Here is a 118,226-nt window from a genome sequence, read left to right on the forward strand (position 1 = left end):
TTAGTACTTCACTTTTTTTTTTAAGATTTTAAGTAATCTCGGGGTGCCTGGGTGGCTCAGTCGTTAAGTGTCTGCCTTCGGCTCGGGTCATGATCCCAGGGTCCTGGGATCGAGCCCCGCATTGGGCTCCCTGCTCCGCGGGAAGCCTGCTTCTCCCTCTCCCACTCCCCCTGCTTGTGTTCCCTCTCTCGCTGTGTCTCTTTCTGTCAAATAAATAAACAAAATCCTTAAAAAAAAAAAAAAAGATTTTAAGTAATCTCTATACCCAACGTAGGGCTTGAACTCACAACCCTGAGATCAAGAGTTGCTCCACTGACTAAACCAGGTGCCCCTGTTTTAGTACTTCATATATATGGGATCATTCCTACACATACTTTTTTGTACAAGGCTTCTTTTATTCTGCATGATTTTGAGATTCATCCATGTTGTTGAGTGTATTGGGCCATCCCCCCCCTTTGTTTTTTCTGAGTAATATTCCATTGTATGAATGTATCCATTTGTTTATCTGATCTCCTGTCCAGAGACATTTTGGTTGTTTCCAGTTTTTAGTTATGTCTAAAACAGCTGAGAATTTGTATGAATCTTTTTCTGTACATAAGCTTTGATTTCTCTTGGGTAACAGTAGGTTTTTATATTTAAAAAGTTTCTGGGGTGCCAGGGTAGCTCACTCAGTTAAGTGGCTGCCTTTGGCTTAGGTCATGGCCCCAGGGTCCTGGGATTGAGCCCTGTGTTGTGCTTCGTGCTCAGTGGGTAGTCTGCTTCTCCCTCTCCCTCTGCCTCTCTTCCTTGCTCGTGCTCTCTCAAAAAATAAATAAAATTTTTAAAAAATCTTTAAATAGGTTTTTTAATCATGTGACTAGATCTGGTGATACCAGATTGACTAAGTAAATGAAAATTCAGCCTTAAATGCCTTTAAAAATTAGACAAGTGTGCCTGGGTGGCTCAGACGGTTAAGCGTCTGCCTTTGGCGTCAGGTCATGATCCCAGAGTCCTGGGATCGAATCCCACATCAGGGAGCCTGTTTCTCCCTCTCCCTCTGACTGCTGCTCCCCCTGCTTGTACACTCTCTCCCTCTCTGTCAAAAATAAATAAAATCTTAAAAAATAAATAAAAAATAAAAATTAGACAAGAAAATTTCGTCAGGAAATAGATGTTCAGTGATACCCTACTGCATGTGTAAGAAGTATGAATTCCTTTGCGTGACCGCTAGAGCTCTACAGAATGTTCCTATGATTCTGTCACAGATAACTGTACTTTAGTGTGGCTATCACTCTTCTGACTTTTTTTGTCTAAGACTTACCTCCAATAAGATTTCTTCTCTCATTTTTGTCCATCTAAATCTTGCTCATTTTTTTTTAAAGATTTTATTTATTTATTTCACAGAGAGAGACACAGCGAGAGAGGGAACGCAAGCAGGGGGAGTGGGAGAGGGAGAAGCATGCTTCCCGCTGAGCAGGGAGCCTGATGTGGGGCTCGATCCCAGGATCCTGGGATCATGACCTGAGCCGAAGGCAGATGCCTAATGAATGAGCCACCCAGGCGCCCCTAATTTCTACCTTCTTTGAGCCACTGTGCCATATATATATATATATATTTTAAAGATTTTATTTATTTATTTGAGAGAGAGAATGAGAGAGACAGTGAGCACATGAGAGGGGGGAGGGTCAGAGGAAGAAGCAGACTCCCTGCCGAGTAGGGAGCCGGATGTGAGACTTGATCCCGGGACTCCAGGATCATGACCTGAGCCAAAGGCAGTGACAACCAACTGAGCCACCCAGGTGCCCACACTATGCCATATATTATTCATGTCCTTCATTTAGCAGTTACGTTCCCTGTAGAATGTTTTTCCTGTTTTTGTCTTGTGCTGTTGTATATATCTTAAATAGTTATTTATGTTTTGCCTTTCAAGATAAGACTGTTTTTTTCACTTTTGATAACATGAATGTTATGCATCAATGCAAACATAATATGCCTAGCAGTTTGCTGCTTTACATATTATATGCTTAATAAATGTTTGTTGATATATTACTAATTGATATTCTGAAACTTCATTAATGGCTTTGTATCAGGCAAAAATAGCAGCACTGATAGTGTTTGTATAGAGCTTAAGTAGTCTTCTGAAAGCTGTAAGATTTATTGAAGTCTTTCTGTGTACAGGGTGAAAAGAAGATAAAGACAACCGTACTAACAGCTGCCCTTCTATTATCTGGAATTCCTGCTGAAGTGATAAATCGATCAATGGATACCTATAGCAAAATGGGCGAAGTTTTCACAGATCTCTGTGTCTACTTTTTCACGTTTATCTTTTGTCATGAACTCCTTAATTACTGGGGCTCTGAAGTACCATGAAGCTTGCAGCACTCAGCAGGAGAAGCTTACCAAAAAGCACCTTCTCTTCTACAGTGCAGTGTCTCTAAAGGAGGCAAATGGGTTTACACCTTTATGTAATTCTTGTACTTGATAGGGGTTGTAAATCATTTGATTAGGAATGAACTGGCAGGTTCCCTGATTTAAAAGCATTGAGTTTGTATTAATACTGATGTGAAGAATAGACTTCCATTGTCATTAATTGACTTTTCTTTGTTTAATTAGAATTCCTAGTCTCCACGTTTCTCTAACTTCTAAGATTTGTAATTCCTCTTTTGGGAGCTGAGCTGCTGCTTTTGGAGAGCAGATGAACACGGTCTCAGCCAGCCCCAAGGGCTGCAACTTGTATTTGTGTTGTTCTGTCCTGAGAAATGGAGCCATCTTCAAAATAAAATGAAAGAAACTGAACGGTCTAATGTTAAGTCTGCATGTGTTAACTTATAAGGACTAAATGAGGTAGCCAATTTTATCTTTTCTTGTTGAGTATCTTAATTTTTACTCCAGTGCAAAAAAGGAGTAATGAAAGAAATTAACATTCATACATGTGAAATTAGAAAACATTTATGAAGGTATTTATTTTAATTTTTATTTATGGGAAATTATTTTTAAATTTTTTAAAGATTTTATTTATTTATTTATTTTAAAGATTTTATTTATTTATTTGACAGAGAGAGAGAGCACAGGTAGGCAGAGAAGCAGCAGAGGGAGAGGGAGAAGCAGGCCCCCTGCTGAGCAGGGAGCTGGATGCAGGACTCGATCCCAGGACCCTGGGATCATGACCTGAGCTGAAGGCAGATGCTTAACTGAGCCACCCAGGTGCCCCTATAAAAGTTATTTTATTATCAAGCTCATAATTGGAAATTTTCACTTTTGAGTGTTCAATTTTTAGAAGTAAGATTTTTATTTTTATTATTTACTTTTTTTTTTTTTTAAAGATTTTATTTATTTGACAGAGAGAGACCCAGCGAGAGAGGGAACACAAGCAGGGGGAGTGGGAGAGGGAGAAGCAAGCTTCCTGCCGAGCAGGGTGCCCAATGTGGGGCTCGATCCCAGGACCCTGGGACCATGACCTGAGCCGAAGGCAGATGCTTAACGACTGAGCCACCTAGGCGCCGCTATTATTTACTTATTAAAGATTTTTTATTTTTAAGTAATCTCTATACCCACCATGGGGCTCGAACTCATGACCCCAAGATCAAGAGTTGCATGCTCCTCCTACTGAGCCAGTCAGGTGCCCCTAGCAGTAAGGTTTTTTGTTTGTTTGTTTGTTTGTTTTAAAGATTTTATTTATTTGACAAAGAGAGACACAGCGAGAGAGGGAACACAAGCAGGGGGAGTCGGAGAGGGAGAAGCAGGCTTCCCGCAGAGCAGGGAGCTTGATGCGGGGCTCGATCCCAGGACCCTGGGACCATGACCTGAGCCTCAGGCATATGCTTAACGACAGTCACTCAGGCGCCCCAGCAGCAAGGTTTTTAAGCAAACTAGAATAGTATGATTAGTATGCATAAAAATTGGATTTGAAAATTGACTGCGGTATGCAACCCAGTATCATAAATACCCTTTTAAATAACTTGGTAACACTATCATATTTGGAAGGTTATAAAACATTAAGCATTATATTGCTTAATATTACATTTCCTTAAAATTTTTGTATGGCCTATTTGATTAATCCTTGTGAAATTGTAAACATCTATACCTTCTTCTTTATTATTCCCGAAGTCTTTATTTTTTTTTAAAGATTATTTATTTGACAGAACAGAAGCAGGGGGAGCAGCAGAGGGAGAGGGAGAAGCAGACTCCTTGCCAAGCAGTGAGCCCAATGTGGGGCTCCAGCCCAGGACCCTGGGATCACGACCTGAGTCGAAGGCAGACACTTAACCCACTGAGCCACCCAGGTGCCCCCAAAGTCTTTATTTTTGTCATTTTACTTTGACCCAAAATAATAGAATATAACTATAATTAAGTGTATTCCTCTGACTTAGGATAAGATTACTTACACATGTTCTTCCTGATTCCCTAATGAATGTAGTATTTAGAGGAGAATTAGAAAGCACCCTTGGATTTGTCATTTCCCCTCCCAGTCCCTGGGAAGACACTAGTGGTCCTCAATTGTACATATTTACTTTTATTTCTTCTTTTATTTTTTTTGTTCTTTTGTTTCTTAAAAAAAGGCCTCATTTAGCTAGTTGACATATGTGAAGTTTTAATACTTATAGATCATTATCGAATCTCTTCAGAGAGAAGAGCTAGCTATAATATATCTATGTCTGTTGGTGCCACTTTTCTTTATTCAGCCAATTGGCATCTTCCTAATAATTTAAGAATGTTTAATAATACTGCACAGAAATGGCAGTTTCTTAGTGTTGGGAATAATTTTTTAGTTAAAAATTTTAAGGACTTGAAATGTATATGGGTTAAAACTAGATTGAAAAGTGACATCTTCAACCAGTAGCTTCCTAGTCTGATTAGTTGTGTAAATGGATGTATGTGCATTACCATTGGTACTAAAAACAGCAAGAGGGTTATGAGACAGAACTGGGTTAATTAAATCAAAATCTGCTTTGGAAGTCAGGGCATTTTGTTAAAAGTTATGTGTTGGAGACATACTGGACTATAATTACTTCTTTTACCCACCCTAATAGTTAAAAACAGCTTTTTCTGGGACATAGAATTGCTGTGAACTTTACATAAACATCTTGTGAATATAAAAAGCCTTTCAGGATTGTCACATGAATGGGTTCTCTTAAAAAGGAGTTATAGGGGCACCTGGGTGGCTCAGTTCGTTAGGTGTCTGGACTCTTGTTTTCTGCTCAGGTCATGATCTCAGGGTTATGAGATCCAGCCCCAGGTAGGGTTCCATGATCAGTGGGGAGTCTGCTTGAGATTCTCTCCCTCTCCCTCTGTTCCTCCCCCTACTAGCACCCTGTCTTTCTCCCTCTCTTTCAAATAAATCTTTTTTTTTTTTTTTTTTTTTTAAAGAGGGAGTTAGAAATGATGTGTCTTGAAAACAGGTCTGGCCTGGGTATCAGATGCGTGGGTTACTGGTTCCAGTTTAGATTCTGAAAAGATTAGTGACCTAGGATTGTTTGTTTTTGTTTCCAGAGTCTCAGTTTTCGCAATTAAAATGACGAAATTCAAGTACGTGATTTTACAAAAATCTGTTCCAGCTATAACATTCAGTTTTGCTTGGCCTCATCCAGTTTTATGGCTTCAAATACTGCATTCTTTTCTTTTAAGATTTTATTTATTTATTTGCACTGATAAACGTTTTTTAAGATTTTATTTATTTGACAGAGAGAGATAGGGAGAGCAGAAATACAAGCAGGGGGTAGTGGGAGAGGGAGAAGCAGGCTTCTCGCTGAGCAGGGAGCCCAACATGGGGCTCGATCCCAGGACCCTGGGATCATGACCTGAGCTGAAGGCAGATGCTTAACGACTGAGCCACCCAGGTGCCCCCCGCATTCTTCAACATTCTATAAACTGCTTATGACCCCTGTGTCTCAGACAAGTTCTTTTTTTTTTTTTTAAGATTTTATTTATTTTAGAAAGAGAGAGATAGGGAGAAAGAGCATGAATGGGAAGGAGAGGGAGAAGCAGGCTCCCCACAAACAGGGAGCCTGACACAGGGCTCCATCCCAGGACCCCGGGATCATGACCTGAGCCGAAGGCAGATGCTCAACTGACCGAGCCACCCAGGCACCCATCTCAGACAAGTTCTATTTCTCCCTTGAACTCCAGACTCCTGTATCTCCTATGTGGCCATTATCCCCTGGGTATCCAGCAGGCAGCTCAAACATCCCATCACTCTACCAGATCCACTGATTTTTCTCTTCATCCCCTGCCAAATTTGCTGCTTCCATGTCTTTCTCCAGAATATCACCGCAACCCACAGTAGCTCTGTTCAAAGCCCGAGAGTCATCTTTATGCCTCCCTTTCCCTCACAGTTCACATCCAACTTACCAGTTAGTGTTTGGGGAGCTGCCTCTGGAATACATCCAGAATCTGACTGCTTCTCAGTGTCTCCATGTTCAAGTCACTAGTGGTTTCCTATTTCTCTTAGATTGAAACCCATTCTTGTTACCTTTACCCACACAGAAGCAATGTAGAGTGGCTCTGATAGTTGCTGTCCATTCTGTCAGGTATCAGGCCAAGCCTCTTTTATTCTGGGCATGGACGGTTCTGCTGCCACAGATGGGCCGGAAGGCAGAGAAGAAGAGCAGAAGCTCATCATGGTGTCTTAACTCCGTTTCTTCTTTTTTTTTTAAATCAAATTTATTGAGGTGAAATTTACATACAGTAAAATGTGCCAAGTTAAAGTTCACAGTTCATTGAGTTTTCAACCACCACAATCACAATCTAGAACTTTTCTTTCTTAGGTATAAGAATGTGAAATAGTACAGAGGCATGTAAACTATGAGAGCCTCTTTCTTCACTGCGTTACAGCTTTGTGTCAAAACAACTCAACATTTCAGTATGTTCTACTAGGTGAGTCATTCTCAACCTTGAGTGTACTTCAAAATCACCTAAGAAGCTTAAAAATTCCCAGTGCACAGGCAGCACTCCAGACCAAGTAAATCAGAATATCCATTTGGAACACATGCATCCATGTATATATTTATTTTTAAGATTTTATTTTTAGGTAATCTCTATATCCGACCTGGGGGTGAGTTCAAGAGCTGCAGGTTCTATAGACTGAGCCAACCAGATACCCCATCATGTATTTTTTTTCAAGACTTTTTTTATTTGAGAGAAAGAGAGTGAGTGAGAGAACATGAGAGGGAGGAGGGTCAGAGGAAGAAGCGGACTGCCAGTGAGGGGGGAGCCGAAAGTGGGGCTCCATCCCAGGACCGTGGGATCATGACCTGAGCCAAAGGCAGACGCTTAACCAACTGAGCCACCCAGGAGCCCCCCATCATGTATTTTTTTAAAGCTTCCAAGCTCAGGCAATGTTGAGAACCATTATAATCTTAGGAATATATATTTGGCTCTTCCTCTTCTCCACCAACTTAACTCCGACTCAGTCTTCACATCTCACCTCAAAGGTAACATCCTCAGGTAACCCTTTCTGAACTCCTCTCCTATGCCGCAATCTCTTTTTTTGTATTACATTTGCTTGTGTTTTTAGTTATGTCTATATCCCCCACTAACTTGTAAGCTCCCCGGATGTTAAGACTTGCACCACACATAACAATACATATAAATGAATGAATGTATAAATGAGAGTGAATGGAGATGTTGATAGCACCACTCAGCTCAGGTTAAGGGGGACGGAATGCATATGGCGCCTCGGTGGCCCTTGCAGGAAAGACCCTTCTAGGGCCTGCAAAACCAGGGCGCCTTTCTCCACCGCACCAAAGGACACAAACTTTCAAGGCACTGCAGGGAAAACGCCGCCAAGGTCGCGTCTTTCGGCGCGGCCGGCGCTGGGCGGCCTCCAGCCGAGAGGGGGCGCTGTGGCGAGATAGCAGCTTCCGGCCCGCTTTTTCCTTCCCTTTGCCACGGGCACCAGCACGTCCTGTTTTCGCTGGCCGTTTTCGGATGGCCGCCGCTGCTGTAGCTGCTGGTTCCCCATAGTGCTGGTTCTCGTCCGGCTAGCCGAGGGCGGCGCGGCCTCCTCCTTTGTCCGGTCCTTCTGCGCGTTGTCCCAAAGGGCGCCGCTCTTCCCTCGGCGGGCAGCATGGGCCGGGAGTCACGGTGAGGCGGCGCGCCGAGCGGGCGAGCGGGCGGGCGGCTTTCTCGGGCTGGGGGAAAGAGGCGGGAGTTGAGGTGGCAGCGGGACCAGGCCTGAGCCGGTGCGGCCCCACGTGGGGCCGGCGCTGTCCGCGGCCACCGGAGAGGCAAGGAGACCTCGGCCGAGGAAGTGACTGTACTTGGGCGGGTGACGCTCACAGGGTTCCCTGCACTGCCATCGCCCGTTGCAGTCCCTGGAGCGGGACCACTCCTCCAGGGGGCCAGTGATCGGGCACCACATCCCGCCGTTTCCACGAAGCCCACCGTGATCCCTCAGTAGTGATCCCAGTTGAATTTCTTACCAGTTCGCGTTTTCCACGTTTCCTTGGCGCCGGTTGCTGTCTGTTTTAGTTCTTTGTGCGTGTCTGGTATTTTCCCAAGTCAGTTGAAAGCTGGAGACTAAATATTTTTACATCACCTACAACATTGAACATGACTAGGCTTTTAGTGGGCTACAATAAATACTTGTTGCATGGAGATTTATTTCGCAGATAGATATATTTCTTTGTTATGTGTTTTCTGTCCTTTTAAAACTGTGGATTGGGAGGTCTTATTAGAATTCTGATATTTGTTGGGGCGCCTGGGTGGCTCAGTCGTTAAGCGTCTGCCTTCGGCTCAGATCATGATCCCAGGGTCCTGGGATTGAGCCCCACATCAAGCCCCACATCGGGCTCCCTGCTCAGCGGGGAGCCTGCTTCTCCCTCTCCCACTCCCCTTGCTTGTGTTCTCTTCTCTCATTGTCTCTCTCTGTCAAATGAATAAATAAAATCTTAAAAAAGAATTCTGGTATCTCTTCAGAACTTTAGATTGTTACGTGGTTTGGGACCTTGAGGTTTTTACCTTAAAAATGAGTATTTGCTTTATATTTAGCAGTGAATGAAAGATCTTTTTTATCTGGGTTATAAATAATAAGTAATAGTAGTTTACTGAGATACAATCAATGTTCAGGGAAATGGATAAAACTTAGGGTAGAGCTAGATGATATTTAGCAGATCCATAAACTGAGTAACCATCGCCTGGATAAACATAAAGAATAGTTGTATATTTACAGAGGATTTCTGTGCAGGTCTTTTAAATCTCCTTGAAGGCATTGCTGTTCATCCGGCTACTCAGACCAGAAACTTGGAAGTGATAGTTTATTTGATTAATTTTTCTCTCATACTGTCTAAACCCAGTAAGATTCTACACCCTGTCTCCATTTCTGCTCTCCTTGACTTAATCCAGGACCGAATCATTTAGTGCTCAGACTGCTACACTTGCCTCAAGTTGATTATCTTCCTGTGATCTTGCTCTCCTAATAGATTCCTCACGCTGCAGCTAGAGTAACATTTCTGAAGTAAAGATCATGTCATTCCTTTGTTTTCATCCCTGTTGGTTTTTAATGCTTCCAAGATAAAGTCAGACTCTTAAGCACAGCCTTCAGGGCCCTTCACAAGGAAGCCTCTTCCAGCTCTTTAGCCTTCTCCCCTGCCTGCGTGGCTTGTGCTCTGGGTTAGTTCAGGAACTTATGAAAGGCTCAGAGATGAGATGGAGCAAGGTGTTCCAGAAATAAGAGCCCAGTTTGCCTACGTATGTAGGTGTCATGAAGGGTTGAAGAAAAGTGGTAGGGGGTAGGTTCTAAAAGGAAGTTGGGTCCAGAATGTGGGTGGATTGTAGATTTAGTTTTTTTATTTTTTATTATTTTTTATTTTTTTAAAGATTTTATTTATTTATTTGACAGAGAGAGAGACAGCAAGAGAGGGAATGCAAGCAGGGGGAGAGGGAAAGGGAGAAGCAGGCTTCCCACTGAGCAAGGAGCCCGATGCGGGGCTCGATCCCAGGACCCTGGGATCATGAGCTGAGCCGAAGGCAGACGCTTAACGACTGGGCCACCCAGGCGCCCCTGTAGATTTAGTTTTGAAGTTAAGAACTTTGAGGGGTGCCCAGGTGATTCAGGTGGTTAAACATCTGCCTTTGGCTCAGGTCATGATCCCAGGGTCCTGGGATCGAACCCCATATCGGGCTCCCTGCTCACTGGAGAGCCTGCTTCTCCCTCTTCCTCTGCTGCTCCCCCTGCTTGTACTTTTTCTCTCTTTCTCTGTCACATAAATAAAATCTTGAAGGTAAGAATTTGAGAGCCTTTGAAGATTTTGAGTAAGAAATGTGTGGGTATGTTTCTATAATGTCAGAACTCTGCTTTATGAAGATTACCATTGCAGCAATGAGTAAAACAGATTTCAGGCAAAAGGGAATAGAAGCGAGAAGACCAGGGGTCTTCTAAAATACCGTAACTACATAGTTCTGATGTGGAGTAGTGACAGTGGGAACTCTGAGGAGGTGATATAATGTGAAGAGAATTACAGAGGTGAAATTGGTGATACTTGGTGTTTTACTGGTTGTGTAGAATGAGAAAAATATTGAAGATAACATATTTTGAGACTACTGACTGGAAGTTGGGTTGATAAATGGTTTGGGGAGGCAAAGGTACTAAGTTTGGGTTTCTACACATCGAATTTCAGGTGCTTGAGGGATAATGAGGTGCACTCAGTCCCGAGCCATCTTATCCATATTTATTGCTTTAAGTAGCCTTTGTACACTGATGACTCCCTTCGTGAACTCTAGATTCATATTTCAACCATCTACTGTACATCTCCATGTGAATGCCTACTATCATGATCCCCCCCCCCACCCCCTATATGTGATCTTCCCTCAGGCTTCCCATCTTAGTAAATAACTTCATCTATCTACTTGGTCCAGCCAGGTATCTCAGAGACACCCACAACTTCTCCCTTGCTGTCACACTTGGCATTGAATTAAGACTTAAATCAGTCAGTTCTAGTTTCACAATCTCTAGATTTTGACACTTCCTAGAAATTCTGCTCCTGACATTCTCAACCAACCCAGCACTCTCTTACTTGGATGATTGCTATAGCTTCCCACCTCTTTTCCCTGCTTCTGCACTTGACTTCCTTCAGTTTGTTCTCCCCTCAGCAGCCAGACTAATGCTTTAAAAATATTAGTGCGGTAACATTACTCCTCTACTTAGAATCTTCCAATAACTTCTCAACTTACTCAGAGTGAAAGAAGAAGTCCTTAGAACGACCCATGAGGCTCGGCAGAGCCCTCCCTGTTTGGCCACCCTGCTGTATTTCTGACCTCATCTCGTGGCACTTTTCTTGGTCATTCAGCCCCAGCCACGTCTGCCTTCCTTGCTGTTCCTTGGACACACAAGCCAAGCTTCCTCCTCAGCAACTTTGTACTTGCGATGCCTTTTGCCTGAAAAGTTTCTCCCCTTCGTATCTACACGGTTCCTTTTATTTTCTTCAAACCTCTGAAATGTCTGTTTATTAGCAAGTTTTTCTCTTAACACCTGGTATAAAATAGCATACCTCCTACCTCCCATCCTTTCTCTTTGATTTACTCTGATGTGTTTCTCTCCATAGTACCACGTGACATATTATGTATTTATTTCTTTACTTGTCTGTCATCTCTTCCTTTACCAGAATGCAAGTTGCTTGGGGCCCAAAGGCAGGAGTTTGGTCTGTTCTTTTTACTGTTGTTGCTTCCCTTTCAGGATAGTTTTCCCCTGTCTACATGGACTATAGCTGCAGGGGTCATTACTTTCCCGTAATTTTAAGAGTTGATGAATAAAAGTCCTCTCATTGTTTGCTGAGATCTTTTGGGAAAAGGTGATTAATTAAAATATAATGGAAGCTACTACTTGTGTTTGCTAAACTTAATCTTGAACTTAATCTTTTAGCCACTATCGGAAGCGATCAGCATCAAGGGGGCGCTCTGGAAGTCGTTCTAGAAGTCGCTCACCCTCAGACAAAAGAAGTAAACGTGGAGATGACAGACGGTCTAGAAGCAGAGATAGAGATAGAAGAAGAGAGAGGTCTCGTAGCAGGGATAAAAGAAGATCTCGGTCAAGAGACCGGAAGCGCCTGAGGTAAGACATTAGTCTCCTAAAGACTCATGATAAATTGGGCCTTCTCAGCTAAGTTGGGCTTGTCCACAAGTATGACTTGGACTGGAATTTAGTGGCCCTTTTGTGGGTACTCTGCTTTGACCCCAGCTCGTTTGATTAGGTCCAGAGGTGTTTTGCCGGGAGCAAAGACTCTCAGGTAATAAGTCATCAAGGCGGTTCTGTTCTAATTCTGTCCCAAGAGAGCTGACCACTGTGTTCAGAGCAGCCACTAAAGCCAACAGGAGAAGGAAAAGCCCTGCTTGCTGTTTGACACTTTAAAAAAAAAAGGTATTGGGCGCCTGGGTGGCTCAGTTGGTTAAGCGACTGCCTTCGGCTCAGGTCATGATCCTGGAGTCCCTGGATCGAGTCCCGCGTTGGGCTCCCTGCTCAGTGGGGAGTCGGCCTTTCCCTCTGACCCTCCCCCCTCTCATGTGCTTTCTCTCTCTCATTCTCTCTCTCTCTCTCAAATAAATAAATAAAATCTTAAAAAAAAAAAATTTTAAAAAAGGTATTTTTTAAAGGTTTTTATTTTTAAGTAATCTCTATCCAACGTGGGGCTCAAACTTAAAACCCTGAGATCAAGAGTTGCATGCTCTGCCGACTGAGCCAATCAGGAAGCCCCCCATTTTTTAATTTCTAAAAAAGATTCTATTTATTTATTTAGTTTAAAGCTTTTATTTTTAAGTAATCTCTGCACATAATGTGGGACTTGAACTTACAACCTCAAGATCAAGTGTTGCATACTCTACCAACTGAGCCAGTCAGGTGTGTCTCTGTTTGACACTGTTTAAAAAAAACAACAACTTTTTTTTTTTTTAAGATCTTATTTATTTATTTGACAGAGAGATACATAGCCAGAGAGGGAACACAAGCAAGGGGAATGGGAGAGGGAGAAGCAGGCCTCCCACTGAGCAGGAAGCCTGATGCGGGGCTCGATCCCAGGACCCCGGGCTCGATCCCAGGACCCCGGGATCACGACCTGAGCCAAAGGCAGATGCTTAACAACTAAGCCACCCAGGCGCCCTTAAAAAAAACTGTTTTAAACAAAAGGACTTCCTAATTTTTATTTTGCTTTTACTTGCTTACATATTCCTTGGCACCAGTCAAGCAGCTGTAACCTTTCTAGAGGTGGAGAACATTGTCTGTAAATAAAAATAATCTTCTCCACACCAAAAAATTATTTGCTAAGCTTCTTATTATAATAGGAAAGAAGACAAGGTTGTACAGGTGCTGTGAGCTGATCACAGAAAAAACTCTTCTGCAAACATTGGAAGGAGAAATTGCAAAGGTATTACATGGTACTCAGGGAAAATACTCATTTATGAAAATGTGGATTGTGCTAACTTAGTTTCATATTATGTGGTCCCAGGAACAGTTTCATATAATTGAGTCAAGTATGTGTTAAGTGAAATTGATTTATTTAAGATTTGGTCTTTTGACTTTCAGGAGTGAAAGTAGAATTACAAGGTTTTAGAGCAAGAAGGATTTTGAGATTATCTAAGTGGAGTCTCCATATTATATAGATGAGAAGACTGTGACCCAGAGAGTTGATCTGCCCTATGTGTCATGTCACTATGAGCTCTAGAACAGAAATTGTCTCCTAGTCTTCATATCTGTGATCTTTCCATCGCCCCATTGTACCCATCCTTATACTTAGGTTTTGTCTGACTTTGAAATTTAGATTTTCTACTGTAGACCATAGATTTCAAAAAGACAGATTTATTTCACAGATTTGCTATGTTTTTCAACAAATATCATTTTGGAATTAGTATCCTCATTTTTTTCATTACCCACTTCTAAGAATTGGCTTTACTTGTTCGCTTTTTACCTGATTTGATGGTTAATTGAAATCAGCCTTTAATAATGGTAAAGAAGCTTCTTTCAACATGGGACAGAACCATTATCTGAAAGGAACTCTACTTTGTCATAGAATGAGTGAAAAGTGTTCTCCTTTCAGGCGTTCCAGAAGTAGAGAGAGAGACAGAAGTCGAGAACGAAGAAGATCTCGAAGTCGAGACAGGAGACGCTCAAGGAGTAGAAGCCGAGGCCGGCGATCCAGATCCTCTAGTCCTGGCAATAAAAGCAAGAAAGCTGAGAATAGGTAATGTTATTGTTGGACTGTATCTCTCATGCAGTTTGGGAACTGACTCTTCCCTCTTCCTTCCTTTTTTAAAAAAAATCTTTTATAAATAATTACTGACGTTGGCTCCTACTATCAACTGTTGGTTGAGTTTTAATAGATTATAAAGCTTATAATTCAATTGGAAGATACTAGATTCAGTTACTTTTTTTTTTTTTTAAAGATTTTATTTATTTATTTGACAGAGAGAGACACAGAGAGAGAGGGAACACAAGCAGGGGGAGTGGGAGAGGGAGAAGCAGGCTTCCCGCTGAGCAGGGAGCCCGATGCAGGGCTCAATCCCAGGACCCTGGGATCACGACCTGAGCCGAAGGCAGACGCTTAACTCCAGGCGCCCCTAGATTCAGTTACTTTTAACGTTCGTAATGCATTGTTCTCTTATTCATTTAATACCTACTGTTAATGGTCAGGAATATATTGTATAAACATCTTTTTAGGAACTGTTTTTCCTTTGAAATGATGTTCTTAGCATTTCTGACAACTTTTTAACTCACGATAATGCATTGCTGAATTGCTTTTCAGGATAGATGTGAATTTTGCTTGTGTTAAGTTAAATGTACGTGTTTCCTTAGAATGCCAGTACCATTCAATTTCAAGATATTATTTATATCTATTAGACATAGCATGTTTACGCTTTGTATTTCTCTTTTCAGTGGTTTGTTCTTTGCCTCTTTCTAAAGTGGTGACAGAGTAGAGTTGATAAATGAATTTGTATCTGTTTTCTGTATATTCATATTAATCATGAGTGTTTTTATCATGTCATTAATTTTACTTTTACCAATGTCAGTATAATAATGCCCATTGGGATTATTATTATTATTTTTAAAGATTTTATTTATTTGACAGAGAGAGACACAGCGAGAGAGGGAACACAAGCAGGGGGAGTGGGAGAGGGAGAAGCAGGCTTCCCGAGGAGCAGGGAGCCCGATGCGGGGCTCAATCCCAGGACCTTGGGATCATGACCTGAGCCAAAGGCAGACACTTAACGACTGAGCCACCCAGGCGCTCCACCCCATTGGGATTATTTTGAGTTAAAAGTAAAATATAAATTCAGAAAAGTGAATGAAATGTGAACATGCAGTTTATTAAATAATTATAAAGCAGTATCCCTGTAACCACCACCAAGGATAAGAAGTACAACATGTCAGTATCTCCAGAAGCCCTCCATGTCCTTTCTATAATCCCAGCTCTCTACTACCCTAGATAAAACCAGTCCTGACTTTTGTACTTGTAATTTCTTTGTATTTCTTCATAGTTTTGCAACTGTGTTCACATTTGAAAAAAATAATAACTTAGGTCTATATGTTTCTTAACTTTACTTGAAAGAGTCCCGTATTCTTTTGTATCTTTGTTAATCATTATTTGAGACTCATCTGTGTTGCTTATAACTAGTTTGTTTTCATTGCTGAATACTTTTCTGTGGCATAAATATACCACTATTTATCCATTCTACTGAGGTCGGTGTTTGGGTTGTTTTGGGTTTTTTTTTGGTTGTGTTTTGTTTTTTGGGTTGTTTTAACTTTTAGGCTATTATGAACTCTTTTTTTTTTAAGATTTTTTAAAATTTATTTATTTGACAGAGACACATTGAGTGAACGAACACAAGCAGGGGGAATGGGAGAGGGAGAAGCAGGCCTCCTGCCAAGCAGGGTACCTGATGCGGGGCTTGATCCCAGGACCTGGGATTATGACCTGAGCCGAAGGCAGATGCTTAACGACTGAGCCACCCAGGCGCCCCTATTATGAACATTTTTATATATACGTGTGTCCTAGTATACATGTGCATGAGTTTCCCTGGGGTGTATATCTAGGAGTGAAATTATATGGTCATAGAGTAAACATAGCTTATTTTTTTATTTTTTTTTAAAGGTTTTTTAATTTATTTATATGACAGAGAGAGACACAGCGAAAGAGGGAACACAAGCAGGGGGAGGGGGAGAGGGAGAAGCAGGCTTCCTGCTGAGCAGGGAGCCCAGGCTCCGCGCTTGATTATTTTTTTTAAAAATTTATTTATTTGAGGGAGAGAGTGAGCGCAAGTCACGCGAGCAGGGGGAGGGGCAGAGGGAGAGAGAATCTCCAGTAGACTCCCTGCTGAATGTGGAGCCCAACAGACCTGAGATCATGACCTGAGCTGAAATCAGGAGTCGCTTGCTCAACCGACTGAGCCATCCAGCCAACCCAGCATAGCTTCATTTTTATTGAATAATCCCAAATGCTTTCCAAAGGGGGTATACTAATTGTATTCTGATGAGCAGTATAATTGTGTTGCTCCATACCCTTCCCAGTATTTGGTATTGTCAGTCCTATTTATTTTTTTAATTGGTTAGACATAGTATTATTGTGGTTTTAATTTGTATTTCTTTGATGACCAGTGAGGTTGAACATCTCTTCATATGTTTATTGGTCATTTGTATTTCTTCTTTTCTGAAATATGTTAAAAGCTTTTGCTTATTTTCCTGTTGAGTTGTTTCTTTAAAAATTGACTTGGAGGGACGCCCGGGTGGCTCAGTCAGTTAAGCGTCTGCCTTTAGCGCAGGTCATGATCCCAGTCCTGGGATCGAGTCCCGCATTGGGCTCCCTGCTCAGCGAGGAGCCTGCTTTTCCCTCTCCCTCTGCTGCTCCCCCTGCTTATGCTTGCTCTCTCGCTGTCAAATAAATAAATAAAATCTTCCAAAAAAAATTAAAAAAAAAATTGACTTGGAGGAGGTTTTTGTTGTTGCTTTTAAATACCCTGGATGGTTGTTGATTGTCATTTATATGAATGGCGCATATATTTTACTCTGTGGTTTGTCTTTTTGCTCTGTAATGATACTTTTGATGAACAGAGACTTAAAGAAGAAACATCAATTCATGTTATGTATTGAGAAGAACATAGATGTTAAAACCTGAGAAGGGCAGTATGAGTAGACAATTATAGGCTATATTTAACCTATACATAAAGGTTATTACACTGAATCAAAAAATATATAAAGAAAATAATTATGAACTATTTGGATTTATTCCAGGAATGGAAGGTTGGTTTAACATTAGAAAATCAGTCAGTCCAAGGGCTCTTGGACTTAAGTGTCTGCCTTCGGCTCAAATCATGATCCTGGGGTCCTGGAACTTGAACTCTGTGGTGGGCTCCCTGCTCAGCGGGGTATCTGCTTCTCTCTCCCTCTGCCCCTCCCCCTGCTTGTGCTTTCTCTCAAATGAATAAATAAAATCTTCTTGAAAAAAGAGAGTGAAAATCAATCAGTGTAATTATTTATATTAGGATTCAAGGAGAAAAGTCATGCTTATCTAAGATTTAGGAAAAGCGTTTTATTCAAAACATATTCATGTTTAAAAGTTCTTAGCATACATGAAAAGTATTTTACAAACTGATTATAAAATCAGAAATGCAAGGGCATAAACAATCTTTAAGAACAAGATAGGGGGGCTTGCTCTACCAGATATTAAAATTTGTCATAAAGTTGTCCAAACTAAATGTGGTTTTAGTGTAGAGATAGACAAATAGATCATTGGAACCACATAAAGAGCCCAGAAACAGATCCCCACATACGTGGTCATTTAATAAATGACAGTGGTGACAAGTGTAATTAGTGGGAAAAAGTTCTTTAAGTAAGTAATACTTGGGGTGCGGGGGAGTGCCTGGGTGGCTCAGTTGGTTAAGCATCAGATTCTTGATATCAACTCAGGTCTTGATCTCAGGGTTGTGAGTTCAAGCTCAGTGTGGAGCCTACTTAAAAAAAAAAAAAAGTGCTACTAGGGACATTTGCTACAATATTATGAAATAGGACCACCTACCTCATTCTGTACATAAAAGCAGATTAAAGACCAAATTCGATGGCATAATTGTAAACTTTTTAAAAAAGTTTATACTAGAGAATATCTTCTTTACCTCTGGATATCTTCATCAAATCTGGAAGGTTTAAAAAAAGCACTAATTTTTTTTAAAGGGGGAGAAAGAAGACTGAATTGATTGCATTCAAATTAAGTTTTTTCTTTTTTTTTTTTTTAAAGATTTTATGTACTTATTTTAGAGAGAGTGCATCAGCAAGGGGGAGGGGCAGAGGGAGAGGAAGAAGCCGACTCCTCACTGAGCAGGGAGCCTGACACAGGACTCAATCCCAGGACCCTGAGATCATGACCTGAGCCAAAGGCAGATGCTTAACCAACTGAGCCACCCAGGCACCCCAAGAAATTTTTTTTTTACTTACAAGATACCAAACATGGGGGTGAAATGCAAGGCCTCTTGGGGTTTTAAACCTTATTAATTAAGATTTTATTTATTTGTTGGGGAGAGAGAGTATATAAGGAGAGTGAGAGGGAGAAGCAGATGTCCTGCTGAGCAAGGCACCTGATGCAGAACTCGATCCCTGGACCCTGAGATCATGACCCGAGCCAAAGGCAGATGCTTAACCAACTGAGCAACCCGGCACTTAAACTTTATTAATTTTTAAATGAATTAAAAATTATCTTGGAGAATGTTAATGTTTTGGTAAATTTCACTGTGTGTTAAATTTTATCTCTCCTATTTAAATTTTGTCATTTTTATATGATAGGTCTACTTTTTCTTGGCCAAACTGCCAAATATTTAATAATATTTGTAACTAATGTTATAGGATTTAATTTTCATTATATTTCCAAGGTGTTTATTAGTATAAAAGTGAAGTTCACTTTTGGAAGTTTCTTACCTAAAAAGTAAAATGCAAGTCTTTAAACGTATTTTATTTTATTTATTTATTTTGTTTTTGAGAGAGAGAGTGAGTGCGCGTGCATGTAAGTGGGGTGCAGGGAGGGGCAGAGGGAGAGAATCTTAAGCAGACTCCACGCTCAGCACAGAACTGGACGTGGGGCTCGATCCCCATGATTCTGAGATCACAACCTGAGCTGAAATCAATAGTTGAACACTTGACTGAGTCACTCAGGCTCCTCCTTTAAGTGTATTTTAAATGTGAATGTTTCCAAGCATAAATAGATGATGTTTCTTTCTCTCTTTTTTGGTAGGTCTAGGTCCAAAGAAAAAACAGATAGTGGGGAAAGTTCTAAAGAGAAGAAAAAAGACAAAGATGACAAGGAGGATGAAAAAGAAAAAGATGCTGGCGTATGTTTACTAACTAAATAATTGTATAATATCAGATTTTTGTGTCTGTGATCACAAACTGTCAGGATTTTTTTATTGCTATATGGTTTATTTTGTTTTATTAAGTAGGATCCACATCCAACCTGGGGCTTGAGCTTATGACCGTGAGATCAAGAGCCCTACTGACTGAGCCAGCTAGGTGCCCCTAAATATTTTTATTTTATTTATTTATTTTTAAAGATTTTATTTATTTATTTGAGAGAGTGAGAGAGCACAAGCAGGGGGAGCAGCAGAGAGAGAGGGAGAGGGAGAAGCAGACTCTGCTGAACAAAGATCCTGACATGGGCTTGATCCCCAAACCCCGGGATTATGACCTGAGCTGAAGGCAGATGCTTAACCGACTGAGCCACCCAGGCATCCCTGTTTTTATTTTGAGATAAATGATAGTATGTTAAAAAAAAAAAAAAAAAATGAAAGCTGTCCCTATTAGAAAATTTTTTTTCTCAAAAATATTGCATATCTATATATGTTATCTGCTTTTACTTAACAAAATATGATCATACTATATGTACTATTCTGTACCTTGCTTTTGTTCCTTATTTATTTATTTGTTTTTTATTAAGTAATCTCTACTCCCATTGTGGGGCTCAAACTCAACCCCCAGATCGGGAGTTGCAGGCTCCACTGACTGAGCTTGCCGGGTGACCTGCTTTTGTTCATTTTTAAATTATGCATTATTTTATCAATGTATATGGTCTGAGGAAGAATACACAGTGGTATACCCACCATCCAGCTTAAATAGAGTTTCTTGTTTTCATTTGTTATATATTGGAGATCTTCTGTAACTGCATATATAGATATAGCTCATTGTTTTTGATGCCTGCATAGTGTTCTGTTGAAACAAAGTAATCACCTTTAATGGACATTTAGGTTATTTCCAGTCTTCATTATGAAGAGTGGTACATGAATCCTTTTACACGTGTCTTTTGTAAATATAGTATAGGGTAAATTGGAATCAGTGAAATGGTTTTGTCAGTGGGTATATGCATTTAACATTTTGATAAATAGTATCAAAGTACCCTCCAAAAGAGTTGTATACCTTTTTTTTTTTAAGTTTGTTTATTTATCTCCTCACCCAATGTGGGTCTGTACCCATCTCACAACACTAAGATTAAGAGTCGCATGTTCTTCTGACTGAGCCAGCCAGGTGACCTAAATTTTTTTTTTTAATTAAGTTTTTAATTTTAATTCCAGGGTAGTTAACATCCAGTGTTATATTAGTTTCAAGTCACCATTAAAATTTTGTGGTATTTTCTTGGACTGTTTTTTGATGTATGTATTTCTGTATCTATAATGATAGCATATGTAAATTAAAAAAATTTTTTTATTAGAGAGACAGAGCATGAGATGAGGCAGGGGCAGATGGAAAGGGACTAGCAGACTCCCGCGGAGCAGGGAGCCCGACGTGGGGCTCGATCCCAGGACCCTGGGACCATGACCTGAGCCGAAGGCAGATGCTTAGCCGACTGACCCACCCAGGCGCCCCAGCATATGTCAGTTTTTTTTTTTTAAAGATTTCATTTATTTGAGAGAGAGAGAATGAGAGATAGAGAGCACGAGAGGGAAGAGGGTCAGAGGGAGAAGCAGACTCCCCGCTGAGCAGGGAGCCCGATGCGGGACTCGATCCCGGGACTCCAGGATCATGACCTGAGCCGAAGGCAGTCGCTTAACCAACTGAGCCACCCAGGCGCCCATCAATTTTTTATTTCTATGATGTTTAGTCATTGAGTTCCTGCTTATGCCTGTGAAAATGATTTGCTTTCTCCTTTCCAGAGGATTATTAATCACCTTGATAAAGTCTTTGGAATGGCTGTTTCCAGGAAACTTAGACCTAAAGACTTAAAGACCATAACTTTTAATCATGTTGATAAATAGCTTTCACTTACTCACTAATTTGTAGTAGAAAATTTCTTTTTCATGGAGGCAATCTTTGAGGAGTTTAGAGGATTTAAAGTTGAGAATAACTAATAACTGGGGAATTTTCCTTGTTAATTCATCTAGTTTCTAGTTTGAGGAAGAAATGTTAGCATCTTGCCTGAAATTAAAATGAGATTAGTTTATCATGTTTGAAGTCTGTCTGCTTTCTTAGTTGAAGATGCTTTTCATTGTGATTTCATTTTGCTGGTATATTCGTGGGTATATTTAAAAGATGTGTCCCTGCAATTGTTTCAATTTGGGAGCTGTTATAAATAAAGCTACTATAAACACTCAAAAAAAAAAAAAGATGTGTGATCTAAATCTGGTCTAAATTGAGGAGTTTGTAAATACAGCTGTTTTTCCTTTTCCTTTTTTATAATTTGGAGAACTTTTTTGGAATGTCTCTGGAATAAAGTTGTTAATCTTTGTTTCCCTCTGTATCTCTCATTTTCCCCAAGAACTTTGATCAGAATAAGCTGGAAGAAGAAATGAGAAAGCGAAAAGAAAGAGTAGAAAAATGGCGAGAAGAGCAGCGTAAAAAGGCCATGGAAAACATAGGGGAACTGAAAAAGGAAATTGAAGAGATGAAACAAGGGAAAAAATGGAGTTTAGAAGATGATGATGGTATATTCATTTGTTAGACTAATAGCCTATATAACAATTCATGTAGCATATTCTAGAAATATGAGTAATATTTCATGCTGGGAATTTTTAGGCTACTTTTTACTGTGGAAAATATAACATTTTAACCTTTTTTTTTTTTAAAGATATTATTAGAGAGCATGAGCAGGGGGAAGGGGCAGAGGGGAGAGAGAGAAGCAGATTCCGCACTGAGCAGGGAGCCCAACGCGGGGCTCGATCCCAGGGTCCCAGGATCATGACCTGAGCCAAAGGTAGCTCAGGTGGCTCAGGAACCCGTGGCTTAACCGACTGAGTAACCCAGGCACTCCAGCCATTTTTTTTAAATACATTTTTTAATGATTTATTTACTTATTTATTTATTTGAGAGAAAGCATGAGTGTGAATGGGTAGGGGGAGGAACAGAGAGAAGGAGAGAGAATCTGAAGCAGACTTAGCATGAAGCCGGACTCAGGGCTTGAATCCCACAACTGTGAGATCATGATCTGAGCCAAAATCAAGAGTCAGTTGCTTAACCGATGGAGCCACCCAGGTGCCCCAATATTTTTTTTAAAGATCTGTCCATTTGAATGAGAAAGAGAGAGCGAGAGCATGTGAGAATGATCAGGGGGAGTGGCAGAGGGAGAGAGAAACCTCAAGTAGACTCCCTGTTGAGTGAGGAGCCTGACACAGGGCTGGATCCCAGGACCCGGAGATCATGACCTGAGCTAAAATCAAGAGTCAGACGCTCAACTGACCTAGCCACCCAGGAGCCCACATTTTAACCATTTTTAAGTGTACAGTTCTTTGGTATTACATACATTCATGGTGTTGTTCATCATCCGTCACCACTATCCATTTCTAGAACTTTTTCATCATTCAAAACAGAAACTCTACACAGTATAGATTTTTTTAAAAATATTTTATTTATTTGTCAGAGAGAGGGAGAGCATGTGCACACAAGCAGGGGAAGTTGTAGGCAGAGGGAGAAGCAGGTGCCCCACTGAGCAGTGAGCCCAATGTGGGACTCGATCCCAGGAGCCCGGGATCGTGACCTGAACCGAAGGCAGCCACTTAACCGACTGAGCCACCAGGCATCCCCAGATTTCTTTTTTTTCTCTGTTTTCTTTTCCTTTCTTTTTTTTTTTTTTTTTAAGATTTTTAAAAACTTAAGTAATTGCTATACCCAATGTAAGGCTTGAACCCACAACTCTGAGATCAAGAGTTGCACGGTCCACTGACTGATCCAGCTAGGTGCCCCCTGTACCCAATAAAGATTACTCCCCATCCTGCCCTACTCTCCACCTCCTTATCCCTGGTAATCTGTCAGTTTGCGTATTCCAGGTACCTTATATAAAGTGCAATCATATAGTCTTTGTCCTTTTGGATCTGGGCTTATTTCACTCAGTATAATGTCCTCAAGGTTCTTCCATGTTGTGGCATGTATAACAATTTCATTCCTTTTTTATGGCTGAGTCCATTTTGTGTTTACCTATTTCTCTGTTGGCTGTGTGGGTTGTTTCACCCTTTGGCTGTTGTGAAAAATGTTGCTATGAATAATGTGCAAATATCTCTTTGAATACCTGCTTTTGGTTCTTTTGAATATATACCTAGAAGTGGAATTGCTGGATTCATAATGAGATGTTAAATCTCTTGTAAATATTTATGTTAATTTGTAAATTGTAGGGTACTGTTCAATAAGGATTACTGATTTTACCTTAGACTGGATAGCTGGGTTCTTATGGGCATAGTCAGTAAATAGCTCTTTAATTATTAAACTACAAATAATGTTAGTATTGAAGGTAAATTAAGAACATGTTTTCAGGTCCCTCCTGATTTTTCATAACTTAGAAATATTTCCCTGCCATATGTGATTTTGACTTGAGGTTTTAGTGAAGTAGATGAGTGTGAAATTTTATAGGAAACTGGAATTTTGTTCCATTTTTCTGTGAAAATTCAGTGAATTTTTCGGTTTTTGTGAAAGTTTCACAGAGTAGTTTAAATAGATGAAGGGATTGTACCTTTAAGGGGAAATGATGTCTTAGTTATATGAAAAAAAGTTAGATTGTCTTGAATTTAAAATACTTTTTCCTCTGATTTTAAAAAAAGGTAATTGTTCCGGGACACCTGGGTGGCTCAGTTGGTTAAGTGTCTGCCTTCAACTCAGATCATGATCCAAGGTCCTGGGATGGAGCCCCGAATTGGACTCCCTGCTCAGAGCCTGTGTCTCCTTCTCCCTGCTGCTCCCCTTCTGCTCATGCTCTTTTTCTCTGTCAAATAAATAAATAAGATCTTTAAAAAAAATAAAAAATAAATAAAAAGTAATTGAAAGAAAAGAAACCTACCATTTAGGAGTTTTTTAGTTCTAGCTTTTTTCAGTTTACCTTATAATTTATCATTATTACTATTTAAAACTGATACATGCTTGATTAAACTCGCAAGTGTGAGTATTTGCACTGGGTTGATTGGAAGGGAGGGCATTTGGGCAGGGAGAGAATGGGTAGTGGTGGGCTGCGATGTGATTATGAAGTATTTCCTTTGGAAATGTGTGTACAGAAAAGTGATTCTGCTATTTTAGATGATGAAGATGATCCTGCAGAGGCTGAAAAGGAAGGAAATGAAATGGAGGGTGAGGAGTTAGATCCATTAGATGCTTACATGGAAGAAGTAAAAGAGGAAGTAAAGAAGTTTAATATGAGAAGTGTGAAAGGTGGTGGGGGAAATGAAAAGGTATGCCATTTGCCATTTTCTCTTATTTTTAAAGGTTTATCCAGTATTCCTAATTGGGTAACTTAAATTACTGTCGCACTGACCTACTGCTGACTTGCCTGACTTTAGAAAGTTATTTCCTCCCCCATCTCAGAAATGCTAGTACTTTTTCTCAGTACTGTAGTTGCTTGGGAGTTGAAGCTGTAAGCCTTTGAGAAATCACTCTTATCACCACCATCTTTGTTTGGTATCTTTGCTTATTGTTGACTTCTCAGTAGGTCCTCTCCAGACTTCTTCCCCACTTTTATCTTTCATGCTTGACCCCCTTTCCCATAGTGTTCCTTTTTTTTAATAATACTTGTTAGCTTTTGACAGAATATATAGTTTAGCTTTTTACTGTCTTTATTGTTTTTCCCTTCTTGTAAAATAAAAGCTCCCTAAGAGCTGTGACCTTTATCTGCTTTGTTTATTGATTTATTATAAGTTCCCTGAACAGTGTCTGGCTTGTCTAGTGAGTGAAAAGTACCATTTAGTGGTATTTTTTAAATGAACTGTATTACAATATTAGATGTTATATAATTTTACGTATTATATAAAATAACATTAGACTACACAGTATTATATAAAATATACAGTAAACTATATATTATATAATGCAGTTATGTTACATTTTTAAAATTTAAACAAATTCATAAGGAGAATTGTCAATTAAGTTTTCAGTAGTGACTAAGTTAATTTGAATTACAAATTATGACAGTTATTGTGTTTCATTTGCATACAATTTGTTTTTTACTTTTACAAATACTTTATATATCCCTCTTTTATTTTAGAAGTCTGGGCCAACGGTCACAAAAGTTGTCACTGTTGTGACAACCAAAAAAGCAGTGGTAGATTCTGATAAGAAGAAAGGTGAGCTGATGGAGAATGACCAGGATGCCATGGAGGTAATTCTTCATTAATTTTGACTTTCTTCATGATAATATTCTAGAAGTATTTATTAGAAAACATTGGTAGAGTTGTGCTTTTCAATTATAGAAAATAACGTTAGGAGGAATTCTGTTATTCTCAATAGTATTGTTGCTGCATAGCCAGTGGATAGAACATTCTGGTATCTTTGACCTTTTTCTGTATGCCCACGTTTTGCTTCTCCTCTGTCCCTCATCAGTTCACCTCAGACATATAAGGTGGGGGAAGAAATAAAGTGATAGAATGAATTGAATTTCTTCCTATTAACATGCCTTGTAAAGATTTGTGTGGAGAGAATTATATCAAAACTTCCTTAAAGTCATATTAGAATTATTTTTGTTATTTTAGCTTTATGTTGTCATTCGAATGTTCTGTCAGAGCCCAGAATAAAGAAACAAAGTTGAAGAATTCAGAATGCAAAAAAGTAAAAGCCAAAGAATATTTTCTAGGAGAGGAGGATTTTATTTATTTATTTCTCTCTCTCTCTCTCTTTCTCTCTCTCTTTATTTATCTCTATTTTTTTAAGAGAGGAGGATTTTATTTTTTTTATTTAAATGTTTTTTTAGAGATTTTTTATTTTATTTGTGAGAGAGAGAGAGAGCACAAGTGGTGGGGAGGGACAGAGGGAGAAGGAGAAACAGACTCCCCGCTAAGCGGGAAGCTGGACGTGGGACTAGATCCTAGGACTCTGGGATCATGACCTGAGCTGAAGACAGACGCTTAACCATCTGAGCCACCCAGGTGCCCCAGGAGAGGAGAATTTTAAAAGCTAGGAATATTGCCTCCCGTAAGGAGAAAATAGTAATTGTTTTAGCTTTTTTTACTTTTTTTTTTTTTAAATAGTATTCTTCAGAGGAGGAAGAGGTTGATCTTCAGACAGCTCTTACAGGCTATCAAACAAAACAGAGAAAGCTCCTAGAACCAGTGGACCATGGAAAAATTGAATATGAACCATTCAGAAAAAACTTTTATGTTGAAGTTCCAGAATTAGCAAAAATGTCTCAAGAAGGTAAAATTCTTTCATTCATTTATTGGTTATTGTGGGAACAGAGGGGCATATGCTTTGCTTTGCTCAGGAGGAATATTGGATAGGTGTGTGAGTTGATGCATGAGTAGGAGGAATTTGCATGGCTTACCTGAAGAAGTGAGAAAGGAAACTAGACTGTGAGAAGTCATTCTAGAGAGTTATGAACATCATCTGCAAAGATTCAGACCAGTGAGGAATCAGTGTAGTTTTAGAAGTATTTTTAAAAATGAGCAAAAATTAGTTTGGCTCATGTAGTTGAGATTTTTAGGGTTGAGAGTACTCTATGTGAAGTTACCAAATAAAGTATTGTTAACCTTTTCCTTCTGGGATTTGAGGGTTAGGAACCAATGTGAATCCTGTAATACTGGTAGAATAAGGATAATCTGTACAACTCTTGCTTGGAGAAAAACTGTATTACCTGTCAATCATTGTTTTTTATTGATGTTATAATATAAGACATAATAAAAGCAAATGATAGAAATTGGAGTATTTCTTTTTGTCTCCAGTTAGTTGTGGCACTAATTGTATTAACTGTCTCTGTGAGCTGTTCAGTATTTTGTCCTGTAGCTTTTGTGTGGAGGTATCTTTAGTAGCACTAAAAAAAAGATTTGAAGATTCTTAATCTTACTGGGCCTGACTGAAAAGTAGAAGGCATTAATGGAACAGTATTTAACAGCTTTTAATCTGGATTTTGTTTTGTAGAGGTAAATGTATTTCGGTTGGAAATGGAGGGCATTACTGTCAAGGGAAAAGGTTGCCCCAAACCAATTAAATCTTGGGTCCAGTGTGGAATTTCCATGAAGATCTTAAATTCTCTCAAAAAGTAAGTGGTTAGCAATTATCTACATTTTTCAATGTCTTCCTATTCAGAATGGTTCTTTTATACAATTAACTGTTATATTTTTATTCTATTAGGAAAACTTACTATTTTTTTCTTACACAGCTTTATTGAGGTAGCATTTACATGTCATAAAGTTTACTCTTTGAGTATACAGTTCAGTGATTTTTAGTATACTTATGGAGTTAAACAGTCATCACCATAATCTAATTTTACAACATTTCATTATCCAGAGGAGGCCTGTATCCATTCATAGTCACACTTCTGCCTTCTCCTCTCCTTTTTTTTTTTTTTTAAGATTTTTTTATTTATTTGACAGAGAGAGACACAGTGAGAGAGGGAACAAAAGCAGGGGGAGTGGGAGAGAGAGAAGCAGACTCCCCGCTGAGCGGGGAGCCTGATGCGGGGCTCGATCCCAGGACTCCGGGATCACGACCTGAGCCGAAGGCAGATGCTTAACGACTGAGCCACCCAGGCGCCCTGCCTTCTCCTCTCCTAAGCAGCCACGAATCTACTGTCTCTAGATTTGTCTATTCTGGACACTTCCTATAAATGGGATTGTACTAATGTAGTCTTTTGTGACTGGCTTCTTTCACTTAGCGTAACATTTTCAGTGTTCATCCGTGATGTAGAATGCCTCAGTACTTCATTCCTTTTTGGCAAAAATTATTTCACTGTATGGATATACCACATTTTGGAAAACCTTATTATGGGACTTTGAGAGACCCAGAGTTCTCACTTTTTACCTTGTCTTCCTTTGCTTTGCTTTTTAAGGCATGGCTATGAAAAGCCCACGCCAATCCAAACCCAGGCGATTCCTGCTATAATGTCTGGACGAGATTTGATTGGTATTGCCAAGACAGGAAGCGGAAAGACCATTGCTTTTCTGTTACCCATGTTTAGACACATCATGGATCAGAGGTCATTAGAAGAAGGAGAGGGGCCAATAGGTACAGTTCCTTTCATTAAAGTGTTTTTTCAGGTAACACCTTTGTTGTCAGTTAATCAGAAAGACCTGATACTTTATAATGTTCTATTATAACAATAAAGATGTCTTTATGTACATTTCCTTTATAAATTTGGCACTTTGGGGCTGATTTCCCCTTACCAGCAGGTGGAGTGAGAATCTTCAGAGCTCTGGAGTGACATCTCAGAAGTACAAAAACAGCCTCTCCTGGCACAGCTCAATTTTTAAACTCTGACTCGGCAGGTAGACTCCTCGTGCATCTATCTGTTTATTTATATTGAGGTTTGTGCTTAGCGAGTATCATGGATCAATAAACTCAACATGGAAGATTGTAGGGAAATATATTTCCTTTTTTTTTTTTTTTTTTTTTTTTTTTTGTTTAAAAAAGTGGTTTATGCTCACTTTTTTTTTTTGGTTAGGTTTTTTTATTTCTTTGTTTTTTTTTTTTTTTTTTTTGGCCTTAAAAGGCTGTATAGTGCCAGCATTTCATTCAGGATTAGGTCTTCAGATTCATTTCTTGATTCATTTGGCAGAGATCTGTTTTGCAAATTTGAGTAGGGTTTTGGAAATTTATTCAGCTCCTCTCTTGGAAAAAGAGGGCACAATATATTCCTACTCTGTCTGCCCCTCAGACCAAGGTTGTTTCCCGGAAACTGAGGTATGGCTCTACAGCACAGTGAGTCACTTGATTTTCTTTGTTCTGTGATTTGCAGTTGAGAATGATTTGCATTCTTTTCAACCAAGTATTTTCCTGATGGTTGAGTGAGGCATTTAACTCTCATTTATCTTTCTATAGCATGTTCTTAAAATCTACTTAAAATTATCATATACCACAATGTCTGCTGTTACAAACCTTTTGAAATAGGATTTTCCAAGGTCCATAAAGCAAATGAAAACAAAAATTAGACTAAGAAATTTGAATGTTATTACAGAGGTTAAATTTAACACTTTAAAGCATAGCCTCCAGAATTTTGGTGGTTAGTCTTTTGACATATTTATCTTTTCAGCTGTCATCATGACTCCAACTCGAGAACTGGCTTTACAGATTACCAAAGAATGTAAGAAGTTTTCAAAGACCCTGGGACTTAGAGTGGTGTGTGTTTATGGAGGAACAGGAATCAGTGAGCAGGTAGGTACCCATCTCCAAGTGTCGTCTTTTTTTTTTTTTTTAAGATTTTATTTATTTATTTGACAGAGAGAGGGAACACAGCAGGGGGAGTGGGAGAGGAAGAAGCAGGCTTCCCACAGAGCAGGGAGCCCAATGCGGGGCTCAGTTCCAGGACCCTGGGATCATGACCTGAGCTGAAGGCAGATGCTTAATGACTGAGCCACCCAGGCCCCCCTCCAAGTGTCTTCTAAAGAATGATAGTCATTAGATATTTTGCTTTAACTAGAAGGAGGAAGAAAAATGGGTTCTGTGATCAAATAAGTTTTGGAAATGTCACATTATACAATGTTAAAGTGGGGTTTTTTTCCCCACAGGACTTCTTAGTCTTTAATAACAAATATGCCTTGTGATACTAGAAAAATGGGATAAATTAAGTGACATTTTCTGAACTTATTTAACCACAAAACCCTTTCTGAGGAATAGTTGCTATTACTAAACACTGTATGTTTTCTGAGCTTATCTTCCTCAGTTGTTTTGATGACAGTTTATTGTAAGAAATAATATTTACAAAAATAACGTGATACATGCCTGAATATTCTATAGAAGTCAAACAGAAGTCTTATGATCTCTAGTCCATTCTGGTTTTCCCATTCTATTTCATTTTTAAAACACTGGTTGTGACTTATTTATATAATGATTCACTAATGGAAACAACTCCTAACTTGAAATAATTGGTCTGTATAATTGCTTTAATTGCTGCTCTCTTATGCTCCTTTCCTTGTTTTGAGGGATCATGTCAAATTAAAATTGGTAAAATTCTCTGGTTTTCATTGAGTTCAAAGTTACAGCACCATGTGGTCATGTTGCTGCTTCCTCTTCCTTTGGTTGTGCACCAGCGTTCCAAAGAATTAAGCAGGAAGTTTTGGAGGCTTCTAAGCAGACCTCACTGTTTTTACCCTATGGAGCTGTGCAGGGACCCTGGGCAGTATTTTCAGATTTTTTTGAATAAGTAATAGTTATAAGTAGACTATAAAATTTCATCTTTTTCATTAGATTGCTGAGCTGAAAAGAGGTGCTGAAATTATTGTTTGCACACCTGGTCGAATGATTGACATGTTAGCAGCTAACAGTGGTAAGTCAGGGGTATTTTTTTTTGTTCTCATTTCTCTTTTTTGAATTCTGTACATTTTTATTAAAGCAGATACAAGAAATCACTGAAGTGTTTTTTTATTTCTTCTTAAAGCTGTAATATCTTAAAATTTTGCAACAAGCTTATTGTTGCAAGCGTTCATAATATTATTGCAATTTAATTTACAACTTCTTTTCAGAACTAACTCCATCTGATCTTTTTAGCTCTTAACGTGGATTCTTAATCCAATTTTGGCCTAGCTTTGCTTTTAACGGGTTGGGGGGGTGGACTATCCTTTTATTATTATTATTATTCTAAGCTTTAGACTCTTTCCACCACAGGAGCTAGTATTTTCTTACAATACTGGATAAATTAAGGTATTGCAGCTTCAAGAAATTTTATCTTTTGTAAATATTGCATGTCTTTTAGCTCATATGTTGTGCTTTGTTAAATTATTCCCTATCAAAACTGTTACTAAACTGTTGACATTATTTAACTTCTGTGGAGAAAGGCCCTTCAAGATTTATAGAACTGGGCTTCCGAGACATAAGCCATCCAAGGTAGGTCATTTAATGCTGTTCCCAACTTTGCAGAACTAAGGGGGCTGCAGATGTTAGTATGGAATACTTAAATATTAGGAAGCATTTATTTTGGCTTCATTTCTTAGTTTTTTGAAGAAAATGCTTTCAAAGGTTTCCATTGCAGTATTCAGTATATACATTATACATTAAAAACTGTGAGTAATGCATGTTTCTCATAGCATTCTGCTTGAATTTCTGTATACATTTACTTCTAATTCTCCATGATGTTGGCGAAGTGACACTGAAGTTGTTTGATAAACCTCTGTGCCTGTACAGCATACAAAAAGTTTTGGGTTGAATACTGATAAAATAATCCCTTGTTTTTTTTCTCAATGCTGCATTGATTAAGTCTCCTGAAATTCATCTTGATTAATTTTACCTTTTTCCTTTATCTGTCTTTTTGATTTATATTGAATAACTATTTTATACATGTTTTTGCCAGGTGATTGATTCATCAGTTGATAGAAATGCTTGTGTTAATCCTTTAGAAAGGCTTTCCTGTGTATGTATTTAGTTTTTGCTGGCTAAGAAACGCCTTGCTACTATTTAAACCAGTGGGAGCATTTAATAAAATTGAATTTATATCTTTGTATAGAAAAATGTATATATGCAATACATTTGGTATTTGAAGTTTTTGTGTAGTACTTTAGTTACCTAATGATGTTGAATAGCTTCTCATTAATATCTTGACATGCCCATTAGAAGCTTCTAACTATATGGAAGTAGTTTATAAATTAATATAAAAAGGAGGTTTTCTGCATCTAAAATAGTTAGCACTGGAACTTGCTTTACACACATACGCTGTAATCTCTAATATGTTTTTTCCTAGGTGATGCTGTCAGATAATGGCTGATGTGGCTCGATGCTTCATCTCAGTCTTAGTTTTATGATGTGTTTTGGAGAGGGCTGTTTTCTGAATTTTACAGGTCCTTCAGGCCCTATGATGGTATGCAAGAGACGAGTTTGACAAAATAAAGGGCCTCATATACCCATTGTCAGAAAGTACTTGCCATTAGATTAAGATCTTGTAGACCAAAATTTCGTTTCACTGTTTAAACATACCTAACTTACCCCTCTGGTTAAGTCAGGCATTTTAGTTCCCTTTACAGTTTTTTAAAGTTCTTGGTAGTGATAAAATGAATTGTGACTGATTTTTAGTTTTCGTTTTGTCTTTATTTTTTTTTCCTCATCTTAGGTCGGGTCACAAATCTTCGAAGAGTGACATATGTTGTTTTAGATGAAGCAGACAGAATGTTTGACATGGGTTTTGAACCACAGGTAATCACTAAATGTCTTAGTGTTTTGAACTATAAAATAAACCTTGTAATTGCCGTGAGAATGAAATGTTCTTAAAGTGTCTGAAATTCTCACACACATTTTTGTTGCGCTGTGATACAGTAAGTTGAGGACATATGAAATTGAAATAGATATGTTTTGAATTCCTCATAAAACTGGTTCAGAAGGTATTTGTGCAGGCTTTCCCTTTTGGTCTTTTAAAACCATCATTGGTAAAATTAGAATTGGAGTGCTGATAATAGAAGCTTAAGCTTTCATATTTTATAGTTTTTGTTGTCACTTTTTTCTATACATTTTTGAGATTTTATTTATTTCAGAGAGAGAGCACGAGCAGGGGGGAGAGGGAGAGGGAGAAGCAGGCTCCCCGCTGAGCAAGGAGCCCGATGTGGGACTCAATCCCAGGACCCTGGGATCATGACCCAAGCTAAAGACAGGCGCTTAACCAACTGAACCACCCAGGCACCCTCATTGTCCTTTCAAATTCCTTTACTTCATGCTTTTAATTACCTCATGATCAATATAGCCCATGCTGTTTATATTCTCCAAATGTAAAAACGAGGCCCGGAGCATTTGTCTGCTTTAGATTTTTGTATTCCTCATACACACTGTTTGCTCAGATACAAAATTTCAGTGATAAAAACTTAGAGGGACACATGTTAAGAGGTGGTATTTTTATTGAGATAAGGTATATGAGTTATCAGTGTGCTATGGATACCAAAAAAGATTTATTTTCTATTGCAAACTGCATTAATTGAAATGGGGTATTAGAAAGGGACACAGTAAAAGTGGTCTTTAGTCTTTTCACATAAGTCTCTAGAAATGTATTTCCTGTCATGTGCGTGTATTTAGATTTAGGGATCACAATCTAAATGAGATATAGAAGAGCACATAAGAGTAAACAGGACTATGATGATGCCTGAACCGTGTGAGAAATAGTTAAAGAGGAATATTTAGCTTGGAGTAGAGGACTTGATAGCATCCTTTAACCCTTTGAAAAAAGTCTGTCACATGAAGGAATCACTGAGGAGTAGACCTAGGACCCACTTGGGAAGTTATATGAAGCTGGATCTGAGCGTAATGTGAGAAAGGGCTGGATAAACATTATTTGGAGGGGCACCTGGGTGGTTCAGTCATTAAGCGTCAGCTTTCGGCTCAGGTCATGATCCCAGGGTCCTGGGATCCAGCCCCGCATCGGTCTCCCTGTTCCGCGGGCAGCCTGCTTCTCCCTCTCCCACTCCCCCTTCTTGTGTTCCCTCTCTCGCTGTGTCTCTCTCTGTTAAATAAATAAAATCTTTAAAAAAAAAAAAACATTATTTGGAGATGAAACAAGTTACGTTGTGGGAGGAGGGCAGATACTGAATATGCTTTTCATCCATGTGTTCGGGTAGAGGTAGGGTGGTCCATTTGTGGAAAGAGAGTAGAGGGAATTGATGTATCAGATGGAAGATGGAATTAGATCCTTTTAATGTCTTTCCTAATCTCGGGAAATCTTAGACTTTTTGGTAGTGTTTAAGGTAGGTGTGGTGATTGGGCCTTTCTGGTTGATCCGTTAAGCTTTGCCATAAAGAGGTCAAACGACATTTCCCATTCATTGGTGTGCAGAGTGTGAATCATCCCTTGCCATTAGTGCTTACATCTCCGTAAGTACCTGAGGGAGAAATGCTGAGTAATAGTTTATTGATCACTAAAACCTGTTGAAGAGAAGAAATTTTAGAGTAAATTAATGATTATTTTGTGAGCTGTAGTATAGAAAGTGCTGGGTTGGGGTCAGTGCCACAGTGCACTATTTGGGTGTAAAGCAAGTAAAGGCACTCGCATTTGAATCAAAGCTGGTATTAGTGAATGCACATCTGCACAATGGCTTCTATATAGAGAAGAGTGGACAGGCAGTATGCCTCCGGACATGATTCTGTACTGAAGAAAATAATGAAAATTGGGAACTAAATTAAGTCATGGCCACTGAATGTGTATCTTTCTGAGTGTGAATGTACAGTAAGTGTACTTGTTGTGCGATGGCACGGGCAGAAGGTACAGGACTCTACTTTTCCACATTTAAGCTTGAACAGGCTGGCAGGTCGAAAGGCGCTCGGGAAAATCTTTGTGTATTGTTTTAAACTTAACACTTTTAGTGCCAAAAGAAGAGTTTTTAGGGTGAAGGATAACAGAATTTCCTTTTCTTTTCTCTCTCTCTTTTTTTTTTTTAAGATTTTATTTATTTGAGAGAGAGAGCACGAGAAGGAGGAGGGTCAGAGGGAGAAGCAGATTCCCCGCTGAGCAGGGAGCCTGATGCAGGGCTCGATCCTAGAACTCCAGGATCATGACCCGAGCCAAAGGCAGTCGCTTAACCAACTGAGCCACCTAGGCGCCCCTCTTTTTTTTTTTTAAGATTTTGTTTATTTATTTGAGAGAGAGAGAAATAGTGAGAAAGAGCATGAGTGGGGTTGAGAGGGAGAAGCAGGCTCCCTGCTGAGCAGGGAGCCCAATGTAGGGCTCAATCCCAGGACCCTAGGATCATGACCTGAGCTGAAGGCAGACAGCTGACTGAGCCACCCAGGTGCCCCAGATAACAGGATTTCTTAAAAAGACCTGTAGAAAAGTATACCTCTTTCTTAAACCTTACTGATTTTTTTTTTTAACTTACTGAAGAAAAACTTGTACTTATTAGTGGACATCTTCCTAAGGGCTGCAACAGAATGTGAACTCCTTTTGGAACCAAAGACAACAGAAGAGTAGATTAGGAATCCATTTGTTCCTTTACCAGAATTGGAATCTATTAAAAGTAGCTTTTGACAGGATATTAAAAAGTGGTTTTCATGAGAGATTGCCCTATAGTTTCTAGGTTTGTTCTTTTTTAGTTTCGTAAAAATAAAGAGTAAGAGAAGAAATCAATTAGATACAGAAATTAATCTTTAGCTTAAGTTAGCCACTTTGGAGCTGGACATATATACTTTGGTAAAAATATGTAAATAATATTCCTCTTATTTAAAAAATATTATTTACATGTTCTCTTTTTATTAAGAAAGACAGTGTTGTAATTGGCCTAAATTTATTCATGCCTATGTCTAATACAAAATGAATGAAGCTGAAGATTCTGAAGACATTTACTCCAAGTTTCACTTTCTTTCATTCTTTTTTTTTTTCTTTTTTCTTTTTTAAGATTTATTTATTTGAGAGAGAGCAGGGGGAAGGGCAGAGGGAAAGAATCCCAAAGAGGCCCCCTACCGAGCGCGGAGCCCGACTCAGGGCTCTATCCCACGACCCTGAGATCCTGACCTAAGCTGAAACCAAGAGTCAGACGCCCAACCAACCAGGCCACCCAGGCGCCCCACCGAGTTTTCACTTTCTTAAAAATACCAATCACATAATAAAATGAGAGAGTAAATGTGCTTGTCAGTTGTACACTGTAAAGCACCAGGCTTGCATCAGTCATCTTAAGGAGCTCACTATCTCATGTGAGATTACTGTACTTTGAAGACCGTCTTCAAATTCACATCAAAATTAGGTCACTAGATAGATGATTAGACACCTCAGCATCTCTGAGTCTCTCTCTTGAGGCCAGTGGTGAAGGGTTTGGTGCATAAGCAGTTACAGATGAATAACATGGCTACTACTTAAGGAAATTGAGGTACTGAAAAAAGACAGATTTTTGAAGACTTATTTTTTAAGTCTAATGTAATACTTTACATTAGAGGAGACAGATTCAGAGATGTAATGACATTTGCCTCCCCCCCACCCCGCCCCATGTTTTATTCCTATTTCATATTATGATTTAGTCCAGGGTAATTTTTACCAACATAGATAGCAACATCTCAAGGACCCTATTTGTGATTTAAAAATTTGGGATTGGGATATTTACGTTGGTGAATAAATAAATCATTAACTTGGTAGCAAATTATTTTCTTGAGGGTGAAGAAAAACATTGCACATCATCAAGAGAAGTATAAGACAGAATGTGTTAATCTTTTAGAACATCTCTAAAACGAGCATATGCCAATGATCAGGAGTTGAATCAGTGAAAAGTGGGAAAACTGCTACCTTTGTAAATGTTAGTGACTGGCCTGATGAATTTAGTTTTAGCCTATGAGTGTGAAAGAAGTTTATGTACTTACTTGGCAGACCACAGCTGACTTGAAGTATCTGTAGTGTGAAAGAGGAAACATACTGAAAAATTTCAGGAACAGCTTTTAATCAGTAGCCCCCAGTCTGATAGCTTCCAGTCTGATAGCCAAGGCAGTCAAAACACAGACCCACTCATCATTGAAAAAGTGTGTGATCATTAGGGTCATTCTGTAGGCATCTTCATGACTCTAAGCAGTAATAGATATTCATAAGGTAAATCTAAGCTCCCATGTGCAGTACACTGTTACAGGAAGCACAGAGTTTGTAGCTTATTCAGGAAGATTTCTCTGCACTATGACAAGAAAAAGAGTTGGGTCTGGTTCTCCAGAAAAGTTTTATTCTTTGATATTGTCTTTCTGCGTATGCTGAGAATGAAAGCTTATTTGTGAATAGTCTAGGAAGGCAGGATGTTTATTATTCTTTGAAGAGATTTTCAAGGCCACAGTGGCACTTTAATGTGAATTGTCTGATCCTTGTTTATACATGTATAAAATGAGAAGTTGAGACTCAAGGAGCAGTCCTTCGAGTTGTTTAAGATGATCAGCTTTGTATGTAATGTCTTAAAAGATGGACACATTAATGTGAATTTGCAGTGATATTACTATCAAATTCATATCATCAAACCAAGCGTGGTTAATGATTCCTAATTTTCAGTAATGTACTTCAGTCATTCCGAAAGATTTGTCCTTTTATATAGGAAGATCAAGAAAAGCGTTCTGATAAGATGACATAGGAACTGGGACCTGAGTAAAGTGAGAGATTGAGTCATGGGGATATTTGGTAGAAAAGTGTTACAGGCAAAGAGCCAGTACAAATGCCCTGACATGGGAGCTTGCTTGGCCAGTGTCCCTGGAGCAGAGTAAAGAATGGGGAATGTGATGGGAGAGAGTAGAAGATGACAGAAGGAGATGTACTGATGGTGTGGTGAACATGTAAGACCCTGTACAGCAGGGTTAGGAATTTGGATTTTGTTTTTTTTTAAAGATTTTATTTATTTATTTGACAGAGACACAGCAAGAGAGGGAACACAAGCAGGGGGAGTGGGAGAGGGAGAAGCAGGCTTCCCGCTGAGCAGGGAGCCCGATGCGGGGCTCGGTCCCAGGACCCTGAGATCATGACCTGAGATGAAGGCAGACGCTTAATTACTGAGACACCCAGCCACCCCTAGGAATTTGGATTTTAATTTTAATGTGATGAGTTATATTTGGAGGCTTTGGGGGTTTTTTGTTTTTTGGCTTGAACTCACAACCCTGAGCTCAAGACTGGGGCTGAGGTCAGGAGTCAGATGCTCAGCTAAGCCACCCAGGCACACCTATATTGGAGGGTTTTGAGCAGAGGAATACCTGATCTAATTTTTTATATTTTTAGTCTTAAATTAACGGTCACACGTGCACATAGGTTTAATGGTACCCCTTCTCTACTTTCTCTTTAATCTCTTAGCTGATTATTTTGATATTCTACTTCTCTAAATAGAGTGCTTTTACTTCTCCTTTTTATTTTTTTGTTTTTGATACTGCTTATTGACTTCCCATGGGGGAATGTAATTTCTCTGTTTTCCTTCTTCCTGTTACATTCTTGCATCATTTTCATCCTTTATTTTTTCAGTAGATTTATGTTGCTGTTTTAATTGGATCAGAATATTACATTATGGCAATCTAAGTGTTATTCAGAGCTGGGCAGTGTATTAAATTGATTTTTTTTTTAAAGTAAGTTTGTGTGTGTTTTTTTTTTTAAGATTTTATATATTTATTTGACAGAGAGACAGGGAGAGCAGGAACACAAGCAGGGGGAGTGGGAGAGGGAGAAGCAGGCTTCCCGCTGAGTGGGGAGTCCGATGCAGGGCTCGATCCCACGACCCTGGGATCGTGACCCGAGCCGAAGGCAGATGCTTAACGACTGAGCTACCCAGGCATCCCTAAATTGATTATTAATTTCCTCTATAACTTTTTGTTTTCTCTAGAGATAATTGTCTTTTTATGTGTGTTGGCTGGATTTCTGTATACTTTAATTAAATGCCAAACTCTATTAGTTATATAAATATATCAAGTAGTTGAAACAGTCAAGTTTTCTGTTTGTTTCATCTTCCTTAAGGAGTTTTTTTCAGAGCCTTTTGACCTGTTCCAGTCATGGTTTGTTGTTCTCTCTGCTTGACATACAGCTGCTGTCCTGGGATCCATCATTCTGGGATCAACAGAGTCCCCTTTGTTTTTCACCTTATTAGGATCCCCAAAGTTCTGTAACCCAAGACTAAATCTTTTCTTAAATAATTTTTTTTTTAATAGAACACTTTAGGAATTTCTGTGTCATCGTTGCATTAAGGGGCCATACTAATCTCTCTATCATTCCAATTATTTTTATTTATTTTTTTTTAATTTTTATTTATTTGAGAGAGAGAGAATGAGATAGAGAGCACGAGAGGGAAAAGGGTCAGAGGAGGAAGCAGACTCCCCGCCGAGCAGGGAGCCCAATGTGGGACTTGATCCCGGGACTCCAGGACCATGACCTGAGCCGAAGGCAGTTGCTTAACCAACTGAGCCACCCAGGCGCCCCATTCCAATTATTTTTAGTATATGTGTTGCTAAAGTGAGCACTTAAGTGATTCATTTTTACTTTTTTAAATTTATTTTTATTCAAGTATAATTAGCATACAGTATTATATTAGTTTCAGGTGTACAGTATTCAGTACAGTATTACTCAGTACGCATCATGATAAGTGTGCTGTTAATCCTCTTCACCTATTTCATCCATCCCCACATCTGCCTCCCTCTAGTGACCACCAGTTCGTTCTCTGTATTTAAGAGTCTGCTTTTTGTTTGTTTGTTTGTCTCTTTTTATTCTTTGTTCTTTTGTTTGGTTTCTTAAATTCGACATGTAAGTGAAATCATAGGTATTTGTCTTTTTCTGACTTATTTCGCTTAGCATTATACCCTGTAGTTTCATCCATGTTGTTGCAAATGGCAAGATTTCATTTAAATGACTCATTTTTAAAGATTGCCTTCTACCTACATAGGATCTTTGTCCTCTGAGTTGATTTTCTCTTTGCTTTGGTTTCTGCATTCTGTAGATGTCTGGGAATCTGTAGTTACCTACTTGTGTTTAAGGGTTGGAGAAGGGGCAGCTTAAAATTCAAAGCTGTCTGTGCCAGAGCAGGACTTACTGACTTTGACTTTCACTGTTGTGATCTGGTTGGGTCTTTCCTTTGGTTGGGGACTATCTTCTGCTTGTCTTCTTGCGCTGAGCAGACTGTGCCTGGAGAAATATTGGCGGTCTTCTGCCTCGAATATGAAGGTCTGTCTCCTGTTTTGGGTTGGAAAAGAGGCCTTGAGGGAGAGGTGGGAGCCTCAGCCTTGAGCATTATGCATTTACTTAATGCTTTTCTTCTTAGGGTTTTACCCTTGCTTCATCCATCCATGCTCTTGTTTTATTCTCTGCAGAAGCTAAACCTTTAGGTCTTAGGCTAGGATGATAGAAAGGCCCATTGCCTGGCTGAGTAGCAGGTGGAGGTCGGGTGATTTGATTGCTTCTTAAGCAGACCTTGTAACAATTCTCCTTATTCTGGCACCCTACCTTTCACATTCATGTAGGGAGAATAGCTTTGTTCTTAACTTTTCCTTACTGCTAGCATGGGATTCTGCTTCCTTGAGCTTGATTAATCTTTTACCATCTTAAAACATTTTACTGTTTTTTGTTTTGTTTTATTGACAAATAAAGGGGCATTTATATACTATAAAACTCATGCTTTTATTTTCTTTTTTAAAATATTTTATTATTAGAGAGAGCGTGCGTGTGATTAGAGAGTGTGCATGTGAGCAAGGAGAGGGGCAGAGGGAGAGGGAAAAAATCTTAAGCAGACTCCCTGCTGAGCTTGGAGCCAGATGCAGGGCTCAATCTCATGATCTCACCACCCTGACATCATGACCTGAGCCAAAATCAAGAGTTTGATGCTTAACCAGCTGAGCCACCCAGGCACTCCTCCCTTCTTGCTTTTATCTTTCTTTGTATGCCAGTACTTTTGAAAGCTTTAAACAGACTCAGAAATAAGAACACTGCAGTAGTCTTACATTCATTAAAGAAATCAGCTTTTAATTTTCCCACACGGAAGCCACCAGTTTCTATTTGTTATTAGCAAGTTCTACCAGATATTCAAGGAATTGATAATTGTTTTCCTTTTTTTTTTTTTTGGACATATGAACAACTTTAATTACCTGCTACAACCATGCAGAAGGAAATATGTGGTAAATGGATAAAAACACGGTTCATAAACTTAGGGGACAGGCAGGCATTTTTAGACCACTTCAGGTTTAGACATTAACCAGACTGAAGTATTTTTTAACATTTAAAATAAAACCTTAAAAAAAAATAGAACTTTTTTACCACAGTAAACAAAACAATGTATTAAATTTGACTTCCAGAAATGACCAAATTATTCTTTAAACATGATTTAATTTTTTTTCACATTTCTTTAAATGTCAAGTTTTCTTTGGCAAACTTATCCAAAATACTAAATTTTCATTTTAGAACTTATTTTATATTTATATAACAGAGTGCCCTAAATTGATGTTCATCAAGATACCTTTCTCTAGGCCCTAATGGTTTCTACCTTCCTTTTAAAATGTATGATCTTTTGGGGCACCTGGGTGGCTCAGTTGTTGGGCATCTGCCTTCGGCTCGGGTCATGATCCCAGGGTCCTGGGATTGAGCCCCGCATCGGGCTCCCTGTTCGGCGGGAAGCCTGCTTCTCCCTCTCCCACTCCCTCTGCTTGTGTTCCCTCTCTTGCTGTGTCTCTCTCTGTCAAATAAATAAAATCTTTACCAAAAACAAACAAACAAACAAAGACTTCCAGAGCTTTAAAAAAAAAAAAGTGTATTATCTTTTAAGTTGTCATTCTCAAAAATATTCTGGAGAAAAAATTATGAATTAAACACCGATAAACTCTTCTTCATTTCTGTTGTAGTAATTTATCATCTAACCCACAGTTGTCTATCAGTTGAGTAAGGCTGAGTTTGTTGTTCTCCTCAGACATAGCTGACTGCAACTCATAAAGCAACAGCTGGCTACAGCTTCTCCACTTCTGTATTAACACCTGTAACTGAGACAGGTCATTCTTTGATCTATACATTTTGACCGGTTTTAGCCTCCGAAGAAAGTCTTCTTTCTCCTCAATCTGCTTCACCAATTTTGCTCTTTCTTCACTTAATCCTTGTTTTGGAAGATTCTCATTCACAAAGTCACTTTGGAGATCACTGCAAGACTCAGTATCAAGAGATTTAGATTCACATGCACTGATAACTCTTGAAGGTATTCTTCAAATATGTACTTTCTTTGAATTCACCATCTATGTGTTTAAAACTTTCTTCAGGTTCCAAACAGTTTTCTTCTACTGAAGATGCTGGTTTCTCAGGAAAAGTCTGATCGTTTTTTTCATTCTCTACTTTAAGACGTTTCACCACACTAACGAATTAAATGAAGATCTAGTTTTCCTCAATCGTTCTCTAAGTGTTGCACTCATAGGTTGTTTTCTTGTGCTCCTTGTCCGGGGAGATGGTGGATTGGCGCAAGCCCGTGGAGTGCTAGGTAAAATCACACCTGAGTCAGATGGGTTTTCCATCTTGAAAATAAAATCTTGGGGGCGCCTCGGTGGCTCAGTTGGTTGGGCAACTGCCTTCAGCTCAGGTCATACATAATCCTGGAGTCTCGGGATCGAGTCCCACATCGGGCTCCCTGCTCTGCGGGGAGTCTGCTTCTCCCTCTGACCCTCTTCCCTCTCGTGCTCTCTATCTCTCATTCTCTCTCTCTCAAATAAATAATAAAATAAAATCTTTAAAAAAAAAAAAGAACATAAAATCTTGGTTTACCTCTTAAACCCTAAAAAGCTGTGTGACTAGAACCAATGACCACCCAGGCCTGAGGAACAAGGAACCCAAGCGCATCTGTGCCGTTTAAGTAGTGAACAGACCCTCCCTCCGCCATCCCCAGAGTGCAGAAAACGCGCGCTGCCGCGGCGGGGCGGGGCCGCACGGCGATAATTATATTCCTAATCATATTTTATTTTAAAGTATGAAAAAGGGTAAATAACAGTTCATAAGGTCTTTGTAATCCTTTATTTTTTTCTTTAAAGATTTTATTTATTTATTTATTTGAGAGAGAGAAAGAGAGAGAGCGCATGAGAGGGGGGAGGGTCAGAGGGAGAAGCAGACTCCCCGCTGAGCAGGGAACCCGATGTGGGACTCGATCCCAGGACTCCAGGATCATGACCTGAGCCGAAGGCAGTCGCTTAACCAACTGAGCCACCCAGGTGCCCTCTCCCTGTAATCCTTTATTTTTAAAAGGGCTCTCAGTCTTCATTATATACCATAAAATTCACCTGTTTTAAATGTATAATACAGTGGTTTTTAGTGTTCATACACATTTATGCAGCGATCACCACAATCCAGTTTTGTTTTTTTTCCATAATCCAGTTTTGTTTTTTTTCCGTAATCCAGTTTTAGAACATTTCCATCACAAGAAAGATGCCTCATGCCTATTTTTACTCATTTCCAGTTTTCACCCCAGCCTGAGGCAGCTGCTGATTCGTGTTCTGTCTTAATATATTTGTCTTTTCTGGACATTTCATATAAAATGCATATATTATACATCTAGCTTATTTTACTCAGCATAATGTATTTGAGCTTTTTGTCCATTTTTTTTTTAAGATTTCTTATTTATTCATTTGACAGAGAGAGAGACAGCGAGAGAGGGAACACAAGCAGGGGGAGTGGGAGAGGGAGAAGCAGGCTTCCTGCTGAGCAGAGAGCCCGATGGGGGGCTCGATCCCAGAACCCTGGGATTATTACCTGAGCCGAAGGTAGACGCTTAACCGGAGCCACCCAGGCGCCCGAGCTTTGTCCATGTTATAGCATGCCTTTCATTCCTTTTATTGCTGAGTGGTTAGTATTCTGTCATATGAATTTATATCACGTTTTGTTTATGCATGAACTGTTTGATAAATACTTTGGATTATTTCCACTTTTTGGCTGTTATGAATGATGCTGCTGTGAACATTTGCATACAAGTTTTTGTGTGGACATATGTCTTTATTTCTACCAAGGGGTAGGATTTCTGAATTGTGTGGTAATTTATATTTAACTTTTTAAGAAACTGTCAAACTTTTCCATAGTGGCAATTTCATTTTTTTTTTAAAGATTTTATTTATTTATTTGACAGAGAGAGACACAGCGAGAGAGGGAACACAAGCAGGGGGAGTGGGAGAGGGAGAAGCAGGCTTCCCGCTGAGCAGGGAGCCCGATGTGGGGTTCGATCCCAGGACCCTGGGATCATGACCTGAGCCGAAGGCAGATGCTTAACGACTGAGCCACCCAGGTGCCCCGTGGCAATTTCATTTTATAGGCCAATATAATATTGGTATCTAAATCAAACAAGGTATAGTTTAATGTATAATGTTGCAAGAACCCTAAAAAGTGTATTAGGGAACCAAATATAGTAATGCTTAAAGTAAATAATAAATCACATTGAAGTTAGTATTCTTTACATGCAAAGGCTAGTTTAAAGTTAGAAAAATCAAGTAAAAGGCTCCTGGGTGGCTCTGTCAGTTAAGGGTCTGACTCTTGATTTTGGCTCAGGTTATGATCTCTTGGGTCCTGAGATCCAGCCCTGCCACGGGCTCTGTGCTCAGTGGGGAGTCTGCTTGAAAATTCTCTCCCTCTGCCCCTTCCCTCACTCACACACACTCTCTATCTCTAAAATAAAACCAGGGCGCCTGGGTGGCTCAGTTGGCTAAGTGTCTGCCTTCTGCTCAGGTCATGGTCCCAGGGTTCTGGGATCGAGCCCCATGTCCATCGGGTTCCCTGACCATTGGGGAGTCTGCTTTTCTCTCTACCCCTCCCCCTGCTCATGCTTGCTCTCTCATAAATAAAATCTTTAAAAATAAAATAAAGGGGCGCCTGGGTGGCTCAGGTATTAAGCATCTGTCTTCGGCTCAGGTCATGATCCCAGGATCCTGGGATCCAGCCCCACATTGGGCTCCCTGCTCAGTGGGAAGCCTGCTTCTCCCTCTCCCATTCCCCCTGCTTGTGTTCCCTCTCTCACTGTCTCTCTCTCTCTGAAATCAATCAATCTTTTCTTAAAAAAAGAAAAAAGAAAAGTCAAAAAATATAATCTACCCTGTTACCAGAATAGAGGAAAAAACCATACCGTTATCTAAAATGTGTAAAAGGCATCTGATAAAATTTCATTTATGATTTAAAAATTCAGAAGCGATGGGGCACTGGGTGGCCCAGTTGGTTATGAGTCTGCCTTCGGCTCAGGTCATGATCCCAGGGTCCTGGGATTGAGCCCTACATTGGGCTCCCTGCTCACCAGGGAGTCTGCTTGTCCCTCTCCCTCTGCCCCTCCCACCCCTTGTGTGAGTTCTCAGTCTCTTTCTCTCTTTCAAATAATAAATAAAAAAATCTTCAAAAAAATTCAGCAGAGACTAGTGGGGAACCTCCATATCCAATGAATGGTACATACAGAAAAATCTGTAGTAAATGTTACACTTAGCGGTAGAACTTTTAAACTTTTAACATGAAGAACAAAGTAAAGTAGTTAATATCCATTCAACATTTTACTAGAGGAGAAAGGGTATAATGTTTAGAAAGGAAGAAGCAAGTGTTATTTGCAGATGTTAAGGCTGTCTTTGTAGAAGACTCAAAATGATCTACAGATAAATTGTTAAGAGGACCATAAAGTTTCTGGATACTAAGTCAGTAAACAGAAATCATTTACATTTCTTTTCTCAGTAAGTTAGAAAATGTACTTTAAAAATCATATAATTCAGGGCACCTGGGTGGCTCAGTCGGTTAAGCATTTGCCTTCGGATTAGGTCCTGATCTTGAGGTCCTGGGATTTAGCCCCGCATTGGGCTCCGTGCTCGATGGGGAGCCTACTTCTCCCTCTTCCTCTGCCCCTCGGTCCTGCTTGTGTTCTCTCTCTCGCTCTGTCTCAAATGAATAAATAAAATGTTAAAAAAAAAAACATGTAATTTACAAAAGCATGAAAAAATAAACCTGACAAAAGATGTATAAGATCTTTTGGAGAAAATTATGAAGCTTTACTGAAAACATTACAGAGAACTTAAGTTGACTCTCAAAGTTAGACATTGGGTGGTGAAGAATAACCCTCCTGTGGAGGAGGGACAGGGTAGGGTGCTTCTTGAAAATCTAGTTCATTCTCATTTTAGGATTATGTTTTCTTGTGTCTGGGTATCAATTTAATCAAAATGTTGCTGTCATCTCCTGTTTTCTTTTCTTTTTTTTTTTTTTTTTTTTTTCACGGATCAGGACTTTATTTAAAAATTAGCAAACAATACTGTAGAGACATTGATATGTAAATTTCTAAAATGCTGCATCTTAAATTTAGTTGGCAGAGACCACACGTAGCTATAAGCATGAGTTTAGTCCTCCTCGTAGAAACCAAGTACTAAACTGTAAAAAAAAAAAAAAAAAAAAATTTTCATTTCTGAAAATCCCAGGTTATTACGGAGATTGTAAAAATGCATAGGTCTTGAATAAGAGAATTGGCTGTACAAGAGTACTCCCCTCCCACAGTATTCCTTTTTACTTCATATGCGAGTTATTGCTTCTGCTGTAGGATTGAACTGTTACAGCACTAAAAGGCAACTATTTAGGGAAGAGGCAGAAAAAGGAAAAGGGAATGTATGTAAGGCAGTATTTCTTTTAGGTACAATAAGCATAATAGTGTTTTAGGAAGACAAGATAAAAATTACTCAAGGCTAGCTTGGTTCTCACTGAATAAAAACAATGGGCTAAATACTGAGCTCCTCTGTGTCAATCTAATAATCAATGCCTTGGTCGCCATATTGGTAATCTCTGGGGTAGTCATCTTGGTACTCTCCATGGTATTCATCTGGGTATTCTGCCTGATAATCACTATCGCTAATTTCAGACCCATTTGTTCCTGTTCCTTGGCTTCCGTTGTGAATGACCGGTTCTGTGGGAGCGGCACAGTATTTGGGATCATATACTTGCCGCCCAAGCCCATACACACTCATTCCTTTCTGGGAAGCAACTTTGTTGGTTCCCATCTGTAGAGAAATTGTCGAGTTGTCCACCGGTTGTAATGTTAGCTTCTGATCATAGATGTCTCTTCTTGTACCTGGTGCTAACATTCCCGCCTGGCTGGCTCCTTTGTTGGTGCCCATCTGCAGACTAATTGTGGTCTGGTCAAAAGGTTTTTTCGGTTTGCATTTTGGGATCATAAAGATGCCTCCTGGTCCCATAGGCTGTCATACCTGCCTGGCTGGCGCATTTGTTGGTTCCCATCTGCAAACCAATTACACTTTGGCCAGCTTTTAATTTTCCTTCATCAAAACGTCTTGTTTGTTTTTCAGCATACTTAACTCCAATGTCAATGGTTGTATGGAATCCTTTTGTTTTAGCCCGACCTGCCAGAGCCACCAGCGTAGTCTGAACCTGGGTCATGTTTCCATTCTCAAAAAGATCATTTGCTTCAAATATGTCATGTGGCTTCATGCCATAAGCCTGAATAGCTTTAATAAAGTTTCCAATATTCTCCAACTGAGGCCAGTTTAACGAGGACTCATTAACCTTCTTCACTGAGCCTGGCTGTAGCTTGTTTATGAGCTCGCAGAGGATGATGCCATCTTTTAAGCCCAGCTGAAAGTTGGTGCCAATGCTCATGCCTGTCACCTCTTCTATCCAGTTTCGAAGATCTTCTTCTGCCTGATGATCATACTTGGAAGCGATCTTGTTCTTGACCTCGGCCGAGAGCCCGTAAGAAGGACCCTTGTTGAAGTGGGTCATGGTGGTTAGGGCGACGGGAAGAGGCTGCGCTCGGGTCTGGGGGTTTCTCGTACTCGCTTTCCCCGCTCCTGGCACCGAGGAGTGGCCGCAGCGCGAGATGCTCGGAGCTCGCTCCCCTGGGCGGCGTAGGAGACGCCCAGACGCGGCGGCGGGGCGCGGGCGGTGCCTCGGCAGCTCGGTCCGACTGGGTCCCGCAGAGCCTCCCGCTCCGCTGCTGAGTCCCCCACGAACCTGTTTTATTTTCTTACTGTCTTTGTTGGTTTGTGCAAGTTTTAAAAACACTCTCTGCATTGTTAACTTTTACAGGGTTTTTCAAAGGAAAAGAAATAAATGTATGTGGTCAAGCAATAGTCTTTAACTGAAAGTACTGACATATATTTTAAAGCCATCATTTTGGCTACTGGATAGAGAATAGATTGGGTAGGAGTTGGAAGAGAGATAGTTGGAATAATCCAGATGAGAGGTGATTGAGGTTTAGGCCAGGAACCCAGGATTTCCAAGTGCCTTGGGTAGGACTGCCCCTTTCACAGATTTCACATCATGTTTGATTGGAGTGAAAGTGTGGTCCTAGAATTCTGTATATTCCTGGCTAGACCTTCACCCATCCCAGTTTCCAACCACTCACCACTGTCTACCTTGAAACCATCATTAATAATCTTATTCATTACTTCTATTTTTTTAAAAGATTTTATTTATTTGAGAGAGAGAATGAGATAGAGATCATGAGGGTCAGAGGGAGAAGCAGACTCCCTGCTGAGCAGGGAGCCCAACGCGGGATTTGATCCTGGGACTCTAGGATCATGACCTGAGCCAAAGGCAGTCGCTTAACCAACTGAGCCACCCAGGCGCCCCATTACTTCTATTTTTCTTGTTTATAGCAGTCATCACAAGAGTCCTAGGATTTCTCCAGGGCTCTATAGAGGTGCCCATATCCTATCCCCACAACAGTATGTCTGCCTTCATTGTTCTCTTTGTTTCTGTTGCTCATATCAACCTTTGACACATAATACATTTATCCCTATCCATCTTCCTTCAAATACAAACTCCATGAAGACAGGATTTTGTCTGTTTTTATTGCATATTGCAAGCGCTTAGAGCAATGCCTTACACATACAGTTGCTCAACAAAAATGTGTTGAATAACTGATGGAAAACAGTGATACCAAGGGAGAATACTTGTATCCCAGATAAAGTTTTAAGATTGAGAATACTGAATTTTTGGTGGATTAAGTGTGAGATCAGTGAGAGAGAGAGAGAGAGGTGACAGATGGCTCTTCCATCTTTGCCCTAAATATGTGAATAACTATAGTTGCTGTTCTTAGGAGGGGGAAACTGAACAAAGCAAATTATGGAGTAGTATCAGTTATTTGAAGGTAACAAGTTCAGAGTCACTGAATAGATGTTCTCAAAATTTTCTTCTCCTTTTTTTGTGTGTGTGGGTTTTTTTTAATTTTAAAGATTTTCTTTATTTGAGATAGAGAGCATGCACCAGCGGGGGGAGCAGAGGAAGAGGGAGAAGCAGGCTCCCTGCTGAGCAAGGAGCCAGATGCGGGACTTGATCCCAGGACCCCAGGATATGACCTGAGCCCAAGGCAGACAACAACTGAACCACCCAGGCGCCCCTTTTTTCTCTTTGTTATTTTTAAACATTTTATTTATTTGAGAGAGAGAGTACAGAGGGAGAGCCAGACTCCCCGCTGAACAGGGATTCTGACGCAGGGCTCAGGCCCAGGACCCCAAGATTAGGACCTGAGCTGAAGGCAGATGCTTACCTAACTGAGCAGCCCAGGCACCCCTTTCTACTTGGTTTTAACATCGTATGATTTTTGGAGCCTATACTCACCATATTTATTTGCAATGTGTTCTCAGGTCATGCGCATTGTGGATAATGTCCGACCTGATCGACAGACAGTTATGTTTTCAGCTACCTTTCCCAGAGCTATGGAGGCTTTGGCTCGCAGAATCCTGAGTAAACCCATTGAAGTGCAGGTTGGAGGCAGGAGTGTGGTTTGCTCAGATGTGGAACAACAAGTGGTGGGTACAATCTTTTGGAAATCCTCAATTCCCTAGAGGTTTAAGCAGTATGTGATCCTTTGGGGATCACTGTGATGAAGGCAGGTAATTATCTAATCTTGAATAGGATACAGCTCAGCCATTAATATTTTATCCGATAAACCTAAGCTATTCCTTGGAACTGCATGTTTAAAATGCTCTTTTTAGTTCTTCCCACCAGAAGAGATGGGACTGGTAGATGGAAATATCACATACCCATTTTATTCTTTAGTTAATAGGATGTGAGGTCAAGAGGCAGAGAGTACTAGATGATGGTTTGCTCACATTTGCAAGCTCCTTCTCTCAGTTAGAAATTTTTTTTGGTCTTACTGGTTTATCAGTTAAAATCAACATTTTCCTACCGATTCCTAAAGATACAGCAAGATGTTGTCATTTAACCATTTGCCACAAATAAAATGAATATTTTTGCATTAGAGTTATATTTGCTTTTTTATTCCATTAACTTGGTGCAATTTGGTATTTTCAGATTGTGATTGAAGAAGAAAAGAAGTTTTTGAAGTTACTTGAGCTTCTTGGCCATTATCAAGAATCGGGATCTGTCATTATATTTGTGGATAAGCAGGAACATGCAGATGGTCTTCTGAAAGATTTAATGAGAGCATCTTATCCTTGCATGTCTCTTCATGGAGGTAATGTTTAGTGAAGTATCTGTTGAGTACTTAATTTGACCAAGTGCTGCTGTGTTCTGAATGATGATATTTACTGTGTACTGTGATTTAGAGCCAGATTTTATATCATCTATCTCAGTTTTTATTCACAACAGCTCTATGAAGGGGTAAGCATTATTATTGTTCCATCTTAGAGATTAAGAAAGTAAGACAACAGTACATTGGTTTGACCAAACCGTATAGCCATTAATCAGATAAGGAGAAATTGAACTTAGAATTTTCTGTTTCCCTTCCATTGTGCCATGCTACTTAGATGTTTTCATGATCACCTTTAATTGAAAGAAACATTTTAATTTTGATGTAACATCTCCATTGTTAAATGTATGTGGGACTTAGAACGCTAAACATATGGAACACAGTTTGAATTATCATCACTAAGTGTTCTGGCAGTCTGTGACTTTGTAATGAACCATGCCAAAATTTAGTGGCAAATGTCATTTATTTCATAAATCTGCACTTTGGGTGGAGCTCAGCACATACTGTCTAGTTTCTGTTTCATGCTGTGTCTACTGGGGTGCTTAGTTGGGACTGGGGATCCATTTCCAACTTGCCTTAACTTAGGTGGCTGGCATGTTGACACTGAGCTCAGGCTATTGGCCTGGGGTGATGGCTCTTCCCTTTGCGGATCTCTTCTGTATACCTGGCTGGAAGGCAAGAACCGAAAGTTGACAAGTCAATTTAAAGATGGTACTTTCATTTTCACAATATACTGAAGGTTAAAATAGTCCCAGGACTGGCTAAGATTAGAGGGGATGGAGGCGTAGACTCCCAATTCTTGATATGAGGGTCATTCCCCATGCAGAAGAGTATGTAGAATAGGCCATGCTTTTGCTGTCATCTTTGGAAAATACAGTCTACCATACCACATGTCATTGTGGATACAATTAAAAGGGCTTTTAGGTACTTTGAGGTTATGTATTTGGTTAACTTTTAATGTTTGAAAATGCCTCATATTTTCTCCTTTGTTTGTTATTGGGATAAAATGTACATTATATAAAATTTACCGTTTTAACTATTTTTAAGTGTATAAATCAGTGACATTAAGTGCATTCACAATGCTGTGTAATATCACTGTTATCTACTTCCAGAAGTGTTTTTCATCCCAAACAAAAACTCTCTACCAATTAAGTAATAACTTCATCTCCATCCCCACCCCTTAGCCCCTGGGAACCTGTATTCTAATTTTTCCATCTGTGAATTTCCCTGTTTTAGATATTTCACACATGTGGAATCATACAGTATTTGTCTTTTTGTGCCTGGTTTTTTTTCACTTAGCATAATTGTCTTTGAGGCTTATTGATGTTTTATCATGTATCAGAATTTCTTATTTTTTTAATAAGTATTTTAATTCTAGTATAGTTAACATACAGTGCTATATTATTTTCAGTTGTACAGTTCTACACGTCATTCAGTGCTTGTCCTGAGTGTCCTCTTAATCCCATCACCTATTTCACCCATCCCACCACCCACCTCTCCTCTGGTAACCCTCAGTTGGTGCTCTAGATAAGAGTCTGTTTCTTGGTATGTCTCTCTCTCTCTCTCTTTTATTCCTTTGCTCATTTGTTTTGTTTCTTAAATTCCACATATGAATGGAATCGTATGGTATCTGTCTTTCTCTGAGTTACTTCATTTAGCATTATACTTTCTGGCTTCATCCATGTTGTTGCAAATGGCAAGATATCATCCTTTTTATGGCTGAATAATGTTCCATTCTATATATATACCCCACATTTGTATCCATTCATCTATTGATGGATACTTGGGCTCCTTCCTTATTTTAAATAATAGTGCTGTAAACCTAGGGGTGCACATGTCCTTTTGAATAAGTGTTTTTGTATTCTTTGGGTAAATATCCAGTAGTGCTATTACTGGATTGTGGGGTAGTGTTTTTTTTTTTTTTTTTATTAACTATAATGTGTTATTTGTTTCAGAGGTACAGGTCTGTGATTCATCAGTCTTACACAATTCACAGTGCTCACCAGAGCACATACCCTCCCCAATGTCCATCACCCAGCCCCCCCATCCCTCCCAGCACCCCACCACTCCAGCAACCCTCAGTTTGTTTCCTGAGATTAAGAGTCTCTTATGGTTTGTCTCCCTCTCTGGTTTCATCTTGTTTCATTTTTCCCTCCCTTCCCCTATGATCCTCTGTCTTGTTTCTCAAATTCGACATGTCAGTGAAATCATGATAATTGTCTCTCTCTGATTGACTTATTTCACTTAGCATAATACCCTCTAGTTCCGTCCACGTCGTTCCAAATGGCAAGATTTCATTTTTTTGATGGCTGCATAATATTCCCGTGTGTGTGTGTGTGTGTGTGTGTGTGTGTGTGTGTGTGTGTGTGTATTACAACTTCTTTATCCATTCATCTCTCAGTGGACATCTAGGCTCTTTCCATAGTTTGGCTGTTGTGGACATTGCTGCTATAAACATTGGGGTGAACGTGCCCCTTTGGATCACTACATTTGTATCTTTGGGGTAAATACCCAGTAGTGCAATTGCTGGGTCGTAGGGTAGCTCTATTTCAACTTTTTGAGGAACCTCCATACTGTTTTCCAGAGTGGCTGCACCAGCTTGCATTACCACCAATAGTCTTAAGAGGGTTCCCCTTTCTCCGCATCCTCGTCAACATCTGTCGTTTCCTGACTTGTTAATTTTAGCCATTCTGACTGGTGTGAGGTGGTATCTCATGGAGGTTTTGATTTGTATTTCCCTGATGCTGAGCGATGTTGAGCACTTTTTCATGTGTTGCCCATTTGGATGTCTTCTTTGCAGAAATGTCTGCTCATGTCTTCTGCCCATTTCTTGATTGGATTATTTGTTCTTTGGGTGTTGTCTTTATAGATTTTGTATACTAGGGGCACCTGGGAGGTTCAGTCATTAAGTGTCTGCCTTTGGCTCAGGTCGTGATCCTGGGGTCCTGGGATTGAGCCCTGCATCAGGCTCCCTACTCAGCGGGAAGCCTGCTTCTCCGTCTCCCACTCCCCCTGCTTGTATACCCTCTTTCATTGTCCCTCTCTCTGTCAAATGAATAAATCTTAAAAAAAAATGTTTTGGTTACTAGCCCTTTATCTGATACGTCTTTTGCAAATTCCTTCTCCCATTCTGTCGGTTGTCTTTTGGTTTTGTGGACTGTTTCCTTTGCTGTGCAAAAGCTTTTTATCTTGATGAAGTCCTAATAGTTTATTTTTGCCCTTGCTTCCCTTGCCTTTGGCAATGTGTCTAGGAAGAAGTTGCTGCGGCTGAGGTCGAAGAGGTTGCTGCCTGTGTTCTTCCCAAGGATTTTGATGGATTCCTGTCTCACATTTAGGTCTTTCATCCATTTTGAGTCTGTTTTTGTGTGTGGTGTAAGGAAATTCTTGAAAAAGAAGAATGAAAATCCAGTTTCATTCTTCTGCATGTGGCTGTCCTATTTTCCCAACACCATTTGTTGAAGACTGTCTTTTTTCCATTGGACATTCTTTCCTGCTTTGTCGAAGATTAGTTGACCATAGAGTTGAGGGTCCATCTCTGGGCTCTCTAGTCTGTTCCATTGATCCATGTGTCTGTTTTTGTGCCAGTACCATACTGTCTTGATGATGACAGCTTTGTAATAGAGCTTGAAGTCCGGAATTGTGATGCCACCGGCTTTGCTTTTCTTTTTCAACATGCCTCTGGCTATTTGGGGTCTCTTCTGGTTCCATACTGATTTTAGGATTATTTGTTCCATTTCTTTGAAAAAAGTTGATGGTAGTTTGATAGGTATTGCATTAAATGTGTAGATTGCTCTAGGTAGCATACACATTTTCACAATATTTGTTCTTCCAGTCCATAAGCATGGAACAGTTTTCCATTTCTTTGTGTCTTCCTCAATTTCTTTTATGAGTATTCTGTAGTTTTCTGAGTACAGATTCTTTGCCTCTTTGGTTAGATTTATTCCTAGATATCTTATGGTTTTGGGTGTAATTGTAAATGGGTTTGACTCCTTAATTTCTCTTTCTGCTGTCTTGTTGTTGGTGTATAGAGATGCAGCTGATTCCTGTGGATTGATTTTATATCCTGCCACTTTACTGAATTCTTGTATGAGTTCTAGCAGTTTTGGGGTGGAGTCTTTTGGGTTTTCCACATACAGTATCATATCATTGGCAAAGAGTGAGAGTTTGACTTCTTTGCCGATTCGGATGCCTTTGATTTCTTTTTGTTCTCTGATTGCTGAGGCTAAGCCTTCTAGTACTGTGTTGAACAGCAGTGGTGATAGTGGACATCCCTGCCGCGTTCCTGACCTTAGGGGAAAAGCTCTCAGCTTTTCCCCATTGAGAATGATATTCGCTGTGGGTTTTTCATAGATGGCTTTTATGATATTGAGGTATATACCCTCTATCCCGACACTGTGAAGAGTTTTAATCAAGAAAGGGTGCTGTACTTTGTCAAATACTTTTTCTGCATCTATTGAGAGATTCATATGGTTCTTGTTCTTTTATTAATGTAGTGTATCACATTGATTTGCAGATGTTTAACCCGCCTTGCAGCCCAGGAATAAATCCCCCTTGGTCATGGTGAATAATCCTTTTTATTTTTATTTTTTTTTTAAGATTTTTTTTTTTTTTTTGACAGAGACACAACGAGAGAGGGAACACAAGCAGGGGGAGTGGGAGAGGGAGAAGCAGGCTCCCCGCCGAGCGGGGAGCCCGATGTGGGGTTCGATCCCAGGACCCTGGGATCATGACCTGAGCCGAAGGCAGAGGCTTAACGACTGAGCCACCCAGGTGCCCGGTGAATAATCCTTTTAATGTACTGTTGGATCCTATTGGCTAGTATTTTGGTGAGAATTTTTGCATCCATGTTCATCAGGGATATTGGTCTGTAGTTCTCCTTTTTAATGAGGTCTTTGTCTGGTTTTGAGATCAAGGTAATACTGGCCTCATAAAATGAGTTTGGAAGTTTTCCTTCCATTTCTATTTTTTGGAACAGTTTCAGAAGAATAGGTATTAATTCTTCTTTAAATGTTTGGTAGAATTCCCCTGGGAAGCCTTCTGGCCCTGGGCTCTTGTTTTATTGGGATATTTTTGATTATTGCTTCAATTTTCCTTTCTATTTCTTCCTAGGTCAGTTTAGGTAGTTTATACTTCTCTAGGAATGCATCCATGTCTTCCAGATTGTCTAATTTGCTGGCATATAGTTTTGCTCATAATATGTTCGTATAATTCTTTGTATTTCTTTGGTATTGGTTGTGATCTCTCCTCTTTCATTCATGATTTTATTTATTTGGGTCCTTTCCCCCTTTTTTTTGATAAGTCTGGCCAGAGGTTTATCAGTCTTATTAATTCTTTCAAAGAACCAGCTCCTTGTTTAGTTGATCTGTTATACTCTTCTTTTGGTTTCTAGTTCATTGATTTCTGCTCTGATCTTTATTATTTCTCTTCTCTTGCTAGGTTTAGGCTTTATTTGCTGTTCTTTCTCCAGCTCCTTCAGGTATAGGGTTAGGTTGTGTATTTGAGACCTTTCTTGTTTCTTGAGAAAGGCTTGTATTGCTCTATACTTTCCTCTTAGGACAACCTGTGCTGCAACCCAAAGATTCTGAACAGTTGTGTTTTCATTTTCATTTTCATTTGTTTCCATGAATTTTTTAGATTCTTCTTTAATTTCCTGGTTGACCCATTCATTTTTTTTTTGAGATTTTATTTATTTATTTGACAGAGAGAGACAGCAAGAGAGGCAATACAAGCAGGGGGAGTGGGAGAGGAAGAAGTAGGCTTCCTGCTGAGCCAGGGAGCCTGATGTGGGGCTCGATCCCAGGACCCTGGGATCATGACCTGAGCCGAAGGCAGACGCTTAACCAGTGAGCCACCCATTCATTCTTTAGTAGGATGTTCTTTAGCCTCCAACTCTTGGAGCTCTTTCCAACTTTCCTCTTGTGATTGAGTTCGAATTTCAAAGCATTGTGGTCTGAAAATATGAAGGGAATGATCCCAGTCTTTTGGTACCGGTTGAGACCTGATTTGTGACCCAGGATGTGATTTATTCTGGAGGGTGTTCCATGTGCACTCGAAAAGAATTTGTGTTCCGTTGGTTTGGGATGAAATGTTCTGAATATATCTTTGAAGTCCATCTGGCCCATTGTGTCATTTAAAGCCCTTATTTCCTTGTTGATCTTTTGCTTATATTATCTGTCCATTTCAGTGAGGGGGGTGTTAAAAGTCCCCTACTATTATTGTATTTTTGTTTCTGTGTTTCTTTGATCTTGTTATTAATTGGCTTATATAATTGGCAGCTCTGATGTAAGGGGCATACATATTTACAATTGTTAGATCTTCTTGTTGAATATACCCTTTTTAAGTATGATGTGGTGTCCTTCCTGATCTATTATTATAGTCTTCGGTTTAAAATCTAATTTGTCTGAAACAAGGATTGCCACCCCAGCTTTCTTTGATGTCCATTATTAGCATAGTAAATGGTTTTCCACCCCCTCACTTTAAATCTGGAGGTGTCTTTGGGTCTAAAATGAGTCTCTTGCAGACAGGATATCGATGGGTCTTGTTTTTTTATCCAATGTGATACCCTTTGTCTTTTGATTGGGGCATTTAGCCCATTTACATTCAGGGTAACTATCAAAAGATACGAATTTAGTGCCATTGTATTGTGTGTAAGTTGACTGTTACTGTGTATTGTCTCTGTTCCTTTCTGGTCTATGTTACTTTTAGGCTCTCTCTTTGCTTAGAGGACCCATTTCAATATTTCTTGTAGGGCTGGTTGGTGATCACAAATTCTTTTACTTTCTATTTCTCCTGGAAGCTTTTTATCTCTCCTATTTTCAGTGACAGCCTAGCTGGATATAGTATTCTTGGCTGCCTATTTTTCCCATTTAGTGCCCTGAATATGTCATGTCAGTCCTTTCTAGCTTGCCAGGTCTCTGTGGATAGGTCTGCTGCCAATCTAATGTTTCTACCGTTGTAAGTTACAGACATCTTGTCCCGAGCTGCTTTCAGGATTTTCTCTTTGTCTCTGAGATTTGTAAGTTTTACTATTAGATGTTGGGGTGTTGACCCGTTTTTATTGATTTTTGTGGGAGGGGTTCTCTGTGCCTCCTGGATTTTGATGTCTGTTTCCTTCCCCAAATTAGGGAGGTTCTCTGCTATAATTTCTTCAATGTACCTTCTGGCTGTTTCTCTCTTTCCTATTCTTTTGGGATCCCAATTATTCTAATATTGTTTCTCTTTATGGTATCATTTAGTTCTCGAATTCTCCCCTTGTGATCCAGTAGTTGTTTATCTCTCTTTTCCTCAGCTTCTTTATTCTCCATCGTTTGGTCTTTTATATCACTACTTATCTCTTCTGCCTCATTTATCCTAGCAGTTAGAGCCTCCGTTTTTGATTGCACCTCATTAATAGCCTTTTTGATTACGACTTGGTTAGAATTTATTTCTCCAGGAAGGGATTCTCTAGTATCTTCTGTGCTTTTTTAAAGCCCAGCTAGTATCTTTATAATTGTCGGTCTGAACTCTAGTTCCAACATCTTAGTAATGTCCATGTTGATTAGGTCCCTGGCAGTCGATACTGCCCCTTTTTCTTTTTTTTGAGGTGAGTTTTTCCATTTTGTTATTTTGTCCAGAGGAGAATAGATGAATGAGAGAACGAAATGCTAAAAGGGTAACAACGACCCCAGAAAAACATACACCAAACAAATCAGAAGAGACCCGAAACTGGGGGGAAGAGGAAAAAAAAATATATCATGCTGGTGAATAGAACAGAGCCACACGCTAGATTTTGGGTATATTTTGGTTTGTTAGAAGGACCTGCCTTCCAAAATTTTAAAGAAAGAAAAACAGATATATACAAAAATAAGGGTAAATACAGGGTGCCTGGGTGGCTCAGTTGGTTAAGCGACTGCCTTCGGCTCAGGTCATGATCCCGGAGTCCCGGGATCGAGTCCCACATCGGGCTTCCTGCTGAGCAGGGAGTCTGATTCTCCCTCTGACCCTACCCCCTCTTGGGATCTCTCTCTCTCTCTCTCACTCTCTCTCTCTCAAAGAAATAAAATCTTAAAAAAAAATAAGGGTAAATACAATGAAGGGATGGAATATGACTATAAAAATGAAAATTAAAAAAGATTTAAAAAAAGGAATTGATAAGTTAGTTGAAAAGGAAAGAAGAAAAATTTTAAAAAAAGAAATAGAAAAAGAAAAAAAAAGAAAATTTAAAAACAGCTTTGAGGGGCGCCTGGGTGGCTCAGTCGGTTAAGTGACTGCCTTCGGCTCAGGTCATGATCCTGGAGTCCCGGGATCGAGTCCCGCATCGGGCTCCCTGCTCGGCAGGGAGTCTGCTTCTCCCTCTGACCCTCCCCCAATCTCATGTGCTTTCTCTCTCTCTCTCATTCTCTCTCTCTCAAATAAAATAAATAAATAAAAAATCTTTAAAAAAAAATAAATAAAAACTTAGCTTTGAAAGACTAAAGAATCATAGGGGGAAAGCCATGCATTCTGTGTGCTGTATACCCCTAGTGCTGGAGTTTTGCAGTTCTCATTGATCAGTAAACTTGGTCTTGGCTGGATGTTCTTGCTGATCTCCTGGGGGACGGACTTGTTACAGTGATTCTCAAGTTTCTTTGCCTCAGGCAGAATTGCACCGCCCTTGCCAGGGGCCAGACTAGGTAATCACCTCGGGTTTCCTCTCAAGGCTCTCCGTACAGCTTTCAAGGATGAGAAGGGGCGCCTAGGTGGCTCAGTTGTTACACGTCTGCTTTCGGCTTAGGTCGTGATCCCAGGGTGCTGGGATCGAGCCCTGCATCAGGCTCCCTGCTCAGAGGGAAGCCTGCTTCTCCCTCTCACACTCCCCCGCTTATGTTCCCTCGCTCTCTTGTCTCTCTTGGGGCCCCATTCCTTGGTGCGACCTTAGGGTAAAGCAGTCATTCCTGTCTCCCTGGTCTCTGGCCGCACTCTGTGCTCTCCTGGCCTGTGACTGAGCATCACACGGCCCCAGTTGGACTCTGCAAACCCAGCAGATTCCTATGGCATGCTCCCGTGCCGCTCCTCTCTGCAGGAGGAAGGGGAATCTCCCCAGTTCTGTTGCTTGTTGGGCCCCGGCTCAAAAAGCAGTGGCCCGACTGTGCTGGGGATCATGGTCATGGCAACCCCAAGCTGAGAGCCCACTCGTGGGCTCACTGTTTGCAGCCGGCTTTGCCCCCTCTGATACCTGGGAGCTTTCCACACTCAGGCATCCTCAGTCTTTCTGTGACCCTGAGGGTCCTGAGACTAACTGTCCTAGTGAGAGTTCCACACCCCCCTGCTTAGCCACTGGAGCAATGTCCCTCACTGGAGCCGACTTCTAAAAGTTCCTATTTTGTGCACCGCTGCTCTATCACTTGCTGGTAGCGGAGGCTCCCTCCGCATATCCTACCTTCCAGAAAGTGGTCGCTTTACTGTTCATAGAGTTGCTGCTATTCTTTTCTTTGATCTGTTGAGTTCATAGGTGTTCAGAATGGTTTGATAACTAGCTGAATTCCTGGGACCAGATGAAATTTTGGTCTACTCCTCTGCCATCTTGCTAGCCCTGTAGGGTAGTTCTGTTTTTAAGTGTTTGGGGAATCTCCGTGCTGTCCACCAACAGTGCTTGAGGGTTTCTTTTTCTCCACATCCTTACCAACACTTGTTTCTTGTGTTGTTGATTTTAGCCTTTCTGACAGGTGTGAAGTGATAGCTCATTGTAGTTTTTGCTTGTTTTTTATTTTTCAAGATTTTATTTATTATTTATTTGACAGAGAGAGACACAGCGAGAGAAGGAACACAAATAGGGGGAGTGAGAGAGGGAGAAGCAGGCTTCCTGCTGATCAGGGAGCCTGATGTGGGGCTCAATCCCAGGACCCTGGGATCATGATCTGAGCCGAAGGCAAACACTTAACGACTGAGCCACTCAGGGGCCCCTCACTGTATTTTTGGTTTTCATTTCCCTGATGAGTGTTGTTGAGCATCTTTTCAGTTGTTTATTGACCATGTGGATGTCTTCTGTGAATTTTAAAAAAATTTCAATTCACTTAACATATTATGTATTAATAGTTTCAGAGGAAAAAGTCAGTGACTCATCAGTCTTATATAATGCCCAGTGCTCATTACATCACATGCCCTCCTTAATGTCTGTCACCCAGGTACCCCATCCCTTCCACTCCCCTCCCCTCCAGTAACCCTCAGTTTGTCTCCTATAATTAAAAGTCTCTTATAGTTTGTCCTCCCCCTCTGATTTCGTCTTGTTTTATTTTTCCCTCCCTTCGCCTATGGTCTTCTGTTTTGTTTCTTAAATTCCACATATGAGTAAGATCATATGGTGTTTGTCTTTCTCTGACTGACTTATTTCACTTAGCATAATACCCTCTAGTTTCGTCCACATTGTTGCAGATGGATTTCATTCTTTCTGATGACAGATGCTTAACTCCTGAGCCACCCAGGTGTATTTAGGGTTTTTTAAGAATTAAAGGGTATAACCACAAAATTCTTGATCTCCACATGAAATTAATGTGCATTTTATACCTAATACATAGTTTGATGCATAGTGAGAAGGAAGATCAGAGATGGTCTGCATGCTTTGTGTTTTATAGAGCTACCTGTAATTCTTCAAGATTTCAGATCTAGTAGGGGAGGAGTGAAGGCGGGAGGTAGGGGAGCTTCCTGCTTAGCATAGAGTCCGCTTCTGTCTCTTCCTCTTCCTCTGCCTCTCTCCCTCCCACTCATTCTCTCTCTCACTATCTCAAATCGGGGGGCACCTGGGTCGCTCAGTTGTTAAGCGTCTGCCTTCGGCTCAGGTCATGATCCTAGTGTCCTGGGATCAAGCCCCGCGTTGGGCTCTCTGCAGGAATCCTGCTTCTCTCTCTCCTATTCCCCCTGCTTTTTTTCCCTCTCGCTGTCTCTCTTTGTCAAATAAATAACATCTTTAAAAAAAAAAAAAAAATCTTAAAAAAAAACCCATAATGCGTCTAATAGGGTAAATAATGATGAACTTAGAGCAACACACTGGTTTCTACTTCTGGGTAATTATGATATATGAGAACAGAGGCATTTTTTTATAGGGCAGAGTGCTTCATTGAGGCCTTGGAGTTGTAGTATTAATACCAGTTACTTTTTAAAATCTTAAAAAAAAAAAAAGTCAGACGCTTAACCGACTGAGCCACCGGGGCACCTGGGTGGCTCAGTCGGTTAAGCATCTGCCTTCAGCTCAGGTCATGATCCTGGAGTCCTGGGATCAAGCCCTGAGTTGGGCTCCCTGCTCACTGGGGAGCCTGCTTCTCCCTCTCCCTTTGCTGCTTCTCCCTCTCCCTTTGCTGCTTCTCCTCTCTCTACTCTCTCTCTCTCTGTCAAATAAATAAAATCTTAAAAAAAAAATACCAGTTACTTTTTTATTTTTTCAGCAAATACAGAAAGTACTCAGGGGGCGCCTGGGAAGCTCAATTGGCTATGTGTCCGACTCTTGATTTCAGCTCAGGTCATGATCTCAGGATTGTGAGGTCGAGCCCCACAAGGGCCGTCCGCTGGGTGTGGAGCCTGTTTAAGATTCTCTCCCTCTGTCCCTCCCTTCCCCCACTTGTGCTCGCTCTCTCAAGAAAAAAAACAAAAAAAAACTAGCTCAGCTGCCTTAAATCATGAGAAATTTTTATTATTTTGCAAAACATGAAATCTGATGGCGAAGTAGACTCCATATTGTTTCCTTCAGTGGCTCACTGTCACTGTTTTGTAGTTTCTGTACTGCCATTCTGAGTGTGTTAACTTAGTTATTAAGCCAACTTTTTTCATGACTCCAAAAGGCTTCTGCAGTTTTAATCATCACTTTTGTATCCAGGCAACTTGCAGAGGAAGAAGACTGTTTTCCATATGTCTGTGTCTTTTTTCCCCTTATTTTTATAACCAGAATTTTTAAACACAGAAAATCTGAGAAAATTATATAAGGAACACCCTTGAATATCCAATATTAGATTCTACAACCAACATTTTTTTGTATTTCTCTTTCATAGCTTTAGCCATCTGTTGTTCTACCTACTCATCATGTTTCTTAGGTTTTTTTTTTTTTTTTAAGATTTTATTTATTTGACCGAGAGAGAGAGAGAGAGAGAGAGAGGGCAGAAGCAGGCGGAGCTGCAGGCAGAGGGAGAGGGGAAAGCAGGCTCCCCGCTGAGCAGGAAGCCCAGTGCAGATGTGGGGTGGATCCCAGGACCCTGGGATCATGACCGGAGCCGAAGGCAGACATTTAACTGACTAAGCCACCCAGGCGCCCCTGTTTCTTAGTTTTTTGATAAGTTTGAAAGTAAGTTTAAGTTTTAGCATTAGTGCATTTCACTTCAATATGTAGATGGTTAACACAAGTTCATTTTATTTTTTTATTTTTTAAGTAAACTCTACCCCCAATGTGGGGCTCAAATTCATGACCCTTGAGATCAAGAATCATTCTCTTCCAACTGCGCCAGCCAGGTGCCCCCCACATTTTTTCTTTAATAAATTATCAGTAAACTGTAGTGAAATGTACATATCTTAAGTGTGCCATTTGATGAGTTTTGAAAAATGTATGTAAGTTGTGAAACCCAAATCTCTATTCAGATATACCTTAGAACTTTCCCTCTATTAATTCCTGTTTTCACCCCCAGAGGCAACCATTTTGTATATTTTTTCCCAACATATATTAGTTGTATTTAGAATTTGAGATAAATGGAATCATATTTTCTGAACCTTTTTGTGTCATGTTATCTTTCAGTCAGCATGTGTTTCTGAGTTCTTCCCTTTGTTGTTAATTTTATATAAATCTACCCGTTTGCTTAGTTCATTTCTGTTGACACGTGGGCTGTTTCTTGGTTTTATTGCCGCTTCAGTCGTCCCACAGGATACATCATAATCAGAATATGGAATGGTTCCATCACCCCACAAAATTCCCTTGTCCTATACCTTTAAAAGTAACTAAAAAGTAATTTAAAAAATACTGTTTATAACGCCGGGCAACCACTGATGTGTTCTTATAAGAATATATGTAAATATAGGTTATATATTATGCACTTGGCTTTTTTCACTCAGCATAATGACTTTGAGACCCAATGAATTTGTTCATTTCTTTTATCACCCAGCATTGTTTACTGTGGATGTACCACTGTTTGTGTATCTCTTCATTTGCTGAAGAACATTTGGGGTGTTCCCAGTTTTTTTTTAATTTTATTTATATTTTTAAAGATTGACTTATTTATTTGAGAGAGAGAGAGTAAGCATGGGCAGGGGAGGGGCAGCAGGAGATGGAGAGAGAGAATCCTGGAGCAGACTCCTTGCTGAGTGTGGAACTGGACACGGGGCTCAGCCCCAGGACCCCAGGATCATGACCTGAGTGAAAATCAAGAATTGGTCACCCAGCCGACAGCCACACAGGCGCCCCAGATTTTTCCCAGTTTTTGACAAATATGAATAGAGCTGCTATTGAATGTTCAACTGCAGATTTTTGTGTGAATGGTTTTCACTGTTGTAAGGTAGATAACCTGGAATGCGATTGCTGGGTCATATGGTAAGTGTATGTGCTGACTGTATTTCTTCTACTTGTGGTTCACTGAGCCTGTAGAACCTGTAAATTTATTCCCTTGGGATATAGTTTGTGATACATTTGGGAAAATCTTGACTATTATTTCTTCAGGTTTTTTTTCCTGCGCTATTTTTCTTCTTTTTTGGGAACTTCAATTATGTGTATGTTCAGCCCTTTAATAGTGTCTCAAATGTCTTTGATCCTTGTTCACTTTGGGTTTTCAACCTTCTTCTCCCCTCCTTAATTAAGATTGGGTCTTTTTTTTTTTAATAGATTTTATTTATTTATTTGACAGAGACACAGCGAGAGCGGGAACACAAGCAGGGGGAGTGGGACAGGGAGAAGCAGGCTTTCCGCGGAGCAGGGAGCCCGATGCGGGGCTCGATCCCAGGACCCTGGGATCATGACCTGAGCCGAAGGGAGAGGCTTAACAACTGAGCCACCCAGGTGCCCCATGATTGGGTCATTTCTTAACTCTTATCTTGAAGTTCATGGTTTCCTTTTTGCCATCTCTTACCTGCTGTTAAGTCCATCCAGTGAATTTTTAAATTCAGATAATGCATTTTTTTAGTTCTGGAATTTACAACTGGCTCTCTTATATTTTCTTATTTCTCTAATTAGATTTTCTGGCCATCCATTATGCACATTTGAAAATTTTTCCTTGACCATAGTTAAGACAGTTGCTTTAAAATCTTTGACTATTAATCATAATATCCCTGTCATCTGAAGTCAGTTTCTATTGACTGTCTTTTGATTTTGTTTTATGTATTTTAAATTTTTTTTGTCCAGTAGTTTTGGTTTGTGTACTGGGCTTTATGAATGATACACTATACAGTCTGAATTCTCTTATATTTTCTTTAAGAGTGTTGTATTTTGTTTTAATAAGGCAGTAACTTGATTGAACCCTTATTTGAAAGTCTTTTTTTAATGGGCAACATCTGAAATCTCTGTTCATTTCTTTTAGCCATAGCTAGGCTGCTTGGATTGTCCCATGCATGCATAGTTCAGGGGCCACAGATTTGAGCATGCCTACTCTGTTGTTCTTTCTTGGATTTATCTCCTGTTTTTCTGATCCTGAGTTTGTCCTGAACTCTTTCTTCTTGTCAGTAAGACTTTCTATTTAAGTTTGACTTCCTTCCTTGGCGTCCCGGGGCCTTTCCCCAAGCAAAATCTTTAAAGTAAATAAATAAAATCCTTTAAACTCAGGGAGTGCTGTTATATTATTCCATATGTCAGAAATTCCAGTTTTTGATTGCTTTTAGTCACTGTCTTGTGCCTTCAAGTAGTTTTTTTTTTTTTTAACATTTTGGTTAGAATTCATAGTTGTTATCTGCAGGAGGGTTGGTCCAATGAATAGCTTTTCCTTCATTGAGGGAAACGTGTGTTTTTTCTTTTTCTTTTCTTTCCAGATTTTATTTATTGATTTGGGAGAGAGGGAGAGCAAGCACCAGTGGGGGGGAGGGGTAGAGGGACAAGCGGACTCCCTGCTGTGCAGGGAGCCCAATGCAGGACTCGATCTCAGGACCCTGAGATCATGACTTGAGCTGAAGGCAGACTCTTAACCCACTGAACCACCCAAACACCCCAGAAATGTGTTTTTTCTGTAAGTAAGGACATTTCCCCCCATAATCCCTTGTCTGTACTTCTCTTATCTCTTTCGTCAGAACTGCATCATATGCTTGTGTGTAAATCATTTGTAAGCAAGGCGAATGACTAATGGTTCTTAAAGTATTGTACTGGGACCCCTGAGAGTCTCAAAATTTCACGGGTTCATGAGATCACAAGTATTTGTGTAATAACCTCACCACAAGCTTTGTCTTTTCCACTTTCATTCTGTTAGGAGTGTATATAGACTAGTTTTCTAAAGGTTTTGTGGCATGTTATATTGCACCAGATTGGGGTGCAAAAGATATGACATGCCAACTATCCTCTACTAAGCCAGACACTAAAGAGATTTACAAAGTTGTGAAGCATCTTAATAAATTATTTTACTATTTTGGAAGGGTTGTTTTTCACAAAAAATTTTCAATTGTAATATGTAATTGCTTTATTTTTATTTTTAAATAAGTTAATAAGTACTTTAAAATTTTTCTGTTTTGGTTTCTTTTTTGTTTTTTAAGATTTTATTTATTTAAGAGAGAGAGCACGAGTGGGGGGTGGGCAGAGGGAGAGGGATAGGCAGACTCCCCACTGAGAGTGGAGCCTGACACAGGGCTCGATCCCAGGACCCTGAGATCATGAACTGAGCTGAAGCCAGACACTTAACTGACTGAGCCATCCAGGTGCTCCAGTTCTAGTTTCCAATACATTAAATATTGATAGAGATGACTTAGGTACAGTAAACCTCTCTGGATTTTTTTTTTTTTTTAGATTTTATTTATTTGACAGAGACACAGAGAGAGAGGGAGCACAAGCCGGGGGAGTGGGAGAGGGAGAAGCAGGCTTCCCGCCGAGCAGGGAGCCCGATGTGGGGCTCGATCCTAGGACTCTGGGACCATGATCTGAGCCGAAGGCAGACGCTTAACTGAGCCACCTAGGTGCCCCAAGCTCTCTGGATTTAATCCTTATTTTATTATTTATTTATTTATTTTAAGAAACATTTTATTTATTTATTTGCCAGAGGGGGAGAGTACAAGCAGGGGGAGCGACAGGCAGAGGGAGAAGCAGACTCCCTGCTGAGCAAGGAGCCCAATGTGGGACTCGATCTCAGGACCCCGAGATCATGACCTGAGCTGAAGGCAGATGCCTAACCATCTGAGCCACCCAGGCGCCCCTTAATCCTTATTGATTTTAAGAGTATAAAGGCAGCCTTAGCACAGAACGCTTGAGAGGGGTTCATTCACCTCCTAAAACTGAGAATGAGGCTCATCTCTGGTTTGATATACATGACTATGTGTTGGCTGGATATTTGAACAAACTTGAGGTATGTTTAAAAGGAAGAGGGTTAATTGCTGCTGGGCAGGTATTCCATGTGTTTCACTTAGCATATTATATTCACTTCATGGAATAAGGTATGTGCCATTGAGTTAGGTAGTCAGGATACGTCAGTCTAAAGTAAAAGCTTTGGTACCTTTTAATTTTAAATTTATATTGATTTTGATTCCATTAATTTTTTTAATAAGACTTTTGGGTTCAAAGTTAGATTCCACTTGTTTTGACATTAGATCCAAATATTTTCTTTTATTCATTCTTTGAATAGTACATTTAAATTTTAGGTAATAATATTAATTAACATTGATACATACTTAGATACTAAGTATTCTTTGTATTTTAAACTCAGATCATATGTGAAGCCTTAGAATATGTCCTGCTGCAGAATTGAATTTCATGGTTTGAGAATTTACCCCATTCCATTTTGTAATTACTAGAAGTTCTCCATCATAAAATCAATTTGTGGTCTGATTATCTTGTACTAGAACATTTTAGCATTTTATATTCTCCTTTATCAGTCATCTCGAGGCTTTTTGGGTAACGTTTAAGAGAGATCCAATTGGGCGTACACTTTTTAACCAGTGTATTTCAAACTTTTAATAGGAATGTGTAATCACCTAAGGATCTTGTTAAAATATAAAATCTGATGCAGTAGTTTGGGGTAGGACCTGAGATTTTGCATTTCTAACAATGTCCCATGTGATTGATGCTTCTGCTGCTTGGGAAAAAAATGATTAGCAAGGCTCTAATTAACTCATAGGAGAAGGAGAAAGATCTGAATCCTGTTAATGTAGGCTGAATGTACCCGCTTTTTCTTCTTTTATTTCCTAAACAGGTATAGGTTAATGAATCTGAGGTGGAGTTCTGCAAGAAAGGGTGCCAAACAAGGGCAGATTTGGAAGATTCATAAATGAGTTGATAGCAGTAGCCTTTGGTATTGCCATTACATTTCCTTAGTGTTTTATTTTTTATACCCTTGTTGGTGGACGTGTGGTCAATGTATGTTGGATTTATTCTTTACTCTGCACTTATTTCTGTGCTGGAGGAAATGAAAAATTTAATTGCATTGTGTGGTTTTATAACTTTTTTTAAATTTACTTGCAGGTATTGATCAGTATGACAGAGATAGCATCATAAATGACTTTAAGAATGGGACCTGCAAACTTCTCGTAGCTACTTCTGTTGCTGCCCGAGGTCTAGATGTAAAACATCTGATTCTTGTGGTAAATTACAGCTGCCCCAACCATTATGAGGATTATGTGCACAGAGCAGGACGGACTGGAAGAGCAGGCAATAAAGTAAGAAGAATTTTTTAAAGTTGATTTCCATTATATTTAAAATATAGGTTTTTTTTTTTTTTTAAGGATTTTAAGGAGTAGATAATAGGAGTTATGGGGACATTTTGAAAATGATCAATCCTCAGAGTATGGGGACTAGTTGATACTCATTTCTATATATAATATTATTTTTTTTTTAAAGATTTATTTATTTATTTGACAGAGAGAGACACACACAGCGAGAGAGGGAACACAAGCAGGGGGAGTGGGAGAGGGAGAAGCAGGCTTCCTGCGGAGCAGGGAGCCCAATGCGGGGCTCAATCCCAGGACCCTGGGATCATGACCTGAGCCGAAGGCAGATGCTTAACGACTGAGCCACCCAGGCACCCCTCCAGGAGCTTTTTGGTTCAGGCAAGAGAAAGGTTGGAGTTGGACATACATGTATATATACACATACATACATATATGCACACACACCATAAATTGTTTTGTTTTTTTTATCTTTTATTGGTCTTAAAAACTATGTAAGGGAAAAATTATATGGAAAGCTACATCCTAGAAAGTTAATACAAGTTAGTTGGGGTAGAGTGGTGCAGTGGGTAGTGTAGGAAGGGAATGCAAAAAAAGGGGGAAAGATAATGTGCTATATTAAAATCCATATTTGTGACAATGCATTTGTGCGTTTGTCTAAAATCATATATTTCTATTTATACATGAAGAAATTAGAAATTTTCTGGTTTTGCTTACTTTTAAATATTAAACATAGATATTTCACTTTGAAGCATTAAAGAATTTAGTAGGACTCTTCTATTTTTTTAATGAAGTTAGTCTTAAGAGGATTTATTAGGTGGGTCAGATTTTATCTTGTGATCTGAGTAAGAGTCTTGTTGTTAGTGCCTAACAGTTCCACTTTTTCATCATTCATTAGGGTTATGCGTATACTTTTATCACAGAAGATCAAGCTCGCTATGCCGGTGACATAATTAAAGCTCTTGAATTGTCAGGAACTGCAGTGCCTCCTGATCTGGAGAAACTTTGGAGTGATTTCAAAGATCAGCAGAAAGCTGTGAGTTTTTTTTTAACTCCCATTATTTTTATGCAGCTCATTATTGTGTTGTAAATCTTGAATATTTAATACTTGTAAACCTTGATAGGATTATTTTATCTCTTTAGAGAGGGGGAAAAGGAGTGAAAACAAAATCCTTTCTTTTGCTTCAACCCAGTATTATGTAGAGTTCTTTTTTTGTTGTTCATGTGCTAGATGAAGTGTTTTTGTTACATTGGTATGCACTACTTTGAAAAATACTTAATTACTCCTAAGTTCCTGAACACTAACGTTTTTTAGTATGAAATTAACTTTTTTGTTTTTCCTTGAAAGGAAGGGAAAATAATTAAAAAGAGTAGTGGGTTCTCTGGTAAGGGATTCAAGTTTGATGAAACAGAACAAGCTTTGGCAAATGAGAGGAAGAAGTTGCAAAAAGCGGCTCTCGGTCTGCAAGATTCGGATGATGAGGATGCTGCAGTTGACGTAAGTGTCCTTTTTCTAAGCCTCATTCGTGCCAATTGAGAATTGTTGCTTTTGTCCTGGAGGTCTTACCATTTGCTTGTTGAGATCGCCAGTCATTGCAAACATTTTTGGTGTGTGCCCTTCCCAACCCTTTCTCTCTCTCTCCCTCTCTCTGTCTCTCTGTATAGTTTCATATGTCCTACCCATATATATGTATTTTCATAAAAATGAGGCCATACTGCTTTATATACCTTTACAACAACAGTCTTAGGTTGAAATCTTCTCGTTTTAGTAAATTGATTCTTGCAGTCTTTTTTTTTTTTTAATGAATTTTTTAAAGATTTATTTATTTTGAAAGAGAGAGCATGCATGAGTGGAGGGAGGGTCAGGAGAGAATCTCTTGCAGACTCCCTGCTGACCACAGAGCCCTACCAGGGCTTAATTCCGTGACCCTGAGATCATGACTTGAGCCGAAATCAAGAGTCGGATGCTGAACTGACTGAGCCACCTAGGCGCCCCTCATTCTTACATTATTCTTAATGGTTACATGATATTTCATTGTATGGATATTCCACAGTTTAATTAATCAAACCCCTAATTTTGAATATGTGGGTTGTTTCTATATATTCATATTTGGAATATATTATCATAAACTGTATTTTACTGCTTGTGCATTTAATTTTGCACATTCATCAGATTAAGTTTTGAGGTTGAGTAGTGTAAATGGAACTGCTAGGCCAAAAGGGTTATCTAATTTGGTTCTGAAACATTGTCACATTGTCCTCCTGCAAAGCGAATACTAGTCTGCATCCCCTGTAGTGGTCTGAAGAGTACCTGGCCCCCCACGTCTTTAATAATATTAGTGCTAATATTTTTACTGTGTAAACTTAATCATTACAGAGTATCGTCATTAACAATAGTCACGGGGCACCTGGTGGCTCAGTTGGTAGAGCATACGACTCTGGATCTTGAGGTAGTGAGTGTAAGCCCCACCCACATCGGATGTGGTAGAGTTTACTTAAAAAACAAAAACAATAATAGCGCTTTTGAGTGTTACTGAGTGCCATGCATTGTGTCAGACACTTTACAGGGATTATTTCATTTACTTCTGCACATTATCCAGACAAGGTAGATACTCAAGAGTATTCCCATTTTATAATTGAAGAGACTGAGATTTAGAAAGAAATAATCTTTTCAGATTTACGTAGCGATTAATGGGATGAACTGGGCCCTGTACCCATTCCATTCTTACTTCAGAGCTCATGGTCTTAGCCAATGGCATGATTTGTGACCCAGTGAAGAGCGACCCTGAGGACTCAGCAAATTCAGGGTTTCACAGAATATCCTTGGGAACCCAAAGAAGCTTGAGCTCTAGAAGAGCATGTTTTCATTATAAAATAATTTTGGAAAGTCTTCCTAGTGTATACTACTATAGTGGTATTAGCATATCAAAGAACGTTTAAATCCTCAATTCAAGAAGCTTGTTTAACTTTAACTCAGAAATCCTCTAACACATTTGATCATTGATTATAGAAGGTTTTTTTTTTAAATATATATATATTATATATACATGTATATACTGTATTAAACCTAAGCTTAGGACATAATTTTAGAATCAGAAATTCAATCTGATCTTGTCGTTTGAGGAATTTGAAGCCCAGAAAAAGTATTTGGCCTACAACCACATTGGCTGTTAAGCACAGACAGCACCAGACCCCAGATCTCTCATTAACCCTACACCATTTCTTTCTAATGTACCATACTTGCTTAAAATTTAATTAAGTCAGTGTTTTAGTTATTGGTTATGGTGTAACAAATCAGTCAAAATGTTGTAGATTAAAACAACAAACATTTATTATCTCATTTCCTTTGGTGTAGGAAATCAGGAGCAGTTTAGCCTGTAGTTCTGTCTTAGGGTCTCATTGAGGTTGCAGTAAAGCTGTTGTCCCAGGGCATGGCCATCTGAAGGCTTGACTGATACAGGATCATATTCTTTCATGATGGTTCACTCACTGCTTTTGTCAGGATACCTCTTTTCTTTCCTCTGCCTGTGTGTCCTTATAACATGGCAGCTGGCTTCTCCCAAAGTGAGCTGAAGGAGTGGCAAAGAGGAAGCCTTAAGGCCTTTTATGACTACTGTCTAAAGACACACACTGGCACTACTACTTTATTTTGTTCTTAGAAATATGTCATTAAGTCCAGCCCACACTCAAGAAGAGGCACTCAAGAAGAGGCTCCACCTTTTGAAGGGGAAGAATATTAAAGAATTTATGGCCTTGCTTTGGAACCACCTGTATTGTTTTCTCTTTAGGCAGATAGGGGCAGAGGGAGAGGGAGAGAGAGAATCTTAAGCAGGATACACACCCAGTGTGGAGTCCAACTCAGGGCTCGATCTCACAACCCTGAGATCATGACCCGAGCAGAAGTCAAGAGTCATATGCTTTAGGGGAGCCTGGGTGGCCCAGTCAATTGGGCGGCTGCCTTTGGCTCAGGTCATGATCCTGGAGTCCGGGGATCGAGCCCCATGTCAGGCTCCCTGCTCAGTGGGGAGCCTGCCTCTCCCCGCCGCTCTTGCTCGATCTCTCTCTCTCTCTCTCTCTCTTTCTCTCTCTTTTTCACTCTCTCTCTCAAGAATAATTAAAAAAAAAAAAGAGTTAAATGCTTTAACCGACTGAGCCCCCCAAGCCCCCCAAAAAACCACCTCAGTTTTTTTGTTACTTTGAACATTATTTTGAATCTCATTGTATGAAATATATCGGTTCTTTCTCTGGTTAACTTTTTTTTTTTAAGATTATTTATTTGAGACAGAGAGTGTGTATGAGTGGGGAGAAGGGCAGAAGGAGAGGGAGAGAGAGAATCTCAAACAGAATCAGTGCTGAGCTGAGCCCTATGTGGGGCTCGATCTCACAACCCTGAGATCATGACCTGAGCTGAAATCAAGATTCAGACACTTTAACTGACTGAGCCACCAGCTGCCCCACCTAATTAATTTTTAAAACCGTATGCAAGCTTTTCTCTGCATTTGAGTTTTAGCAGATAAGCAGATAAGGCCTTATTAACCTAATTTAAGTATATAAAGGGGTTTGTATCTCTTTAGTTGGCATTGTCAGTAGTCATTCTTGGGCAGAAGGCATCTTTAAAAGGAAATGCAAATAGCCTATGAGATAGATGTGTCCAGCCTTAGAATGACACAGTTGCAGCTGGACTCATATGGCTCCTGGAAGAGCTGAGGCATTCACCCTTTGTTCTTGTTTTGATGGGGAAAACAACCTTACTGTTTTTCCTTTTTTGGTTCAAAGGAATAAAACAATAAAGCCTTCTTTTCTGATTCTGTTACCCAATTTTTTTTTAAAGATTTTGTTTATTTGGGAGAGAGGGAGAGAACATGAGTGGGGAGGGGCAGAGGGAGAGGAAGAAGCCAACTCTCCACTGCAGGGAGTCCGTCGTGGGGCTCCATCTCAGGACCCTGGGATCATGAGCTGAGCTGAAGGCAGATGCTTAACCAGCTAAGCCACCCAGGTGCCCTTCTGTTACCCAGTTTTGTTTTTTTAAGATTTTATTTATTTATTTGACAGAGAGAGAGAGAGAGGGAACACAAGCAGGGGGAGTGGGAGAGGGAGAAGCGGGCTTCCCGCGGAGCAGGGAGCCCGATGCGGGGCTCGATCCCAGGACCCTGGGATCATGACCTGAGCCGAAGGCAGACACTTAATGACTGAACCACCCAGGTGCCTCTGTTACCCAGTTTTTAAGGCAAACCCATTTACACTTTAGAAGTTGGGAAGGATTTGGGGATCCCCACCCTAGGAACATGTACCATTCCCCATGAGAACTGTTGACTATATTTTTAGTGGCCTACTGGCCTTGAGTTACACTGCCCTTTTTTCCAGCCTTTTTCATTGTAGTTTAATTTAGCCTCAAGTCATACTTATATCTCAGCTGCATCATGTTGGGTGCTCTGTCTTGACAGCACATGTTCCTCAGTTGCTAAACTGGGATGTATTTTTTGGACCACTTAGGAGTGTGCTCACTTGGTTCATGTGGCACTGTATCTCTGTTTTCCTTCTCTTTTTCTTTTCCCTTTTCTTTTTCCTGCCATAGGTAACTGATTTTTTAAAATGTACCACCCTCAACAAATAGCTGGTCTATTTTCCTATTGATCTGTGTGGTTGAATTAACAAATATAAGTGTCTGATTCTAGTCATATGATAGAAATAGTCTTTATTAGTTTCTGTGGATATATCTAAATTGGTATTTTTAATCCAATTTTTATTAATCTTTCTTTTTCTTCCTTAGATTGATGAACAAATTGAAAGTATGTTTAATTCAAAGAAGAGAGTTAAAGATATGGCTGCTCCTGGAACATCTAGTGTTCCTGCTCCAACTGCAGGAAATGCTGAGAAATTAGAAATTGCTAAGAGATTGGCTCTTAGAATCAATGCTCAGAAGAATCTGGGAATTGAGTCTCAGGTATTAAGTAATTTGTTCCAAGTTTTAGTCATTACTTTTTATGTCAGCACAAGTGAACAGGTTGTTCTAGACATTGAGTTAGTGGGAATTTAACATAATCTGAATACAGAATTCTTCAATTACTGCATTTGGATAATTCCTCTTATATGGTTGACTGAAATATTAATGCCTGTTTTGGAACTCCTAACTGAAGCATATTAGCTGTTGATAGTTTTTTTTTTTTTAAGATTTTATTTATTTATTTGACAGAGAGATAGAGCACAAGTAGGCAGAGGGAGAAGCGGACTCCCCGCGGAGCAGGGACCCCCGATGTGGGACTCGCTCCCAGGACCCTGGGATCATGATCTGAGCTGAAGGCAGATGCTTAACCGACTGAGCCACCCAGGCGCCCCTTAGCTCTTGATAGTTTTATAAAGTAATATTCTGATTGGTCTTACCAAAATCTTAAGGAAATAATTCCTTTTTTTTTAAGATTTTATTTATTTGAGGAAAGAGTGCACAAGTGGGGGGAGGGGCAGAGGGAGAAGGAGAAGCAGACTCCCCACTGAGCAGGGAGCCCGCCGTGGGGCTCAGTCCCAGGACCCTGAGATCATGACCTGAGCCAAAGGCAGACGCTTAATGACTGAGCCACGCAGGAGCTTCCGGCTTTTTCTTTTTTGATCTGCTTTTATTGGGCACACAAGCAATTCCTTGGAATTATAATACCTGGTTACGTAACTCAAACTAACATGGGCTTAAGCAGTGGAAAATGTGTTAAATATTTCACATGCCATCTTTCTCTTGAGAGCTCTTTTATTAACTTAATTTTTAAGAAATTATCAACTTAATTTTTAACTAAGAGTAAACTTTCATAGCATTCCCAACGAATATTTTAACAGTGTTTTGAGGATTTTGAGAGTTTGTGGACCTGTAGAGCCCTCTGTCCAGTAGGATGGATAGCTTCAGGACTGTAACACCCAAGCTGGAAAGACCAAGCCAGATGCTAGCGGACTGACTCAGTGAGGCAGCCACAATCAAGGCTTAGAGGCTCAGGTTTCTGTTTTTGTTTAGCCAGGGAGGATCACTTCTCTGCTGCTTGGCTCAGATCAGGTGTTTAGCCAGTGAGTTACCATGAAGTGTCTGCTATACTTGGGTTTTACTTCCTCTGAAAACAGGGATTATAGTGCCTAATCTAATATTCTCTGGGATTATTATTGCTAATAACTCTTTATAAGTGAAATCAAATAGCCACGCCTTCTCATTGTTAGAAAAGCTTGAGGTTTGAGTCATGTATTACCCACAGAATTCTGTCCACATTAGACATATAGTATAATTAAGTTCCAATTAAAAAGGTTTAAGTACAAAATAAAGTAAAAGGGTAAGTCAGTCATTTACTGTAATTTACTGTACATTGGCTTGGGCTATGAGGGGAGGAGAGCTCAGTGGTGGTAATGGACAAAGATTCTAATTTAGAGGAAATTCTTAGGAGCCACAAAGTTATATAAATGATTTTAGAAGTATTTCACTATATTTGATATCAAGAGTTACCTAATTCTCTATGATCCAGTAGAATTTTTAATAATAGAGTTGAATGTTTTTTATTTTTCTCATCAAAGTAAGAGAGATAGATATATTAAACTATTAATATGTACTGCTAAATTGCACATGAGTAGGACTCTGCATTTGAAAGATGCTTCTAGTTAGTGGCTTTGCAGAATAATTTGTGGTAGGATCCCTGATCCTGTCTCTGCCCTCATTTGAGATTTGACTGTAGGTCTTCTTTAACTGCAGGATGTGATGCAACAGGCCACCAATGCAATTCTCAGAGGTGGCACCATTCTGGCTCCCACTGTGTCTGCCAAAACCATTGCAGAGCAACTTGCTGAAAAGATCAATGCCAAGCTCAATTATGTGCCTTTGGAGAAACAAGAAGAAGAGAGACAGGATGGTGGACAGAATGAATCTTTTAAGAGATATGAGGAAGAATTAGAGATCAATGACTTCCCACAGGCAAGTAACAGTTTTAAACCTTTTTGAATCATGGAGTAAAAACTCTTGCTTCTTTAGGAGCAAAAATAACTTCTTTAAAACCCGTGAACATTTTAATAGCTACTTCACCTTTTATTTAGATGAGGGAGACAACAATAGAAATTTTATTTTTATGAATATTTTCTAGTTATATTAGGATCTAAATGGTTTTATGTGAAGGTGTTAATTATATTCTTAATATTAAACATCATATTATTTAACCAGCCTATTCTTTGTTATTACACCAGGTTCTTGTCCTGTTGTGAAGTGATTTTTTCTCCCCACCCTTTCTTCCATAGACTGCTAGGTGGAAAGTTACCTCTAAGGAAGCTCTGCAGAGAATCAGTGAATATTCCGAAGCTGCAATTACAATCAGAGGAACATATTTCCCACCTGGCAAAGAACCTAAGGAAGGAGAGCGGAAAATTTACTTGGCAATTGAAAGTATGTATTGTTGGTTCTGTTGCAGTCTTGAGTTAGGTGAGTTGATAGAGATGTAACAGACATGGAGAGAATGTAAGGTCACTTCGAGAGAGTATAAAAATAAGGAACATGTATAAGAAAAAAATAGTTTCATATATCATTTAAGGTCTTTATTTAGAAATTCAGTACGTATAGAAAGGTGAATGATCTGTTTATGGAACTCTTTTAGTCTTGACTATTCAGTCAAATTAGAAAATCACTCTAAAAGAAAACATATATTTTAAGGACTGTTGTGTTTATGCTTCTAATAAGTAGAATATTCTGGCCGAAGTTTAGATTAGAAAGCAAATCAGTATATTAGTTCACTTAATGTTTATCCAAGCAAGTATTCCCTGTGAAATTATGCCCATAAAAGTTCATGCATATCTTTAAAAAAAACTAGAAGAGGACAGATAATACCATAACACAAAGTATATAAGGTATAATATAGAGTGATCAGATTTGGGTTTTTTTGTGTGTTCTGTTTTGTTTTTAGATTTTAATTTATTTGAGAGATTGTGTGTGTGTCTGTGTTTGTGTGTGAGAGAGAGAGAGAGTGTACGGGAGTGGGGAGAGTGGCAGAGGGAGAATATAAGGGAGAAAATCTCAAGCGGACTCCTTGCTGAGCATGGACCCTGACGCAGGGTTAGATCTCATGACCCTGAGATCATGATCTGAACCTAACCTAAGATTTGGATGCTGAACTGAGTGAGCCTCCCACGCACCCCAGTCAGATTTGCTTTTTAACTTTATTTCACACATTCATGAATGAGTTCAAAAGAGTTTCCATTTTTATTTTTCCCCTAATGTATTATTCCACTGCATAGTAGGACAACTTGCCTCCCTTCATTTAAATTTAATCTGAATATCTTTAATAGACTTACAAGGGTAGACCAGCCAGATCCACTTCATCTATTTAATGAACTAAGTATTTGTTGCATACTGATTTTGGAGCTGTGGAGAGGTTGATTCTGTGTGTTCTGTAAGCTCAGAGTCTACATACATAGTGCTTTAAATAGCTTTGATGGCTCCAGAGAAGCCTCTCTCACATCACATATTATCTCGGGTACTAGTCTACTTTGAGGCGCACACATCACTTCTGACAAAGAAGCCTTACCTCATCCCTCTTCACTCTGTAGCTCTTTACCTGTTTGTTTTTCTTCACAGTACTCATCACAGGAGTTGTAATATATTTTTACTTGTCTGTGTCCTTCCCCTACTAGAGTTCTGTGGGTGTGGTGACTTTATCATCTGCTCTCTTCTCAGTTCTCTGTTCTCTAAATTTTCTAAGTAATGCATCTGATTAAGCCCTATAGTCACTTGTCTTCAGGATACAAAGTATTACTTGACAGGCATGTCCTTTATTTGATCTTTTTAAAGCTGCACTATCCAAGAGAACGCTCTGTGATGGCTATGGAGCACTCAGAATATGGCCAGTGTGACTGACATTTGTAAATTTTATTTAATTTTTGTAAAGGAATTCATATTTTATTTTTTATTTTTTTTAAGATTTATTTATTTATTTATTTGACAGAGAGAGAGAGAGAGAGAGAGAGAGACAGCGAGAGAGGGAACACAAGCAGGGGGAGTGGGAGAGGGAGAAGCAGGCTTCCCACTGAGCAGGGAGCCCGATGTGGGGCTCAGTCCCAGGACCCTGGGATCATGACCTGAGCCGAAGGCAGACGTTTAACAACTGAGCCACCCAGGCGCCCCACTTTTTTATTTTTTTTTAAGTAATCTCTATACCCATTGTGGGGCTCAAACTCATGACAGTGAGATGAAGAGTTGCATGCTCTACTGACTAAGCCAGCCAGGTGCCCCAATTTTTATTAATTTAAATTTAAATAGCCACATACATGGCTGGTGGCTACTGTAATGGTTAGCTTTTCTCTAAAGTTTATTGTTGGAAAGATCATTAGAAGGTATTTAGATCCATTGAAAGTATATTGTAAATAAGGTCACTGTTAGTGACTGTTAGTTTTTTCTTGCTATATTTTGGCATTTCTTTGATTCTGTGAAGACTTTATAATTTTAGGTAAGTTCTTTACTGAATATAATCTACAGATGATTTGCTTACATATTAGGATTTGATTCTTTCCTGGCCAAAACAAGGAATCCCACTAACATGACTAAAAGTTAATTAGTGCTGTGCCTGTTTAGTCACTTTCCTTTGAATTGGTGACATCAGTTGTTTTTGTGTGGCATCTTAGCATGAAGACACAAGAAGAGAAACACATGTATTGTGTGTATCCCGTCTACCCCTAAGTAGAAATCATTTCCTGGCTAAAAGTGCGAGATAGGGTCAGAGTAAGTTAAAGCACTGACAAGTGCTGTTGCCAAGGTTATGCTGTTTTGTTTTGTTTTTTTTCGCTTAGTAAGTATTTGCCTGGTGCTATAAACTTTTGATTAGTTTCCAAATTTCTGATACAGTTGATTTCACGTTTTTGCAAATTTATTCACTTTTTGTCCAAGGACAGGATTTTGGAGTTCCAGGCTCTGCCATTTTTACTGATGCACTGTCACTATTGGACTTTTTAAAGTTAATGATGAATTGTGGCAATGGGGAAACTCAAATGCAGCCTTTATATGTTCCATGTTATTGCCATTCTGCCATTATTTCCTGCATATTTTAAAATGCATGCATATTTAAGATTCATGCATATTTTAAAATGGTGTACAAAGGATGTAGAGCTAGAACTAAGCAAATTGCATGTTTGGTTTTTTTTTTTGTGATTGTGACTTTTATTAAGTCAGGTATTTAAATGCATCCTTTTATGTGTCCTGAAAGACTTTTGTTCTACCAGTGACTGTGTGTTTCTAAATCATGTGATACTCTTCCTTACTGTGTAGTAAAATGAGGATTGCTGGCACCTACTTCTTCAAGGAGAGAAAATTACACTGACATCTTTCTGCACTTGGAACTGGACAGGTCTCCCCTACTCCAGTGTTCTTTAGGCCATATAGGATGGAGACACAGTGTCTTCCAGTGGAATCTGATGATAAAACCCTTGGTATACATGTAATCAACCTTTTATTTTCAGCTTGAATATCATGGGTGTCATTTAAGCAAAACCAGTACCTTTAACTGCCTGCCTTATAAAGACATAAATCAGATATAATTGTTTGCTTTGAGAAAGGATCCTCTATGTAATTCTTGAATTTAAAGGTACTTATGTTTAGTATAGTGTAATATATCAAGGTTCATCTTACATAGAACTTTATCAGAACATATCTCCTCTACTGCCAAGTGAAGTGAGAAGCACACAGCTTCTGCTTGAATTTTCCATCCACTTAGAATGCTTCTGGTCACTTCTCTCCACTGTCAACTTGTGCTTAGGAAATAACGTCTAGTTTTTATAATCTAAGCCAGCTTTTTTCCTCCTATGTTATAAGATAATCTTGTCAAAAATGAATCTTTAGAATTCTAGAGCCATAGTGATGGTTAAGAACTGGAGATTAGTAATTAAAGTAATCCAGAGCTTTGAGATTTTCATAGATGATTAGTTTTTTAAAGGATTTTTTAGTTTTTGAAACGTCAGCCAGATCAACTGAAGTCTAATAGGATGAAAACAGGTGTTGGAAGGAGCCATTGTCATCTGTTTCTAGTTCTGTAATTGATGGGACCCTACTGCCTGGCTCCTTGGAGACTCTGTGTGGCTCAGCAGTTTCAGGCCTCCCACCAGGCAGCGGGAAGGAGAACAGGAAGGACTTATGTGCCTAGCCATCCTATATAATTTATAGCCTGTTTTGTGACTCTCTCTTTTTACTAGTGGAGAATCCCTTAAAAGCAGCCAGAGTTGTTTTAGGACCAGTGAAAGGAAATGCCTCTTTTCCATGGCAGCTTATAAACATATGTAACCTATTACCTAAAGAAGCTTTATAAGTCAAAACTTTAAACTGGTCCAAATGGTCAGGCTCTAACTAAAGTAGGAAAATTACTCTTCTACTTGGATTTAGGTGAGAGTGTCGTTTTCTTTTTTTTTTAAATAGCACAGGGTATCAACAAGCTTCACACCAACTCATGCCAAGTAGCATATTTTTCTCCTGAATTTCATTTTGGTTGTAATTTTTAGTCTGGCTTCACTCTTGATTCTACCCTTTTGTTTACTTTCATCCACTTCTCTTCTCTTCCAGCACCCACAGCTTTAAAATGTGTGGTTGCTGGCTGGTGGAGGTGTAGGATTTAAATTAGATATGTTGCTACTTCACAGCCATACTCCTATTGTTAAAACTGTTTCTTCTTCCTCCTCCCCTTGCTCTTTCTCCTCTCTTCTTCTTTTTCCTTTTTCATCTCCTTCCCTTCCTCCCCTCTTCCTTTCCTTTGCTCCTTCTGGGATCAGAAAAGGTTATTCACGTCTAATAAGGGGAATTCTTGTGACTTGTTTTCCTCATTTCATTTCTTACATAGAATGATAAATATATAGTTTTATATATTGCATCCCTGGTTCTCCTGTTGTTTAACATTTCACTCCTAGTCCTTAATTTCTAGTTTGTTGGTCCAGCTCTTCCATTTTTATCAGTGTGCACTGTGCTACTTATCTACTTTTTTTTAAAATTTTTATTTTATTGTTTGTTTATTTGGGGTTTTTTTGAGAAAGAGAAAGAGGGGAGTGGTGGGGAGAGGGATAGAGAGAATCTTAAGCAGCCTCCACAGCCAGTGCAGAACTCAACGTGGGGCTTGATCTCAAGACTGTCAGATCATGACCTGAGCCGAAATCAAGAGTCGGACGCTTAATCGACTGAGCCACCCAGCCGCCCCCCCCTTTTTTTAACTTTTATTTATTTATTTTTATTATTATTTTTATTTTTTATTTTTTTATTTTTATTATTTTTTTGGTGTATGCTACCTTTGTAGACTTACCTGCTCCTAGCATTGTCCCTTGGCTGCAGATCCCTCCACACTACCCTTCATGGCTCTCTCATCTCCATGTCTCCCTTTATTTCTGGTCCTTATTTCCATTGACCTTACTGACATTTGCAACTGGATGTCACATGAGCTCTTCAACTACAGCAATCTCAGAATTGAATTTCATCTACCATGATGACTGCTGATAATACCTGTTTTTCATTTTAGTTTTTTTGCTTCTCAACTCTTAGCCACTTAAATCTCCCTGGAGAACTGAGGGAGAGGTTTTTGTAAGGAACGATATTTAGAAGTCATTTTGGTAGACTACTTCCTACCTTCTTATTCTGTTGCAATATCTTTACAAGGTTGTTTTTCTAATAGTCTGCAAGATCATCAGGAGCATGAGTGAATTCTTTGTATAATGAATCTCTCACTCTGTGCATACACGGTAGGTACTTAATACGTCTTGAATGGAAGTAACTACATGAAAGAATGTCTCCAGCCTGCCTCATCCTCTAGGCTGTCTCGCTGGGTTCTTTTACACTCTTTTCCAACCACACTCTACTTATCTTACTCTTCAGTAATCATGCCTTTTTTCCCCTTGTTTTTTTTCCCTAGATTATTTATTTAAGAGAGAGAGCACGAGCAGGGAGGGAGAAGGAGAGTGAGAAGCAGGTTTCCCACTGAGCAGGGAGCCTGGTTGGGGAATTGATCCCAGGACCCTGGGATCATGGCTTGAGCCCAAGACAGACGCTTAACCAACTGAGCCACCCAGGTGCCCTAAGCATGCCTTTCTTAATCTGTACCATTGCACATGGGATTCCCTTTGCAGAATTTTCCATGGCATCATTTCTCCTTCAACTTGGGTAGTCCTCCACCTTAGGGAATATAAATGTCCAATAAATATTTGTTAAATAAATGAACCAAGGAGTTTATATTTCTCTTCAACTTTTTCTTAGTCTGTTTTGGACAAAGTGCTAATCATCTTTTCTTTGCTCTTTTTAATCATACCAAGAACTCTTTTTTTTTTTTTAAGATTTATTTATTTATTTGAGAGAGAGAGCACAAGCAGGAGGGGCAGAGGGAGAGGGAGAGAGAATCTTAAACAGACTCCTTGCTGAGTGTGCAGCAGGACGAGAGGCTCGATCTCATGCCCCTGAAATTATGACCTGAATTGAAACAAGAGTTGGACACTTAACCATCTGTGCCACCCAGGTGCCCCCCTACCAAGAACTCTTTTTTTTTTTTTTTTAAGATTTTATTTATTTATTTGACAGAGACAGCGAGAGCAGGAACACAAGCGGGGCAGTGGGAGAGGGAGAAGCAGGCTTCTGCTGAGCAGGGAGCCGGATGCGGGGCTCGATCCCAGGGCCCTGGGACCATGACCTGAGCTGAAGGCAGACACTTAACGACTGAGCCACCCAGGCGCCCCCCTACCAAGAACTCTTAACACTACATGTAATGTGATCTCATTGGTTACATTTGAAACTCTAGAAGTAACCAGAATAATAAGCAGCCATTATATAATGTGGATGATGTTCCACCAGGTTCTGAAAGGCTATCTTGGCAGGCAGTACAGTGTTTCTAAAAGTCATCTACAGTATTTCCTACTGGATCTCCATGACATGGATAAACATCCAGTGTAATTCTAGTAATACGAATAATGTTTTCCTCTTCCTCATCAGGTGCCAATGAACTGGCTGTGCAGAAAGCAAAAGCAGAAATCACCAGGCTTATAAAAGAAGAACTGATTCGGCTGGTGAGTGAAAACCTCAAAGACTTACTTATTTGTTTTACTAAATATTTTATTGAACTGTTATATAAATTCAGAAAAGTACACAAGTCATAAACACATAGCTTGGTGAATTTTCATGAGGGAAGCACACTGATGTCATCACTGCCCAGATCAAGAAACGTAGTACAATACCAGCATTCCAGAAGCCCCCTGCATACCCCTCCTGTCACTATTCATCTCCCTCAAATGTAACAGTATTTCAACATGGTAGATCTTGCACCTATTTTTGAACTCCATATAAGTGGGATCGATTGCTGTGTACTCTTTTGTATCTAATTTCTTTGACTCAACATTACTTGGAGGAAATCCATGTTGTTGCATGTAGCAGTAATTAATTGTCTTTCATGGCTGTGTAGTATTTAATTGTGAATATACCCACAATTTATGTATTGGACTTTGGGACTGTTTTACTTTCTTTTTTATGAATAACACTTCTCTGAGCATTCTTTTTTTTTTTTTTAAGATTTTTTATTTATTTGTGAGAGAGACAGAGCATGAGCAGGAGGGAGGAGGCAGAGGGAGAGGGAGAAGCAGATTCCCCACTGAGCAGGGAGCCCGATGTGAGGCTCAATCCCAGGACCCTGAGATCATGACCCGAGGCAAAGTTAGACGTTTAACCGACTGAGCCACCCAGGCGCTCCTCTTTTTTTTTTTTCTTTTATTTGAGAGAGAGAGAGAGAGACAGTGCCAGGGGCAGGGGCAGAGGGAAAGGGAGAGACAGTCTTAAGCAGACTCCGCGCTGAGCTTGGAGCAATATAGGGCTTGGATCTCACAACCCTGAGATCACGACCTGAGCCGAGACCAAGAGTCGGATGCTTAACAAACTGAGTCACCCAGGTGACCCTTCTCTGAGAATTCTTTCATGTCTTTTTTGTACATACAGTATGCTTTTCTCTCGGGTATATACCTTGAGGTAGAATTGCTAGTTATAGTGTAGACGTAGTTAGCTTTACATAAGTTTTAAGTAATTTTCCAAAGAGGTTATGTCATGGAAAAGGCATCTTTTTATAGACCACCTTCCCAAAGAAGGTGAACACATCCCTGTGTCTTTTTTTTTTTTTTTTTAAGATTTACTTTAGAGAGTGCACACCAGGTGGGGGAGGGACAGAGGGAGAGAAGCAAACTCCCAGCTGAGTGTGAAGCTGGCGTCGGGGCTCGATCCCACAACCCTGAGATCATATCCTGAGCTGAAATCGAGTCCAGATCCTTAACCAACTGAGCCACTCAGTCGCCCCCATCCCTGTGTCTTTGGTGCCAGTTGAAGCTTGTAAACTCCCTATCATGTGTACACTTTGTCCTTTCTCTACAAATGTGTGTTTGAGGTCTTTCCTAAAATTCCCCTTACAGAACTTTCTTCGGGGGGATAAAAAGTTTAAAGAATAGAAGCTACACGAAACAGGAAGGAAGAAGAAAAACAACCTTTTCTTTTTCTTTTTTTTTTTAATAACCTTTAAGTCAAGGGCTTTTACGACTGTTTCACCAAGGAGTAATAGAGAAAGAACCTTGATGCCACCACCATTAGTTGGTTCAAAACTGTTGTCCAAGAGTAGTCACGTGAACACAGACAGATGATTGGTTATTGAAGAGTTTATTCTTCCTCAGTATGATAATACTAACATTTTCTGTTCTAAATATCTGGTAATGCTGTAAGTTTGGAAAGGAAATTTCTTTGACATGTATTTCTTTTTTTCTTTTTTTTTCTTTGCTTTTTCTGACTATGTATCTTTTTTTTTCTCTTGTAGCAAAATTCATACCAACCAACAAATAAAGGAAGATACAAAGTCCTATAAAACATCTGGAAGAAACTTTTTACTTGTGCTGGTCTGTGACACATGTGGCAGTTGTTGTCTCGTTTACAATGTATTGTAAATTAAGATTTTTAAAATTGTCTTGCTGATTTTTTTTAAATATATGGAACCAGTATTTGCTAAAGAAATCTTTCAGTAAGCAACACCAGAATTATCAAACTGTATTTAAAGCAGGCCTGTTTTCAGCATATGATGTCCTTTAATGTAAACTTTAAATATCAATATTTTAAATACCTGGATAATATCCCAGAAGTTTAAAAAAAATGGAAATATTTGGACTTTCTATTGACAGTAATAAAGTATACAAGTCACTAAGGGGCTTTTCACCTTATCCTCTTGAAATGAAATTGTGATCATCTCCTCAAACAAAGGTAAAATTCTCTAATTTTGTGTCCTCTCCCCACCCCCCTTGAACTTAAATCTTACTTGACTCAGTGGAACAATATGAACTGGACTTAAGAATGTTATAATAGAATTTTTACAAAATGTTCCAGTTTTTGTTTCAATTTTTATCATCATAAATGGGCAATAGTTGGACTGCTTTTTGATTTTGTAAAATTAAAGATTTGTAGTTTAAGAGTTTTTTGCATTTCTTTACACTGCAAAGAGTTTTAGTATTTACTCCTTTTGGGTTCCCCTCCCAACCTCTAGCTCTGTGTCTAGATACTGAATCTTTTTTACTCTTCCTTAAAAGAAAGTGATTTGTAGCCTGTAAATATTACTGTTTCCTTTTTCCCCTGGAAGTGTTTGTTTATACATGTGTACATAAAAACAGACTACTAATTTTAATCCATATTTTCTCCAGGATTATTGAGTAGGTTTTGAATTTTCTTTCTTAAAATTTCAAGCATAATGGTACCTGTGTTGTAGACTTAGATTTAAGCATCTCTCAGTGAAATTTAGCTCACGAGGAGTCATAAATTACATTTTTGACCCTTCAGATATATTCCCTGAATATTCTAATTTAAATTGTTATGATTGGATCACCCAATATTCTTTTCAAGACTCCTGGTGTATTAGAACTTTGTATTGTTGCCACTTCTTGAAAAAAGAAAATTTCCAGGAATTAAATAGATATATTTCTTAAATTAAGAGACATAGAAGTTTCTGAATATTCTTGAGTTAAGAGTTTTTTAAAAAGAAGAAAATAAAGCATACTCAAATCATATTAATAGGACATTAAGTGGTTAAAATGACAAGAAGTATCATTTCTTCAATATAGTTATTCTTACTGAAAAACTAAGATGGATATAACTGGGAAATATTCTTGGATCCCTTCCATATCTACCTTCTTTCTTGGAAGAAGAAAACAGACAAGACACGTGTAACAGGAAAACCAAATAAACCATTTACTCTAAAATGCAGGCATCTTGGGCTCCTTTTCTTTTCCTTTTATTTATTTGCTTATTTTTATTACCTAGTGATAGTTTGTTTCTTTTGATAGAATATATGGCAGTCTCACATTGGTGACAATTGGTGCTCCCTTCAGCCTCCTGGATCACTTTGAGATTCAGAGTTTTACATCATTTTAGCATTACTACCTTTATGTTTGTATATCTAGGTGTAATAAACCACTGATAGTATTTTGTCCTAAAGTGAAACACATTTCTCTGTTACAACATTTTTTAGTATCACACTGACTCTTTGATTTTTAAAATCAGAATGATGTATAGACTAAATTGTTTTTTAATGCAATATTAATATTTGCTCATGTTTTCTAAATTCCTTATAAAATAAAGTTAATTCAACCTACACTTTCCTAAAATTATCTCTGCTGAAATGTTTTATGCTGTTGCTCTAATTTTGTTTACATTGGTAGGCATGTGAGAGAAGTTTTGTACTCTCTGTATCTTTATTAAAAATTCTAGCAACCCTACTACCCAGAATATATGGTTCTATCCAAAAATATCTTCCTGAAGAAGCCTCTTAGTCTTAGGTTGTGTTTGTATTTGGCATAAGACAGGTAGGCGATAGGTGAAATAATAGTTCATGTGCCAGTTGGCATTTTGCTACAGTGCACTCGTTTTACAAAATGGAAGTATAGACTTTAACAGTGATGGCTAAGTTCTTTCCAAGTCATTGTAGACACTTTATTATTTGATATGTTTCATGTCTTCTCAGCCTCATTGGTGTATAGATGGTGGTCAGCTGGGAGTCACAGTGCACCTGAGACTGCAGTCCTTCCTCTGAGCCGGGTAGCCCCAACATGTGAAGTTGTTTGAGCAGAACCAGCTCTTGAGTACCTGGGATTTATAAATCCTATAAAGCCAGCGGTGGGATCTGTTTCTAAATAGCATATCAGCACTGTAAGGATCACAAGCTAGAAAGCAAAACCTCCGAAGTTGTAACTTAGTTTATTAAAATGTTCTGTTTTTGTGTTTTATTGATGATGGATGCTCAGCTCTTAGAGCAGGCAGGAGTTCTAAGTAGCTAGCCCAGTGTGATCCTTGAGATCAGATGCTTTCTCTTGGATTTGAGTCTGGAGCTACTAGTTCTTCACAGTTTGGTACTAAGAATTGGAATCTGCTGGCATTTTTTTGTGCCTTCTGCTTCTGGCATGAAAAGCTGAAGTTAAGATGGGTGTGTAAATATAAAGACAGAGTGAATGAATATGTGTGGAGGGACGTCTTATCTTTTTATTCAGTTTAGGTGATATAATCATCAGAAAACCTAATAAAAATCTCACTTGAATGGGCTCTTTGGCTTGGGAATATAATCAACATCTTACTGCTTAATGTTAGGCAAGTTCTCCAGAGCTAAAGATGGCTACATTTCCCTCCCTAGTTAAAGATCCCCTGGTGTTTTCAGTTGCAGGTATTTGAAGGTCTTTTTTTTTTTTTCCCTTCTTTATCAACTTATAATTTTCCTCAGGCAGGAATCCAAGTAGAAATGTGAAGAAAAATTGTAAACAAACATTTTCTTTGCAAATGAAATCCCCACCATATCAGTGATCTCACCTTTACAGTGCCTTCTTGCTTAGCTGGTATTTGTGTATTTTTAAGTACATACTATCAAATCACATGACTGGAGAGGAATTTATATTTTTGAAGTTTTTATTTTTAAATAATCTCTTCACCCAGTGTGGGGCTCGAATTCACAACCACGAGATCAAGAGTTGTATGCTCCACGGACTGAGACAGCCAGGCGCCCCAAGGAATTTACTTTTGATTATTTTTCTTGACTTAATTCTTTTCCAAATATGGCTTTAGCTTATAGAAGTTCATGATTTTGAAGCTCTAGTCTTTCAAAAGAAATTCTAACTTTGCATTAACGTTGGGGAGGAAAAACAAGTATGAAATAAAAAGTTTTTATTTTTTTAAAGATTTTATTTATTTATTTGACAGAGAGAGACACAGTGAGAGAAGGAACACAAGCAGGGAGAGTGGGAGAGGGAGAAGCAGGCTTCCTGCTGAGCAAGGAGCCCGATGTGGGGCTCGATCCCAGGACCCTGGGATCATGACCTGAGCCGAAGGCAGACGCTTAATGAATGAGCCACCCAGGCGCCCCCAGAAATAAAAGAAGTTTTAACAACCCTTTGGAAATCTGGAGCTCAGAGTTACCCTTTCAGATACTATTAGGATTACTGTAAAAGCTAGAGTTTCTGAATGAAAAAATTCCTAATCATTTTTGATATATGAAAATACCTGATAGCTCATGTTTTGAGTATTAGACCCTTTTCACAGTTTAACCTATTATGGAATAAAGAATATGTGAGGATTCAGTATGAAAATGGGCTTTTTGTCCACAGAAGAAGCATATCATTTTATTTATTTTTTAAGATTTTATTTATTTATTTGACAGAAACAGCAAGAGAGGGAACACAAGCAGGGGGAGTGGGAGAGGGAGAAGCAGGCTTCCCGCCGAGCAGGGAGCCCAAGGCGGGGCTTGATCCCAGGACCCTGAGATCATGACCCAAAGGCAGAGACCTAACGACCGAGCCACACAGGCGCCCAGAAGCATATCATTTTAACTTGGCACTTAGTAGTAGATGGATTTCTAGCAGCTTATCAACTCCAGGCACTTCTTAGCAGCCTAGGATTTAACGTGTCTGTGGCCTTTATTTCTGAATTCTTAGTAGGCTCTCTCTCAGGTACCTGGATCCTGCAGTTCAAGGATCCTTGAAGGCATTATTTTCTTTCTGTGCTTTTGCCTATGGAAGTCTTCTGAAAGCTGAGACCCCCAGAACTGTATTGTTGACTTTTGCAAAAAGAGTCCTTTTTATCTCCCAAGCCAGCCCAGGGCCCAAGTCACCGATCTGGAAAGCTTGATGGAAAGAGCAGGGGGGTGAATGCCTGGGAGTTCCAAGGAGAACACAAGTTCCTCTAAATTTTTAGGGGTCTAGTGGTGCTATTTAAGTGTGTCTGGGGTGGTAATGATTCTGTGATACACTTCAAGTTTGAACACTACTGATAATCTTCACTTTCTTTTGTTCTTGGACTTTGCCTGTGATCTAACGTAGTGGTCTTCAAAGTGGGGCACATGTATAGTAGGCCATTTGGAAAGCAGGAAGAAAATACTAGAGCTGTTTGTGTTACTTTTTAAATTTCATCCTTTAAGTTTTGTGGTTTTTTAAATTTATTTTAGAGAGTATGTGTGAGCTGGGGGAGGGGCAAAGAGAGAGGGGGAGAATCCTCGAGCAGACTCCCCACTGAGCACAGAGCTGATCTCAAGACCCCGAGATCAAGAGCCAGATGCCTATCTGACTGAGCCACCCAGGCGCCCCATCCTTTAATTTTTTTTTATAGCTTTTATAATATGTTGTTTCATGACGTGTTTAAATACAGTATTACAATATTGGTAAAACAGTTCATGTACATAAGTATAAATAAATTTACTATATTGGGGGTACCTGAACAACCTTAGGCAGTTGCTTAAATGCTTTAAAACATTTGCTTTTTCATATGTAAATAGATGTGATAATACCTATCTTCGGGGTTGTTGTGAGGATGAGGTGAAATAGAACATTTAAAGCATATAAAGATAGTGCCTGGCATATGGTAAGCATCCAGTAAGTATCAGTACTATTATCATTACAACAGGTGTGGGTTTTCTCATGCTCTTTCCGTATTGCTATTATTTTCAGTACTGCTATAAGCTGTATACCTAGCGAGAACAGTCCATGGCTACTGATAAACTAAAATCTAGAAAGTGAGATTCATTTTTTCTTTCTGTATCTTTCAGTTCAAGTGAAAGTATTTAGGAACACTTGTTGCCACAGTTCAAGGTCTCTAGAGACAGCCAGCTCCTGGCTCTAGACAAATATTCCTTTTATGGCCTTCCTTTGCATGTGTACAACCACCATTTATCATTCAGAAATCTTATTAGCTGGTCCTCTGTCTGATCTGGCCTGCCCAGAGCGAGGCTGAAGCTGTTGGAGAAGGAATGAAGAATGTTGGATCGGGTCCAAATTGTATTTCAAGGGTCTATACTCTATAGAAGAAACTTTGGTTGATAAGTCAGAGTGTGACATTTAAAAGTGTGCTCTTGTTGCACATGAAGTGATGATAAATGGCTCTGCTCTTGAAAAAGCCTCTACATCAGGACTAGTTACACGTTTTATCTGTGTGTACTATAGCACCTCGTTAAGGCCAACCTGAGATGATTCTCAGAAAACAGATTACTGCATTTAACACTGTATTCTGGTTATCAACTTGAGTTTTTGTCTACCTCACCAGAATCTAAACTCCCTGAAGTCAGGGACCATGTTAGTCCTGTATCCCCAGGACTTTGCGTTCAGTAAATATATGTTGAATTGACTAGTTGCTTGTCCACAGTCATATAACTAGTAAGTGGTAGACCTAGATTTAAATCCACCGCTATCTTTACCCATTAGCTCATTTAATTTCTTATCCCTGCAAGGAAGACAGTGTCTTCATTTCACACATATGGAAACTTATGGAAAGAACAGTGACTTGCCCAAGGTACCATAGGAGACAAATGGCAGAGAGGCATTCAAACCCAGGAATGTCTGACTCCATGTGTTATTCTGGCTACCTCTCCATTAGGCCTGCAAATCATCGGACCTTATTAAGACAAAAGTTTGTGTTTCTTAAGTGGTTTTATGTACAAATGCCATTTCAGAAAAAATACGGAGTTTTGGATCTGGGATAGTCATGATCTGGGAGTGCTACAGTGCATTTTCAAATTCCACTTCAAGAATAAAAAAGAGGACTTGTGTGGAGAAAACCTGTTTAATATTTTTTGGAAGGCTACTTAATATGTCCTCAAGTCTGTGTACATATTTTAGCTGTCTTCTACATTGGTATTTTCCTTTCATAAAGGAACAGTACTGGTATAATCAGTACTGTTTTGTAGTATTTTAAAGAAGTAATGAGTCAATATTTAGAATCTTGTTAGGGAACTACGCTTGCCAGAAAATGAATGGGCTACCTTGTTTCATGTACCCTATTTGGTTTTCCTGTTGCTCCTGTCTTTCCCACTGGCAGCAGTGCCTGGACAAATGCTGTGCTCAAAGCAGAACTCAGTGCTAAGAATTACCTCCTCACACAGTCTTCACTGCTAGGCAAAAAGGAGAAACACCGCCCCTACCCTCTTAGCACTACCTAATAAAGGGTCTTCTAAGCAACCTTCTTAATTCTGGATCTTGTCCTTTCTCGCATATTCAAATTCACAGCGGGAAGAACTGGGGAAACCAGTACCTTCTGCTAAGTGGCTTGTATGGGGTGACATACGCTGGAAATTTTACAGTAACTACATAAAGGGGATTTTGTAAGCAAACTACGACTAGTCCCATCCCTTCTTGTTATGGTGTAATGAAGAATATGGCAGTTCTGAGGTCATGAGTATAAAATATTTTTTTTAAAGATTTTATTTATTTATTTGACAGACACAGGGAGAGAGACGGAACACAAGCAGAGGGAATGGGAGAGAGAGAAGCAGGCTTCCCACAGAGCAGGGAGCCCGATGCGGGGCTCGATCCCAGGACCCTGGGATCACGACCTGAGCCAAAGGCAGACGCTTAACGACTGAGCCACCCAGGGGTATAAAATCTTTTTTAAAAATTATAGCATGTCCCACAAAATGCGGTTCTTCATTATGATTCTAGGCTTGAGGGTCCAAACGCCTTATATTATTTGAATATTCCCCATTGTGTTAGCAGGTGGAGGTCTCAACCTACCTATCCATAACCAGTAAAGGACAGAAGCTGAGTCCTTTCAACGTGCTTTGGAAAGCATCTGACACAATTAGGCATTAATCTTTACCAACAGCGATTAAAGGCACACTTTCTGGAACCAGAGAGGTGGATTCAAATCCTGACTCCATCACTTTAGTCCTGTAATCTGAGAAATGGGGTCAAGTAGGAGTTCCAACATCACAGAACCGGGGTGAAAATCAATCCCATAAGGAAGTTACTCCCCTTCCGGACGGTCTCTGCCCATCCGCAGCGCACAGTCTGCACCACAGCCTGAGCGGCACGGGCCTAAGCCCCGCCCCCTGCCCGTCCCCACCACGCGCAAGCGCAGCCTGGCTCCGCCGGCGACCCTGCCCAGGCTTGCGTGCTGGTCGTCGGCGGGAGATTGGGTCTCGCGATGTGCGCGTGCGTGTGCGTGCGCGATCCTTGCGAGCTCGCGCACGCCTCCCCTCGCAATACTGGGCTGTGGCGGCCTCTTCCTCTTGCGTTTGGGGTAGGACCCTGAGCGGTGGCCGCGGCGAGAGCTGAGAGCCAGCGTCCGCTTTGCCGCCACCGCCCTCGCTGCCTGCCCCTCTGACTTGGGCTCTTCGCCCAGTGCCGAGGCGACGGGCTGGGAAGGGAGCGGCGCCGGCGTGAGGTTCCCAGCTGATGGGCAACCCCTGGGCGCGCTGAGGGGCCGGGCTACCAGCGGCTGAGGTAGGTGGGCGCGCGGGGGTTTGTCAGTGTGGCTCCGAGCAGAGTCGGGGCGGCGGGAGCTCGTGGAGAAGGCGAGAAAGGGGGCCCAGCCTGCCGGTGCGAAGAGGTCTCCGACCCACGTCTGAGGAGGGGCTCTGGCCCAGCCCGCAGCGAGAGGAGGGGCCCCGGACGTAGCCTGCTCGTCCCTCGGCGTGGAGCCATTATTGGGGGGAAATGCCTCCTGCGGCGGGGGGGGAGGGGTCACCCTTTCTTTTCTTTGAAAGGTCAAAATTAGCAGTCCTCCCTGTCCCCCGTTAAATTAAAGCCTGCCGGCTTCGAGATGGACGTTTAGATGGAGTGGTCCGTGGACTTCTGCAGCTAGCAGAACTCCCAAGTGCACGGATAGCGGGCTCTGAATTTTGGTTGTGGGAGGGTATTACGACTCTTTCTCTGGTGTGGGCGTGTATCTTCTGCAAAGTTGTTATTGTTAATGCATTAATAATCGCTTTCGGTTACAACAGGTAATACATTTCCAAACGCCTCTTGTCAAATAAGGATTCTGGCACGGGGGAAACTGCGCCGTGGGGCACAATTAAGGGGTAGAAAGAAGACAAAGAAGGCCGTTATTTATGATCTGTCTTGGTATCAAAACTTTCCGTGGTGGGACAGGATGCATGGCTTTTGGCATTTGTTTTGGCCCTCGCTGAATACACTTTCTGAGTGATGTGGGTCACAAATAGACTTTCATTTAGAATTATAAAAACATATGATTCTGTATAACCGTTGCAACCCAGATGACCTGAAATAAATATCTGAGAATTAGGTGATGTTTGATCTTCGGAGGAGAGCAGAACTTGGGATTTCTTGAAAGAAAGATATTCTCCATGTTTAGAAAGCTTCAGGAATGCTTTGTGAAGTTACTAAAAATAGTTATAGTTCTTTATGTTGGCAGTAATGAGTACCACATTCAAGAAAAGGGAAAAGAATTATTTCATAAAGAACGGCTCACCCAGGGATTTTCGTGTTTAAATACAGTAAAACAGCTTCAAGGATAGCAAGTTTTAGTGTGTGCCTTTTTTTTTTTCTTAGGATTAATTTATTTATTTTAGGGGGCGGGGGGAGGGGCAGAGGGAGAGAATCCCAAGCGGACTCCCCGCTGAGTTTGGAGCCGGACGCGGGGGCTCAATCCCACGACCCAAGCGGAAATCAACAGTTTCTCAACCGACTGAGCTTCCCAGGCGCCCCAGTGTGTGCTTTAAAAATTCTAATTTAGTCATAGTTAAAATATATAGAAGCTCTTAGTTGTCTCCCGTATATTCAGTGAACCATTTTTAAAGGTAATTAACCTCTGATAGACTACACATTGTGTTATGTAACCCTTGGCTTTCATTCAGTCCAAACTTTATAGAAATGTATTCATTCTGACTCTCTTTAAGAAATGTGACCTGCATACTTTCACTGAACTCTACTATATTATGGGAAGAGTCTTAACAAGAAAGAACAGTATGCTGCCAAGCCCTGAAGTAGGAGACATTATTAAGTGTAGGATTAATTAATGCTTGTATATATAAATACTGCTTACAAACATATATATCGTGTGTGTGTGTGTGTGTGTGTGTATGTGTATGTGTGTATGTAGATGATGATACACAAAAGGATCTAATGCTGTTGATTCCCATCTTGAGGTTGAAATCCCAAAGTAGAAAGGATGGGTTTTAGCTCTTTCCTTTTTAGTTAACTACATCAGTAACTGTCATAGTAGATTAATTTCTTTTCCAACTTTTTTTTTTTTTTTTTTTTAAAGAGAGCTCAGGCTGTGGGTGAGCAGAGTGGGGAGGGGCAGAGGGAGAGAGAATCTTAAGCAGGCTCCACACCCAACTTGAAGCCCCACGCGGGGCTCTATCTCATGACCCTAAGATCATGACCCTTTCAAAATCACTTAACAGAGCCACCCTGGTGCCCCTCTTTTCTAGCTTCTTAATCAGTTATTGAGTAAGTAGAATACTGATTTTTTGACAGCAGGGAAGGAAAACATAAAACATATAGAAGACTTGAGCTTAGAAATGTTCTTCAGGTCAGTGTCTCGTTGTTTGTCCATTGGAATAAACAACTTTACTCCTGTTTTGTGTCCTAGTGCTTAGAATAGTGTTTTGCATGGGCTTGGCTCTCAATAAATGTGAGCCGTGTCAGAAGTAAATTAACATAATACAAACCAAATGCCTAAATTCCTGGAGAAGATTAAAGGAATTGGTGAAAAGTGCCTTTCTTTTTTTCTTTTTTAATTACAGGTCTACTTTTTAAATAGTGTATTTTTTTTTTCAATGTTTGTTGGTATCCGAGTAGAAGATACTGGCCATCTTGCCTTTAAGAGCCTAACGTAATGTAAGCTGGCTCTGTATCCTGAGTGCTAATATATGGTGAATGTTCTGTTAAATTAAGAGGAAGTAAAGTTAAGGGAAGTAAAGTCCAGAGGAAAGGTTTTGATAAATTAATGATAGGAACTTAAAAGGCCTGAAATGTAAAGCACTGAAATAGACTGTAGGAAGAAACATTTTCTTCCTTTACTGTCATTGCTGGTTGTGGAAGGGAACTTGTACCTTTCTACCTCGTTTTACTAGAGCTTTCCTTGCAGCAGGGTGATTTCTGAATGATAAAATTGAAAAGGGGGTAACTTTTTCTCTTAAAATCTTCTCAGAGGTCTGTGTTTCTCTTTGTTTTTGCATGGGGTCTCTAGTCCAACTTTATTGGCAATAAACTAGTATTTTGATTCCTAATTCCTGTTTATATGTCTCAATTAGTTTATAACTTGAAGGGGAAAGGAAGTGGTTAGTCCCTTCACAGATTCCAACGTTAGCTTTTCTTCAATTTGGAAAACAAATCTGTTTGACTTTGTAGATATTATCAACAGAAAGATTTTGTGGATATTTGGAGAGGTATGAGCAAAAGAGGTGAATAAAAAACAGGAATATTTTAAAGTGGGTCTTATGTTTTCATTTTAGTATAGCTGGGTCATTCTCATGGTAGGGGGTGAGTTTTGCCCCACCCCCTCCACGCCCCCCCCGCCCCACCCCCCCGCCAGGGAATATTTGGCAATGTATGGGGAAACTTTAGGTTGTCAAATTGGGAGGGAGAAGAGAGTGTAGTTACTGACATCTAGTGGGTAGAGGTTAGGAATGCTTCTAAGCATCTTAAAATACACAGGACACCCCCTGCCCAAGAATTATCTGATTCAAATGACAGTGCTACTCTTGAGAAACCCTGATGTAGTTGTGTATTATGCTGAAATTGTTGGTTCTGATGTCAGATTACCTGAATTCCTATTTGGCTTTACCATTTCCTAATGTGTGACCTTGCAAATTGCTAAAAATCCCTCCTTTCTGTAAAATAAGGCTAATAATAGTATGTTCCTCATAGAGTTGTGTGGATTAAATCAGATAATGTGCAAAGTGCCAAGCTTATTACCTGGCACATAGAAAATGTTTTAACTTTCAGCTAATATTACTACATTTGGAACACATCTTGATCTGTCGTTATTTCTGAGCTGAAATTAGAATTTGAGCTGGTGAAGTGATAATTAATAACATTTCTTATTATATCCTTGGGGATTGAGCAAAGAATTACTCCTTTTAATATTTGTGTTAACTCATTTAAATTGTTCTATGTTCTCAAGTCTGTAGGCTTCTGCCATAAACAAGTAGCTTCTCATTGTAGATATTCTTCCTTTATAGTTAAGACTTTAAGCCAGCTGGCGAATAGCTCTGTATCTGTTGATTTTTAGGAAATATTTAGTAATTTAACAAATTCAGTTCTGTGACTTGATTCCCATTTCCTTTTGCCTTTATAACTGAGGTTTTGGTGCAATTTTACATGTATGGTGTGTGTAGGCAAACATTAACAGCTTAGGGGCTAGATACTACTGTACACCTGTAACTCTTTTTCTAAATATGAATTGGAACTCATATCTTTATTTTTCTAACCTTATTGGAATATAATACTTTAGTTTCACTACACTCATTTTCTGGGGTGCCTGGGGAGCTCAGTCAGTTAAACATCTCCTTTGGCTCAGGCATTGATCCCGGGGTCCTGGGATCGAACCCAGCATCGGGCTCCCTGCTCAGCCGGGAGTCTACCTCTCCCTCCTCCTCCTGCCTTTCCTCCAGCTCATGCTGTCTCTCACTCTCTCTCTCTCTAATAAATAAAATCTTTAAAAAAAAAATAAACTCATTTTCTGTGTGTCTAAATGATATGGCTGTTCAGTGCTGATCTGTTATGGTAGTGGTTGTAATATATACTTTATAAAGAAAAAAAAATCACGGGGATGTTTTCACAGAACAGAGACTGGACTCTTTGTTAATTAGTCGGTCACAGGGCTCTTTTAAGGGAAGAAGATCCACACATATTTATGATCAGGAAGAAATTGCACATTCAGCTTTTTGTCTTGATAATCATACCTTCAAAATAGAAATATTATGATTGTTACCCATATTTTTGTAGTGTAATTCTCAGTTGTATAAGTGTTGATTCATTTTAGCTACTGGAAACCTTTGTTCACCTTTTATGAGTACTTCCTCCTGTTTGGATAGTTTGGATTAAAAGTTTTTGTTTTGGGGTTTTTTTATGGATTAGTTAATTTAAAGGGGGTCAGTACCTTGAGAGATTGTGTTCTTAGCTTGGCACATTCCGTGTTTTGTAAAGTGTAGCATACACTGAAGATCCTTTTTTTCCTCTTTATTTTTATTTTTTTTATTTTTTAAAGATTTTATTTATTTATTTGAGAGAGAGCATGAGAGGGGAAAGGGTCAGAGAGAGAAGCAGACTCCCTGCTGAGCAGGGAGCCCGATGTGGGACTCGATCCCGGGACTCCAGGATCATGACCTGAGCCAAAGGCAGTCGCTTAACCAACTGAGCCACCCAGGCGCCCCCTCCGCTTTTTTTAAAAGATTTGTTTATTTTAGCAAGCCAGCGAGATCGAGAGCGCATGCGCGAGTGGGGGAAGGGGCAGAGGGAAAGAATCTTGAAGCAGACTCCCTGCTGAGTGCGGTGCTTGAAGCAGGGCTCTATCTCATGACCCTTGAGATCATGTCCTGAGCCGAAACTAAGAGTCAGATGCTTAACTGAGGGAGCCACCCAGGTACCCCAACACTGAGGATTCTATATCAATAATAAGTTATAATAAGGAGGAAGTGTCCCCCTTGTGGCAACTATGGCCAGATCAGACGTGTATATGTGAGAAATAAAAGGCCAAAAGAAGACATTCTAAGAATGTTAGGCAAATGGGAAAAAAAAAAAATAATGTTAATAGAGTTCTTGTGTTTGTTGTTATCCTTCTGGGTTTTATAATCTAGAAGAAAAGAACCTATAAAATGTAACAGATTTAGGGGTGCCTGGGTGGCTCAGTCGTTAAGCATCTGAAGCTCAGGTCATGATCTCAGGGTCCTGGGATCGAGCCCCACATCGGGCTTCCTGCTCGGCGGGGAGCCTGCTTCTCCCTCTCCCACTCCCCCTGCTTATGTTCCGTTTCTCGCTGTGTCTCTGTCAAATAAATAAATAAAATCTTTTTTACAAAAATGTAATAGATTTATTCTCTAATTATCCACCTTTCCTTTTCCTAAGCAGAGAACATTATGGTTACTAATGCAGTATTATAGTTATCTTGTGTGACTTATGTCCATACCCTTGGTTAAGTTGAGGAAAACAAGTATCTTTGAATCTGCTGATGTGTGTTTGTTTATAAGTGGTCTGGTGTCCTGCCTGTCAGCCTAATTTTAGGTAGCCTACATAGTTTTTGGAAGACAGACTATTTTCCCACTGAATACTGTCATACAGGTGTATATTTGTATATGTGTATTTATGCATATTTGTCATTTATTTTTGGTAGAAAATGATGCATCCTGTTGCCAGCAGTAATCCGGCTTTCTGTGGGCCTGGCAAGCCTTCCTGCCTCAATGAAGATGCCATGAGAGCTGCTGATCAGTTTGACATATATTCCTCCCAGCAAAGCAAATATAGCCACACAGTCAGCCACAAACCAATGGCTTGTCAGAGGCAAGACCCATTAAATGAAACACACTTGCAGACTACAAGTGGCAGAAGTCTAGAGATAAAAGATGAACTAAAGAAAAAGAAAAATCTCAACCGATCCGGTAAACGTGGCCGACCTTCAGGAACCACCAAATCCGCAGGATACCGTACCAGCACAGGCCGACCCTTGGGAACCACCAAAGCAGCTGGATTTAAGACAAGTCCAGGCAGACCTTTGGGTACAACCAAAGCTGCAGGATACAAAGTCAGCCCAGGGAGACCTCCAGGTAGCATTAAAGCTCTATCCCGGCTTGCCGATCTTGGTTATGGCTGTGGCACCGCTGCCTTTCCTTACCCTATGATGCATGGCAGGGCAGTTCATGGGGTAGAGGAAACCAGCAGTGAAGTCAAGCCACCCAATGAGTGAGTGAGGCAGGAAAGGAGGGCCAGGTTTAGAAGGAATATTGTGAATAATCCCAAAGCTTCTGGTTTTACTTTGACATACATGGTATTATGGCCTGGGCTTTCCAAATTTGTTTTCCCGTTTGATTTGTTTTCCTGCCTTTGCTTAGAAACTGCCATATGCTGACAGATGCACTCAGGGCATGAGCAGTGGCATTGTATTTGTATATAGGTTCAAGTGTAATACCTAACTAAATCATTTTTGCTTTTCCTTTAGAGTTCTGGTTGTGTCTCATATTTCATAACTCCTTTTGGGCCATTTTAAATAGATGCTTTATGTGCTAAACAACTGAAACCATTATACCTGTTAGTTTGTGAAGTAAGCCTACAATATAATAAAGATAGTATCCAAGGTATTTTTAACTGATGGAACAAAGCAAACTAATGATTCAGGATTACTTGAGGTAATGGCTGTGAGTTTTGTAACATTTATTTTCATGAGACAGGACACAGATATTTGTATGCTTTGGCATTTACACAGACTTCAGATGTTAAAAATCTTTTAATGTTCTAGGTTTAATAAAGCAGCAGAAGCTTATTTATTTTATTTTATTGATTTACATGGTATTAATTGATTTAACCATCATTCCTAAAAGAATTCTTTAGTGTTTGCCTTCAACAATGATACGTTGTGTATTTTTTAATTGCCTAAGAGCATATATACCAAACACTACAAACAATTCATATTTACACAAAAATTAAACTTTTTAATGAAAACACATTACATTTCTGGTGAAATATGCATTCTGAGAATAGCATACTTAATATAATAGAAAAACATTCTTAAGGTCTGCATGTAGCTGTAGTCACTACATTTTGCCTTTCATATGTTTAGTTTTAAAGCATTATACTTAAAACATTTATTAATGTTCATTCATTCAAAATTTTATTAGTTTTTTTCCTGAGAAATTGTCCCATTGCATTAGCACTTACTGTGGTTTCAGGTTTATGTCTACCAAAGGACACAAATTGAATGGTAGAGTCTAAAACTGGTATAAACAAAATGCAATTGTCTGACTGTCAGAACCCAAATATTAAGAAATATATTGGAATCCATCTATGCATGAATCATGTAAAAATATGTTGATTAGTTTAATTAAAAATCTAATTGTTGGCTCCAGTGAGACCACTTCATCCAAAAGAAAATTTTTTCCAACAATGTTTGCTTTAGAAGCAAGATAGAAAAGAAAAAGTATTGGGTAGATGTGTATGGTAGGGACAGAGAGAAATCACTCTTCTCCCCTTTCTGAAAGTAATAGTCTTTGTTAATATGCATTTTATTTATTCTGAGTTTGTTCTCAATAAAATAAACTTTACAAACTTTGGATTTGAAAAAAAATTCCACTCAAATTGTGGAATTTTAAATGCCTTTGAGATTATAGTGTAGATTTGCAGGACCCAAAAACTTTTAAAATAATTAGAATTTTAAAAGGGTGCACATTGTGTTATTTGGGCTTGCTCTCAGTTAATGCAAACTCTCGTTATTGCAAATGGATGTCATGTTTTGTACCTTTTCATCAGGAAAAAAGCAGCAAGCCTTCAGGCGTTCCAGTGATGCCTGACACAATGAGCTGGACTTATGCTGCTCTTTATATAGTAGGAGGTGTTGCATTGTATGTGGGGACTGTGTGCACTGGCATCTAAGACAGTGAGTGACCTCAACAATTTTAGCTTTGCACAAACCGTAGAGAACAATATTGGATGACTATATAACAAGTTGTAACATTCTGGCAGCTAAATTGTTACAAGAGTTTCTCCTTGCAGAAGCTTAAAATATAAAACTTTGAATAATTTACTCAGAACAGTGTAACTTCTGACACACAAATGCTTACATCTTTATTCATATGTTTATCCAGTTTTGATATGTATCTGTCATTTAGCTGTTTCTCAAGGTGATGTTCAGCAGTTGGCTACTTAAAAATCCTCTTTTGAGTTCCTGAAAATAACTTTAATTGAATGTTCTACCGTAGGGTAATGTATATCACCGTTAAGGATTTGGTTGCCTCTTGTTTTATACTGTGTCCATTTGACAATATCCTTTAGGTTTATTTTCATTCCTGATTTTGTTGTACATACCCTTCCCTTTCTCTCTTGCTATTGCTTCATTCATTCATTGCCCTGCCTCTTTCCCATCCTCCAGCACATCTACTCAGTGGTGCTGTGCTGTGTGTCAGAAGATAAAGCAGGTGTATTATTGTATAATGAATTTTGTATACATGTTAATGAAATGGTGAAATCAGCTAAAGGAATTCTGTTCATAACAGTGTTTATTAATATCAGGAGGCGAATGGCTACAGTTGTGAATGGTTAACATTGTTTAGAAAGCTGAATTTTCTGTTCATGTAAGCATTTACCTGGAGTAATTAGATCTGTATGGTGGTGAGCATCTCCTGATTCCACTTCCTTTTCTCCTTGTGAAGTTTATTGGTGCCATGCTGAAGAGAAAGACATCTAAGTGATAACATGAAGTCTTAAAATATAAAATATTTTTACTTCTCTATAAAGACTACATTGTGCATCTTTTGTAACACTGTCTCTTGTCATGATAAACACTGAAATAGCATGTTAAACAATTGCCTATACTTAATATAATCAGTTGGGGAAAACTGGCCTTTTCCTCCAACTGTGTGATTGTTCCTTGAAAGGTAAATTGCTAATTTTATATTGTATAATTCTGTTCTTCATAAAATAGGTTTCACTATTCTATATTAAAACTGTTGGTCAGAAAATGATCTGCTTTCAAGTAAGTTTGCTTTACTTTTTTTCTTTGACAACTACTTTAACATGCCTTATTTATTATATTAACAAATAAGCAGCTAATACAGATAAAATTTTCATTTTTTGACAGATATAACCTTGCATAACTAATCTTTAGTATGGGATGATTTTGATACTATCTTTGGAGTTTTGCACTGGATATTAAAAAAATACTGGCATAATGTATTGGAAGAAAATAAGTATCTGATTAATTTTTAATATTTGGGGACATTTTTAAAATCAGTGTTCAATTAGACTAAAATATTCTTTATATTTTTTATTTACTTTTTAAAGAAGACATCTGTTAAAGTAATAAAAGTAATCTTCATTCCAAACTGATGTTTGTGTGAATTTACATGTATATTTTCATGATGTAATAAGAGTTTCTTTGAGTTAAGGAGGAAAAAACAATTATCTGGATCCATTTATTAGGTTAAAGGTGATCCAGCCAGTGTAAGAAAAACCAGTGTATGAGCTAAAGAAAAAAAAAAAACCTTCTCCTTTATATTCTAAGAAGCTTTAAAAAAATAATTCAGGGGATGTTGGCGATACCTGCTGCTCTTGTCGGTCATTGTCTCTATATGCAGTAAAATTTTGTGATCCCTTTATGATATAAAAATTCACAACAGTTAAAAACATTTTTTTCCTTGGACATAAAGTATTTAGATGCTATTATATTTTTGTTTTTATTATGGCTTCCCTATACGCTATTAAACTCTAGGATGTATCTAAATCTTTCCTTTGCTTTTCCCTCCCCCTCCTCCAAAGTAGGTAAATCTGTACTCTCACATACAATGTATTTAATTTTTGGAAATTTTAATGCTATAGTAAATCAAGTGTGTGATTTATAGTAATCAGACCACTTTGATTCTTTAAGTTTCACAGTTTCCTTTTTCCACAGATAATTACAGAGAAAATAATTACCAATTAACTAATACAAGCACGCTGTCCTCTGCTGTAAAAAGTCTGAATAGATACTGTGTATGTTTTTATGTCCATGAACTTGAGCTACTCGTGTGCAATTATGTGTATGGGAATGGAGTAGTGTTCATGATTTGTATCTACATCATCATATGGATGTATATTTATTAATAAAGTCATTACTTTAAAACCAACTATGTTTACTGCTTTATTTTCTTAGCACAATATTTGTGAAGTAGAGGAATGGTAACTGGTAAATATTTATCATGACTGGATCTCGTATTTTCCTGCCTGTGCTTTCTGAAATCTGCCCCTCTGTACTTTTGTTTTTCTCAAAATAGTAATATTTGTATATCTGTAATTTAAAATCCTAACTTTTTGGGCGCCTGGGTGGCTCAGATGGTTAAGCGTCTGCTTTCGGCTCAGGTCATGATCCTAGGGTCCTGGGATCGAGTTCCCGCATCAGACTCCCTGCTAGGCAGGGAGCCTGCTTCTCCCTCTGCCTCTCTCTCTCTCTCTCTCTCTCTCTCTGACTCTCATGAATAAATAAATAAATAACATTTAAAAAAAATAAAATCCTAACTTTTTAAAAAGATTTTACTTATTTATTTGACAGAGACACAGCGAGAGAGGGAACACAAGCAGGGGGAGTGGGAGAGGGAGAAGCAGGCTTCCCACTGAGCCCGGAGCCCAATGCGGGCCTCAATCCCAGGACCCTGGGATCATGACCTGAGCGGAAGGCAGACGCTTAATGACTGAGCCACCTAGGCGCCCCCATCTATGGCTGCCTTTGTAATAAAATGGCAGAGCTGAGAAGTTTTGACATAAGACCAGCAAGACATAAATTATTTACTAATTATTCCTTTATGGGAAAGTTTGCTGACCCCTCATGTAGAAGAATAAATTGGGAGTAGGAAACAAATGAAATTTGAATTTCAAAACCTGAATGAATGATGGCTTTTTTTGCTCTTGAATTTTTTTAAATATTCTTCAAATTATACTTTTTTTTAGGTTTTTATTTATTTTTTGATACAGCGAGAGAGGGAACACAAGTAGGGGGAGTGGGAGAAGGAGAAGCAGGCTTCCCACTGAGCAGGGAGCCCAATGCGGGGCTCGATCTCAGGATCCTGGGATCATGACCTGAGCCGAATGCAGATGCTTAACGACTGAGCCACCCAGGTGCTCTTCAAATTATACTTAAAAGCATTTTTATGTGTGCTTTTCCTCAAATTGTTGAAGTACTTGGACTTCTACATGAGAAGGTGCCATTGATTAGGTGTACTGTTCCTAATCTGGGAAGAGATCTACACCATCATAGTACTGGATCATTCACTGTGGCCGGAAGGATTACTTAGTCACAATGTTTATACCACATTTTCTGTAGGTCTTTGTAATGGTTTTATAGTAAAAATGTATTTGTCCATTGTAGTTATACTTGCCAAAATTCTCATTCTCTGGCAGTTGTCAAAAAAGCCAGCCAACTGAAGATTTGTAGGTTGAAGAGAAGGCAGTCTCCATTTACCACCTAGAATTTATGCCTTGAATATAACTAACACTTGTGGTTTTGATCCCATTAGTCGCCAGTGGTGTGTGAGAATCACAACTTTTGGGAAGATGTAAATCAATTGGCATTTCATAGTTTTATAACAACATAGAAGCATGAATTTTGGAACAAATGCATCGAATATTACACTTTTGCTAAGAATGTCCTACTGGAATGAAAGTAGGTCTGCTGCCACCATACCTTTTCCCTTCTTAGCACCCAAATTTCTTTGTTCTGAGTTTATAAGGATTTCATCATTAATACCAATCAGTCCTGTTTCAAGATGTGTGTCACAAGTATCTCGTTAAGTACATGGGAATTTTAATACCTGATTTCTGTAAGAGCATTAGAGTAGTAGAGGTGAAAAGACAGAGGTGAAGTGGGGTAAACTGTTGGCAAGCAGAATACACGTGGCCTTTTCGGTAATAGCATTGTAAAAAGTCACCCTTAAAGGAACTTCTAGTTGCTTCAAAATTAATGCCAAACTTAAATCCTTTCTAAAAATCAAAGCACAAAACCCCCATTGGAGTAGAAGTATAACAGGGTACAGTGATAATGGTTTTAGTATAGTACTTGGCATAAATAATGAACACCTTACATGCTTTCATTAAATCACTGCAGTTTTATTGAATGGTGTCAAAGGAATTGGAACACCCGTTACTGTTAAGAAAACTTGAATCCTATGGAAGTTAAATAATTCACCCAGAATTATACACCCAGTAAGTAGTCAGCTGGGGCTCTTAACCACGATCTTCTACTCACCATTGGAAAATTTTTTAAATGGTATTTTAAACAGATCTGCCTCTAATCTCTCTCTAGTAGTAGGGATTTTTGTACTGGCCTGAGATAGATAAATGTTGCTTTGGAAAACTAATATATTCATTTTGTCTTCATGCCAGTAGCTCTTCTGAGAACCCAGGGGCTCTGAAGTAGCTTCTTAAGGAGAGTGACAAAAAAGTTAGACTTTTCTTTTTCTCGAATTTGTCTTTTTCTTTCTTTTTTTAAGATTTTATTTATTTGACAGCACAAGCAGGGGGAGCGGCAGGCAGAAGGAGAGGGAGCAGCCGGATCCCTGGGGAGCAAGAAGCCTGAAGCGGGGCTCGATCCCAGGTCCCTGGGATCATGACCTGAGCTGAAGGCAGTCACTTAACCAACTGAGCCACCCAGGTGCCCTACTAATTTATCTTTTTCATTACTCTTAAAATCTTTAGTCCTTTTTGTTAGGTGTTTATTGCCATATGAACTAGGCATGTTTTTGTGTACAGTCTGCCCATTTTGTCTTTGAGCTGCCTGGTACTAGTTAGTGACCGCTAAGAAGTTGGTATGTGATATGATGTCTATCACCTGTCCCTTTATCCTTGGGCTAGCCCTCACAACAGACACAAGTTCTTTCCCCTTGTCGTTTTTGTATTGATTTTACTTGCTAATTTTGTTAATTTGCCTCAAATAACCTATCAATCTCATCAAGGAAAATATTTTTAATTAGTTTTGGAAAATCCTAGTTTCTATATTTACATGACCCTTGGTTTGTAATGCTGTTTTTGATACTGGAAATTTTAATCTTTATTAGGCTAATGTATTTCTGAGTATCTCAGGTTTCCCATTTTATCTACCTATCTGTATCCTGTGTATCAGGGTTTACAGAAATGATAGGTTTTTTTTTTTTTTTAAGATTTTATTTTATTTACTTTTTTAAAGACATTTTTTTTAAGCAAGCTCTGTACCCATCCTGGGGCTTGAACTCACAAGCCCGAGATCAGGAGTTGCATGTTCTGACTGAGCCAGCCAGGCGCCCATATGGTAATGATAGTTGTAACAGAGGCCCCGAAATGCGATGGCTCTGATAAAGGTAGCCTACTTCTCACCACATAAATGTCTTGTGTAGTCTTTCAAAGACCTGGTCTCCAAGTGAGTTTTGCCATGTCCAAAACATGGTTTCCAAGATTACTCCGTTTTTATTTTAGTTGGCTAAAGGAAGAGGCTTTGGAAGTCCAGGCCCTTTAAATAAGTTGTGTCACTTCTCACAGTTCTTTGACTAAAGGTTGGTCACATGATTGCCTATGACTGCAAGAGGCACTGGGAAGTCTAGTTCATTCTTGGGCAGCCACGATCAGTTATGGAAGGAGAGAATGGATTTTAGTGGCAATCTTTACCGCATCCCTGTAGGTAGGGGTTGTGGGCCAAACTTGGGAGTAGAATGAAGAAGCAAAATCCTACAGATTACCTGAAACCAAACTGATGTTTTTGAAGCTAATTTAAATCATTACTAGGTGTCATATTTTTTTGAACAACTGTTCATTAAAGATTTGAGTGCTGTCTTTGGGCCAAACACTATTATGAGTGCACTAGACGACTGGTCTGTAGTCTAATGAAAGGTTCAGCCAAGTAAACAGACGATTATACAATATAATCAATTCTATTTCCGGATTAAATGGGGGAGGAGGCTATAAAAATATGCGAGATGAAATGACATTTAAGCTAAGCACTGAAAGATGAGACAGATTGAAATGTGGAAGAGGGGAGAGTATTGGAGACAGAAGGAAGAAAACACACAAAAGCCTGGAGAGCATGATATTCTTTAACAATGAATAATTGTAGGGTGAGTGGTAGTGGTGAACAAGGATTGAGAAGGGGAGATGAAATGGACCTAATTATAGAAGGACCCAGAAAATCAATTTAGAGTTTCTATTTTGAGGACAATGGTGAGCCCGTTGGAAGGTTTTAAGTAAGAGAATGACTTACATTTGTAGTTTAGGTTGGCTTGGAGGAGGAGAGATTAGAGGCAGGCACCGTGGTAAAGTCTCATTTGGGTGAGATACTAAGATTAGGGTTGCGCAATGGGGAAGAGAGAGGGGGGAGATTGTGATCTGAGACACGTAGTTAATAAAACCTGGTGTCAGTATTGAGGGGAAAAGAGAAATCAAAGATAATGAGTGGGGGCGGCACCCAGTTGACTTAGTCAGTGGATCATGCATCTCTTGATCTCGGGCTTGCAAGTTCAAATCCCATGCTCGGTGTAGAGATTACTTAAAACTGAAATCTTAAAAAAAATAATAATAATGAGTGGTGACAGAGTATTAACCAGACTAGGGAACGTGTGAGTGTGTGCATGGTGGGGGAGGTGGTTAGATGGAGCATATCCAAACCAAGTACGATGGTTCAGATGGCCCCTGCCTACATCAAAGGGTTGTTTTTTCTAGAATAGCCCAAGATCTACCCCTTTGTGGATGAAAGTAAATACTGGTTTTATAGCTGATGGAGGGTACGAGGCAGAAAGGAACTACTTTTTTTCTTTTCTTTTTGAACTGAGGTATAATTGACATACATTATATTAGTTTCAGGTGCACAACATGATATACTATTTCTGTATATTGCAAAATGATCTCTACAATAAGTTTAGTTAACATCTGTCACCATACATAGTTGCACGATTTTTCTTGTGGTGAAAACTTTTTTTTTTTAAGATTTTATTTATTTATCTGACAGAGCACAAGCAGGGGGAGCGGCAAAGGGAGAAGCAGACTCCCCACTGAGCAGGGACGGCAAAGGGAGAAGCAGACTCCCCACTGAGCAGGGAGCCCAACACGGGGCTTAATCCCAGGGTTCTGGGATCATGACCTGAGTTGAAGGCAGACGCTTCACCAACTGAGCCACCCAGGTGACCCGTGTGGTGAGAACTTTTAAGATCTCTCTTAGCAAGTTTCAAATATGCAAGAGTATTAACTATAGTGGTCATGTTGTACATTACATGCCTATGATTTATTTATTTTGTAGGTGGTCTTTTTCACCCATTTTGCCCACCTCCTGCCTGCCTCTGGCAACCAACAATCTCGTCTCTGTATCTGTGGGTTTGTTTTTGTTTTTTGTTTTAGATTCCATATATAAGTGAAATCATACGGTATTTTTATTCCCCTGTCTGACTTGTTTCATGTCGCCCCCAAGGTCCATCCATCTTGTCACAAATGGCAAGATTTTTTTTTAAGATTTTATTTATTTATTTGAGAGAGAGAGAATGAGAGATAGAGAGCACGAGAGGGAACAGGGTCAAAGGGAGAAGCAGACTCCCTGCTGAGCAGGGAGCCCGACGCGGGACTTGATCCGGAGACTCGAGGATCATGACCTGATCCGAAGGCAGTCACTTAACCAACTGAGCCACCCAGGCGCCCACAAATGGCAAGATTTTTTATGACTGAATAATATTCCTCTGTGTGTGTGTGTACCGTGTGTGTGTGTGTGCACACACACACATGCACCACATTTTCTTAATCTGTTCATCCACTGATGGACACTTGGGTTACTTCCATATTTTTACTTTTATAAGTAATGCTGCAGTGAACACGGGGGTGCATATATCTTTCTGTATTAGTGTTATCATTTTCTTTTGATAATTACCCAGAAGTAGAATTGTTGGATCATATAGTGGTTCTAATTTTAATTTTTTGAGGAACCCCTGTACTATTTTTCCATAGTGTCTGCACCAATTTACATACTCACCAGCAGTGCACAAGGGTTCCCTTTTCTCCACATCTCCACCAACACTTGTTATTTCTTATCTTTTTGATAGTAGCCATTCTAACAGTTGTGGGAACTAAAACATAGAGAATTTGTTAATATTTTAAGTAAAACAAAATTTTTTATTAGTGGTTTTCTGAGGCTTTCAACTGGTTTAATAAATTCAATAAATCTCAGTAACTATTGAGCATCTGCTCTACAGTATGGTAGCTCACATACTGAACAAGACAGAAGTCCCTACCCTCAAGGAACTCATAGTAGAAAACATGCCTTAATATGTAGAACTTAATTATTTTTTAAAAGATTTTATTTATTTATTTGACATAGAGATAGCGAGAGCAGGAACACAAGCAGGGGGAGTGGGAGAGGGAGAAGCAGGCTTCCCGCTGAGCAGGGAGCCAGATGTGGGGCTCGATCTCAGGACCCTGGGATCATGACCTGAGCCAAAGGCAGACGCTTCACGACTGAGCCACCCAGGAGCCCCTGCAGAACTTAAACCATGTGATGCCAATTTTTATTCATTCCAAACTGGTATTTTAACATGCTTTATCTCTCATGTTAGCTAATTGACTTTAGGGCAGAGCCAGTGAAACTACAGCCCATTTGCCTAGTCCTAAGCTCTAGGCTATTTTCTAGATGAATTTCACCAAAAGAAAACTGAGGGGGTGTCTGGCTGACTCAGTCAGTAGAGCATGTGACTCTTGATCTTGGGGTCATGCGTTCGAGCCCCATATTGGGAGTAGGGATTACTTTAAAAAATAAAATCTAAGGGGTGCCTGAGTGACTCAGTTAAATGTCGGACTCAATTTTGGCTCAGGTCATGATCATGGGTTGTGAGATCGAGCACTGCATTGGGCTCTGTGCTGGGCATGGAACCTGCTTAAGATTCTCTCCGGGGCACCTGAGTGGCTCAGTGGGTTAAGCGTCTGCCTTCAGCTCAGGTCATGATCCCAAGGGCCTGGGATCGAGTTCTGCATTGGGCTCCCTACTCAGCAGGGAGCCTGCTTCTCCCTCTCACTCTGCCTGCAGCTCACCCTGCTTGAGCCCACTCTGTCAAATAAATAAAATCTAAAAAAAAAAAAAAAAAAAGTCGGGGGGCTCCTGGGTGGCTTAGATGGTTAAGTGTCTGCTTTCGGCTCAGGTCACAATCCCAGCGTCCTGGGATCGAGCCCCGCATCGGGCTCCCTGCTTGGCAGGGAGCCTGCTTCTCCCTCTCCCACTCCCTCTAATGTTCGCTTTGCTTGTACTCTCTCACCCTCTCTGTCAAATAAATAAATAAAATCTTAAAAAGAAAAAAAGATTCTCCCTCTTCATCTGTCCCCCCAGACCCGTGCTCTATCTCTCAAAATAATAAATTAATGAATAAATAAATAAATAAATCTTTTTTAAAAAAGAAAACTTTATAAACTCATGAGGGCTTTTATATAATGTTGGGAGCTACTTATATGGTTGTTGTGCTCCCTCTGTCACATAAACAAGTAAGAACTACAAAGTGTTATGCATCCTCAGTAAGCAAGGTACAGAGTGGCTGATGACTGAAACTGATTATGATGTTTTAGGGTAACCAACAGTAGGGCCATCACAAAAACATCAAAAAAAAAAGTCATTGTAAAAATTTTGTGTAAAAAATTTTTATTTTTGAAATTTCAAACATACAAAATTTAGTAAAAAGGGAGAATACAGACCCTCAGTGTGACCATCATCAAGTTTTAGTAATTAAAAATTAAAGACCCAGGGCACCTGAGTGGCTCAGCTGATTCAGTGTCCAACTCAGTTTCAGCTCAGGTCATGATCTTAGAGTTGTGAGATTGAGCCCTATATTGGGCTCCACACCTGGCAGCAGAGTCTGCTTGAGATACTCTGCCTCACCTTCTCCCTCTGCTCCCCCCCACTTGCTTTCTCTCTCTCCATCTCTCTCTCAAATAAATAAAATATTTTTTAAAAATGATCTATAGATACAATATAATCCCTAACAAAATCATAGGGATTTGTAGAAATTGACAAACTTATCCTAAAGTCTATATGGAAACATGAAAGCCAAAATATACAAAACAATTTTGATAAAGAAAAACAAAATAAGAAAAACAACTTGGCTGGCTCAGTTGGTAGAACATGTGATTTTTGATCTCAGGGTCCTGAGTTCAAGCCCCATGTTGGGTGTAGAGCTTACTTAGAAAAGAAAAAGAAAAGAAAAACAAAGTGAGAAGACTTATACTACTTGATTTGAAAACTTAATATAAAACTAAAGAAATCCAAACCGAGGGGCACCTGGATGACACAGTTGGTTAAGCGTTTGACTCTGTTTTCAGCTCATGTTGTGATCTTGGGGTAGTGGATCGAGCCCCTTGGTGAACCCCGCACTCACTTGGAGTCTGCTTCAGATTCTCTCTTCCTCTGCTTAACCGACTGAGCCACCCGGGCACCCCTGTATCTGTAAATCAATTTGGAGAGATGTGCCATCATAACAATATTTTAATCCAAGAACATGGTATATTTGTCTATATATTTAGGTTTTCCTTGATTTTTCTCAGTTGTTTTATAGTTTTCAGTACACAGGGCTTAAACTACTTTTGTTGAATTTATTCCTGGCTATGTTATTGTTGTTTTTTTTTTTAAATTTTATTTATTTATTCATGAGAGACAGAGAGAGAGAGAGAGGGAGGGAGGCAGGCAGAGGGAGAAGCAGGCTCCCGGCAGAGCAGGGATCCTGATGTGGGGCTCGATCCCAGGACCCTGGGATCATGACCCCAGCCGAAGGCAGACACCTAACCGTCTGAGCCACCCAGGCGCCCCTGTTACTGTGTTTTAAAAAAATATTTATTTGAGAGAGAGAGAAAGAGTGAGCACAAGCAGGAGGAAGGGGCGGAGGGAGAGGAAGAAGCAGACTCCCCACTGAGCAGGGAGCTCTACTCAGGGCTTGATCCCAGGACTTGGAGATCATGACGCTCAACTGACTGAGCCAACCAGGCGCCCCTATGTTATTGTTTTTGATGATATTGTAGATGGTATTGCTTTCTTTATTTCCCTTTAGTATTGCTTGTTGCTAGTATATAGAAATACAGTACATTTTTGTATATTGATCTTGTAACCTTGCTAAACTCACTTATTAGTTCTGGTATTTTTTTAGGTAGCTTCCATAGGATTTTTTGCATATGAGATCATATTATCTATGAAAAAAGACAGTTGTTCTTTTCTTCTAAACTATACACTTCGAATTTCTTTTTATTGCTGGCTGCACTGGCTAGAACCTTCAATATATTACTAAACAGAAATAGTCTGAATGGACATTATTGCCTTGTTCCTGATGTTAGGGGGAAAACATTTAGTCTTCATTAAGTATGATGTCAGCTGTATGTTTATGGAACATAAAACATATAGCCTGTTCAGATTGAGGGAGTTCCCTTTTGTTCTTAGTTTTTTGAGATTTAAAAAAAAAATCATGAATGGGCATTGGATTTTGTAAAATGCATTTATTGATCATATGATTTATTCTCCATTATCCTATAAATGGTTTATTCTACTTTGTTCTACAAATATGGTGTATTACATTAACAGATTTTTGAATGTTAAACTAGTCTTGCATTTCTGAGATAAACCCCAGTTGGTCATGGTGTATAATTCTCTTTATATATTGCTGGATTTTGTTTGCTAATATTTCCTTAAGAATTTTTGTCACATAAATTTTTTAAAAAGATTTTATTTATTTGAGAGAGAGGCAGAGAGAAAGCACAAGCAGGGGGGCAGGGGTAAAGGGAGAGGGAGAAGCAGGCTCCTCACTGAGCAGGGAGCCGGATGTGGGGCTCAATCCCAGGACCCTGGGGTCATGACCTGAGCTAAAGGCAGATGCTTAACCAACTGAGCCACCCAGGTGCCCCCACATAAATGTTTGAATCAACATCAAAACAAGCCCCCCCAATTGCATTCGATTGATATGTCTCTGAAACTCTCTCTTATGGATTCCACTTCTCTTTTTTCCCCCTTGTAATTTATTTGTTGAAGCTAGGTCATTTTCCCCCAGCTTTTGGTTGTTGTTGATTGTATCCACATGGTATTATTTTAAATTCTTTAACCTCCGTATTTTCCGTAAACTGGAGGTCTAGAGGTGTGATGAGATTCCATTTTGATGTTTTGGTCAGTTTAGGTGGTGTTTTGTATTTCCTATTGCATCATATTAGTTTGCCCATAATAACTAGTTGTCTCTTACTGTGGTATTAGAGTTGGTCTGAGTTCAGGTGTTCTTTGCCTGATTCATCCATTTTAAAATTCCTCTTCAGTTTTTCACTTAATGAATGGTTGTGGTGGCTGTATCAGTCAAGGTTCTCCAGAGAAACAGCACCAATAGAAAGATCGATGATAGATAGATAGATAGACAGACAGACAGGTAGATAGAGTGATTTATTATAGGAATGGCTCATGAGATTAAGGAGGCCTAGAAATCCCATGATCTGCCATCTGCAAGCCAGAGAACCAGGAAAGTTGGTGATATAATTCAGTCTGAGTCCAAAAGCCTGAGAATTAGGAGAGCAGATGGTATAAGTCCCAGTTGAAAGGCCCAAGAATTGGAGGGCCAATGATTTAAGTCCCAGTTCAAGTCTGAAGGTCTGAGAACTAAAAGCACCAAAGTCTGAGGGCAAGAGAAGATGGATGTCCTACCTTGAGCAAAAAAGCAGACTTGCCCTACCTACACATTTTTGTTTTATTAAGACCCTCAACAGATTGGATTGGTGAGGGCAATCTTTACTCTGCTGATTCCCATGCTAATCTCTTCCAGAGACACCCTTACAGACACACCCAGAAATAATGTTCACTAGCTCTCTGGGCATCCTTTAGTCCGGTCAAGGTGACACATAAAATTAACCATCACATTAACCTACACATTAGTTGCTGGTCTTAGTCTAGCTTCATTGCTTCATTAAGGGCTGCAAAATGGCAATTTTTAATTCTCTTGTTTCTTTATCAATTAGCTCATATATTTCTATACAGAAAAGCTTTCCTTCATCAAATAATTGGTGACCCTGATATAAACTTTGTGCAGGAAAGGCACATAAATTCCCGATTCTTTCCATTTCCTACCAGTTTTCAGAATGCGTTGGTTCTCTACCATCTTTCAAAGGTAATTAATTAGTTAAAAAATTTTTAATGTATGTGATATATCTCTCTCTATTGAAATTACTCAATTTTAACATATGTGATGTATCTTTATCTATTGAAATTATTCAATTTCATGCTCATACTGTTCCATCTTTGGCTGGTGGAAGCCAGTTTGGCTCCTCATTCATTCTGACATAACCCTTGTGTTCTTTGTCAGCTTCCTTATGTTTTTGGTATGACAAGATATCCCAGACTCACCAAAAGCTCTTTTGATTTAGCAAGGTACTTGAGGGAAGACCTGTGCTCTGCCTTGAATTTTAGGGTATATGGGTTTTAGGAGAATTTCCTTCATTTTCTGAAATTGCTATTTTACAAAATATCTAGCTGCTTGAAAGAATCCTTACAATGACTCTATTATGTTAATTTTTTTGAAACAAAGAATATTTAAAGAAAGATGGGATAAAGAAAGCAAAGGACACAAAAAAAGCACTAGTTTGAAGTGCTACATCCAGCCTGAGATTTGTCCCTGGTAAACTTCTGATTCCAGGGTATCCCTTTGAGCAGACTTCACAAGTGTGAGATATTGCCAAACGTATTCCTTTTCAAATTACAGTCCTTTTGCACACAGCCGTCTTATGTGTAACCACTTTCCTGCCTGATAAAGGATACTCTAAGCTTTTTTCTCTCTCCTCCTTGTCCTTGTCTAGGCACCCCACAGCAGCTTTGCAGCTTTCCAATGAGAGCAGAAGCATTTGGATCAAGATTGGTTCTTTTCTTGGCATTTGACAAAGTAGTATTTGTGTTACGTTGTGCTTGCATGAAGCTAGATATTGTTGACTCAGCCTTTGTGACATGTTTGAACCCTGATTTCCTATAGTTCTATTGGGTCCTGGTCAAGTGTCCAGGGCACTCACTGCCTATTTCAGTTGTCTGTTTGGTTCCTCTTCTTAATTTGGTATTTATAATACATGCTATTTTTCTATGTTTGTAGCAAGACATGTGGGATTTAGAGAGACCTGCACAATCCCTCACTGCTGTCCGACCTCTGTCAAGTTGTTGCTTCATCTTTCCAAGCCCCAGAAATGAGGCTGTCATGAGAAGTAAATGAGAATAATGCATCTGGGCAATTTGGCAGACTGACAGAGTCTGGTTTGGGGTTCAAATTCAAGCTCTGCCATTTAATGTGGGACCTTAGGCAAATTATTTCCTCTTATTTTCTTCATTTAAAAACCTTTATAATATCTATGCCAGGAATATTACATAAATTAGATGGGATATCTAACTAAACTAAAATACTTAATCCAGAATTTGGCATATTTCATTATTTGTTTATTTAATCTGTTTTTTTTAAATTTTAAATTAAACTCTATGCCCAATGTGGGCTCAAACCCACAACCCTGAGATCAAGAGTCTCATGCTCCTCCAACTGAGCCAGCAAGGCACCCCAGCACTTGGCATATTTTAGTATAATAATATTAATTTTGTTTTTATACATCCAAAAACATCTTTTAACATGCAAAGGTCTTAATAAAATGATAGATGCTGAATTTTTAAAAAAGATTTTATTTATTTACTTGAGAGAGAGAGAGCATGAGGGTAGGGGCAGAGGGAGAGGGAGAGGCAGACTACCCACTGAGCGGGGGGTGGGGGGGCGGCACATGGGCTTGATCCTAAGACCCTGAGATCACCACCTAAGTAAGCCAAAGGCAGACAGTTAACCGACTGAGTCACCCAGGAGCCCCTAGATGCTGAATATTTTGATTTGCAAAATTTGCCTATTCCTTTGGGCATATGGGTTAGATCAGCAGAACACCAAACAACAATATCACAAGATAATCCTTTCAACTTCAAATTATTTGAAGGTTATCTGGAGTGGGGATGGAGCAGAGAAAGAAGAGGAACATCAGTTGATGTACAGTTATTTTTACTTGGGAGGCTTGACTATAAAGGTATTTACAAAACTTAAATGATTTTATGTTTCTTCTTGAGTTGCAGGGGTGCCTGGCTGGCTCAGTTGGTAAAGCATGCTACTCTTGATCCCCAGGTTGTGAGTTTGAGCCCCACACTGGGTGTAGAGATTACTTAAAGAAAAAAAAAAAAAGAATAGCCTGTGCTCTTTTTATTTATTTTATTTCTTGTTTTTTATTTTTATTAATTTGCATGGGCTGCTTTTTAAAAAGATTTTATTTATTTTTATTTTATTTTTTCATTTTTATTTATTTATTTGACAGAGGGAGACAGTGAGAGAGGGAACAGAAGCAGGGGTTGCTGGAGAGGGAGAAGCAGGCTCACCACTGAGCAGGGAGCCAGATGCAGGGCTTGATCCTAAGACACTGGGATTATGACTTGAGGCAAAGGCAGACTCTTAACAACTGAACCACCAAGGCACCCCTTATTTTTATGTTAGAGAGAGAATGAGCAGGGGAAGAGCAGAGGGAGATAATCTTCAGCAGACTCCACAGTGAACACAGAGCCTGACGTGGAGCTTGATCCCAGGACCCTGAGATCATGACCTAAGCTAAAACCAAGAGTTGGTCACTCAACTGACTGAGTCACCCAGGCGCCCCTGCATGGGCTACTTTTAAAACAAAAGATAGAGGGGCGCCTGGGTGGCTCAGTCGTTAAGTGTCTGCCTTTGGCTCAGGTCATGATCCCAGAGTCCTGGGATCGAGCCCCGCATCAAGTCCTGGGATCGAGTCCTGGGATCGAGTCCTGGGATCGAGTCCTGGGATCGAGCCCCGCATCGAGCCCTGCATCGAGCCCCGCATCGAGCCCTGCATCGAGCCCTGCATCGAGCCCCGCATCGAGCCCCACAGCGGGCCCTTTGCTCTGTGGGAAGCCTGCTTCTCCCTCTCTCACTCCCCCTGCTTGTGTTCCCTCTCTCGCTGTGTCTCTGTCAAATAAAAAAAAAATAAATAAATAAATAAATAAATAAATAAGACAAAAGATATATGGCCTATTGGCCTTTCTTTTTATAGTAATCATTTTGATGCCAGTTTTAATATTATGAAGGCAGGATTAGTCAATCAGTTTCTCCAAATACTACTTGGGATACACTATCAAACACAGTAAGGTGAATCACAATTTAAGGATTTCTTTATTGCTTGAGGATTTGGTATTTCCTAAATAGAACTTCACAAATCTGTTGTAAGGTCAAGTACTTCTCAAAATCAGATTCAATGAATTGAAAAGAGAAGGAAGAACATATTAGGTAAGTAGGTAATTGACCATTAGGTATGGCTTGGATAGGTATTTTTTATGTTATTTTCATATTATTTATAACGCAGTATTTTTTTCAGTTATTTTTTAAAAAGTTTTTATTAACAGTATTATTTATAACATCTTTAGTGTTAATACTATAGGAATCCATGTACTATTACTCACTTGTGGTAAGCTAGCCTCCAATATGGCTCCTAATGATCCTCACCTCCTGGTATTTATGTCCTTGTATAGTCTACTCCTATGTTATACGTGGTGACATGTGTAACTAACGGGGTATTGCAGAAACGATGGTGTATGATTTCTGAGGCTAGGACATAAAAGACATTGCAGCTTTAGGGTTGCTCTCTATGTCACTTGGTCTGAGGAAATCCATCTGTCATGTCATGAGAACATATAAACAGTCCTATAGAGAGACCCACGTGGTTAAGCACTGAGCCCTCCTGCCATCAGTCGCCATCAGCTTGCCATCTCAAGCTTATCTTCCATTCCCAGTCAAGTATTCAAATGACTGTAGCACTAGCCATCCTACTGAATGTAACTTCATGAGAGATTCTCAGCCACCACTACCCAACTAAGCCAGGGATATTGCAATGCCCAGTTTGCTAACCCATATAAATGGTGTGAGATAATAAATGATTATTACTGTTTTAAGAACCCAGTTTTATGTAATTTGTTACATAGCAATAGATAACTAATACACTGATTATAAATAATTATTAGGTTATATGAAGTACTCTTCTACCTAAGGAATGGCCAACTCATGAAAGTTCCATTTCAAGATAATGTTAAGACTCAGCTATGCTCATGAATCACTGTAGTGTACACCTGAAACTAATAGAACACTGTAAGTTAACTATACTGGAATTTAAAAAACAATAACATTTTAAAAAACCAGTAAAAACAAGACTCAACTACGCTCATAAAGATATTAGCAACTATCTTTATCTTCGGTTAACTTGCCCCTGGTCTATACATCACTCAAGTGTGGCAAAACACTAACTCTGGGCTAATTTTGGCTACCATTTACTCCTGGGCTGCTAAATGCTAAATGGAGAAAAACACCTGTGCCATTTGCCACTATAAATTCTTGCTTTCCAACCACAGCTTGATCC

General features: G+C 39.5%; 3 protein-coding genes and 2 pseudogenes across 4 annotated transcripts in view; 3 read left to right on the forward strand and 2 right to left on the reverse strand.

Annotated features, from left to right (window-relative positions):
- CAMLG (calcium modulating ligand) overlaps positions 1 to 2,775 on the forward strand; it is a 10,924-nt gene extending 8,149 nt beyond the window's left edge. The window contains exon 4 of the mRNA XM_025860946.2: positions 2,158 to 2,775. Coding sequence (XP_025716731.1) covers positions 2,158 to 2,349 — 192 coding nt within the window. The 3' untranslated portion in view covers positions 2,350 to 2,775. The remainder of the gene's footprint in view (positions 1 to 2,157) is intronic.
- Positions 2,776 to 7,877: 5,102 nt separating this feature from the next.
- On the forward strand, positions 7,878 to 86,117 carry DDX46 (DEAD-box helicase 46). Of its 2 annotated transcripts, none has more exons than XM_025860840.2 (23): positions 7,878 to 8,061; positions 11,837 to 12,025; positions 14,001 to 14,144; positions 19,176 to 19,272; positions 21,687 to 21,852; positions 24,425 to 24,576; positions 25,386 to 25,499; positions 26,365 to 26,530; positions 27,251 to 27,371; positions 28,161 to 28,336; positions 29,361 to 29,482; positions 30,515 to 30,593; positions 32,367 to 32,449; positions 49,276 to 49,440; positions 49,946 to 50,108; positions 67,693 to 67,886; positions 68,794 to 68,931; positions 69,244 to 69,393; positions 73,666 to 73,842; positions 75,610 to 75,828; positions 76,146 to 76,290; positions 82,840 to 82,913; positions 84,692 to 86,117. In XM_025860840.2, exons 1-23 carry the CDS (start codon positions 8,045 to 8,047, stop codon positions 84,737 to 84,739), a joined length of 3,099 nt encoding a protein of 1,032 aa, XP_025716625.1. In that variant the 5' UTR covers positions 7,878 to 8,044; the 3' UTR covers positions 84,740 to 86,117. The 2 variants fall into 2 exon arrangements, with proteins under 2 accessions (XP_025716625.1, XP_025716626.1); XM_025860841.2 differs by having other exon boundaries at positions 73,666 to 73,839.
- On the reverse strand, positions 41,505 to 42,557 carry LOC112815062 (swi5-dependent recombination DNA repair protein 1 homolog; annotated as a pseudogene).
- LOC112815061 (calponin-3 pseudogene) lies at positions 45,900 to 47,632 on the reverse strand (annotated as a pseudogene).
- A 6,190-nt stretch (positions 86,118 to 92,307) lies between the features above and the next one.
- On the forward strand, positions 92,308 to 102,940 carry CUNH5orf24 (chromosome unknown C5orf24 homolog). Its single transcript, XM_025860913.2, has 2 exons — positions 92,308 to 92,606; positions 98,464 to 102,940. Exon 2 carries the CDS (start codon positions 98,467 to 98,469, stop codon positions 99,031 to 99,033), a length of 567 nt encoding a protein of 188 aa, XP_025716698.1. The 5' UTR covers positions 92,308 to 92,606; positions 98,464 to 98,466; the 3' UTR covers positions 99,034 to 102,940.
- Positions 102,941 to 118,226: the final 15,286 nt, after the last annotated feature.

Source organism: Callorhinus ursinus, unplaced genomic scaffold (genome assembly GCF_003265705.2).
Source record: "Callorhinus ursinus isolate GAN/ISIS: 27379988/994484 unplaced genomic scaffold, GSC_fseal_2.0 scaffold30, whole genome shotgun sequence".
Lineage (NCBI taxonomy): Eukaryota > Metazoa > Chordata > Mammalia > Carnivora > Otariidae > Callorhinus > Callorhinus ursinus.

Excerpts from the sequence above, each read along its gene's own strand:
- DDX46 (XM_025860840.2), top strand. Across the intron at positions 24,577-25,385 it reads GTGGTGGGGGAAATGAAAAG|AAGTCTGGGCCAACGGTCAC; the intron begins GTATGCCATTTG and ends CTTTTATTTTAG. Across the intron at positions 26,531-27,250 it reads AGCAAAAATGTCTCAAGAAG|AGGTAAATGTATTTCGGTTG; the intron begins GTAAAATTCTTT and ends TTTGTTTTGTAG.
- CUNH5orf24 (XM_025860913.2), top strand. The coding sequence starts at position 98,467 with ATGATGCATCCTGTTGCCAGCAGTAATCCGGCTTTCTGTGGGCCTGGC.